The sequence below is a fragment of the Meriones unguiculatus genome, chromosome 20 (assembly GCF_030254825.1).
Source record: "Meriones unguiculatus strain TT.TT164.6M chromosome 20, Bangor_MerUng_6.1, whole genome shotgun sequence".
NCBI classification, from domain to species: Eukaryota; Metazoa; Chordata; class Mammalia; order Rodentia; family Muridae; genus Meriones; species Meriones unguiculatus.
Window position 1 is genome coordinate 33,454,621 of NC_083367.1, and position 144,179 is coordinate 33,598,799.

Genomic DNA, 144,179 nt, shown 5'->3' on the forward strand with positions numbered 1-144,179 from the left:
CTCTTTTTTCAATGGCCACTGTGGCCATAAGAGTTCTGTGAGAAATTCAGAGCCACCCAGAACAGGGATGGAATGGAGTGAAGGGGGACAGGAAGCTGCTTCCATGAGGAAAGTCTTATGTGTTCCAATGACTGAAATAGCAGGGCTCATTACCATGGCAACATGGGGCAACCTGGAAGGTCAGGCAGGTGTCAGAGTGGAACTAAATGTTTCCTTACCTTGGAGAGGAAATGAAAAGTGAAGAGGGCTCAGCAGACAGGTATAAAATTAAACTGCCACATAGCATCAAATAACTTTCTGATAACACCTTCAGTTAATGCTGAGAAACGTTTGATCGTAGTTTTGTGGACATCGCATACAACATGCCCCATGGGTCTCCTCTCAGAAGAGAAAAACTGAAATAAGTAGTGCAACAGGAAAAGAAACTGTTTGAGAGAGAGTACATATCTTCCAAACTGAGCCAAAAAACTCCAGGAGTACCAAAGCTAGGTTTAGATGATTCGGTATGTGTGTAAGAAAACTAAAACTCTAAGAACATGCAACAAAAGAGTCTATGCATGGAAGAGGGCCACTCTTTCTTCCTCTTTTGGATTTTGTCATTCTTGGTGACAGTTACCCAGCCTCTGAGCCTCACTTTCTGCTAGTAGACAAAGTAACTGCTCAGTTCATCCCTAGCCTCTGTTCGCCATGAAGTGACATGGCCCTGCAACCTTGTGTAAAAGTAGTAAAAGCAGAATTGTCAGTCCGTGCGTGTGTGCATGAGTGAGTGTGCATGTGTGTGTACTTAAATCCCAGCTAACAGGAACCAAGAACAAAGATTATTCATTCAGTGGGTATGTGGTTATCTTAGAAGAGAGACAGTGAAGCTCATGGGAACCTGGAGGGGGAGGCAGCGGTGGAAGCAATATAAACTCACGTGGTAGAAATCCAAAATGAATTCTGCATCTGCTCTGTGACTTCAAAGGGACTTTGTGGTAATAAAAAAGCATTCTTGCCTTCAAGTACATCCTCAACATCAATAATCACCTTAACCTGTTAATTAATTTGTGCCCCAGTTTCCCACGATGCAAAAGAGAGACAAATAGTAGTACTATACCATAGGATTGTTTCAAAAATTAAGAGAACCCACTCTCAAGAATAGCATTTGTATATGGGAGAACTATCATGAAAGTGTCACTATTTGGGGAGAAGCTAAAAGTTCATAGTTTGACAGCACAGATTCTGAGGCCAGCCTCCCTTGCTTCAAAACCTGGCTTTTGCTCCTTGCTTGGGTGATCTTGAGCAATCACTTCCAGACCATGTGGATTCATTCCTGCGTAGAGCTATTGTCAGAATTAAATTATTGTATGTAAAGCATTTAGAATAATACTTAACGCTTAGTATTAGGTATCACCCTCTGCCTCATTCCATACTACCCATTTGCATGTGTCCTGTCCAGGCCAAGAACTCTAGAGGCACCAGCAGTTAGAGGTACTCAGAACCTCTAACCCCCAACAGTTTCTTGCCAAGCTTCTTGGCCAGCATCCCTTTTGTGCACTGCACTTTCCCACACAGCACACAGTGGGAAAAAAAAATCTATGTCCCCACTCCCCCCACCCTCGGAAAGCCAGGCAAAGCACTTGGTTAACCTCACGTCCTTTATGAGTCCCATCTTCTCAGCAGAGTGGTTGCGCAGTGATAGAAGACATTCTGAATTCAGTCAAGAACAAAGCCATCCATTCACACATTATCCACTTGGGTTCAAGCTGCCTTGAGAAACTCCAAAGAGGTCTCAGTTGGAAATAGTGCTTCTCACTTGAAAGGCTTCAAAGGCCTGTTTGAATGTTAAGGTTTTAGACAATTCAGAATTGTTTGTAATTTGATTTTAATGAAAAAAAAAAGCGTTTGTGCACAACCGTATTAGATTCATAAAAAGGATCAGCTGACCTTGTTGTACCCATCAAGAAACTCTTTTGTTGAATAGAAAAGGCTGCAAACCTTTATGCATGCCTAAGTATACGTTAAAGATGCATTAGAGCCCCCTCTTCTGGCACCTCAGAATATAGTTCCGTAAAATTAAATCAGTAGCCAGATCAGAATACTTTAGCTGGGGCAGGAGGAGAGGGATGTGTTTGAAATACTGTAGTTTTGGGATTCCACCCCCTCCTCCGGATCATTCTCATCAACACACAGCAAGATTCATTAACAAACCAAACAACCACCCCGGGATCCTGCTGCAACCTGGGGGGTTTAGCGTAGTGGGTTGATGGTGGAGTGAGGCCGCCACCTCGTGGCCATTTTAGGAATTCTCATTAAAAGGTATTCACTTTCGTGAACATATGAGCAAAATAATTTACCCAAGAAGCAATATAATTCACCCAATTTTAGGTAGAAATCAACCCAAATCCACATTTAAAAAATATTTTTCAGTATTGAATCTTTTTTAAAAAGTATGTGTATAATGTGTGTTTGCATGTACACCTGGATGCCAGGAGAGGGCACCAGATTTAATTACAGATGGTTGTGAGCCACCATGGGTTGCTGGAAATTGAACTCTGAACCTCTAGGAAAAGCAGCCATTGCTCTTAACCTCTGAGCCATCTCTCCAGCTCCCCAAATCCACATTTATTAACTGTCTTGGTAGCCATATCTTTAGGATGTCGAAAAAAGGAGGGGGAAGTAAATCGCTTCCGTGATTGCAAATCCAATACAGGTTGTTTTGTTTGTTTGCTTGCTTGCTTATTTGTTTGTTTTTAATAAAGGAATATCTGGACAGATTTTTAGTTCTCTGAGGGCTCTCACAGGACTGCCGACGTCAAGTGCACGGAGTGTGAGGAGTAGCAAGTCCTGTGTTTTTCATTCCTTACTCTCTGAAGAAAGGCTCCTAAAGGCCTCCGCAGCAGGGCCCGCCAGCACCTCGGAGGCTCTGCGAAGTCACTGTTGCGAACAGGAGCACCTCTGAGGCATACTGACACAAGGGGGAGGAGACTGGCTCAAGCACTGGAGATGCTCTACTTTTAAAGTATTCGTCCATGGCTAGCACTGCTTTTAGGCTCCCCGCCTCCAACCCCCAGCCTGCAGTTTGACCATCGTCCCCTGAAGCGCTTACTCGTTGTAGTCTTGGAAGTCTAGACCTTTGAAGTAGGTTGTGTCTGTGGTCCCTTCTCTCCTCTTAGCTTCCCAGCTACCATGAGCTGGACAGGCCTCCTGACCACATGCTCCCACCGCGACCTTGCACTGAAACCTCTGAAACTGTGAGCCCACATAAACCTTTTCACTGTTTCCGTTATCACTGGTGTTTTTGTCACAGTACTCCAAAGGGGCCCAATGCATGTTCAGAATGTCCTTGTGTTCTATTCTCAGAAAAGACCCCGTGACCAGATTTTTTGGTCTGTTGCTCTCCTTGTGGAGCTCCTGTTCCCTCCAGGTCTTCCTATCTCCCCCTTTTTTTATAAGATTCTCTGCACTCTGCCCAAAGTTTGGCTGAGTCTCAGCATATGTTTTGATACCCTGCTGGGTGGAGTCTTTCAGAGGCCCTCTGTGGTAGGCTCCTGTCCTGTTCCCGATTTTCTCCCTCTTCCTATGTCCATTTCATTTGCATTACTGAATGAAGACTGAGCATCTTAGCCAGAGTCCTCCTTCTTAATTAGCTTCCTTAGGTGTACAGGTTTTAGTATGATTATCCTATATTATATGTCTAATATCCACTTATGAGTGAGTATATACCATGTGTGTCTTTCTGCTTCTGGGATACCTCACTTAGGATGATATTTTCTAGATACCACCATTTTCCTGCAAATTTCATGATTTGTTTTTTATTGCTGAGTAGTATTCCATTGTGTAGATGTACCACGATTCCTGTATCCATTCCTCAACTGAGGGACATCTGGGTTGTTTTCAGACCCTGGCTATTACAAATAAAGCTACTATGAACATGGTTGAGCAAATGCCCTTGTGTAATTGAGCATCTTTTGGATATATGCCTAGGAGTGGTATAGCTGGGTCTTGAGGTAGCACTATTCCTATTTGTCTGAGAAAGCACTGGATTGATTTCTAAAGTGGTTTATACAAGTTTACATTCCCACCAGCAAAGGCAGAGAATCCCCCTTTCTCCACAGCCTCTCCAGCATGTGTTGTCACTTGAGTTCTTGATCTTAGCCATTCTGATGGGTGTAAGGTGAAATCTCAGGGTAGTTTTGATTTGCATTTCCTTGATGACTAAGGATGTTGAATATTTGTTTCTCTGCCATTTGATGTTCCTCTATTGAGAATTCTGTTTAACTCTGTACACCATTTTTTAACTGGGTTACTTGATTTGTTGCTGTTTAACTTCTCGAGTTCTTTATGTATTTTGGATATTAGCCCTTTGTCAGATATAGGGTTGGTGAAGATCCTTTCTCAGTCTGTAGGCTGTCATTTTCTTCTGACAATGGTGTTCTTTGCTTTACAAAAGCTTTTCAGTTTCATGAGGTCCCATTTATTGATTGTTGCTCCTAGAATCTGTGCTGTTGTTTGTTCAGGAAGTTGTCTCCTGTACCAATGAGTTCAAGGCTCTTCACCACTTTTTAGAAGCAACTATTTTGTCTGGTTATTTTCCTGAAGTTCTAAGCTTTTGCTTAGCAAAAGACAGTTCCCCAGGAACATGGGCACACTGTTTCTACTGTTTCAAGCTCAATGAGAAGTTGGCTCCGGGATTCTAACAGGTAATGACACCTCCTGCTTCAACCTGTTCTTAGAGCTAGCATTCTTATCTTTGAGTAGTAGCTGGTGTTTGATGTTCTGAGAACTGTCAACAATAACTGGGCAGAAAAAGAAGGCCCCTAATGAAGCACCCTAGTTTTAGATGAGAAAGCATTGTGAAAAAGAAGACAAGTCTATAGAGGAAGAGGAGAAATCTTGACAATGTGGTAACAAATCAACAGCTCTCACCTCCAAGCTATGGTAAGCCTCTATGCTCTGGAAAATAGCAGTAATTTTTGCTCTGAATTTTACCAGTATTTAATTCTTTCACCTTTACAATAATTCAGTGGTGTACACACTGAAGACAGACATTGAAGCAAACAGCATATAACAATGAACCAGAACCATGAGAGCAAGCTGGGTAGCTGTGCCTGGAAGGGACAGGTTGGTAAGCTTATTAGAACCTCACACCTCCCTTGCCTTGCACCTCTCCCCCACCTTCGTTCCTTCATATACGCTCTCTTCTATCTCCTTGTCCTCTCTCCTCTCTCCAGTCTCTCCTTCATGCTCTCATCTTTTTGCCTCTTTTCTTCCCTCTATTGGTTCCTTTCTCTCTCTCCTCTTCCCCTTTTTCCCTCTCTCTTCTCACTCTTTGCCTTCCCTCTCTCTTTATATCTTCTTCTCCCCTTCTCTTCTCTCTCCCATCTTCTTCACTTCTCCCTCTTCTTTCCTTTCCTCTTCCTCCTCTTTCTTCCCCAGTCACCCTCTCCCCCATTCTTACCTATACTCTCCCTACCTCTCCCCTCTCCTATGGGAATGGATAGATATCCAACATGCCCAGACCTCTTAGGATAGCAAAGCTGAAGATAATGCATTATTTCCTTTTGCAGTAGGATGTTCATCCCTTAGTCATGTTTTGATAAGATTGAGACTTTCTCCCCACCTGGATCACAAAAACATCTCCAGGCACATGACACAGAATGGATTACTTTTGCACTTCTTTCTCCTTTACAGAGGGCTAAGTTCTGGACAGCTGCTTGATAGATTTATTGTTCCATTTTAGCCTTGTTATCTGACAGTGTTAATGAAGACTTTCCAATAACTGACTCAAACAGGCAACTTATATAAAGATGATGCAAAAATGGGCTGGAGACTTTCCTTAATAAGCTACAACTGCCTAGCTAAGCAATTTCTGTTGAAAGTGTCTACTTCCTAAAATATAATATTCTCTTTTACAGGTTGTCTTTATATATTTGTGCATACGTATATAAGTACATACATATATTCTATATATGTAACAAGAATAATATGAGGAGTTACCAGAAGTCTTGATAATAGTAGCCACTGATGTTCAGATCACACAGAAACAGAACCACTCCAAAAAAAAAAAAAAAAAAAAGCAAACATAGCGCTTATGATGTTTATTATGTGTGGGTGCTTTTCACCAGACAGCAAGACAATTCCTTGAATGCTGATATGGAGAATGAGCCAGAAGCGATGAAACAGATTCCACCCCAGAATGCAAATCCGCCAGCAAAAGCTGTAGAGGAAAAATGTCTGAGACACACAGTAAGAGGTGCTCAGCAACCCGAGAACAACTCCAAAGCCAACGCGCACCGATCCAATTATGATCTGGACCCCCCCCCCCCAGTGCTATTGCTGCATATTTCAAGTTGGTTGTTGTTGTTCCTGGAGCTGGATTTCCTGTTGCCACGTTTTCTCGACCCAGCCAATTGGTAGGGAAGATTCCTGCAGATGCAGTGAAGAAAAGCTTCCCATTCTGTACTTGGTTTCCTACGTCTAGAAAGCCCAGAGGTTGTTGAGGATGGAGAGCCTTGGAACTAGATGGGTAAGGATTGGGAATGATGCCATGCATTCCAGGGTAGGTAGTTGTCTGGGAAGAAGTCATTATGTCCATTTCAGTCTTGCCTTCTGCAGTAAATCTTTATCTTCATGGCGAACTCCTGTTTGCCCTCCTCATGGCCACTTCTCATGGCTCCCTTCTTTTTCCCCAAACATAATATTCTTTACACTGAAGAAAAGAAAAGGTGGTGAGAAAATTCAATTTTGTCTTTAAACGACTTCTGATTCCCAGTTTTCCTTTGTCCTGGCTTCTTGGTGGAAATAATGAATATTCGTTGTCAACAGGTCTGATACCTTGTATAAACCAAAATACATGTATATATATTGGGGCATGTGTGTTATGTGTGTGTGTATATACATTCATTCATGAATGCGTGAGTATGTATGCACTATAAATTCTGCTGTAGGAGATACATAATCCAGAATGTTTATCACTACTTACAGAAATGAGGAAGGACAGTTTGGATGTAAATGAAAGAAAATGCCATTGTTTGTTAATGTTACTTATTTTCCCCTTATATTTTCATAGGAAAAAATGTACTCATGTAAATACTGACTCAAGTATTTTGTAGGGCCACTGTCGTAAAACCCTAGTGGCAGTGATAATCCTTAAAACACAACACTCATCACCTGCTAGACACTTATTCACGTGACTGAATTGGCTTTAGTACAGTAATAATTTCAAACTGTCCATTTCCAACATAAAAATTCTCCCCAAACCATAAATTAGAGGCATTTGTAAAATCAGAGCCAATTAACAATTTTGCTCCCTACATACCTCCTTACCAACAAATAGGACCAAGAGCAAGGGGGTAAAGCATGGTGATGATAATAGTTAATATTTATAAAAACATTTCTTCCAGGCTTTATTCAAGTGCTTTACATATATGGTCTCATTACTGCTTTCACACAGTCCTAGTTTACTGCTATTGTTGTGATAAAATACCCCAACATACGCAATTTAGGAAAGAAAAAGGCTTCTTTTAGGTAACAATTACAGGTTTCAGAGAGGAAGGCACAGTGCCAAGACCTCAAGACCGCCTGTCACGTCACATGCACATTGAGAGCAGAGAGGAAATGGATGTTGGTGTAACTTGCAGATACTATGCTCACTTTCTCCACTCTTATGCGGTCTAGGACCCCCAAACGTAAGGAGTAGAAAACCACCCATGTAGGTTGGGTCTTCCCATAGCAATCAGTGTAATCAAGACAATCCCCCACAGACATGATAAGCTTGATCTCCCCCCTCACACACACACACACACACACACACACACAGACATACAGACATGCTGGAGGCTAAGCCAATCTAGAAAACTCCTCATAGAGACTCCTCTCCTAGGTGATCCTGGCTGTGTCAAGTTGATGGTCAAAACAGAATCATCACACTCACTCCATAAAATGAACATTATTATTAACGCCATTCCACAGAGGATAAAGTGGAAACTTACAGACTGCCTCACTGCTCAAGATCACATAGCTAGTACAAAGAGTTAACATTCAAGCCCAAGGAGTCCCTTCTCCAGTCTCTTGGCCTCTGTAACACTGACATCTAGGGCTAGGCAACACTGCTGTGGAGGCCTTCGTAGGGCCTGTTGATAGCAGCTCTGTCCGCTCCATTCCAGGAGGATCTTCTGTCCCCACCTCCTTTGGTCAGTAGTCTCCACACTGTCAAATTCTTCCAGGAGGCTGAATGGTAACACCAGCCCATTTGGAAACAACTGTTCTTTCTGTCATACTTATTTTCTCTGTCTCACCTCATTAGACAACCTTCAAAAATACTTTAGTGACTATATTTATTGAATATTAATATAATGTATACCTCTATACTAGTGTTTATTTTATCAAATAAATATATTTGAGAGCTGGTAAAAAAAAAAAAAAAAGAAGCTCTTGTTTGGAATACATAATCACAAAGTTAAACTTTGTAGATACAACCGCAAGCAGGACGGCATTTAGGTACAAAGACTGTCACCTCTATTCTTCCAGCAGAATCCTCACATTTCCCCCAACCTACTTCAGAAGACAAAATGAAGAAAATTTTGATCAGTTATGAATTTCTACTGTGAAATTTTATTCAATTAATGTAGATAAATTTAGCCTAAGTAAAAGATCAAATAAAATATAATTGCATGTGTCTATATCTAAAAGTAATAAATAATTCAAAAAATTTAAGATTCAGAATTATAGTTTTCTAATATATATATTATATAATATATAATAGTTTATATATGATTTATAATATATATTATATTATTTATAATAAATATAATATACAAAAATTTAAGATTCAGAATTATAATTTTCTAATATATAATATTATATATATTATATATAATGTATTATATAATAATTATAGTTTCCTGACAGATAGTTTAGAAAACTGTTCTACACTAACCTATTTTTGAAACAGGTGGAAATTTGATAGTGCCTTGGGTTAATGTTCTCATAAAAAAAAATTAACTCTGTGGAAGAGGAGATCCAAAGACTGTAAGGGTCAGAGGGGTGGAGGACCCCAGGAGAACACGGAGTCATCTGAGCAGGGCTAACAAGGGCCCACAGAGACGGAAGGGCGGTCATGGAGCCTGCATGGAGCTGCACCAGGTCCTCCGTGCGTATGTACTGGCTGTTAGCTTGTTGTTCCTGGGGGACTAAGGGGGGGGGGGGTGGAGCTGAATCCCTGACTCTTCTGCCTGCTCTTGAGACTCTTTTCCTTCTATTAGGATTCCCGGTACAGCCTCAGTATTAGGGCTTTTGCTTTGTGTTATTGTGTCTTGCTTTGGCATATTTGGCTGTTGTCTCTTGGGGGCCTGCTCTTTTTTGAAGGGAAACAGAGCGGGAGTGGATCTGGGAGAAAGGGGAGGTGTGTGGGGAGGAATTGGGGAGATTGCAGGGAGGGAAACTGTGGTGGGGAGGCGTTGTGTGAGAGAAGAATCTATTTTCAATCAAAAAAGAAAAGAAAACTTCTATATTTAACTATATATTAAAAGCATGCACTTTTTTACTTTAACTTATACTATCTTACAAATATTTGAGTGATTCCTAATGTTAAGTATTTTTAAAAAATTAAAAATTAAGATCAGCATTCCTGTTGAAATTACTTTAGCAACAATTTGCACGTACACAAAAGCCCAGAGAATAAGAAACAGTCTGAAAAAACAAAACAAAACAAAACAAAACAAAACAGTATCTTGTACAATCCACCTTAAAACAAGATGCACACACACACACACACACCAAGTTAAGGAATATAGTGAAGTTTATTTTAACACACATGTTGCAGATAAGCAATTTTGTCACAAATTTTACATTCTGTGGGTCCACATGAAAAATGACAGTATACACAGACTAGATGCAAAATACATTATACAAAAACATCCTGTAGATGTTTATGTTGTCATGACTTTTACAATATTTCCAGATCGCTCCTAATATTTGGGGGGAATAGGGTGTAACTGTGATTAAAAATAAACACATTGTATATGTGTGATTTTTATCATTAATTCCATCTCACCAAAAAATATAATTTCCTACAAATTCTACAAAGTATTAAGTTAGTAGGTTTTGGTTTATACATATCAAGAAACATGTCCTAACTTGATAAGAACAGAATAAAACATGTATGTGACTAAGCAAATCCCAAAATAGACAGCAGATCTCGCTGAGTGTATAGACAGTGTGTCCTGCCTTGGTTGCGATTTGAAAGTAATGCTTTTTAATAACTTATTTGGGCATCATGGTTGCAGCTTAAGGACAGAGAATCACAACACAATTACCTAAAAACACTCACATTGCCATAGTTACTACCAAATCGAACACCTCAGGAATGCATAGTCATTATGTCTCTCAGTGAGCACAAAATCAACACCCTTGATAAATTCTAAGGCTTCATTTTTCCTCATTTAGGGGCTTTTCCAGTTGGTCTTGGTCTTTCTCTTCACCATTCTGTTTTACATCTGCAAAGAAAAAGATAAAGATTTCCCATTCATATGTAAAATACGTTGAAATATATTTTGTGTTTAGAATGGAAATTGTTGTGGTTTTTTTGGGTTATTATTATTATTTTTTTCTGCTTTGTCTCCCCAAGTAGTTTTTTATCCTGGCTAGATCATGTTTTACCCTCAATGAATCTGCATATGAATCTGCACACAGAGAAAAAGATTTGTGTAGCAGTTTCTCCATTTTTCTCCTAGTCAGCTTTCTCCATGGTCAATAGTTACTACACGCCAGGCAGACTCCTAAGAGATCATCATACCCCCCCCCCCACCATCTATACTAGTGACTCTCCACCTGTGGGTAGCATATCGGATAAACCTGCCTATCAGACATTTACCATTCGTAACAGTAGCAGATTACAGTTATGAAGTAGCGACAAAGTGATTGTGTGGTTGGAGGGCACCACAGCATAGGGAAGTGTATGAAAGGGTCGGAGGATTAAGAAGGTTGAGAACCGCTGCTCTGCAAGGTAGTAAACTGGAGCAGAAGCAGCTGGAGTAACTTGCAGAAAGTCACAGAGCTGGAATCTAGATCAAGTGGCTACACGGGCTCTCGACCACTCCCCTATCTGTGCTTCACACTTTCTGTGGCATTGCTGATGTTTTCTATTTCCTTTGCTTTTTGGAGAAAACCCTGCATTCTGCCCTCCAGGCAAAATAAAATCAATCCTATTAGTGGGGACTACCTCACCTTCCTATGACTGAATGCCCAAACTCTCCTGTCACCTGACCTTATTGTTTCTGCCCCTCCTATAACTGAAGATGTGCCTCTCAGCAATGCTTACATAATTTGTCAGCACTCACGGAAAGATGAAAATGCAGCGGCTATACTGATGAGCTATGAAAGAAAGATGAGGGCATCAAGCAAGTACACCCCTTTGTTAGTGCAGGACCCTGTATATACACTTTTGCTGTATATACCTTAGCCCTAATGTTGCTCTTACTGCCAAAGTCTAATGTCCTCATGGCTCCAACTCCTGTCTGTTTCTGGCCCATCAAGAAGCTGACTTCAGTGACAATTCCCTGCTCTTTATTTTACTAAGCTTCTTCTTTTTCCTGCTTCTTCCTTTCAAATCACCACCATCTTTGAACTCTCCTCTTTCCCTCTCTTCTTCAAATCTCCCTCCTCCTCTCCTTTGAAACAGGATCTTAACTAAGTGGATCATGCTATCCTCAAACTCAGAGGGGTTTTTTTGTTTTTGTTTTTGTTTTTTTTCTGCCTCTGCCTTCCCAGTGATGTGATTAAAGACATGTAGCTCAGTTGCAATATAGTTTTTCATCCTTTGAAACATTCTATATTTGGTTGTATTCATTTAAATGAAATTAAGTTTCAATCATTCCTTCAAACTTTCTCCTAACAAAGCCATCTATAGCATCTGAAGATAAGTCTGACAGAGTATACTTAGGATAACCAACCTTAGCTAACCAGAGTTTCAAGTCAACTTGGGCTACAGTGTGAGACTTCTATTACAAAAAAAAAAAAAAAAAACCACTAAATTAAGCACATGACTCAGACATCGTCCAGTGGGTGATATGAACTTGACAATAAATAAAATATGTAAAGTGTGTGGTTTCTGAGAAGTGAAAAGAGATCATGAGGTTATGAAATCAAGAGTGGAAAATAGTAATTGTCAGATGACTCCAGGCCTAAGACTTCACAAGCTGATAAAGAGTTGGTTAGAAAAAAGCACCTGAAAAAGAGGCATTTTGGTAAAGAAAGAACTCAAAGAAGACATCAGAAGGCGGGAAGATCGCCCGTGCTCATGAATCGGTAGGATTAACATAGTGAAAATGGCCATTCTGCCAAAAGCAATCTACAGATTCAATGCAATTCCCATCAAAATACCAACACAATTCTTTACAGACCTTGAAAGAAAATTTCTCAATTTCATATATAGAAAAAAAAACAACAACCAGAATTTCCAAAACAATCCTGTACAACAACAGATCATCTGGAGGTATCTCCATCACCGATCTCAAGTTGTACTACAGAGCAATAATAATAAAAACTGCTGGGTACTGGCATAGAAACAGAAAGGTGGATCAATGGAACCGAATAGAAGACCCAGAAATAAACCCACACACCTATGAATACTTGATTTTTGACAAAGAAGCCAAAACCATTCGATGGAAAAAAGACAGCATCTTCAACAAATGGTGCTGGTCCAACTGGATGTCTTCATGCAAAAAAAAAAAAAAAAGAAAGAAAGAAAGAAACTAGATCCATATTTATCACCCTGCACAAAACTAAAGTCCAAGAGGATCCAAGACCTCAATATAAAACCAGAAGTGGGAAAGAGCCTAGAACTCATTGGCACAGGAGACAACTTCCTGAACAGAACACTATCAGCACAGGCCCTAAGAGCAGCAATCAATAAATGGGACCTCATGAAACTGAAAAGCTTCTGTAAAGCAAAAGACACTGTCATTAGAAACAGCCTACAGATTGGGAAAGGATCTTCACCAACCCAAAATCTGAAAGAGGGCTGATATCTGGAATATATAAAGAACTAAAGAAGTTAAAAGGCAATAATCCAAGTAACCCAATTAAAAAATGGGTATGGAGCTAAACACAGAATTCTCTGTAGAAGAATATAGAATGGCAGAGAAACACATAAGGAGATGTTCAATATCCCTAGCCATCAGAGAGATGCAAATCAAAATGACCCTGAGATTTCACCTTACACCCATCAGAATGGCTAAGATAAAAAACTCAAGAGTTATTACATGCTAGAGAGGCTGTGGAGAAAGGGGAACCCTCTTCCATTGCTGGGGAATGTCAACTCGTACAACCACTATGGAAATCAATCTGGCGCTTTCTCAGACAACTAGGAATAGCGCTTCCTCAAGATCCAGCTATACCACTCCTAGGCATATATCTAAAAGATGTTCAAGTACACAACTAGGACATTTGTTCAACCATGTTTGTAGCAGCCTTATTCATAATAGCCAGAACCTGGAAACAACCCAGATGTCTATCAATGGAGGAATGGATACAGAAATTGTGGTATTTTTACACAATGGAATACTACTCAGCAATTAAAAACAAGGAAATCATGAATTTTGCAGGCAAATGGTGGGATCTAGAAAAAATCAACCTGAGTGAGGTATCCCCAAAGCAAAAAAACACACATGGTATATCCTCACTTATATAGACCTATAAGATAGGATAAACATACTAAAATATGCACAACTAAAGATGTTAAACAAGAAAGAGGTCCAGGGGTAAGATAATCAATCCTCATCTAGAAAGACAAAGGGGATGGACATTGGAAATAAGAGAAAACAAGTAACAGGACAGTAGCCTACCACAGAAGGCACCTGAAAGACTCTACCTAGCAGTTTATCAAAGAAGATGCTGAGACCCATAACCAAGCCTTTGGCAGAGGGTATGGAATCATATGAAGGAAGGAAGAATTAGTATATCCTAGAGGGGACAGGGAGCTCCACAAGGTCCAAATATATCTGAGCACAGGGTTCTTCTATGAGACGGTTTATCTAACCAAGGACCATGCATGGATATAACGTACAACCCCTCCTCAGACATAGCCCATGGTAGCTCAGTATCCAAGTGGGTTCCCTAGTAAGGGGGACAGGAACTGTTTCTGACATGAACTCATGAGCTTCCTCTCTCCCCTGAGGGAGGAGCAGCCTTGCTAGGCCACAGATAAGGACATTGCAACCGTCCTGAAGATACCTGAAAAGCTAGGGCCAGACGGAAGGAGAGAACACCCCCTCTCAGTGGACTCGGAAGGGGGCAGGGAGGAGATGAGGGAGAGAGGGGAGGATTGGGAGGGAAAGAGGGAGTGGGCTACAGCTGGGATACAAGTGAATGTATAAAATTATTTAAAAATAAAAATATTAATAAAAAAGGGGAGGTCATGTGCTATTCATATCACATGGAGAAAATAATTCTAAATGAGACAATAGCAAAGTCAAAGGCAGCAATATGCAAGAGGGAAAGAGAAGAGAAAAAGCACGAGATGATATCGATGACACACTGAGACTATATGTAATGGGTGGGAAAATGGCATTTTTATGGCCCAACTTTGAAAGTATAGCCAACGGTATCTGCTAAAGGATGAGACCCAGAATTTGAAAAACAAAAGGGAAACTAGAATGAGCCAACGTTCTTGGTTTCAGCAAATGGAGCTGTGAACTAGCTACTCACTAAGATTGAAAAGATGCAGGAAGAGCAAGTTTCAGAAGGAAATTCCAAAGTTTTTTTTTTTATGCCCATTAAATTTGATATTACTGTTAGGTACCCTAGTAATGATGTCAGCCAGGAAGACTTTTATATGAGAGCAAACTTCAGGGACTCCCAGCCTGAGATCCATGAAAGTTAATCTTCACTGTCAATTTGAGTCAATTTAGAATTACCTAGGAGATACATCTCTGAACATGTAAGAGTGTAAGAGTGACTCCAGAGAAGCTGAACTCATGAGGAAGGCTGACCTTGAGGATGGACAGTATCCCACTTTGTAAAATTTTAGACTGAATAAAAAAGTAAGCCAGTTGAGCAGCAGCATTCATTTTTCTCTAGTTCTTGACTGCCAAGGCAATGGGAACAGCCACCCCCCAGTCCTTCTTGTCTTCCAGCTATGATCCGCCACACCCTTGGTCCATCCTGTACATCTTTTCCCACAGTGAACCAACATAAACCCATCCTCCTTAATTTGATTTCCTCAGGCATTTGGTCACAGCAACAAGAAACTTCAGAAGACTGCTACCAAGAACAGACCTGCTGTGATAAAACTTGTCCTGTGCTTCGTAGGCCTTTCCAACCAGCTTTGTGGAGGAAGAGTTTTGAGCTACAGGCTAGACAGAAGCCCTAGAACATTAAAAAGCAGTGCCTGATAGGATAGTCTGGTGGGAACATGGAAGATCTTACAGCTGATAAACACTTTCAGCAGAGTGGCTGAATACAAACTTAACTCAAAAAAAAAATCAGTAGTCTTCCTGTATACAAATGACAAGCAGACTGAGAAAGAAATCATGTAGGTAACACCTTTCATGATAGCCTCAAATAATATAAAATATGTTGGGACTAACCTTAACCAAGCAAGTGAAAGAATACAAACTTTAAGAGAGTGAGGACAGAAACAAAACAAAACAAAACAAAAGAAGATAGAGTCGGTGAGGAGAAAAGAAAACCAGGGGAGCAAAGTGTCCTGGAAAGCAAAGGAAAACTGTGTAAGAGAGGAAGCAATCATCAATCATGGAAGCATCCTGAAAGGTCATGCTAGGAAGGGCTAACAATGCACCAACAACTATAGGAAAGACAATGTCACAGATAGGTGAAATGGCATGGAGTATTACTAGGGCTAGAGGAAGGATGGAAAAAAGAAAATGAGTAGAAAAAAAAAGCAACACATTCTCCTGGTGCTTATCTGTGAATCAAAACCAGAGAAATAGGTAGCAGCTGCAAGCTGACTTGGGGTCATGAAGGCATCTGGGTCATAGTTATAGCCAGTTGCTCTTTGAAAGAACATGGCAGATGTTTAGTGAATGTTCGTGGAAAGAAATTCGGAAAACATATTTGGTGGAAAAGCACATCCATAGTGTTGTCAGGCGTTATGAAATACAAACCACTGAGTTATTCCTGCAATCATTTTGCCACCACTGGTTCTGAGCAATCGACCCCACAAAAGAGCCTTCTGGGAAGAACTGTTAGATCTGGAGATAGTCACATCCTAGAGAATATTGGCTTCTTCTGTAAGTCAAAGAAGCAAATTATTCTACAAATTGTATTATTGGTCATACTTGGTCCAATGAGATAGTAGTATGGAGGCTTCTTAATTGACTTTCTCAAAATCCAGCTAGAAACTGCTAATAGAAAAGACGAACAGAATAACACCTGCTGAGGATTACTGATGAGACTATGAACTGTCCACCCTCTCTGAGGACCTACAGGCAATGATGGGCTGTGGGGAGGGAGAGTGAGTTAGTTTTCCTCGGGGATGTGTCTCATCTTTCAGAAGAAACCCTACACCCAATGCACGTAAAGGCAGCACCAGGAAGACTCAGTGAATTTTGTTTCTGTTTTTGCTTTTTAAGAGCACGTGAAGTTGTGAGAAAAAAGTGGGGGCAGATAGGGGAGGAGTTGAATGAATCAAAATATATTCTACTCATGTATGAAATTCTCAAATTTTGAAAGAATATCATCTTTATTATATATTATATATAATGTACATGTGCATATGACATTCCAGTAAAAGAAAATACAAAAATTAAAAATTAAATTTAAAAAGAAAGCCCTGACATGACATTATGAGACAAGGAACCTCCAGAGCTACCTTTGAGTCACTTTCTGTTGGCCATCTGCTGCTAGCCCTGCCGCCTGCAACTGGGTGCAGTTTCCCTAGTGAGACTTCTTTGAAGAAAATTAAATTTTCATCTGCAGGGGATTGCCATTATGTGTGTGTGCACGCGTGTGTGCAAGCCCTGTGCCTCTAGAGAATCCTGAATAATGCAGGCAGGAACTGATGAATTCCCCATCCTTTCAGTGTTACAAACACAAAGTAGAATGGCTTTATAACAAGGTTCTCTGAAATCCTTGTTCAAAGTTGTTCTAAGGCATATAAAAGGCTAATTATGTGTCTACCGGCATTTTCTAAACTTCCTTGACTATGACATACTTTTTCTGGCAATACATTAAATTCAGGAGAATCTCCATGACACATCTGCTAAGAAAGCTGGTTAAGGGTCTTAGAGCTGGTCATTGTCATCTCTTTGTTTTGTGAGTTCCAGGGTGTCTCACAATTCTTAGGACTTAACTCTGAGCAACTATTATGACACAACAGTGGTCTCCCTGGGATCCTTCTCTTTCTTACATTCTGTTCTTCCATATATACCGAAAAGATACTCTGTTCATGAGGCTTACCAGAAATGGGACTATTTCAGGTTTTGAAGATTCAGTTAAGCAATAAAGCACTTGCCTAGCAGTACATGCCTGTGGGTTCTAGGTTCCAGAGAAAGAAGATAGAAAGATAGAAAGATATTGGGACATTTCACCTATAGCATGAAATATATTTTGAAAGTACATGCTTAACTATTTAAAGTGTATATCTTTGATAAAGATCTCTAACAGGATATGGAAGAAAACAAAATCTTTACACATCAATCCTCAAAATGTCCTCATGTCAAGCTAGTCTTTGTCTGTGTAGATGCTGTCACATTGAACTCAGTTATTTTAGAGGTTATAACCCATTTTTTTTCTTCATATTAGACATAGCCCTAACCCACCCACCTTTCTCCATTCTTTCTATCCAACTTGAAACCATCCTTTTTTACTTGTCATAGGTTAGCCAAGCTTTTTCTCTCTCCTTCTTTAAAAAGATATTTGTCTTGGATTAATTGAGACATAATATTAATATGGATCTAATCTTATGACAAATGTGATGATAATGGTAAAAATCATCTGTACTTAGAAAAACTGGATAGGAGGAAGTAGGCTGGGGTGCAGCTCGGTAGAAAAGTACTTGCCTAGCATACCCGAGGCCCAAAATTCAATCCCCAGCTCCACAATGTTTGTGTGAGTGTGCATGTGTGTGTATGTAAATTAAAAAGTACCATGTCGTTAAGCATAACACTGGGCTTTTCTCATGTTTTCAGGGAGGACCCCTAGGAACTGGACAACTTACAAGAGAATTTCTCTCTGGAAGTAACAGATTCTCTCTCAGTAGGCACTGACCTCCTGAAACTCTACACTGAAGGGTGGAGTGTTCCCTGTCTGCACTGGTGTACCAACTGCTGTTGTCACTATGCTGCTTTTGTTTGAGATAGTCTTACACTGTAGCCCAGGCTGTCCAGAGACTCACTATGTACCCCAGGATAGCGCCAACCTCACAGCAGTCTTCCTGCCTCAGCCTAGTAAGAGTTATTCTGATTTCACCGATGGCTTCCCCGATTTCCATCCTAATGTAGTCACTCGGGGCTCTCTACAGAGCACCGCGTGTCTGTTTTCTGATGAAGCATATCATTGTTAGCCTGTATGTTTATTCATTGAAAGTCTAGCACTCCTGTTGGACTACACGCTCCTACATCTCAAGTTTACATCTCGCCCTGCTTGTGGGAGTCCCTAGCATTTAGCAGTCATAAAATTGAAAGGCTGGCAAAATAGCAAGGATAGAAATAAGAAAAGATGCTCTGTGACCGGATTCATCCTCCGCTTTGGCAGAAGGCTCATTGTCTTCTGTATTAACTACTCAGACTCTTAAGTGGTAGATTAAGACAGACGGGGAACTAGTCGTGAGGCACAATAATCAGCTCCTGATTAATTAACTTTGTGCTGGAGATTGAGCCCACCTAACATAGGAACATGCACACATCTAACAGACAGAACACCAGTTTCTATGTTCACCCTTAGGACATAAAGCTGAAATCACCTAGTTTAAGAAAGGCATAGAAACCGACTTAGCCAGAAAGCCACTAGTCAAGAAGAAAAGAGATCACTTACAACTAGAGTTAAAAGGCTGCTCCAGAGAAAAAGATTCGAAAGAGGGAGGGACACGCCAAGGGTTTTATTTAGAAGACGAGGAGTGTTACCTTCCTTCACGGACACTGACTCCAGCTTGATGGGAAGCTCTGAGGATCCACCAGCTGCCATTGAACTCTGAATGTCGGGTAAGGCATTGCGGCGGCCGGCCCTTCCTGAAGCTGCGAAGCTGTCGATCACAGATTGCACGTCAGTCATAGTCAATGAATCTGTCTTCATCACAGAACCTATAGATAGAATGTGTACATTAAAAAGAGAGAGAGAGAGAGAGATCCCGTTCAGTAATAAAGGGTCAGAGACGGATGGCTAGATCAAAACCACTACAGGCTTGAAGATCTGATCTCGGGTGGCACACACAGTGTGCGCGCCTTGGCTCTGGGATGCCCACGTGAACATTTGCTGAATAGGGCAGGAAGTACTTCTGTGAACCAGATTGCTATAAATAACCTCAGATCCCAAAGCGCCACTTGAACGCTTGAGGGTGTAGTAGGCCTGGACTTTTGTTCTGCTTTTCTACGGATGAATCAGCCAAACCAGGGCTTGGAAAGCAATGAAAGCAAACTGTGTGGCCACTCCTGGAGTGTGTGTCTGTGGTACTTCTTTGAGCTAAAACCAAATCACTGTAATTGTGGGGAATAAACCAAGCGCTTTTGCTTACTCTTTACAAATAAATTCTACTTTCTATCTGAGGCTTTTCCCTCCACAGCTGTGACTTCATTGGTCCTAATGCAGATGAAGATTTCTGTGGACTCATGTTTATGCTAGGCAATGCTTTCCTTGCATTTGAGTGAGCACAGTCATCGCTGCAACTTCCACATCGTCCCTTATCTTTCTAGTAATGGTCCTGCTCTCACAAAACTTAAAACTTCACTTGCTGTACGGGATGCAGCAGTTATTAGATATTCTGCAAAAACCTAAACTGACCCTGTCATAGAATTTGTTTTTCTTATAAAATTTTCCTAAGTATTGATGTTGAACTGTAACTCGGAAGCTGAAGGCAGAAGGCATTTACTAAGTACGCATTATGTGTCAGCTTCCAGCAAGGCCTTGAGAATGCTGAGGTAAATATAAGTATATATAAATTTATGTATATTTATATATACATATATACCTCAGCATTCATACATATATGTATGTATATGTACATATGTATATGTGTATTTATGTATATTTGTATGAATGTATATATGTATATGTGTGTATATGCATATATATATATATGTATATCCATCTGCAGGATTTTTTTACTCAGAGGGACAACAGGAGGTGTACGCTTTCTGACAGATTATCTCAGAACATGGAATGCGTGCCCAGTGTCCAAAGGACGGACTTAATCATCTTTGTGTCTATGACATAGTAAACTCCTTTGAAGAAACCTCGCCAGCATTCTCATTGTAGTTGAAGGAACAGCTCTCCTTAGACAATCAACTTCCATTCAGAAAATGCTAACAATCAAATCAGAGTGTGTACACTTTGGCTCGTGCTCACCACAGGTAAGAATTCATGCTGTGCCTCCATGTGTTCCTCAGGAGTGTGGTGGCAGTCCCAAAGGGCCCCAAAAGAGGCCTTCCATGACTGTCCTAGCAGGTATTCTTTTAGCCAATTTGGGGATTAGATTTTCAACTGTTTGAGATTTGCCAAGTGTCTGGCATTGATGGTTTGGAGAAGTATAATGAACACCAAACTATTAGTCCAAAACAATCCACTTGATTACAGACTTGAGAGGTGACAGTGGGAAATTCATTTAAATTTATGTCACAGTTTCACTTCTACAAATCAGGTATGAAAATTGGCCTGTCTGATTCACAGAATTACCTATGTGGAAAACTAGAGAGAGAATGGGGAAACATCTCTCTGCTCCTGTAAAAACAACAGATGAGTGATTTCTTGCATCATTGCTCCTCTCTTACTACATTTTATTTTACCTCCCTCCTGCATATTCTCTTTAATCCCAACAAGACACAGCTTCCTGCTATAGAGCGCTTGAATTTTTCTAACAGAGAGACCAGTATTTCTTCAATAATATCCATAGGCATTTCGTGTGTATCATCTCACTTGAACTATATAATTCTATAAGGTAATGGGGTATGGTCCCATTTTGTGGATGTAGCCACTGGGCGGAGAGGTCCAATGGCTGACTTAAAGTCACACCATCACTGAGCTAACATTTGCTAGATGCAATATTCCAGTTAACCCTGAAATCAAAATTTATTAAGAAGAATTCTAAAATCCTGGTGACATATGCAGCTAGCTGCATGTTTGCCTCCTTTTTGATCTGTTCTTTATTGGCTTTGAATAGGGAATTCTCCCTGTTTAAAAATTTCCTCTGCCACCCACCATGTGTCTGTGTGTGAGGGTGTGTTTGTGTGTGGGGGGGGTGCGTGCATGTGCATGAAAGAGTATGAGACAGACACAGGCATTCTTTTTCTTAAATATTTGGTAGTTTGTGAAAACAACTACCCATCAAGAACTGATTTCTATTAAAATTTCTTCTTTATAGCTTGGGAAGAAGTGAGTGATACCATCTTGAAATCAGAGCTGGTCCTCGGGCGCCAATTCTATCCCCAGGCAGTTAACATTGCCTCTGACATGATGGCCATGTTCAAATGCTTATCTACCAAACGATCTCTACCTGTAGCTGCAAACACATTATGAATGACTTAGTTGACCAGACCCTGATTTCATGCTTGATTGTCTATGGACACAGCTTTAAAGCTGAAGATAATAAGGTATATAAAATATTAAACACATTTTAAATATTCAAATGTTGTGTATGTTAAATAAAAGGGTACATTTCTTAACAAGGTAATAAAAGTTAAAAGTTTGTTTTTATCTTCTATCAAAAGGAAACCTGTAATTCTGTTTACATTTTGTACATTGCATACAAATCACAGTTTTAATATTAAAAGACAGCTTCTAAAAAAGTGTTACACCAGTCAATGTGGAGGCACAATTCTGGGCCCTGAGTTAACTTCTTGCTATTTAGAAAGTTATTCCTTTTACCTTTACATTTGTTACAGCACACTGCAATTTTCTAAACAAAAACATCCCAAAACTATCTGAAAGTGTGGCAGCTACACTCAGTAATGAGAATCTTACTGCATAAGATGAGGTCAGAGCTGGCCAGCCTGAGAGAGTCTGCAACCAGCCTGCTTCCTCTGCAGCTTTGCTCTGCTCTTTCTCAGTCCACAATTCCATCTAGCTCCTTCAGAGCCTGGTGCTGAGGCTGACCAAGATATCTGCCACTGCCAGGCCAGATCATTATCTCTGTGGAGCATTCTGTGGTAAAAAGTTCTCTATCTTTCTGGTCCAGTGTGTTGATGGCTTACAAAGAGTTTGTAGGGCCCTTGATTCTGGCTGTATATCAGGATCTTTATATTCTCTGGCAATAGTCTTTCTTCAGCATGGACATAATTGAAAAAGCCCATCATGAAAATTATATGAATAAACAACATACATTCTGCTATTAATTTTGTAATACTAGGTTAAGGAGAAAGTGTCAGCTCTATTGACAGAAGCATGCCTATAGAATGTTTTTGAAATGTAAAAGTAATATTTATATTATGGGAACAAAAAGAAAAATAATGAATATAAAGTCATCTCAATTTTGTATAAAGACCTATTTGGAAACTGCAGATAGAACAAGAACCATGTTAGCCAGTTTTTAATTCCTTTGATACATTGTAATGTGTGAAACTTAACATACGTTACTTTTTAGTGTGGAAAGATTAAAGCAAGACCAATTATGAGTCAGCAGACAACTCAGCACAGAAAGGGTGTTACAATAATATTTTGAGCATATGAATAAACAGCGAATCATGAAGGGAATGTTCCTCCCTTCTCTAAGTAGTCATTTTATTTATCTTTGTTTTCCTAAACAGCAGTATTTTTTATATTTTGTAAGAAATTGTATATGTGCAAAGATAATTGCTCTTTGTTTAAATACGTTGTGACATTTAAAAACAAAATTCATAGGAAGATGAGGTAATACAACCAACAGAAATAAATCTGAGATAAGCTTCTAGGCATTTTAACATTCCAAGCTTAAAAAACTAATTACACAAATGTTTGCTGACCAAGGTGGCTGAGTCACATTTTCAGAATTAACAGAGGGCTCAGGTTGAGTTATGATTTGTCAGCTGTGCTGCTTTCAGGAGCTGGAGCCATTTGCATCTTAGGAGACTTTATCAAAGCCCTATATTCCCAGTGAGGTAGTGCCATTTGTTTTGCCCTGGAAATACTTAATATCATTTGAAAATATAGTTTTTAACAAAAGACCATAATACAATCATGTATGCACACACTCTTTGAAATCTCCAAAATATGGAGAGTAAAACATAAGCACAAATGAAGATAGTAAGATGTTCAAGTTAAAAAGAGTACTAGATTTACACACACACTCACACACAGAGTATGATATATACACACCATAGTGTTCGCGTGCATACAGGCATAATAACTAAACTCCCAGTAGACTTAGAATGCTAAAGAAATAGTGTTTCTTTGTTGAAAGTGCAGCAACAAATAGATACTACAGTTTCTCTGCCTATAGACTGAGCAGTGCATTGTCTTTCTCACACTAGCCTGTCCTCAGATATCTTTACTTGAAGCTGAGAATATAAGCAGGCTGATATTTTCTTTCATTTCTTCATCCCTCTCTGTCACGCCACTCCCCATAGTGAAACCACTATGCATAACACTTCAAATAAATTTCTTGCTAACTTAGTTCTTAGACGGGTGGTATGAGTCAGCCTGTCTGGGGGAAATGAAAATACACCTAGAATTTAAAAATAAAAAATAAAAAAAAGAATTCTAAAAAGGTATGTTTTGATGTTTTTCTTCTCTAAAAGCAAAGATCTCAGCTGTACCCTAGGTGCTAAGGATTTAGCTCAGTCAGAGAATTCAGGCTTAGTATGTGTGAAGCTTAGACTCTTGCTTGCAATAACAAATTCTCAACACATATTCACCAGCATGATGAAGTTGTTCTACCATAGAAAAATTTTAAGCAATTAAGTATGTAATATTCAAATCCAAACTAAATTTTATTCCCCAATAATCTTCAGCAATAAACATTGTTCAAAGGGAAAGAGAAGAGAAGAGGGGAGGGGGAAGGAAGGAGACAGGAAAAGGGAAGGGAGGGAAGGAGGAGAAAAAGAGAAGGAGAGGAGGAGAAGAGAGGAGAGGCAAGGCTTTGTCTATTTCTCTCTCTAGCTCTCAGTATCTTCATAATTTATGCTAGTGTTTCTGCAGTTGTCTGTTGGTAGAGAGCCTTATTTGGCTGATTTGTATATGTTTCTTCTTCAAACATAGTGAAAGAAGCAGAATAGTTGCCTCTTTGGGACCCAACAAATCAGATATTTTTCCATGCAATCCCACGCCAGGACTATACCAGCCCACAAGCCACAAAGAGGAACTAGACTGTGCTAGGATGAGATGCAGTCTGTTCCCTCCAGCTACCTTTATTAACCTCAAGTCCTAATGTTAGAAAATAGAGCCTGAACCAGCCATCTCCTGTGATCAGGCAAGACTTACAATGGAAGAACTGGGGCACCAACCCAACCACAAAACCTTCAACTACAATTTGTCCTGTGCTAGGATAAAGACGGGGGAATATATTGAGGAAAGGGCCAAACTATGATGGTCCCAGTGTGAGACCCATGCTATGGGAGGAAGCCCACCGCTGATTCTGTTAATGATAGCCTGCTATACTTGCAGACATGAGCCTAGCATAACCATCATCAGAGAGGCTTCACTCAGCAACTGATGGATACAGATGCAGAGACCCACACCCAAACAGTAGGTAGAGCCTGGGGAATCCTGAGGTAGAGAGGGAGAGCAGATTGTAAGAGTCAGAGAGGTCAAGGACACCACAAGATAACTTACAACATCAAATAACCTGTACCCACAGGGGCCCACATTGACTGACCTGCCAACCACGGACTGGCCTAGGTCCTCTGCACATATGTACCAGTTGTGCAGCTGGGTCTTCATGTGGGACTCCTAAAGGGGGAGCAGGGGCTCTCTTGGACTTTGTTGCCTGACTTTGGGACCCTTTACCCTACTGGGTTGCCTCTTCTAGCTTCAATAAGAAAAGAAGTGCCTAGACTGTGTGTGTGTGTGTGTGTGTTTCTGTTTACAAAGAGTTTTATTGTGGGAAAGGGGAAACTGAGACAGTGGGAGAGCTTAGAGGAGAGAATACAGAGTGGGAAAGGAGACAGAGAATCAGAGGGACAGGCAGACAGAAGAGGGAGAGATGCACCGAATCTTACTGCCACTTGATATGCCATGATGGGTTGGTATCCCTGGGAGGCCTCCTCTTTTCTGAAGACAAAGAGAGGAGGAGTGGATGTGGTGAGGAGAGGAGATGTTGAGGGAAGGGCTGAGAGGGGAGGGGGGGACTGTAGTCAGGATGTTAAATAAATAAAGGAATAAATTCATTTAAAAAAACAAAAATAAATAATTTATAATACAAAAATATACAAATGCTTTAACACATCTATTTAGCCAAATGACAACACCATTTAGGCTAGAGCTTAGAAGTATGTGAATGCATAAAAAATTACATTTTTTACTTGGAGATATGCCCCTTTGAAATTCCTCCATTTGTGCCATCCCTACATCTCTAGTAAAGACAAAAATAAATAAAATTTTACTTTACATTTTTAATGCCCAGATTCTTGCTTGCAATAACAAATTCTCAACACATATTCACCAGCATGATGAAGTTGTTCTAGCATAGAAAAATTTTAAGCAATTAAGTACGTAATATTCAAATCCAAACTAAATTTTATCCCCCAATAATCTTCCAGATGAAGTCATACATAAGTCGGAACACCTTTCCAGCACTACAGTACTTATCATTTCAAAACAGGACTCTTTACGACAACAGTATGAACTGACGTGGAGGATGACAAATACTACAGTACATGGTCCAGGAAGCTTAGCTATGTGTATGATGGTTTAGGCATAGAGAACTCCCCTTAATGGACCACACCATGCTTTCAATTCTCTGCCAGAAAGACTTACCCAATACATACAGCCCATAAATAACTCTACAGGACAATCTCTTAAAAGTCCTCCTCAAATTCATTGCCACTTCCCAAACTTAAGTCAACATAAAACTAATTTGTCAAACTTTTTTCTAAGTTCAGATAGCATTCTTTTTTACATTGCAATCATTCTTCCTTCTGCTCCTTTCAGCTACCACGGAGAATAAAATTAAATATGTCATGCCCCATACCTATACATAGTAAAGACAATACACAGCAAGCCTATAGCCAACATCAAACTAAACAGAGAGAAACTTAAATCGATCGATCCCACTGAAATCAGGGACAAGGCAAGGCTGCCCACTCTCTCCGTATCTCTTCAACATACTGTTGCAGCCCATTTGGAGTTAATGGAAGACTGAGGTGCGCATCTCAGCAGTGGAATTCGGCCTCGTGGCCCTCATTCTAATCGAAAGCTTGGTGTCTCAGAGACTGACCCTAGCAATTCTACAGCAGAGGGCTCTGACTCTGAGAATTAGAAAATCAATTCCATGCAACCATGGTAACCAGACAGCAGGTTCTGTGTAACCTTGAGTGAGCCCTCGTATGTTTTGGCCAAGCTGCGTGAGAAACTGCTTGTACTTTTCTGCTATAGAAATGTTGGTTTTACTATTATTAAAGTGACACCTTGATCAGAACCTACACTTGGTGTCCTTCTTTGTGTCACCCTACCCTTGTTCCCCCAGCCCTCACTCAGGGGGTATTCAGGTGTCACTGCAGGCCAGTGACAACATACTACTTGAAGTCCTAGCTAGAGCAATAAGATAACTAAAGGAGAGAAAGGGGATATGAATCAGAAAGAAGTCAAAGTATCATATTTGCAGATGATGTGGTAGTATACATGAGTGACCCCAAAAATTCTACCAGAGAACTCCTTCAGCTGATTAACACCTTCAGCAAAGTGGCTGGATACAAAATTAACTAAAAAAAAAAAAAAAAAAAAAAAAAATCAGCAGCCCTCCAATATACGAAAGACAAAAGGGCTGAGAAAGAATTAGGGAAATAACACCCTTCACAATAGCCACTAATGGCATAAAGTTGTTTGGTGTGACTCGAACCAAGCAAGTGAAAGACTTGTATGAAAAATACCTTAAGTCTCTGAAGAAAGAAACTGAATAAAATATCAGAAGATGGAAAGATCTCCCATGCTCATGGTTTGGTAGGATTAACATAGTGAAAATGTCCATCTTACCAAAAGCAATCTACAGATTCAATGCAGTTCCCATCAAAATACCAACACAATTCTTTACAGAACTTGAAAGAGTAAGTCTCAATTTCATAAGGAAAAATAAAAAACTGAGAATTGTTAAAACAATACTGTACAACAACAGATTGTCTGGAGGTATCTCCATCCCTGACCTCAAGATGTACAACAGAGCAATGGCAATAAAAACTGCATGGTACTGGCATAGAAACAGAATGGTGGATCAATGGAATCAAATAGAAGACCCAGAAATAAACCCACACACTTACAGATACTTGATTTTTGACAAAGATGTCAAAACTACACAATGGAAAAAGAGACAGCATCTTCAATAAATGGTGCTGGTCTAACTGGATATCTACATGTAGGAAAATGTAAATAGATCCATATTTATCACCCTGCACAAAACTAGTCCAGGTGGATTAAAGACCTCAACATAAAACTAGACACACTAAATCTGTTAAAAGAAAGAGTGGGGAAGAGGCTTGAACTCATTGGCACAGGAGACATCTTCCTGAACCAACAGCACCAACAGCACATGTTCTAAGATGAACAATCAATAAACGGGACCTCATGAAACTGAAAAGCTTCTGTAAAGCAAAGGACACAGTTGTCAGAAGAAAACAACAGCCTACAGACTGGGAAAGGATCTTCACCAGCCCTATATCTGACAGAAGGCTAATCCAGAATACATAAGGAACTCAAGAAGTTAAAAAGCAACTAATAAAGTAATCCAATTAAAAATGGGGTACAGAGCTAAACAGAGAATTCTCAATAGAAGAATACTGAATGGCAGAGAAACATTTAAAGAAATGCTCAATGTCCTTAGTCATCAGAGAAATGCAAATCAAAATGACCCTGAGATTTTACCTTACTCTCACCAGAATGGCTAAAATAAAAAACTCAAGTGACAATACATGCTAGAGAGGATGTGGAGAGGATATGGAGAAAGGGGAGCCCTCCTCCATTGCTGGTGAGAATGTAAACTTGTACAACCACTTTGGAAATCAATCTGGTGCTTTCTCAGACATTAGAAGTAGTGCTACCTCAAGACCCAGCTATACCATTCCTAGACATATATCCAAAAGATGCTCAAGTACACAAAAAAGACATTTGCTCAAACATGTTTATAGCAGCTTTATTTGTAATAGCCAGAATCTGGAAACAACCTAGATGTCCCTCAACTGAGGTATGGATACAGAAATTGTGGTACTTTTACACAATGGAATACTACTCAGCAATTAAAAACAAAGAAATCATGAAATTTGCAAATGGTGGGAACTAGAAAAGATCATGCTGAGTGAGGTAACCCAGAAGCAGAAAGACAAACATGTTACATATTCACTTATGAGTGGCTGTTAAATATATAATATAGTATAAACATAATAAAATCTGTACACCTAAAGAAGCTAAGCAAGAAGGAGGCCCCTGGGTGAGATGATTAATCCTCACTCAGAAAGATAAATGGATGGACATCGGAAGAGGGAGAAAACAGGGAACAGGACAGGAGCCTACCACAGATGGTCTCTGAAAGGGTCTACCCAGCAGGATATTGGAGCAGATGCTGAGACTCATAGCCAACTTCTGGCCAGAGTACAGGGAATCTTATGAAAGAAGGGGGAGATAATAAGACCTGGAGAGGACAGGAGCTCTACAAGAAGAGCAACAGAACCAAAAAATCTGGGCAAAGTGGTCTTTTCTGAGATTGATACTCCAAACAAGGACCACGTATACAGATAACCTAGAACCCCTGCACAGATGTAGCCCATGGCAGCTCAGTGTCCAAGTGGGTTTCCTACTAAGGGGAACAGGAGGTGTCTCTGACATGAACTCAGTGGCTGGTTCTTTGATCACCTCCCCCTGATGGAGGAGCAGCCTTACCAGGCTACAGAAGAAGACAATGCAGCCAGTCCTGATGAGATCTGATAGGCTAGGGTCATATGGAAGGGGAGGAGGACCTCCCCTATCAGTGGCCTGGGGGAGGAGTAAAGGAGGAGAATAGGGAAGAAGGGTAGGACTAGGAGGGAATGATGGAGTGGGCTATAGCTGGGATACAAAGTGAAAAAATTCAGATTAATCAAAATATTTAAAAAGAAAAAAATATATATTCAGCAAATCAAAGAATCCTCCAAGTGCCTCTGGGGGAAAAAATTCGTTATGCCCCAAAGTTCTCCTAAAAAAAAAAAAAAGTCTGCTTTCCTTTCAAAACTTGATCTTTTCCTACTCACAGTGCTGTAGAGAAAGTAGAGCTACACACAGTATGCTTGATTTGGTGTGTGTGTGTGTAGTGTGTGTATATGCCTGCATACATCGTATTTATGTCTTTCTGTGTGTTGTATGTGTTGGGCAACATCCAGAACACAGACTGACACTTTCACTTCTTCCTCAGACGAGTCCTATTCTTTGTAGCTATAAACCACAGCAGCGCAAATCCTCTTGTTTTACAACTTCTGTTATTTTGGCAGCCCACTTCTCTTTCTAAGAGATCCAAATTGAAAGGATTTAGCAAGGATTAAAAGGAAACATTCTCATGAAAGAAAGAAGACAAAGAAATTAAAAAAAAAAAAAACACAAAAAAAAAAACAAAGAAAAGAAAGAAAAAAAATTCAAACCTGAGTTGCTGTTCAGTTAGAGACACCGATTCAGGAATTTCCAACCATGGCTGGTGACTCATAAGGACCACATTCTGAGCGGCTCCACCAGGTGAGCCAAGGAAAAGGTTCTTCCCACACCGGAAGTGGGGATGGCTCCACAGGGATCAGAACATTCCAGTGGAAGTTCAGATCAGGAGTAAGCTAATGGTGGTTAGTCTGCGCTGTTCCATCTTCTCTAACTCATCCTTTTTCTTTTCTAATTGCTTCTGGACACAAAATACCCTCATACTTCAAAATAGGAACAAAGACATCCAAAGCTCACAGCCTGCACTTGTTGGGAAATGATACTATTTTAGAATTCTTAGGACTTTCTTGTACTCACCTCAAGTGGATCGGCCTCTCTGCTATTGAGACAGCTTAAAAATGTCAAATGACAGTGGATGAAGACATCAGTAGACAGGAAAGAGGAAGTTAATATGACGACATGGTCACACTAGCAATGTTTTGCATTCCTCTGATTTGTGTAAAACCCGGTGAGAGGCTGTTTAATAAATTCACTAAACAAATGTGACTCAGAAGCTGATACCTACAGCAAGTGTGAGCCAGCAGGCAGTAAAGTTTACTGCCACCATTCTAAAGAATAAGATAAAAAAGTAAGACTATAAGTTCAGTTATCAACCACAAAGTGGAGATTGTCATGCTAACACAGTCAAATAGCTCTGCATGAGGGCCATAAGCTAGAAAAAGGAGGGCTTTATGTGTGTGGGTAGCATTAGTTATCATTTGCAGAGTCATAATTAAAGCAAAACCTCTATCAATTTTTATCCTCAGGCAGGCATTCATTCAATAACTCCGTGCTCTGACACAAGCCCTGTCTGGAAGGGATTCATTAATATTAAACTAGACAAATTTACTGACCTAAAGTCAAAAGCATACAGTTATCAGCTGTCCTTTGTACATATGCAAATGCTGACACTTTAAGCCAGTTCCATTGTTTCAACAGAGTCCCGTTTATTGAGATTTTATTATCAGCCAGGAAGACATCAAACCTTTGTCCTCTGGATGCTTTCCTTAGCCTAAGATAACTATGAGGGAAACATCACAGACAAAAGCTGTAAAGCAAGTGCTCTACCACCACAGAGGGATGTAATTCAAGTGTGAACACTTTAGCTCACATACTTTCATTTTAGAATATTTTTATATGGTACATACACACACACATTCATCTTCAAAAGGAAAAGTGCTGCAGTGTGATGCAAATTAGGTAATGCACTATGTACCATATCCATGAAAACAACAAATTTAAGAATTGATACGTTTAACTTCCTGAGCTATTTTTAAGTCCATCAACACAACCTACTTTATACTTACATATCACATGATGGCACATTATATTTATGATATGTCGGTATAGCTTATAAGAAACTTTCTGATTTCAACATCCTGTCTTCCATTTGGTCAACCCAACTCTTTGTACTAAAAGGGTCTTATTCACAGCCTCCATAAAGTAACTCGGATTTGTTTCTATTTGACAGAAAACCATTTCAAATGAGGACTTCAACACACACCTTTGAACACTGACATGAGTTCTTAAGTACACACTAGTGAACTGCATTGTCATACCTGCCTCAGATACGGTCCTTTCATTTAAGTAGCCCACATAGAGAAATTGAAAGTCTGATTATCTAGAAGCATATATCCCTGAAACTGAATCCTGAATTTTTTTTTCCTATAGCCATTTGATTTCTCCCAAATCTTTGGCGTTCTCTGCTGACTAAATTACTACTATTAATAATAAAGTAGGATTAATATAAGCTATTTTATTGTCTTGGACTGGAGCAACCAAAGGCTCTAAGTGTTCCTGGTTAGTAACTACGTAAATAAAATGTGTTTAGCTATCACTTATATTCATTTGTCAAGGCCATGATAGAATATTATTATGGATACCAGTGGTCTTCTTAAGCGGCTCTGTGGGTAAATCTCTAGGGACAGCCTATGACCTGGGGTGTAAAGACACAACAGTTACCTCTGAGACATTCCTCTTGAGTTGGTGTTCAATAAAAGTCACACTAAAAATTTGTATGTCCGGCACTCTCATACACATAACACTTCCATCTAAGATGGCTACTTTCTACAACATCTGAACCAGAAAATTTCTTTTTCACAGAAAACCACACTTTCTTAATCCCTCCCAATGAGGGAGTCTCTCCCTAAAGGCGTTTTTTGTTTGTTTGTTTTAAATATTCTTTCAGCAGTAAACTGTTTTAACGTTGTCTTCAGAAGTTAAAGTGGGTCCAAATCTCCAATTGTGTTGTTTTTAAACAAAATCCCAAATGTTCGATTTTTACCAATAAAGACTCAGGAACCAGACACTGGGGTGAAAGCCTACAAGCTCAGAAGGGCAGAGAAAGCACCCAGCTACCTTCCTACTCAGCCGATGTCCCAGAAGGAGTAAGCCCTTTTTTGCACTCTGCCATGTCCCAACAACCGCTCAGACTGAAAGTCCCGCCCTTCTACTTCCCGTGTGTCTCTCTATCTGTCCTCCAGACTTCCTCTCACTCTCTGTTGTTTTTTCATACATTCACTTCCTGTCACCTGGTTCCGTGTCTTGACCTATTTAATTCTGCAGAAAATTCTTGGATTAAAGGTGTGTGCTAGGGCAGAGCCATACCGCAACTAGAGACATGTTCTTCCAGAACACAATCTTGGGGTTCACAATGTGATCAAATATCCTGGAACACAATTGTTTCATGATGCTCGAAAGATATTTAGTCCGAGTAATGTTACAGTTACAAAGTAGGACAAAGAAAGCTCGCAGTCACAATGTGATCATCTCCCCCCAATTCTTGATCCCCGTGCTTACTCAACACTTGATAGCTTCTAACATATATTCTAATTTAAATAGACACAACCCCAAACCAAGTGCAAGGGTAAGAGACATGACTGAAGATTGAAATTGTTCATAAAAGTGACCTGGATAAATAAACTGACATGTAGTTATTATATATAGGTATACACACACATATTATATATATATATATATATATATATATATATATATATATAATTTTTAATTTTCTAGTAATGTATGTTATTTTTTTCATTTAATGAAAAATTCCTTGGAATGTCTCTGACTCCCTCTGTGAATGAATATAATTTCCATTGCACCCTCAATCTCCACTTTTTTTGTTTTCACAGTAAGAGAAGACATTTTAGTGTTTGATCAAGGAAAAAATAATCAAAATCATGGTAGCAAATGTTTAAGCATTTAGAAGAGATTTTTTTAGGTCATAGATTAAAAACAAAACAAAAAAATTTCAACCAATTAGCAAATAAGAAAAAAAGGCATCTCTTCAATTTTTTTTTCAAAACATAATGGTTATATTAACCTATAATCAAGTTAAACAAATGAAAAAATGGACTTAAATGGACTTATTTAACTTGAACAATATATTTTGTAAATAAAATGTCACTATATTTTTGTTATATAAGTACAATGAGTTCATGAAAATAATACCCAAAATGTGTTTTTAAAAGCAAGTGAGGGATGGAGAGATGGCTCAGAGGTTAAGAGCACAGGCTACTCTCTTCCAGACATTCTGAGTTCAATTCCCGGCAACCACATGGTAGCTCATAACCACCTATAATGAGATTTGCTACCCTCTGCTGGTGAGCAGGAAGAACACTGCATATGTAATAAATAAAAAATAAATAAATAAATCTTTAAATAATAAATAAAAAGCAAGTGAGAGAATAATTTTGTAACTTGTGGGATTCTATTGCATTAAAAATGTGTAAGGAGGCAACACTAAGAGAAATCTATTGAAATCTACCTGCATGGGTAGAGTTATTAGCTGTGATTTCTGTTTTTCCCTTTGAGCTTCATTTTTTTCCCAAACTTTCTATAGGGATGAATTTTTTTTAAATAATACTATTTTAGGTTTCGAAATTATAATATAATCATATCATTTATTCCCTTCCTTTTCCTACCTACTCATATACACCCCCTCACGCTTTCTCAAATGTATGGCTTTTTTTAAATTGTTGTTACATATATACACAGAGGGTTTTTATAATAGGAAAACTGACAAAATCATGTTAAACATGCACAGTTTTTAAGCTTTTCAATGAAAATTTTCCTGTGTGATCCTGTGTTAATGTAGTATTATTAACACTAAGCCCATTTTAAAGAAAGTATCAAGTGATATTCTGACAAGTGACAGAGGAAAGACCAGAATCCATCCACCCCACCCCCCAATTCCTTCATTCATCCCTCCGGGAGCAATTACTACCGCAGCTTGTCTTCTTCCTCCCTTGTCTTCCTGGTCATCTACAGAGTGCTTTGCTCAGGGCCAGATTGTGAGGAAACAATGACAAGGAGACTAAAAATTGTAATATACACACTAGCAACACCCATGTGTAAAAGGTAAGTCTCCATTAAAGATGGAAAAGCCTAACAAACAGATTGTTAATAATGAGCTGGGCATCCTTTTAACTATAATTAAGCTAATTCACTTCATATTACAAAGAAACAAATTACATTAAAATGCATTCATGCATCTTTTCCATTGGGCACTGGGGAGCCATGAAAACCTTCCAGTCACATAGGAAAGATGAGTATGAGAAGTATTCTCTGGAAATAGAGACTGATGTCACTGAGAGCCATTACAAGGCTATTAGAAAGAATAATGATTTTTTTCAGTAAGCTACCATAAATCCTACCATTTCCAAATGCAATGACCAAAAATAGCTTCATACTTAGAACAAAACTAAAGCCTTAAACTATCAAAATTGATGACTTATTAGAAAATAGTATATAAACAGCAAATACTGCCTATAATATTCATGTAAAAATTCAATGAGTATGCTATAAATAGTGTCATATGCAGTTTTTGTCTAGTAGATTTTTGCATTATAAATACTTTCATTAAGACAAGTTGAATGAACTGCATTGTGTATACCTACACCTTATTCAACAATTCAAAGCTTGTGGGAATTTTTCTAATCACACACATGTAGTTCAACTACATAAAATCAGATTGCTTATAACTTGACATTATAATCTAAATATATAATATGTGTATCTATTTATGGAGATCATTTATATCCATAAAACATGGTAATTTTCATAATATTGTTTATTGTATGTTTTAGCCTCTGAAATAGTTCATCTTTTCCCTTACAGCATAAACTTTAAAAGTTTATGGAGACAGCTGATATCTGTACATTAAAAAATATCTATTTTTACTCTCCTTCTGATGGGTATGATTCTTCCAAGTTGAACTTGACCAAGCACCTCACAATAGCATCTCACTCCACTCTATGTTGGCAATTAAGATGTTTGACAATTGCCGTGACTAATTTCATATGATATTGACTAGGCTACTAGGTGCTCTCATGATGGCAAAGCATTAGCCTGGATATGACTGGAAGAAAGGTTGTGGAAGAGTCTGATGTATAACAATGGACTGAGTAAAGCACATTAGCTTTCTCAGGAAGGGAAGGCTTCATCCAACCTACGAGAGATGGAGAAAGGGAGAACTTGATCTCTCTGCCTGTCTTTGACTTACAACATTAGTTTTTCTCTGTCATTGAGCTCAGACATGCATTGGAGCAACAATCATTCATCCTGGTTCTTAGATTTGAAATGAGAATAGAATAAACAAGTTTATTTAAGAGTTGGGAGAGAGAGACACACACATACAGAGAAAGAAAGAAGAAAGAAAGAAAGAAAAAGAAAGAGAGAGGGGAAAAAGGCACTGTTTAATACTCACCTTGATCTTTGTAATCTTTCATTCTTCTGTGCTTATGAAAAAAAAAACTCATGCTTATTTGCCAACATAGCTATCACTTAAAAGAGTTTTTAAAATGTTTTATTTTAAAAAAATATAAATAAATAACACTAAAAATACCATGCACTTGTTTCTCTTGGTTAGTGTATTTGGGGTTTGCTTATTTGGTCATTAAGTAATCCATAATTCTAAAAAAGTTAGTTCTGACTTTCAATTCGATCACATCCATCCAAATACTAGCAAAGTTTCCCTTTCATTTGGCCACACATTTGCACATAGGCAGATGTTCAATTATGTAAATGCATTATTCTTTAACAGTACTTATTTTAAACCACAGGTCTTCATTTTCCTTCATAGTCTTTAGCTCAAAACAATACCATTCACTTTGTCATTAAAATGTCTTCTCTATGCACATTTTCAGATAATTCATGACCTTCTACAGGATACAATCCTTCATGTAGCTTATGGCACTAAAATTAAGGTGTGCTATTTTTATGTGTGTGCTACCCAACCTCTGGTAAATGGTGAGGGCCTTGTTTACTTACTGGCAATTTTTGTTTGTTTGTTTGTTTGTTTCTATTCTGCTTCCACAGTGAAATCCTAGTTAAACCATTCTTGTTGCAGGGAGCAGGCACCATTCCTGCTTATCCCTAGGAAATAGACTTTAGCTCCTAGTTAGCACAAGGCAAACCCTATCCTCTTTCCAAACACATGGACAGCATCCTCTCATTACTGTTCACAGTTCTTGGTCATTCACCAAGTCTTTGCATGGCCTGTAGTGTTCTCGGTCTTGTACTGTGGCCATGTGTGATCCCAAACTTATGTGGATCTCATATGTCCAGAGGCCACTGCCAGGTCTCCAGAAAGGGGTTCTCTGCCTCACCAATAGGGTGGATAGTAAAGAATATGAACTACTGGCGTCCCAAACTACATAGCCTTCCAAACATCGATATCTAAAGAATATCTAGACAGTATAAAGTAATTGCTGTTAGCTAAATGGTTCTGAGAAATGTCAAAAGCTGAAACAGAACCTCTTATTTCTGAGAACTCTGAGCTGTTGACCGTATGACAGCATGTTGTCTCTGCCAAACATTACTGTCTCTTTCTGTACTTTTAAGCCCGTGTCTCCAAGATGAATATTGTTAATCATACCCTGATGTCACGTGGTATCTGGTTAAGTTTCTTTGATAGGTGGTCCAGAAGCTTGCTCTTCTAAGGGCAGTGAGAAGGGCAGTGCCTTGACCAAGTAGAACTTCAGCCATGCATACTAAGCTTCAGGTTCTCTGGTCACTGTGTCTATCCCTCATGACTGCCATGGGTTGCTCAAGGTTACAATATAGATATTGTTTGTAGTTGTACATACAAGGGACAGGCCAAGGGACAACCCTTCATATGGTCTATGAAAAGGAAGGAGACCACCATCCTGCAGAGAATTAAGTGTGGCATTCCAGTAGTTGTTCATGCAGGGGTAGTGACCTTGCTGGGCTCCCGGGCTGTCGCCTCCCTTGCTGCTGTCGCTTGTGTTCTTTTGACCCACAAGGGCATCAGGGTTCCCATCCATGGTGGCTTGTGGCCCAGGTGCTGATGAAAACAAAAAGGGGGTAGGGAGAGGAAGGAGCATTTGGCACTCAACCAATCTTGGGATGCAAAACCCATTGCCAACATGTCCTGGGCTCAGCAGTATTGCCTAAAAGCACACCAAAAAAACCTAATTCTGCAATCACAAGCCCAAGACCCCATGCAAGCAACAGACAGATGACTTTGTTGGAGATGGACCTCTATTCCAGAAAGACAATGAGGACTCCCTGGAAGAAGAGGCAGACACTTAGAATGCAGGCCAACAAGTTCCTGAACATTTCACCACAGCTGCACCAAAAGTCTGTGCTACAGATAGTTATGTAGACACAGAAGTTCAAGTCTGAAACATCGCCTGGATAGAAACTCAAAATATTCCCACAGAGTTTTGTTTGTTTGTTTGTTTTTGTTTGTTTGTTTTGTTTTTGTTTGTTTGTTTTGTTTGTTTGTTTTTTCATTAAAAAAGGGCGTGAAAAAGAAAACAGAGGAGAGTTTACCCATGTAATAGAAAATGTAGGGCTGTTGCTGGGGACGGCTTATTAAGTCTGAGATGCAGATCTAGCACCTTTTCCCTGCACACCATGGGTCCACATCCACGGGGTTGAAGGAAAACATCCAACGCATCCTGCAGGACACACCCTTGACATCCTTGTGGCACCTGGTGCGGATGTTAATCCAAACCCATTGTCGTCAGACGTACAAGTCAACTATTGCCGTGATTACAGCTATTTCCTGTAAATGTTATAATCCAGAAGATACTGACACCTCAGGAAGAAACTTACATACATGAAAAATGTGAAGGGGACCCTCCCCACCACCTCTGCCAAATATATCCTTTGCTCACAACCTCCACAAAAAATTTTTTTGAAAAAGATAAAGATTAAAAATCCAAATACAGAGAGAGGAAACCACCAAGACAAACTGGAACAAAACTGCACAAATTGACCTAGCTGGAAATCCAAAACTTAACTGAAAGAATTTGTAAGTCAAACGTAAAAGGACTCTGATCTACTTTTGTGCCTCTCCAATATAGGTTTAGAGTTTACAGTGGTGTCTGCTGAAATGTATCAACTGGTAAATCAACATGGCTTTAAAGAGTTCTAAGGGGGCCTGGAGAGATGGCTCAGCAGTTAAGAGCACTGGCTGCTGTTCCAGAGGCCCCTATTTAATTCCCATCATCTACATGGAAACTCACAACTGTATGTAATTCCTGTTCCAGGGGATAGAATATCCTCAAACTAGACATATATACACATAAAATAAAAAATAATAATAATAACTGTTTAGCCAGATTGTGGCGGCATATGCCTTTAATCCCAATGCTCAGGAAGCAGAGGCAGCTAGATCTCTGAATTTGAGGCAGCCTGGTCTACAAAGCGAGTTACAGGACAGCCAGGGCTACATAGGGAAACCTGACCTTGAAATAAACAAACAAATTGGCCACTAGCAGGTAAATCTGACGTGCTTACTAAATTTGAACATATTACTTCCTGTAGATTTAGGTAAATAAGTAAGCATAAAAATAGAGAACAACTTAATATTGCCTTAGTCATCAGAACTACCATCTTACCCAAATTCTCTATGATAATATAGCACACACTGCCTTAAAATATCACATGGTAGGCATAAACATTCTGAACAATGGAAATTAAATAAAATCTTAGGCACAATTTATCTGAAAGAATGAGAAATCCCAATTTTCCCACCCTCACCCCATGTTAACATAATTAACATAGCTCGTTTAATTTAAAATAGTGTCTTGTGGGATAAAAACTTATTATATAACAGCTGATCACTGAAGGAGCAATTATCCTGACCGATTCTTCATTTTAGCCCAAGTGGACTTATTTGGCCTGTTCTTAAATCTTGGGGAATGGGACGTGGTATGACGTTGTACAGTGGGTTTTTCTGCATCTTAACATATGGTTCCATTCCATAAAGGCCCAAACCTCTAACAACCCAAAAATTAGAAATTCTGACTCCATCCAATCAACAACTTATAAATATTTTACTATTTCTCTTACTAATATGATGGATTTGCCACATGTTTCAACAGTTTCTTGGTCACAGTTGCTTTTACCTACACTGGGCTACTTGGGATCCAGAAGCAGCAATGCCACTACACACATTCCCTATAGGCCAGTGCTTATAAAAATTATATGTATATATATAGTATATAATTATGTTTTTATTTATTTTATTGTATTATATTTATTATTAAATACTTGAAAGCCACTCGTTAACCGATATGCCATGCCATTCCTGACACTGTTGAGGAATAGATTACTGACATCCTCAACAACCACAAGATGAATACAAGTTCAACATCTGTGATGGTTTGAACAATAATGGCCCCCATATGTTCTTATGTTTGAATACTTGGTCCCTAGTTGGTAGAACTGTTTGAGAAGGATTAGGAGGTGTGGCCTTGTTGGAAGAAGTTGTCCAGGGGAGTTGGGTTTTAAAACTCAAAATGCTTGCTGAAGACACACTCAGTGTGCACTCTCTGCTTTCTGTTTTGAGACCAAGATGTGAGCTCTCAGCAGTTCCTGATGGCCATGTCCATTACTTGCCACCATGGACTCAAACCTGTAGAATCATAAGACCCATTAAATGTTTTCTTTTATAAGTTGTGTTGGCCGTGTGCTTCATCACAGCAATAAAAAAGTAAATAAGACAAAATATATCATGCTTCTTTAAGGTCTGGAACCAACATACTCAATTTAGGAATATTAATATTACTAAAAGCTGGTCTGTGTTGAAAGGAATCCTTCCAAGACCAAAACTGGATAATCTGTGCATATTGCCTACCCCATTAAGTACCTACAGAGTCACCGACCACTTCATCTCATACTGCCAGTCTCTGGGTTGCCTATGGTGGTCAAAAATTGCTCTTGGAATTCTAGTGAAAAAAAAATGCCTTTACTGACCTTGTACTATATTCCAGTAGAGACACTGAGAGTGAAATTAGTATAGACTCTTGGAATAGTACCTCACAGCCCTTGGGTGCGTTCTCAAAAGCATCCAGTACCCACTTGCCCTGGGTCACTGAAGCTCAAGTACTACATTAGCTTGGCATATCTACTTGGATCCTAGATAGAGAATGAATGAAATCACATCTGAACATTTTGACAAATTCTCTTCCCAGGAGGAGTGATATCTCTCTCTCTCTCTCTCTTTCTCTCTTTATTTTCCATCTACCTTTGCCAGATACTATGATGTTCATGGTTTCACCATGAATGTTTGTTCACCCATTTCACATTGTTCTTGACAATATAACAATATAAATTTCTTTTGAGGAGCTGGGTGAATGCAGTAGTAATATTTCTATTATACATAATGTATCTTCATGGAGAGTTTTTTTTTTCTAGCCAAAACATTTCTAACAAAGGATAGAGCCACGGGGCACACTGCGCGTATTTACCTTAGCACTGGGTGACCTGGCTATTGGCCCCCTGTAAATGCTTTTGCAAACTTGTAAACCATTATACCAAGAGTTTCTCCTTTAAGCGAAAAGCATTGGGGGATTTCTTGTCTTACAGAAACTCAAGGTAAGAATCAATGAATCAGGTTAACATATTTCTCCTAGTAGTTTTACACCACAACTTAGGCCCCAACAGGATACTCCTGTGACTAGGAGTCCTAGACAGCAATAGCAACCTGAAAAATCATGTGAGTTGGGATACTCAGGCTTAGGAGCTTGAAGAAGACAGGTAGTGAGAATTCAGCCTCGCATAAAGACTGAGAGAAGACTCGGCCTGGAAGACAGCCAGTGTGAAGAAGAAACCTAATGATCTCTCCAAAAGATCCCCATTTAAAACACAAAAGAAAAAGTGACACCTCCAACCCCTGCAAAGTATCATTCTCATCACAAGGATTGACTAGTGTCAGGAGATAATGAGTTCTACATCTGTATCACGTAGGTCCCTAAGTTGCCATTATGAGCTGGACAAGAGGACATGTAGTAAATTTGATGGTTTTTTATTGTCATCTCAAGCTGCTGAGTCTTTTCTTTGTCAGGTGGATGCTTTTGTTCAACCTTAAAGGCGTTGGCTATCATCTAGTTATAAACTGTTTTCCACTAGGTACAGTAGTGCATGTCTATAGTCACATAACTCAGGAGGCACATGCAGCAGGATTGCAACAAGTTTGAATCTTTCATGTTCCATATAGTAAGTTCCAGACCATCCAGGGTAACATGGTAAAACCTTATCTCAAAACACAACAAAACAAAACCAACCAAGCAAGCAAGCAAACAAAAACAAAAGCAAAACAAAACAACCCACTTTAAACTGACATCAGACATGAATTGTTGCATTAGGCCAAAATTTAAGGCTGACTATCTGATATCACATTTTGCAAGTGGCCCAGCAACAAGTTCCCTCCCTTACTACTGTTGCTATAGATAGTTTCTGCGTCAGACACATGTCCTTATCAAAAGGACTGAATGCAGTTTTTTGGAAACCCTGCATCAGCAGGTTTCCATTCTCTGCCTGCTTGCATAATTGCTCAAGCAAATCAATCACATCCATTCCTCTACAATGGCACCTGCGTACTTTTATATATATATAAAATGCATTCAGTTACTCTGCTATTCATTAGATTCTGAAGTGTGGTCAGCGTGTGGCCCTGTACATGTACAGTGTTCTTCCCATGCCCATTCCCATCCCCATGCTGTCACTTTAATGTCCCTGATGAATTAACTGCCCTCAACTTTATGTCTTCTGTGTCAGGTGGCATTTGGCTTTTCCTACCAACGGTGTGAATAAATTAAGACACCACTCCACATTACTAATTCCACTTTTCTTTCTCCCTAGAAAAAGAACCTGGAGGATAGAAAGGGAAAAGGCATCAGGCTCATGGCGCCCTTTGTTCACACCAACCCTCAGTGGGGTGCAACTTACTCTATTCTGCGCACACATTCTACATTTGTTCTTTCAAGTGTAACCCTAACACTGAGTTGAAATACTCGTAGCTTCATCCTCTGGTCCACCCAGGATATTTGGAGCCTAAGGTTTTTTTAAACCACTGTTATTGATTCTTGAAACCTTTTTGATGCTTGAATCATTTCGGTGTCTCTGTCACACTCCTATGAGAGCCTGGAAACTCTGAGGTGCCATTTAACCTCAGAAGTTTCTGGTCCCCATTACTTCTCTGCCTTCTGAGGGTCATAGTACTCCTCTACCATGCTCAGGTTTTCCCTGGGAATTAAGCTGTAATTCTTCTTCTTGGCTTGTCTAACCTGATTAAAATTTCCATTGCTGTTCAACCAAGGGGGGTTGTAGACCTGGGGACCTCAGCAAATGCCCCATAGCAAGTTCTCCTCATGTCACGAATTCCCCCACTCGTAGTAAGTGATTCATTTCCCTTCCCAAAAACATAAAACCTAACTCTATGTCACTGATTGCATTTTCCTCCTCTAAGGTTTGTTCCCAGTTCTCCAGTCTCATTTCAGAAAGTCAAGGCCAGTCTGTTGTCAGAAATAACTTTGGCTCTTTGTTTCCACCTGACAAACGTTAGAAACTTAGGTGATCTTTTGTTCTAGACTTATCATTCCCAGCTAACAATGTCCATACAAAACACTAAAGGAGATTTAAGGAGTAAAGAAATCTCAGTTAATAATTAAATTGTTATCAGCCATACAAATTTAGCAGCTCTTCTCAAGTCAGTTGCTTTATATACACATTTATAAACTGTATATTGCTTTATTGCATTATTTCATATAATCATTACCACAAATATGTGTGTGTGTGCATGAGAGGAAGAAAGAAAACTCATGAGAAGACTAAAATTGAGTTTTCCAGACATTAAGAATTGTGACCTATGTTAGGATTTAAATTTCTTACATGTGATTCCAAAACATGGGTTTTTTGTCATTTCAGTAGGTTCTATCCACTCTCCACTGACCTTTATAAATTTGGGTGAGATTAAAATAAAATAGAAGTATCTTAATTTAGAAATAAGCCACCTAAAACAGCCACTGAGAAAAAAAGGCCACCAAGAACAGCCATTTGTCACATGCTCTCACATGCATAAACTCCTCAACCAAAATTGTCCATGACCCAAATATTCTCCATAGTATTTCCCCAAATATTCTCCATAGTATTTCTGTTTCATTTCATTTCATTTTGTGTGTGTGTGTGTGTGTGTGTGTGTGTGTGTCTGTGTGTGTGTGCATGGCTATGGTCATGAAAGCCAAAAGAAGCTGTTAGAATCCTGGAGCTAGAATTGCAAGTAGTTGCAAACTGCCTAGTGCGGATGCTGGGAACTGAATTCAGGTCCTCTGCAAGAACAGAAAATACTCTTAACCACTAAGGCATCTTTGAAGCCCTGTTCTACATAATATTTAATCCTCAAATACTGCTTAAGCCACTCATCTGGTTCAAAATATGATTTGAATTTAATCTTAAAGCTTGATTTACTCTTAAAAATGTAATCATAGCACTTAAAAATAATGTATAATTTTGAATATGATGTACATTTTTTATGCTACTCATTAACTATTATATAGTTTATTATGGGAATACATGTATCCATATTCATTAAAATTTCTTTCACAGAATAAATAGAAAATTCCTATAATTTATGGTACAAACTTCTCTATAATTTAATCATTGCATGATTTCTAGGTGATTCATTTTACCTTCCACTTTATTTTCCATTCACAATAGGTAACAGAACTCATTTGTTAAAAACAGTGTGAGACCAATCATAAACTTTTGTTTATAATAACCTTAAGCTTTTTTCAAATATTATCTTAGAGTTATTATTGATGTACTTCATATAGTTTTCTATTAGAACATTAAAATAATTTACATCTTACAAAAAGACTTTTTTCTTGAAAAGGAGAAAAGACACAAATAACGTAATAAAGGAAATCACAGTTTGATGCTCTCACAGTACCTGACAGCTGGGGCCTGGAGGCTATTAGTCAGTCCCTTGAGTCATTTCTCTACAAAGAGGCAAACCAAACACAAAACACTCTGTAGAGTCCTGAGATTTCCTTTTGAAACCTATAACTGAGATCTGATAGCCTTTTCTCAGCTACACTCACCTCAACCTAAATATCCTTTTTGGTTGATAGCTGCTCAATGACCAGCCACTCTGCTCCATCTGTTGTCCCTAAGAGCCATCACGTCAAACTTTACAGGCTTTAGGTACCTTTTTTATAGCTTTGCTCACATCAACATTTTACCTCCTGATGCCAGGCGGTGTAAATGAATTCCTCTCCTTTCTTTTGCGCTGTTCCGCCAAGAGCTACGTTCTCACCTTTGCTCTTGATTAAACTGTAGAAAGGAGATGACAAAACAGGGACTCAGAAAATTACACCCCACCTGCGCCAGCCTGGAGGCCTGACAAACTGAATTTAAACCAGGTTAGCGCTTCCTGAGATCTTTTTGAAATCTTAATGGAAGAGCCACAGGGAACACAAGAGGAAGGAACGAACCAGAGTAAAGACAGAAAGAAAGAAAGAAAAAGAAAGAAAGAAAGAAAGGAAGGAAGGAAGGAAGGAAGGAAGGAAGGAAAGAAAGAAAGAAAGAAAGAAAGAAAGAAAGAAAGAAAGAAAGAAAGAAAGAAAGAAAGAAAGAAACTATTTGCTGAGGATTAATCTTATGCCAGAAGAAGAATGAGGCAGCATGTGCCGAATTTGTTTGGGTGAAGTAGCCCTCATGACAGCTGTTATCAACATAGAGTCCCAAGTATTCCCCAGAGCTTTTGATTTAGATTGTCTGGTATCGATGTACTCTTAGCTCTGTAGGTAATTGAAGTTAACAAGTTTGAGGCTTGAATTAGAACAAAACTGAACTCAATAAGTCTTTCTCACTACAACTTGCGCTCTCTCCTACACCTTTCCCCAGAATGCACTGATTAATTTGTTTCCACCTCTAAGACGATGAGTCACTCACTCGGCAGCTTATAACTGGTGGTTTTAACAACATGTAGCAAGGCGCATATTTAGCTGTGGAGACGTACTAGTTCAATTTCAGAACTAAGTAAAATCATCATTATAGTAAATTAAAAACTGAACTAAACTGGAAAACAAATTTTTGTTAGACTTGTTACATCAGGATATATATGTGGATATCTTCCTCTGTACTCTTCTTCAGTCCAACCAGTTGTTTATATAGGAACCAATTTTGGGCACAGAGAGCTCACTTTCTCTTGAGGCATCCTTCCCAAGGCCCTAGCCAAGTTTTATTTTATTTTATACTGCCTGTAGTTGCATGTTTGAAAATAATAATTCCTCAAGTAAAAAAATAAAATGTCATTTGTTACGTATAATTTCCAGTATAAGCTGACTAGTTTTAAGAATGCCTAGAAGTCTGATGTGATAGATAGTTTTGATTGACAAGTTAACTGGACTTACAACCACTTACATATCTGCTACATGTCTATGAGAATGTTCTCAAAAAATAACTTTGCAAAAATTCCTCTCTCAACGCAGACAGCACCTTCCAAAAAAACAAACCAGCCCAGATACAAAGATACCAGTAAAAAGTATGCCTGCCTTTGTTTCTTCCTCCTGAATGGGTTTACAGAACACTGATGCTGTCAGCCTACTGACATCAGGCTCCAGCTTCTTTGTCCTCCTTTGGAATCAACCAGTGACTGACTGAGGACCCTTCATGCTGTCATCATTGACTGGCTTTAGATTCCTCAGTCATCCAGATTCTCAGCCTAAGAAGCTACTATGTCCTCTGCTTTCCCAGGATGCAGGAGACACTGCTAGCCCTATAACATAACCCAACTAATGCAATTTTTTTAGTTCTGACCCTCCAGACAACTTACCTAGTATACGTGATTAAAGGATTAATTGTAGGTACGTCTATGAAAGTGTTCCCTGAAGTGTGTGAGTAGACTAGGTAGGGAAAAATACACTCGTATGAATGAGTACCATCCAAACCATCATGAACTCAATGACAACAAGCTGAGGAAAGGTAAATGCAATGCTCTGTGTCCTGGAACAGATATATTCTTACTTTCCCTCATTTATGCATCACATCTCTTCTGTTCACAACCTTTAGAATTAAGAACTACAACTAGCACCTCCTGGATTTTCAGGCCTTGAGCTTCCAACTGACAATTGCACCATTAGTTTTCATGAATTTGAGATTTGGGGACTTGGGCTAAGCCATGTAGCATGACCAGGATCTCAGTTTACAGGCCCACTAAAGGTGGTGTTAACCTCCACAGTTTCTCTAGTAAGTCCCTTCCCATGTATTAATCTGTATTTCTATCTCGAGCTACTTACATCTATCTCTAACATCTCTGTCTCAGTGTCTGCATTTCCCATTGGGTCTAGAGAATCTGAATATCTCAATCCTGAATGTTCAGAGCTATTTTCAGAGGAGATGGAATAAAAAAAGCTTCCTTTAATTGGCAAGTACAATAATGATGTGACATCTATAAATTAATTATGCTACATTTCCATCCATTGTTGGTACACTTAATTGTGATGTATTGTTTTATAGTTGCTGTTACCAAGATTTAATTGTTTTAGTTCAATTTGTTCTTTTTTTAAAGCAAAAGTCACCCCTATGTGGTGTGAATTAGTTTTATTGAGCACATTGACTTCAGAGATGAAAATACCATTTCAATATAACACAAGGGAAATTTCATATTACTTGGGTGTTAAAGACAGCAATCTAGATGGCTGAAATTAATTTTGTTTTACCAAAGTAAAAGACAGTTCTTTTATTTGTTTGTTTGTTTGTTTGTTTGTTTTGAAATTCTGAAGAATAATTTTCCATACAAAGGACCAAATATGTTATCTATTCACTTCTTATTCATTTAGAAAATCTCTGTTGAATGTCAACTGTGCACATGATAGAAAGTTATAGAACTGCTTTTATAGAAAGTAATCACAATCAACCACCAGCACAGACCTTATATGATTAATGAGTTTTCTCAGGAAAACTTACAGCATAAGACCTCTGCATTGATGTCAGACTCCACCATATGCCTGCAAATTTCATGATTTCCTTGTTTTTAATAGCTGAGTAGTATTCCATTGTGTAAATGTACCACAATTTCTGTATCCATTCCTCCATTGAGGGACATCTGGGTTATTTCCAGGTTCTGGCTATTATGAATAGAGCTGCTACAAACATGGCTGAACAAATGTCCTTGTTGTGTACTTGGGCATAATTTGGATATATGCCTAGGAGTGGTATAGCTGGATCTTGAGGAAGTACTATTCCTTTCTGAGAAAGCGTCAGATTGATTTCCAAAGTGGTTGTACCAGTTTACATTCCCACCAGCAGTAGAGGAGGGTTCCCCTTTCTCCATCCTCTCCAGCATGTGTTGACACTTGAGTTTTTGATCTTAGTCATTCTGATGGTGTAAGGTGAAATCTCAGGATTGTTTTGATTTGCCTTTCCCTGATGACTAAGGATGTTGAGCATTTCTTTAAGTGTTTCTCTGCCATTCAACATTCCCCTATTAAGAATTTTCTGTTTAGCTCTGTATCCCATTTTTTTAATTGGATTACTTGGTTTGTCATAACTAAACTTTGGACAGAGCACAGGGAATCTCTTGAAAGAAGGGGAAGATAGAAAGACCTGGAAAGGACAGGAGCTCCAAAAAGAGACTAACAAAACCATAAAAACTGAACCTTGGAGAGAATGCTACCCAACCAAGGACAATGCATGGAGAAGGTCTAAAATCACAGCTCAGATGTAAACAATCAGCAGCTCATTTTCCAACTGGGGTCCCTAGTAAGGGGAGTAGGGACTTTCTCTGGCATGAACTCAGTGGCTGGCTCTCTGATCACCTCCTCTGGGTGGAGGGGGTTTGGGGGAAAGCAGCCTTGCCAGGCCACAGAGGAAGACAATGCAACCAGTCCTGATGAGTCCTGACAGGCTAGGGTCAAATAGAAGGGAAGGAGGACCTCCTTTATCAGTGGACTAGGGGAAAGGCATAGGGGGAAAAAAGGGAGGGAGAGTGGGAATGGGAAGAAATGAGGGAGGGGGCCACAGCCAGGATACAAATTGAATAAATTGTAATAAATGATTATAACAAAAAAGAAAAAACATCAGACTCATCATCAATAGTCTGAAATGAAAGAATAAAAACATTACTTGCTGAGGTAAAAAAAAAAAAAAAAAAAAAGCAACTTCATAAGAAGAGAACAACATGGCACATTCCGTGCCTGTAAGAAGACTGGCTCAGATTTGTGCTGAAATTCTTACCGAAGACTTAAAATTTGGTTCCCAGCACCTACATGGTGTTTCACAATCACCCTTATCTTCTGACCCACTAAGGAATGCACATGGCAAGCACATATGTATGTGGGCAAAACACTCATACACATAAAATACACACATATAAAAAATGTAACCAATGCCCAGGAAAGATGGCAGCAGACAGCACAAGAAGGGGCAATGTGGTAGGAACCATGTCACTCGGATTTGTTATGTAGTAGGTGTGTACCAATAGCAACAGGAAGTCACGGAAGGATTTTAAGAAACAGTGGACAGTCAAAACTGTATTGCAGAAAGGTCACGATGACTGCAGCAAATGGCACAGGCTGGAAAGATGAATCACGGATTCAGAAATGAGCCAAGGGCCTGGGAAGATGACTTAGCCAGTAAAAGGACTGCTGCACAAAAACGTGAGTTCCTCGGAACCTGCACATAAGGTGGGTCTGAGTCTGTTACCCCACTGCTGGAGGAAGAGAGATGTGGGGTTCCTGAAGTTGGAACTGGCCAGCCACACCTTCTTGAGTAGATGACATCAATATTAAAAAAGAGACTCTGTGTCTCAAAGTGGAGAGCAGTAGAAATCAGACACCTAACACCAACCTCTGATATCCTAGGGCAAGTGCACACACATGCACTCTTAGCCACATGAACACACTCACATAAACACATACATATATATAATGCACACACATGCTCTCACACACAAACACTTATAAAGAAATAAGTTTTCAAGGACTGAAGAGATAACTTATCATTTAACTCCTTGGTAGCCTGACCTCAGCACTCTGTCTCAGAAAGAGAACATAGGTTGAATCTCTAAAACCCATGTGAAAAGAAAGAAAAAGTCCAGGCATGGTGGCACACACTTGCCATCCCAGAGCTGGTGAGGTAGATATGAAGGTGGTCCCTGGTATTTGCTGTTGAGTTCCAAGACAGTGAGAGACCATGCCTCAAAAGAGAATGTGGACAGTGGCCAAGGATCAACAGCCAAGTTTGGCCTCTGCCCTCTGCACATGTGTAGGATATAAGAGTTTAGAGAACATTGCAATTGTCTAAGTGAGAGATGTGACTAATTTACAAGGTAGCTCATGTGTCCCACTTAACAATTCATAAAATGTCAACTTATTTGCATTTACAATTTGACCTATTTTCACAGAATTACATGTGGCAGAGCTAAAAGGAGTCAGCCAGTGACGAAGCATGAGGCACATAGGCTTTGCAATGGGTTGTCATTTGATCTTCTGGCTCCTGCTTCTTACATAAAACCTTGGGCAAGCCCAAAAAGTGTCTAAGCTGCTTCCATTTCTTTGGAGTTCACAAAACTAAGCTACCCCAAGTTGAGAAGACTAAGTGTGACAAATGCATGTGGGGTCTTAACTCATGTAGACAAACCATTCATGTTGAGGAAGCCCAGGACAGGTTAGCTGGAAGGTTCCTCTCATCTGAGAGATGTTCACCTCCCTTTTGAAACCTTGTCTTCTTTCTGGGTTTTCTTTCTTAGCGTGGAGCATGGGTGCCGACTTTGAGAAGGGGTACAAGATGTGAGGCGAGGAAATGGGGAGGAGGAGGTGGTTAGCAGTGGAGGTGGACATGGGACAAACAGCCTGCCTCTCTTGTGCCTTGGAAGCCTTCTCCCTGCTAAGTGAGGTTTGGTAAGGAAGACACTGGCTTTCCGAATGCAGATGGGCAGGTGAGTCAGAGAGGTCTTTCTACCTACTTACTGCTAAACTGCTCAGAAGCCCAGTTCACCACCAGAGAGAATGGTTTGACCGGTGTTACTGGTTCCTAAAATGGCAGAGGCACAGGCAGAGTCGGCCTAGTAAGATAGGAGGAGAGTGGGAGTTCGGAGTAAAATATGATTTTTAATCTCTGTCTTCTCCTATGGTAAAGAAAGTCTGTCATTTAATGGGTTTCAAACCCGGATTTAAAAAAGAAATTATTCTCTCATATATTATGTCCCAACTTCAGTTTCCCTCCTTCTCCTCCCCCAGTCTCCCTTGTCATACCTTCTCTTGCCCCCAGATCCACTCTCCCCAGCCCTAGCCTCCCCTCAGATATGAAGCAAACACAGCATAACAAGCTACAGTAAGATCAGGCACATCTAATCACATCAAGGCTCACCAAGGCAACCCAGAAGGAGGAATACAATCAGGCAAGAGTCAGAGACAGCCCTGCTCCCACTAGTAGGGATCCCACAAGAACACCAAGCTACTCAGTTATATGCAGAGGACCTACATCCAAACCCTACAGGCTCCCTGAATCCCAGTCAGTTGATTCTCACACATGGCTTCTATTAGACATCTCAACACAAGTTTTTCACTCCTTCCACCTGATCTGGACTTGCCAAGCATAAGTATATCACCTCATCCGCACAGGCCAGGCACACACACAGCTCCCTAGCTTAACACTGAGGACACAGGGAGACTGTGGTTCAAAATACAGAAATCAGAGACAGTGCTTTGAAACTCTAAAAGCCTACTCAATCTGCTAAATCAGAATTTCAGAAAGAAGATATCTCGGAACACCCATCTGTTAAAACCCAAACCACATTTCCTTTAATATAAATGACCGAATAGTTTGAGAATCATCATTAAAGGAAAAGGCATCTTTCTCAAAGTCTGGCCCGTGGATCACTTGCCAGTCAAGGATCTAAGACAGTTAGTTGCTTAAACAACAGAAATACAGCCAAGAATCCACCCCCAAACATTTTTCACACCAAATCCACAGAGCCTGACTTAACTCATAAAACAGTTTATACAAGCCTACTAAGGAAGTCATCATTGGATAAAAGCACAAAGTTTACAAAATGACACAGAAAAGATGGGGAAATGTGATATAATGTAGACTTATTTCATTTCTATGTAGTATGGTTTCATCATTTCACTTAGTTCCTGTTACTAGCTGTGGAGGAAACATGGTAGCCTGCCTTTTACCGTCAAAATGAATCATCATCAGAGGATTCAGGTATTTTTTTCCAAAATTAGAAAATTAAAAAGTGGATGGATTAAAAGCAAAAAGTAATGTCACAGAGCTAGGCAACAGATCACATCACTACAGGGTGTTTAAGAGTTGAATACACCTCTTAACTGAACAATTTGCTAGAACTTATCTGATGAGGCAAGTAAAAGTACGTCACATTCCAGTTAACTGGCTTTATTAGCTACTCTGCAAATGTAAAGTCCATTATAGCAACCACAGATTACCCAAGATAAAATGAATATTAACTACTGAGTAACAGTGATTTGAGAATTTACCTGGATCATGAAAAGATCTTAAGCAGTAATCAACAACCCTCAAACACAAATATGTAAAGTCCAGAATCTACTGTACAGATTTCCCAGGCAGTGAGGAATCTATCTAGTGGCTTTGATTCTTGATCTATCTTTACAACATGGTCCCTGGAACTGTGCTCTTGAGCTTAGTATATATTCACCCATGGCTGGCTTTCGTGCTAAGTAAAACAAGCCTTATTAAACTTACAGTTTTCTATCAAGTAATGAGGGGTTAAAATGCTATCACTGCAGATAACATTTTTAGGACATGGTTTTGTTTGTTTTTTCTATCGCAGGTTCCTCTAAATTTACATAGTAATACATCTGTCAAAATGCATGTTTACCTTAAACTTTTGACTAAGTAGAATAGGATGGGATTGCCAGTTTATAAACTGACCCATTGAACATAGTTATTCTGACCACAGTAATACACACACTCAAGAAATGTGTTGAAATGCAACAGACCTTAGCCATGAGAGACGCAGCATGAGCCTTTAAAAATTGACTAAAACTGTCAAATGGAAAATACAAACCATATGACTTTTAAATGAACAAACATGCTTCCCTGTCTTATTATGCCCTGTCTTTTTTCTCTTCCTTCTTGTGTTATAAACTTTCTAAAATATGAGGATGTGAGGTACCTCATTAAAGCATTAGGTAACATACCAGTCTCATAAAATGTATAGACACAGATACACATTGGAGAAAAACACAATGAAGATGGCATCAGAAAAGATGAATTGGCCAAAGAATAAATGCAATATTTACTGGCTGTACATCCATGTGGTAAGAAATTTTTGATTGGGGTTTGGTTTCTTTCATAACATGTTGTTGCTATTTTTGAAGAGTGATAGATCTTCTAAATTTTCATGCCCATTCATATTGTATAACTGTATTTGGCCAAAGAGAGGAGCTATTTATTCCCCCGATCAGTCTCTAATTACTTAAGTACAGAAAAATAAAAAGATACTTACAAATTTCTGATGAAAATATGCTGTTATGCAAAGACAGGTGAAGGTTGAAGCTGTAAAACTTTCTGTCCTGAAAATGGAAGAAAGAAGAAACGTACTTTGAAGAACCAGAAAAAAGAATAATTAAGGTAAAAATTAAATTTCAATACTTTTAATTTTATTTTATTTTCATTAATTATAGTTCATTCACTTTATATACTAGCTGTAGCCCTTTCCCCCATCCCCTCCCTTTTCTTATCCTATACCCCTCCCCCAGTCTAATGATAAGGGAGGTCCTGCTCCCTTTCCATCTGACCATAGTCCATCAGGTCTCATCAGAACTGGCTTCTTTGTCTTCCTCTGTGGAGTGGTAGGCTGCCCCCACCTCAGGTGGAGGTGATCAAAGAGCCAACCCATGAGTTCATGTCAGAAGTGGTCCCTGGTCCTATTATTGGGGAACCCTCTTGGACCCTGAGCTGCCATGGGCTACTTCTGTGCATGGGTTCTAAGTTATCTCCATACATGGTCCTTATGTGGAGTATGAGTCTCAGAAAAGACCCCTGTGCCCAGATTTTTTGGTTCTGTTGTGCTCTTTGTGGAGCTCCTGTCCCCTCCAGGTCTTTCTCCCCCTTCTTCATAAGATTCCCTGCTCTCTGTCTAAAGTTTGGCTATGAATCTCAGCATATGTTTTGATACCCTGCTGGGTAAAGCCTTTCAGAGGCCCTCTGTGATGGGCTCCTGTCCTATTCCCTGTTTTCTCCCTCATTTGCCTTTGTCCATCTCCTTTGCCTTTCTGAATGAAGACTGAACATCTTACCCAGGGTCCTCTTTCTTGATTAGCATCCTTAGGTGCACAGATTTTAGTATGATTATCCTATACTATATGTCTAATATCCACTTATAACTGAGTACATACCATGTGTGTCTATTTTGGCTATGCTTTTTAAAGCAGGGTTGAACTAAAGATTTTCCTAGCTTTCTTGGGAAAATTAGAACCTGTGAGTTAATAGTAATACTGTATGTTGAAAATCCAAAGGGACCAAACTGCCAACACTAGATATATTGAAAATTATCAGCCACACAATCTAGAGAATAATTACTGCATCAGCACTGATCAAAGGCAAGTTGAGAAAAAAATTCATCTCATAGACACAATACATCACAGCAAATGGTTATTACTTACATTCACAGATAGACCATGTAAGAAAATACTTGCCATTGCTCTATTTTTTGAGAAGTCGTAGATATACATCACATGTTGGGGACGTGATCTCATGTATCTCATTTTCGGTTGGATATGAAATGTCTTCTATAGGCTTGTGCCTTTGAACCTTTGGTTTCTAGCTATAGGTGGATCTCTGGCTGTGGAACATGTAGGAGGTGGAACCAAGGTAGAGGGAGCAGGCCACTAGGAGTGGGTTTTAAGATTATGGTCTGGAACCTGTTCCATCTACCTTTCTTTTTTTTTTATTAACATATAAGAAGCTGTGTCATCCAGCTCCCACTACCTCTGATGGCCCCAGCTTCCCTGGTTTCTTGCTGTGATAAACTGCATTCCTCTAACTGGTGACCCAAATCAGTCTTGCCTCTCCTAAATTGTTGCTGTTTCTATCAGGTATTCGTCCACAGCAGCCAGAAAGGTAGCCAAAACTGAAGCATAGTTTCTAAATGCCAAGCACAGATATGGAAACCACAGATAAGGAATCGAACCATCTTCTTTCCAATTATGAAAACAAACTACATGCTTTGGATTCTTCTTCAAAAAATGGCCCCTGGCTCTTGATTTAAGCACCTTACTCAAATAGTGTGGAAAGCAGTAGGCATGTGATGTGCCAGTGTTTACTTTAGCCACTGAAAGCAATAATTTATGTCCCTTCAGTGTGCCACTCACCCTTCCCAAACCATTTCAATCTCCTAAATTATATTCTTATATGCATGCTTGCTTCCTGAAGATTCATTCTTTACCTACATATTGGGAAGGATGGTTTTAAAGTAAGTCTGCTCATGATCACCCTATGACTGATCATTTCCTGGCTTCCTATCACTACAGAATCAAGCTCAAGCCACTTTATTTGGTACAAGTTGCCCTGAGAAATTAACTCCATTCTACATTTCTCCTTGCTTTTCACTCAAACCCAGTATGCATCATTGCTGAAACTCTAATGTTATACCCAAGTAATGCCTTTATATTTGCCATCATGGCTGAGGCTCTTTACCCTGTTCTCTCTCAACCCTTGCTACCATCTATTCATTTATTCTGGGTCAACTTGAACACCCCTTCCCAGAATCCTTCCACATCTCTTTCAGACTAAGTAGAATATTATAAATTTCTTCTCAGTGACTACCTTTTTTCTCATACAAGTTTTAAGTTGTTTTTTTTTTTTAAGCCATTTATGGGCATGAATGGTGACTCATTTGTCTTATTCCTAGCACAATATTTCATAGGTGTTGGGAGAAATGCAATAAATAATTTGTTGAATGTCGAGATTCATGAGGTAATTTTCAGACTTACAGCTATCTGACTGCATACTTTATCAGTTGTGAGAAGCTTACAAATTGAAAGAGGACATTTTTAGCCTTGTTCCTATACCTAACTTCTCATATGGTTTATTATTGTTCCACTTACTCAGGAACAGTTTCCCTTCTTGAGTCTTATATTTATAAACCAAAATTAAGGAAGTGAGGAGAGAAAGAGAAAAATAAATTGTAAAATAGTCATATGGAAAGTATTAAGAAGATAAAAATTTGTAAACCTAAACATTTATATACTATCTGTACACATCACTAAAAATCCAAAATAAAGAAAAAAAATTCCATAACCCACTTTCTTTTTTTTAACCATTTGCATGTGGTCATTGGCAAAGATCCAGAAGAAAATGAAAACAGGAATCCACTACTAAGTCAGTTAAATATAACCATGCATTGAATTTGTGTCTTCAAATGGTAATTAAAATCTCTATAACTTAACATTCTTTCCAGAATTAAATTTAATGTTATAAATTTTCTCCTACTTTTGTCTATGACTGGACAAAAACATGAAGTAAGAATAGACAATTATTTTCCCTCTTGACTTCTTTTTTGACTAATGCTACATCCAAAAATACTTCTTCAATGGACGTTGAAAATAGTTTTACACCCATTATTTCGATTCTTCATATATCAAAGTCAGATCTGCAGATAATATGATAAATACAAATAGTGAAAGTTGAGACTGAAGGTATCTCTACTCATCCTTTATTATTAAACATTTTTGTGCAAAAGTACTAATATTCCCAAAAGAGTTTCAAGAAAGGTGGGATATCCCTACCTTGTAGCATTGACCTACTACAAAATAATCTTGAGTCATCCAAAAGGAAACTCTCAGTTGAGAGATGGTCCTGATCAGATTGCCCTTTGAATTTGTCTAATAGGGACTGCCTTGGTTGCTAATCAATATGGAAAAGGCCAGCTCACTGTGGGTGGCACTAAACCCAGGCAGGTGATCCTAGGCTATCTAAACATATGCTGGAGAGAAAGCCAAAGAGCATGCTCTTCCTCCTTGCTTTCTGCTTCAAATTCCTATTAGAATTCCTGTGCTGACTTCCTTCAATTATAAAATGTCACCTATAAGCAAAGTAAACTGTTTTTACTTTTAAATTATTTAAGGTCATGCCATTTGTCATAGCAACAGAAAGAAAACTGGAAAAATTTCTTATATAATTTTATTTTTACAAATAATAAAAACTACTAGGCTAATATACACTAAATTATAATTATAATATGTTAAATATTTCAAGATAAATGTAAAAATAAACAAATAATATTCTAAACTATAATTGTAATGTATGTTAAACACTTAAAAATAAATGTAAAATGAAATAATATAAGTGTTTATTGTTATTTGAATGAAAATGACCCCATAGGTTCATATATCTGTATGACTGTTCCTAGTTGTTGAAACTGTTGAAGGATTAGGTGGCATGGCCATTTTGGAGGAGATGTGAGACTGTGGATGGGTTTTGAAGTCTCAAAAACCCAAGCCCAGCCATACCACTCTCTCTGTTTCTTCCTCTGAGTTTTGGATAAGGGTGCAAACTCTAAGGTGCTGCTTCAACGCCATGCCTGCCTGCCTGCTAACATAATGCTCCTTACGATGATGATCATGGACTCACCTGTAGGAGGCACAAGGTGCTCAAAGATAAGCACTAGGGAAACCAGGAATGTTAAACACACAGGCTGTCTCTTCAGAGAGAGAGGTATAGCCCCTCTTATGCTCAGAAGGCTGGGATTGGGGTGGTTAGTAGCCTGTGACCTTTACACTATCTGTATGACCGAGACCAGACTAGATCCTCAGCCGGACCCTTAAGATGTAACCGGTAGATCATCTACAGAACCCATCTTTAAGGAAGAGGCCGTATATACTCTACAAAGAGTGTTTCAATGTAACCATCCCTTAAACTTTGTTATACCCGTGGAATTTGGTTAATTATCACCATGAAACTTTTTTTTCCAAATTGTGATAGGCTTAAGCCCGAAACAAACAATCGGGTGCCTGACTCTTGATGTTTGAACCAATACCAGTTACTGAGTCATGCTGAACAGGACTTCCTTCTTGTCTGACACAGGACTTAAGCTCTGCTGGCTATGGTGTTTGCAGAGAACCCTGCACTCACCATCTGGAACTGCAAGAGAGCCACCAATTAAAAGCTCTTTTTCATAAGTTGCCTGGGTGACGGTGACTCTTCACAGCAATAGAAGAGTGGCTACAATGGAATTCTAATATGCTTTTCCTGAACTTTAATACGTAATGAATAATTTTCATGATACAGATAGCACACAAGGTCTAAACCCCTCTCATTGGGCTCTGCAGGAATTACATTTACTTCCAAACTTGATCATACTTTGGTAGATAAGTGATACAAAAGGCCAAAGAGCAAGTGACCTCAGCAAGATCAATTTCATTTTTCATAAGAAAAGAAGAATCAACATGTGAATGTATCAGCAGAAATCCATAACCTTAGAAACAAGCATCTTCAGAATTGTGATCTACTGGAGATCTTGACTATCATCCTGCCCAGTGACTTTTTTAAAAAGATGTATTTGTTTTTTTATGTATATGAATGCTCTATCTACATATACACCTGCATGCCGGAAGAGAGCATCAGATCCCAGTATGGATGGTTATGAGACAACATGTGGTTGCTGGGAATTAATCTCAGGACTTCTGAAAGAGCAGACAGTGCCCTTAACCGCTGAGCCATCTCTCCAGCCTTCATCCAGTGACTTCAAACTGTTTTATTTTAAATCAAGTCATAAGCAGAAGGACAATGTAAAAAACACACACATAAAGAACTTCTCTGGATATCACAAGTTTGAAGCTCTTTTCTTCCTGCCACTGTTCCTCTTTCCAACCAAGGTTATAGTTAGAGAACTAAATGGCCATTTGCCATTATAGAGATCTGACTCACTAGGCTAGAAATGAAACAAAAGCAGCCACTTCACAGCTAAATGCAATAACATTGCTAAAAGCATTTATTCTGAGTGTTTATCTTTCCCTTTGGTGCTTTTCTTTCACAGGACTAGCTTCCTGCTTTTTTTTTTGGCAGTGAAGGTCTGAATCTCATTTAATAAATATGTAAATCATGAGTAAATAAGACTTAGGGTAATTTTTGCCTCTAGAGTGAGCAAAATAGTAAACACATTTTATTGCTTTCCTACTAAATTATGACAGGTTGGTTATATAAGTTTCTATCACATAGCATCTAGAATTGTAGATGGAAATTTAAAAAGACAATCTCAGTCAAAGGTGTGTCTTGCTATAAAAGTAATCACACATCAAGTTGTAGCATTAGATATTGAAATAAGCTGTTTTGGAACAAATAATCAACTAGGCACAGGATAAGATTTGGTCTAAGCTAGTATTTTAGTGTTTTACAATTTCCATGAGACACTAAGTGTAATAACAGCTCCTTCACGAAGTATTTGTACAACAAATAGCTGTTTAGCATAGAAAAATATGAAAGCTTGAATGTGTCAGATAAGTACCATTGAGCTCTGTAAGGCAAATTAACCACTCCAACTGTCTGAAGAAGCTTTAAAGGGCTGCTCTTAAAATGTATTTAATCTCTCAAGCATGCCAAGCACCGAAAGGGAGTGGTTACAACAAGGCATGTGATCCCCCAACTATGCTTTCTACCTACAGCCCGAGGAATTAGCTTAGGAAAATTAGTGACGGTGTGAGTGACACACACAAGGCATGCAACACATGCTTGCTAATAAATAAATGCATCAACGAAAGAATAAACATTTTAAAAGGGCTGAGAATAGAGAGATTAAGATACTACTTAAGGAGTTTTAGAGATTGTGCGCTTTAGACCACTGGCAAAGCTTGACAAATTTTGATGTTAAATTAGTTTTTCCTTAAGAGAAGGAATGGGTCGATTAACAGCGAACACACACAAACATAAGTGAAAAGTCTCTAGATGCAATCTCAGTAATGAGCAATAAAAACCCACCAAAGGGTGAAGACAGTAAAATCAGAATAATGAAGAGGTGACAAACTAGCTCCCTGTGGATAGTGATTCTATCCCCACTTCCCCACGTCCACCATTCCTCTAAAGAACAAGAAAGTTTAACACAACTCTGCCTCCTATTGTGAGGTGCGGTCATCCCAAAGACTGTTTCATTAAGGATGAGTTGTGAGAAGGATTTCTAAGTCAGTTCTACATTACACTCTGAGAGAAAGAAAAGCAGTTGTCTCTTCCTCTTTGCGAACAGAGCTGAATCCGCGGAGGTGAGTCATTAATTACAAGGTGGACAGAGACTCTGCAATGAGGATATACAAGGTGGGAAGTGCCTCACTTGGGACACTTTCCTCACTTGTGACACTGTCTGGTCATGGTACGTCCATGACTACCTCGCAGAGCTGTCTGGAGGGAAAAACTAAGCTTTACCCTGTGTTTATGCCACTGTTATTTTGAGGCTTTATTTTAAGTACCAAACCCATGTCCTCACAAGTATATGTGGTAAAAATATTTTAAAAAATATTTTTAAAATGGGAAAATTTATGGAAAGTACTCCTATGAGATACTGGATGAGGGTTAGCATGAGCTAAAACATAAAAAGCATGTCCAGGTTCAATGTCTAAGGAACTAAGGCAATAGAAGAAACAAACAACAACAACAACAAAGACAGAAGAGACAGTGAAGAGAGGGACGTTGAGGCTATCTGGGTTCAGGTGACAGAAGGGACAAGGGAGGTACTCAGCACATAACTGGAGCCAGGAGTCCAGGACTTGAAGGAGGAAAGTGAAAATGGAAGACCAACATTTTCTCATAGTATATGTAGTTTACAAATGAGAACAGAATGTCAGAATAAGATACCCTGTACTACCCAAAATTGAATAACGGAGTATTTGCACACAAATCAGCAAGAAGCTTCAAAAAATGGGACAGGAAAAAAATAAAGGCATTTCTTACATAGAAGCACAAAATTATTAAAAACAGAATAGTATTAATGCAAGCTAGCAGAGACATTTAAAGGAATTTCATTTAGTCTACAGATGTTTAAAATCCACCTAAAGATCTGGTGAAAAAATTAAAACAATCATTTCTTGAAATAGAAAAGCATTCATTGAAGTTCTGAGCAGGCCAAGTTCAAATTCAGGAATCTAACAGAGACTTGAACCTCTTCTTTTGAAAGAAACCCTCACAGTAGAGGAAGGAGAGAAGGAGAGAGAATAAAGGCAAAGGAAGCAGAGGTCTTAGCTTTCTACCTGTTACTTCCTGGATGACCACCTCGGAAATGGCATACTGAAATCAGAGCCTCCTCCTTGATTTTTATTGTTTGTGATTTTACGTTTAAGCCTCAAAGTTAATAAGATAATGCAAAGTTTGCAAGAAGGAAGTAAGCTGTCTCCGATAAGGAACAAAGGCAACAATTTGGGAATTTCTGTCATTTGTGAGATGTATTACAGCTACTAGACAGTCACCAATGTTCCAGAACTTTCAGAGGCGATTACACCATGTACCCTCCAAATATCTTCTTTCTCCCCACTGAACTAGCCCACCCAATGAAGACAGAATATCTCAGGAAGGAATCAGAGCAAAGATTTCTGTTTCTCTTTGTACCATGAACTTCAGACTGTAAAGATTGTTTCCTTTCTTGAAAAACACACACTATAGCTGCTCATGGACTATTCAGTAAGCTTCTAGGACTTTCTCTTAGAACCACTGCATTTTCATTTAAATCATTCACACTAAAATCATTTGGTATGAGAAACTGATCTTCCTTTCCTTTGAAGAGAAATCTGGTGGTAATCTGTTCCTTGTTCTACAGTGACGGCATTATACGCGGTCTTTCTGTGTGCGTTGGTGGGAGTGGAGTTTTCCTTGTGGTTTTTAGGCTTTAGCATTCGACTTGAGTTTTATAAATTCTTCACATGGGATCATGTTTAGGATCTCACACCCCTTCAGTATGATGTTTGTTTGGTTGGTTTTCTATTTTAATACAATGATTGGGAATTACTTCTTCCATGTGAATCCAGAGTGGGAAGGCCCACCGTAAAATGATCTTTCCTGTCCGAGCACATGCAGGGCACTCAAGCAACAGCTGCTATAAGTCATCAAGTTAGCTTGCGGGGAGTGAGGAAGCTTTCTTTTTGTGTTGAATTGCATAAAGGAAGACGCATGAACATGAACGGAAGATGCCGCGTATGGCAAGTGTGGACCCTGTGATTCTTGGGTTCTTAGAGTTATAATGTGACCTTCAAACCACTCAGATCAAATGGGAAAAGCCTTCTCCTGATATCACGAGGTGCCACATAAAAAACACAGCACTCTTTGATTTCCTCTGCCTGAGGGGGGAGCAGCCTAACCAGGCCACAGAGGAAGACAATGCAGCCCATCCTGATGAGACCTGATAGACTAGTCAGATGGAAGGAGAGGCGGTCCTCCCCTATCAGTGGACTGGGGGAGGGACATGGGAGGAGATGAGGGAGGGAGGAAGGGATTGGGAGGGGATTAGGGAGGGGCCTACAGATGGGATACAAAGTGAGTAAACTGTAATTATATAAAAACTAAAAGTTAAAAAGTGAATAAAAAAAATACACAGCACCAAAGTAGCAGGCTCACATGTGCTATGAATCACTCACTGTTTCTTAATGGTTGCCTGCAAAGCTTCAGTAAAAGTAGAAATTTTTAAAGTTATAGTATAGTCCATGTAACATCTGAGTATAATAAGTTTGTAGATGTCACATGTCTGCTGGATGCTGTAAAATATCTTTTTATGATAAGATCTTATCTTCCTTCAGATTGGTTGTTCAGAAGTCAACAAATCAAATGATCTACTATCAGTTACCTTTACAAATAAAAAATAAAATAAAAAATTAGGTAACTTCTCGAATCCAGGAAATAAAAAGACAAATGGATTCAGGTAACTATTAGGTAAAACAAAATATTATCACAAATAATTATAAACTTAATTGAGCTAAAATGTTAAATATACCTCCAATACTGTTATATGCAAGCTAGCATGTTTACCCTCTGTACCTGAACACGCTTATTCATAAAGAAATGAAACAACAAATATCTAAGATACAAAACTGAGTACCTTTCTGGGAAGAAAGGAAACAAGAAACTGCTATTGCCTTGACTTTCCTGAAGCTGTAAATTTTGTCTCACTGAATCTTTACATAAGACGTAAGAAATCACTAAGAGTATCAAATGCCTCAAGAACCTTCACTTCTACAAGTCAGTGCCAAGCAGAAACAAGAATTGAATCCAGGACTGCCTAGCACAAAACCATACTAATTAATGACAGAAGCAATAACTACATCAACTCATAGCAGCCAACGGATGGATTCTGCCTCAGTGGTCACTTTGGATAAGGTTCTGTATCTTTTTTTCAAAGAATCTTCTATTTAATGTTATATTAACATTATTTTAAGACCAGATGCTCCATCTCTACATTTGTAACATCAGTAACCTGCTGAGAGGAAGCTGATGTTTCTGGGAAAGCATATCAGTGTGTTCCAGGGCAGAGCAATATGACCAATTACTGTGTGGTCACTCAAACTTGACCCTTGGCTTTTTGAGACCATTTTTCTGTTTATAACTTAGACCACACATTCCAAGCTTGCTTCACAGGTTCCACTGCTGCCTCCATGCTTCTGGGCACACCACTCTACCAGTTATGAATCATTTTTAAAGGGACTTTTGAAGAATGAAGGATAAACATGGCCTCTGGTAAGAATCATCTGTGAAAAGTACACTGAAGGCTTTTATTTAGCTCATCAACAAAGCAACTTCTATTTTCCACACTTATTTTCACTAAGGTGTATAGTCTGGCTTTGCTTTTGTTTTGGGAGTAGGGTGTTTTTTGTCATAATTTGTTGTGGTTTTAGTGATTTTAAAAAAAATTATATATATATGATCTCAAAGACCAAAAGCTTAGGGATAAGGAGATGTCTCAGAGATTAAAAGAACAGACTTTACACTGCTCTTGCATAGAACACAATTTATAATTCCCAGTACTTACATCATGTGGCTCACAGCTGACCCTAAGTCCAGCTCCAGGGCATCTAATGTCCTCTTCTAGGCCCCCAAAGCATTACGCTCCTGTAAACAAACCCCACACTGACACATACAACCCTAATTAAAATATTTTTGAAGAAAAAAAAAAACTTGTCTTTTCTAACTCGTGATCTTTCTAGAACCAGAGAGAAGGTGAAAGCAGCCACTGCAAGCAGCTGCACAGACTACCATCACAGCAGACACTACGTCCAAGGCTCAGCTAAATTTAAAAAAACGCTAATGTCATTAGAGTCCAGATTTAGAAATTAACATGCTTTAATATACTTTTTACAAAGGTGTATCCTCCCCAGCATGATGGTTATTTAACAAGCTAAATTCTAAACATTACACTAAATATTTGCTATTGAAAATTAATTAACTTACTTAAACATAGTTTACCTTAATATATTAAATTAAATTTAAAGGCAAAAAAAAAACTGTTTTGGATAAGATTTTTAAAAAGATAAAACCAACGCAAATACATTTAATTGAAAACATCATCTCCCAAACTGGTAATGACTGTGTGTCAAATATACCCTGTCTGAATGTATACTTTGTGTGACAGCACCTTGTCCATGTCAGGGTTTATCTAGCTCCGAGAAAAACAGCAGCTGCAGTGCTGATTCACTAACAGCTGCTGCTCTCCTACTGAAAGCAGTGCTTCTAATGTCCGTAATTCTCTCATTGTTGCAGAAGCTGTCACGGAGTCATCAGCCTGGCTGTGTCAATTGATATTCTCCCTTCATTGCAACACATCAGAAAGAACTGGTGAAAATACCATCTTGTGGACCTTTAAACACCAGAGTAACCACACACTCATGAAAATACACCCATTTTGTAAAATATATGATTTTAAAAAAAAAAGCCATTGTTGCAGATGCTGACGGACTGTGTGCTTTTCAGTTGAATAATCCCACCCACCTTCCATGCTTCCCTAAGGAGTTGTTTGCAGTCTATCATATTCCAACTGTAACAGAAATGTCAAATTTAGGACCATGAGTACAGTACTATCTCTCAAAATGATATGTTAAAGTCATCACCTGTGGTACCTATGAATGTAAATGAACTTGAAAGTAGTTATTGCAGGGTAACTGAAATTAAAAAAGAAAAGTCTCAGTAGAATAAGATGAGCCATTAAGCCAATAATGACTGCTGTCCTTATAACAAGAGAGGAAACAAATGTTTCATCTCATAACCAGTAGGCATTAGTTGATATCAAGTAGTTGATATCAACATGGTGACTGATACCCAGAAGAACAAAGGGATACCCCTTTGCTCTATCATTAGAATATTTTCCATGATGTTTTACAAGCAAATCAAATGCAAAAGAACTGATACCAAAATGGTAAGATCAAAGAACCAATTCACTGAACTGCTGCTTTGTACTATCTCTTGGGGACAGCAGGACAGAGATGCTAGAATACAGACATCTTTGCCTAGTGTTAACTCTACCACTGATGACCTCTGCGTTATTCAGAAAGTCAAACACTCTCTACAACCTTCAGTTTACTCCTGAGTACCACAAGACGAACACTCTCACCAAATTCACACAGCAAGTGCTCAGTAATGGCTAGCAATGTCACTACTTAGCTCAATGTTGGCCTAAACTGGGAACCTCTCCCAAGGACTCTGCTTTTTCTCTTTGAATCAAAAAGAGACAAGGTCAATAAGAAAATTAATCAACTCTAAACATACACATAGTGCCATAAGAATTACTTATATAACCGCACTATACCCAACTAGAAATGTTAAAATATCCCAAATTTTGTCGGTAGGAAAATTTCTAAAATACATTAATTCCTCTCTCTTGTTTTTTGAGTTACTAATAACTACCATCAATATATACTTAAAAGCTACTGAGTAGGGTAATGTTTTTATCATTTGGGCTTCCAGTAACTTTTACTAAATATCATTAGATGATTAATTTTTTTCTGCTTTAATGTACAAAAAGTAATTTCTTGTTAAAAGCAAGCTTATCTAATAACTGTTTCTATAATATTCTTGTGGAATGTATATAATTACCCTTGTTCATTCAAATGCTGATATCTCTACCCCACTATCTGGTGTCAATCAAGACATTGCATTGTGATGTTTATTCAAAGCATCACCTGTCTCAAGTTTGTGTAAACATGCCACCATTTGTTCTGTGTTGTCAATAAAACGACCAGCCAGTGATGTGCAATGGGGAGAATAGGGTGGGACATCTAGTCTGGAGGGAAGGAGAAGGAAGCAAGGAGAAAAGAGAATGTCAGGGAGGACCTTGGAAGCATGAGGGACAAACTGGACCTAAGATATGACTAAAAGCAAGTATAATGTGAGAAATATGAATGGTAGGAAACTATGTGGGTTTGGAGTTTAAGGATGGAGTAACTATTGCCCAGCATTATACTCTAGGTTAATCAAATTAATTCTAGTCTCTATGTGATGATTTGGGTATAAAGATGGTTTAGGAATAACCACTGCTTAGCTAAAAGATAAATCAATAAATATTAATAACCCACAACAAGTAGTGCCCAACTAATCTAAGTATCCGCACTCTTTAAATCATACTTTAACATAATTTGGTGGGGGCGGGGAATAAGCTTCCAGCAATACAACCCAAACTTAAAACCTAAAATCTCCAGGTCAATTACTGTCTCTCTTAAGAGAGACCCTTAAACAGGCCCAGGAGCAAAAGACAGCCTACTGTGGGCAGACCTGAGACTTAACATAAAAAAACTGGTTGCTGCTACAGTCTAACAGGAGGGGTACACAAGCATGGCTTCCTTATACTGTGGCTGGCTCAGCACAGCTCACAAAAACAACAGCAGCCATGGCTGGAAAGAAAGGAACTGGGGGCAGACAGACCTCTAGACAGAGCTTGGCCTAAAACTGCATCTAAAATAAAAAATGCCACGGCAGAGAGTGTGTTCATCTCTTTTAGCTTTGTTTTGGTTGTCACAGTCATGGATCTGGTTGCAATATGTTTAATGGTGATGGCTCTTCTTCATGCCTTCTCCAAGAAAGTTCAAGGAGAAAATGGGGAAAAAGCCAACGATAGAATTACTAAGTTACAAACAATAAAAAGGGCACTCTTCCTAATAAAAATTAGATTAACAACAGCTAAAATTCAAAGCTCTCTGGTTGCAAGATACTTGACATTTCACAGTAACAACAACTAAATTCCAAAATATAACCAACTGGGCTTTGCCTGTTACAACCTAAATTGGCACAACTGACCCAAAACTTAAAATTTTCTTGTCTCTTTGCTTAATTTTCATTTAAATGTTTTGTGTTGCAATGATATGGATTTGAGAAAATATATTTGAACAAGTTGGTGAAAGCACATGCCTTTAATTCCAACACAAAGTAAAAAGAAACAGGCAAATCTCTGAGTTCCAGATCAACCTTGATTTACATAATAAAAGCTAGGATGGCAACTCCTGCTGTTTAGCCATTTGCAGAGATAATCTAAGATTCAAAATGACAAAATTTTCCTTAAGGTTACTATGTAAGTTCTTTTTTCTTAATAATAGATGTTATGTCCTTACTGATGTAAAGATTGGATTCACATCAATTTTAGGTTTATGTAAGAAGAGATGATGTCACACTGCTCAAAAAAGGCCAGCCAATCTCAAAACTGATACTTCCACAGAACAAAAGGGCATTTTGTCTTAAGAAATATGTTCTTTCTTAAGAACTCAAAATTAGTCTGTGAGACAAACAAGAAAACTGCATGCCTCCCATGTCAAAAAACTTTTAAATGCTGACTAAATTAAGGTGTCACACTGCTCTGGAAGCTGGCTTATCCTTTCAAACTTGAGACATTTTCACAGGGGACAAGCATTGGTCATGCCTGATACAAAAAAGACAAAGGAGGCTTACAGGTGGCAAAGTATATGCCAGCCTAGTTAAGTCATAATAATTCAAAAATTATAGTTTATATGTTTAAAAGGCAGAACTGTCCATCCCATATCAAAAAGGGGGCAAGCCAAAGATAGCAAAAACAAATGTAGGGAGTTTATATAAAGTTTGGTTATAAAAGCATAGCTGCCCATTCTGTATAAAAAAAGGAGCAAGCCAAAAAATAGCCACAACCAATGTAAAAATCCAGGCACAAGATGCCTAGGATATGCTTAAATGCTAAAGGTAAAAGAGAGTTTATATATATATAAAGTTTGGCTATGAAGGCATAACCACCTATTCTATATAGAAAAGGGGATGAGACAAAAATAGCTACAACGTATATTAAAACCTAGGCCTAAACCTCTAAACAGGTACAAGATGCCTAGAGTATCATAAACTCTAAATTAAAAAGTTTATATAAAATTTACTTAAAACATTCCTTTTCTATTGCTCAAGGCAACCAGCTTGCTTCTCCAATGGGAGGGCCTTCTCTCGGGAGATGGATAACAGCTTGGCATAATAAAACAGATGCCCAAGAACCCCAAAAAGATATTTTGATCTATACAACTTTGTTTTGATTTCAACATGATAATGATTGTATGTTCATTATTTATTAATTTTAGAACAATATAATGCTTGTGAGAAGTTATATGTTTGCAGAACAAAAGGACTAGACACTAGAGACGCTGGGTCAAACCTAACAGAATTCATCCTTCCAATATGCTGAGACGTTGACACATCTGTTTCAGCATCTTGTATATTCCAGCATTCTGCTTGCTCCTGCCTCAACTGCTTCAATTGCTATTTCTCATCAAAGCCTGATCCCAAGAAAGCTTTGAAGAAAGCTGCCAATCTCAATTAGTCCAGCATTTTAGACTGTTCCGAACAGGACTTCTATTAAGCCTAAAATTTCTCAACATTCAAAGACTGGACCACAAATGATAATGCTTGCTTAATTAACCATTTTTCTGATTTTCCTTTGGGCCCCCTAATGGGATTTCTGCATGTCCAAAATGTCAGCTAGAAGTAATGTATGAGAATGACGAACAATTTTCCTTAAGGAAGGTTTTGATAGGTTTGTGGTTGTTTTCTGTGGCTATGAGTGTTTATTGTCATTGTGAGATGGTTATAAATTATTAGTGGTCTTATTAAGAGAGAAAACAAGGTTAGACTCAGGAATTCCTCTCTTTCCCTTTTTCTTTTCTCTATCTTTCTTACATAAGTAGAAAAGGGATTGAAAAGAAAGAATCTTATAAGATATCTTATAGGAATAATAAGACAACAGGTCGATCATTGAATCTACTCACCTTAAGGTTTTATTTGCTATTCTCAAATAAGATTAATTTTAATTCTGGTATAGGATTTTGTATATTGATGCAAAATAAGTATTTTTAATACATTGGTAAATTTTAGTATATTGATACAAATTCAAGGTTATTTACAACACTTTTAAACTGCTATTACAAACTGTTTAGGTTATTAGGTAATAGGTAATTGTTAGTTAATCAACTCATAATCATGTCAGATACTAGTCTAATTTATCACAGGAGTATACATCCTAGGTTTAACAGATATGATTTTGGAGACAGGTCAATTACAAAGACCTGTAAGTAAGTCTTCAAAAACTTCAGAGACCTATTGAATATGGCATTTTAAAATGTCTTTATTATTTTAAAGATTCTTTGACAATGAGACAGGTCATCTCCTGGTAGCACCCTGCCTACCTCAAAGAAGATAATGAGCATTGAAGAACCTCCATATGGAGATGGCTTCAAATGTGGCAAGCAAGCCAACCAGGCAAAAAGAAAATGCCCTCATTTCACAACAGACAGAATTCTGCCAAAAATGGTCAAACTTAAATGCAGGATAAGTTGATTGCCAAACTCTGCCAAGACAGGGTAAGCATGTCCAAATAGTTTCTTCTTCACATATATGTCTGTCAAATATACTGAGCCAGAAGGCTAAAGATGACACTCTAACGTTATTGAGAGTTTTGGGTGACTCTTCAGGCAGCAAACTGTCTCTGTCAATTTTTTATTTTTTGGAAGCTGATAACATGCACTTCCTATTTATTCCAGTACTTATTTTATTCCTTCTCAGATCTCTGGTGGGGTTGAAGACCAAATAGTTACAGTTCCACAGTTAAGCTTAAGTTGTTTAGAATTTAAGAACAGGTTTCCATATAGGTGTGGAGAGCCACTTGTTTGTCAGGATGCTTTATGAAAACCGTGTTTTCACCTTGGCCTTCACCTGGAGACAGGATGTGTTGCCATCCTATTGTTTGAGGATCACACAAACAGATGGTCGAGGTAAACAAGTTTTGACTTTCCCGTGAACTTCATTGTATCAAAGTGATTTGCTCTGACTATAAGAAGGGAATGTAAAATAAATTGAGTGCCTAGTCTTCTACTAGAAAACCTCTTGAAAAAAATCCCATGTATAGTGTCTTGGGTTTTCTTATTATTATTTTCTTTCAATCCTCACTCCCCACTCAAGAACTGTTCAACTCTGCCAGCAGGGTCTGGCAAAGTTTAGCACCCACACAGGGACCTTGGGATACAGGGAAGCAATGAAGGACACCGTGGGTGTTGGCAAACTCATAAAGAGAAAAGGGAGCAATGAGTAAAATTCGAGAGTAAAAATGAGACAAGGCATTAGCCTTATGTTTTTTGTATGGAATTTAATTAAAAGTAGTCTGTATATGCAGCTCAGGACTGAGAAAGTGAAATTTTCAGGATTAGAAAAAAAGGAAAGAAAGATGGGAGACTTTGGAGATTAACCATTGGTTCCTCCAGAGGAGTTATATGTCCCTCCTAATGACAATTTTTTTGTTAGAAGAAAACTTTGAGGATGACTTAGATCCTGAAGAGGTTGCAGAGTGCAGAGTTAGAGGATGAACAAGCTAGGCAGAAAGAAAAAAAATATAACTCAGTTTTATGGCTTTCCAATTATAGATTAACCTGATGGACAGGGTACTATGGTGAGAGTCCATGCACCTATATCTTTTAAATGATTAAAAGAATTAAAAATTGCATGCATTCAATATGGTCCTGCAGCACTTTATACTCAAACTCTGTTAGAGTCTTTGTCTACTAAGGTTCTCTACCCAGGGTAGTAGAAGCAATTAGCAAGAGAATGTTTAGCAGAAGAAGATCATTTATTGAGGAAGCTAAAATTTGCTGAGCAATGTCAAGCAACAGCTAAAATCACTCTTGTTAAAAAAAAAAAAAAAAGGAGAGGGGGAGCTTCTTAGATTTTCCAGTAAGAAAGCTAATCGTTAATTCTGCTACAAAGCTTCTATGGTGATAAAAAATGGATTCAACAAATAGCAAGGTGTTTTGTCTATCTGTCTTGTTCAATATGTCTTGGTTATAGATTATTGATTATTGGGTATGTTTTAAATCTGTAACATAAAGTTAACTTACTTAAAACCTAGGATTGGAACCATTTTAAACAACAAGTAGATATTACTCATATCCCAAATTTTGGAAAACTAAAATATATTCACATAACAATTGATACTTTTTCAGGACTTATCATGACAACTCCGTTATCAGGAGAAACCGCCAAATGCATTATAAATCATTGCTTAATGTTTTGCTACAATTGGTATTCCTTCCATTATAAAGACTGATAGTGGTGCTGCATATATTAGTCAAGCTTTTCAGCATTTCTGTGCACAAATGAATATAAGTCATAAAAACAGGTATTCCATATAATCCTCAAGGCCAAGGAATTGTGGACCGTGCCATGCCTGTACATCTCTTAAGAACCAATTACAAAAAAATAATATAGGGGAGTAATATACCCAAATCTTAATCATGCTTTATTTTAAATTTTTTGAATGTGGATATACAAGGCCATTCTGCGGCTGATCGATTGTGGTACCCTAATACCAAAGACTATTATGCCCAAGTAAAATGGAAAGATCCAATTACTGGAATATGGCAGGGCCCTGACCCTGTATTAATATGGGGAAGAGGGCATGTTTTTGTTTTTGCATAGGACTCAGAAGGAGCCAGGTAGATCCCAAAAAGTTGGTGTGATTTACAGGTGTTCCCAGAAGGAGGATGTTTCTGTTGCTGACCATGATGTATTCTGTCCTGATGATGAACTGACAGCTATATTGAGCTTATGATCCTCACCCATTTTTGTTTCATTCTTCTCTGGAGAGAAGATATTGTGCAAAGAGACCTCTTAGATACAATGTGACTGGACTTGATTGATCTGGTAATCAGGACAATTCCCAACAAAATCAGAAAAAATGGAAAAAAAGAGGACTGAACATGGGACTTTGGTCTGATTCTGGTTTTCAGCAGACACATATTTGGAAGCTCGTTACAAAAACTCTTGGAAGCACTATAACTGCCTAAGAATATTCTCTTTATGCTTTGTTGTTTTGGAAATGTTAACACTTTTACACAAGATTCAGACTTTAATGTTTCTTGCCATCAATGCAAACTATAGGTTTTGATTGTGCAGCAGCCTTTCATTATGGTTCCTGTGAATGTTTCTCAGGCTGGTATTTTGATAAGGGGTCATCTTCTAAGTCACTTTTATGGAATGTTATAGGACTTGGCCTATTACTCTTATTAGGAGCATGTCTCCTACCAATGATACTTAAGCTGATCTACATATGATTAAACTCCAGCATCTACCCTAGCGGAGGTAATAGTCAAAGGCAGGAAAGATATCTCTAAAGAATATTCAACCTAAGACAGGGCATAAATGACAGAATTCATGCACCAATGATAGGTAAGAATATATCTTTCAAGAGAAACAACCTAAGACAGGCACAATCTTCTGCTCCATAGCTCTTAAGTTATGGTCAACTTTTAAAATATAAAAAAGGGGGACCTGTGGAGAGCCACTTGTTTGTAAGGATGCTTTAGTAAAAAATATTTTTTCACCCTGGCCTTCACCTGGAGACAGGATGTGTTGTCAAGTTCACTTTCTTTTGTTTGTGTGAGAGTCATAGAGACAGATGATTGAGGTAAACAAGTTTTGATTTTTCAGTGAACTTCATTGTATCAAAGTGATTTGCTCTGACTATAAAAAGGGAGTGTAAAATAAACTGAGTGCCTACTCTTCTACTAGAAACCGTCTTGAAAAAATCCCGTGTGTAGTGTCTTGGGTTTTTTTATTATTTTCTTTCAATACTCACTCCCCACTCAAGAACTCTTCAACTTTGCCAACAGGCTCCAGCAGAGATGTAATTCCAATAAGGACAAAGTTAATTTAGGTACAGGACTCTAAACTTGTCAAGATAGGATAAACAGATACTTTCTCCCAAGTTGCTAAATACACATAGACTGGACATTGTACATGTACATTTTACCTAATAGTTTTCATAATTTTATAATTATTATTGTATTGAAAGAGAAGAAGCCTTTTATTGGACTTAAAGGGGGAAATATTGGTATAATATTCTTGTGGAATGTATGTAATTTACTCTTGTTCATTCAAATGCTGATTTCTTTACCCCATTATCTGTGATGTTTATTCTAAGCATCACCTGTCTCAAGTTTGTGTAAACATGCCACCATTTCTTCTCTGTGTTGTCAATAACATATACCAGCCAGGGCTGTGCAATGGTGAGAATAGGATGGGACATCCTGGTCCAGATGGGGAGGAGAAAGAAGCAAGGGAGTAGGTCAGAGGTCTGCAAGAGAGAACTTTGAACCACGTGGAGAGATGAATCGGACCTAAGATGTGACTAAAAGCAAGTATAATGAGTAAAATCTGAATGTAGAAAACTAGGCAGGCCTGGAGGTTTAGGATGGAGTAATTATTGCCCAGCATTGTGTTCTAGGTTAATTAACTAAATCCTAGTCTCTGTGTTGTGATTTGGGTATACAGCTAGTCTAGAAATAATCACTGCTTCACTCCAGATAAATCAATAGTAAATATTAATAACCCACAACATATACATTATCTTACTTTAAAAATTTTGTTTTATCTTTCATATTTAAAGTTCCACATATCCAAAAAATATATAGTTATCTCATCCTAAATATTTTCTCCCAGAGAAAAAAATTTAAGTTTAATAATTTGTTATTTCTCAACTCTTCTTAACTGTTCTTGGACAATCAAGAGTTTAAACATATACATATACAGTTATTTATTTTAAAGTATTATAAATTTCAAAAGATTTTTGAGATCCAGAAATGGATGACTCCAAGGAAACAGAGTTTTCCAGCCACATGCACATATATGGGAATGGACATACAACTGACAGAGACTGTAACAGCATGGACAAGAGCTGCATAAACTCGCACAAGACAAAAACCACAGCACAGAGGAGTACAAGTTAATACAAAATCCCAACTCCAGCCAAGGTGCTATATGCAATTGATTTCCTTGAAGAAGAAAGACCAGTTTTCTTCTGTGAAGTGATACTAGTTATATACCCCCCACCCCAGGAGAGGTTCAAGACTTAGGAATGCTTGGCCAACACAAATTGAACTCCATATTTTTGTGGTTTGGTTTGGTTTGCTTGTGGAACATTTATAAAGGGAATTATTGCTCAGCTGTTAAGAAAAATGAAAATTATCAAATTCACAGGTAAGTGAATGGTGCTAGAAAAAAGGTATCATCCTGATTGAGGTAACCCAGAACAGAAAAGACAACTATATGTTTTCTCTTATATGAGGATATTATATTTTAACATTTAACTTTAGTCTGTGTGCTACAATCTGAAAACCACAGAGATTAGGGTTCTGATAAAGAACCATGTGGGGTAAAAGGGCTCTCCCAAGTAAAATGAAATAGAATAGTGTTATGGAGAGATAATGGTGAAACTAGAATAGGAAGATTAAATATGGAGGGGATGGAAGAGAAGGGTAAACAAAAAAATATAAGGAGGGAAAGCTAACACTAAGGGCCTTTTGAAAAATCATGTGGAAACCTACTACTTTAAAAGTTTCCTGAAATATTTACATATATGAAAGGATTCTAAATGGACTCACCAAATAATAGGGGAGAGAATATCCCAACTAGATTTCTTCTGAAGTAAGTAAAATGTCTATTGTCAAGAGTGAGTTATATTTTGTTAAGTCATTGGCCAAAGTGTTCTCATAGAACCACCCCAAACATTACAGTCTGCTGGTTGCTCTCCCAAACCTGGTGGTAAGGCCCTATTTGTGAATGTAAGATTTACTTAAGTCACAAAATTGGAGAAGAATATCTGGTGTATAACTAGAGCTTTCATTTATACTGAAGAGTATTCATGACTAGATGATACTCAGCATGCCACCAAAAAAGGAAATATAATCAATATCTCCCAGATACAAATCCTTTGACCTACAACAGTGATCTGCCTCAAGATATACTAGTTCAATAGTGGCACAAACATTATGGGAGTAGCAAACTATTTGTTTTTAATTAAATTTAAGGCCCAATAGAACTCATACCTGACACTGTTAAGTGGCTAAGAACTTGAGACTAGATAGGGCATGGGTCTAAGAGAAAACCTATTATTAAAAGCCTGCTAAAGGAACATAGCAATAAAATGACTCCTAATGACATAATTTTATATCCATTTTTGGTGCCTTACTTAACCTGCGGAAGAGAAGCTTCTTTCTGAAGATCAAAAGTAACATAGAGACCCACAACTTTGAAATGTGCATATGTGAGAGACTTTAGAATACTCAGTTCCTATTGGGGTGTCTTTATCAAACCCTTCCCACCAAAACTTAGGGATCTGTGTGGAAGACGAGGCAGAAGGACTTTAAGAGACAAAGGTTATAGATGACTCCACGGAAACAGTGCCTTTGAGATACAACAGCATTGATGTACATGTGAACTCACAGGAACTATGGCAGCACTCATAAGACCTGCACAGGTTCAAGCCAGTTAAGGTCACAGCACTGAGAGGAGAAAGTAGACACAGATTATCACCCTAACCAAGAAACTATCAGGAATTGATACCCAGTGTGAAAGATGAAATCAGTTTTCCCCAACAGTGTCACAGGGTTTACCAACCACAGTCCAGAGCTGGCCCCATGCCCAGGAGTAGTTCGCCAACACAAAAGGAACTCAGTAGTATTTTTGTGGAATTTTGGGTTAATTTTTCTTTGTTTTTGCACTTTTATCCTATTGGTCTTTTACTTTGTTTTTATTTTCATTTAAGTGCTTTTGTGTGAAGGGGATTGTTTTCCTGTTTTGTTGTATTTTATCTTGTTTTGTTTATCTTATTTTGAAAGATGAGAAAACATAAAATTGGATGGGTAGAGAAGTGAAGAGGATATGGGAAGAGTCAGGGCAGTAGAAAAAAACATGATGAAAATGTAGTATGAAATTTTTAATGAGTAAAAGAGTAATAAAATCTTTTTTAAAAGTAATGTGAAACTGGATGGGTAGGGAATGGGAAGGAGGACCTGGGAAGAGTTGAAGAGGAAAAAGAATGAGATCAAATTATCTAAAATTCTCAAGCAATAAATAAAACATAAAAAATAAATAAGATTTCAAACTATCGATTTCAATTAATCAGTTTGGCCTGAGATGAAGATCAAGACTCCCACCTGTTATTCTTTCCAGTTGTGTCACTGTAAGACTTGATGAAAATGTTAATGTCAAATGTAGTTCTTCCAATATGTACTAAAATTAAACATGAGTAGAGACTTTGTTCCACCTTCAAATAGTTTAAGAAATAAAGACTTGCTGGGTGGTTTTATGTCAACTTGACACATAAACTAGAGTTATCTGAAAGGAGGGAACCTCAATTGAGAAAATGCTTCCATAAGATGCTACTTACTGTAGGGAATTTTCTTAATTAGTGATTGGTGGGAGAGGGCCCAGCCCATTGTGAGTGTTGCCATCCCTGGACGGGTGGTCCTGGGTTCTATAAAAAAGTAGATTGAGCAAGCAATGAGAAGCAAGCCAGTAAGGAGGACCCATCCATAGCCTTCCCTGCTTGAGTTTCTTTCTGTGACTTCCTTCAGTGACAGACTATGATGTAGAAGTGTAAGCCAAATAAACCCTTTCCTCCTCAGCGCACACGAAATGACATTCATCGTTATTAGCTGTCAGCAACACATAAAGCAATACCAGAATGAAACATTACACACACGACAATAGCTATAATTCTAAAACACACAATGGCAAATGCAGTCAGGCATGAAGAAAAGCTGAAAGCCTTACTCATTGCTGGTTAAAATGTGAAAAAAAAGTACAATCTCTTTGGAAAGGAGCTTGGCAGTTCCTTCAATTGTTAAACATACTTGCCTTGTGATGCAACCTCTCCGCTTGTGAATATATAGTTAAACATATGTCCACAAAGACTTGCTCAGGAATGCTCATATCAATGGAAAGCATAACAAGCAAAATATGGAAAAACAAACATCACAAATAAAATGGAGCATATCCACAGAATACAGCATTATTTGGCAATACGAAGAAATGAAAGGACTCATGTTTCAAGACAGTTCAGCTTTCTAAAACATTATGCTAAGTGAAATAAACCACATGTACATGAAATGTCCAAAATATCCACATTGAAACAAAGGTTTGAGTGCTGTGGGTAGAGTTGAGAAATAGTTTGGGAGAGATCAAAGGTCATAGGTACTGGTTCTAAGGTTTGAGCTGAGATTTTTTTTTCCACTTAAAACTCAGTTCCAAATCTATATTTCTGAATGGATTGCACATTTCCAAATGAGAACGTGCTCTCTTTAGTCTGTTCAAAGCCACTGGAAGTAGAATATATCTCTTAGTTCTGATATCTTTGCTGTGGTTTGGACCTTAAATGTACCCTAGTAGTTCCTGCTCCTCAGAGTGGCGTTGTGAAGGGTAGGTGGAAACCTTATGAGTGAGATGCAATGTGTGGCTCCTGGTCATTAAGACAGAATGTCTTTGAAGGAGATGATGGAACTGTATGCTTCATCTTCCTGGCTGTCCTATAAAGTATTGAGTTTTGCTGTGCCCTGTGGTCCCCATCATGATAAGGTTGTTTCATGGGGTGGGAGGTCATAGAGCCAGCCATTAAGTTCATGTCAGAGACAATCCCTGTTCCCCTTACTAGGTAACCCACTTGGGTACTGAGCTGCCATGGGTTACATCCGAGCAGGGGTTCTAGGTTATATCCACACATGGTCCTTGTTTGGAGAATCAGTCTCATAAAAGACCCCTGTGTCCTGATATATTTGATTCTTGTTGAGCTCCTGTCCTCTCCAGGTCATACTAACTCCCCCTTCTTTCATATGATTCCTTGCACTCTGCTGAAGGTTTGGTTATGAGTCTCAGCATCTGCTTTGATACCCTGCTAGGTAGTCTTTCAGAGGCCCTCTGTGGTAGGCTCCTGTCTTGTTACTTGTTTTCTCCTACTTCCCATGTCCATCCCATTTGTCTTTCTAAGTGAGGATTGATCATCTTACCTCAGGTCCTCCATCTTGTTTATCTTCTTTAGGTGCACATATTTTAGTATATTTATCCTATCTTATAGGACTATATAAGTGAGTATATATCATGTGTGTCTTTCTGCTTCTGGGATACCTTACTCAGGATGACCTTTTCTAGATGCCACCATTTGCCTGCAAATTTCATGATTTCCTTGTTTTTAATTGCTGAGTAGTATTCCATTAAGCTTGGGTTTTAAGTACTAGTTAAGAATATGTCACTTTTCAAACATGGAAACTCTTGTCTCAGCCTGAAGGACAACAGAGTCTTATATTTTCTCTTTCTGAATTAAAATTACTCAATGCTTGTGTAAAGGAAGGCTGTTCAAGCACTTTCAGATAACATAAAGAACTAAGAGATCATGAAGAATGATCTCACATTTTATTCATCAGTATCTTTGTCATGCATGATATCTGTCTCTAAGGAATGACTTCTTTCTTAATCTGAACTGAGAGAAACCCAGCATGGTTAGAGTTGAATATCCCAGGTGACCGTAACTTTGAAAACATCTTTCCAAAGAATACTAACAATATACTGTAACTCTTTGTGACAGGTGATTTTACTTGTCAACTTGACTGTATTAAAACATATCTCATCCATTAATGAGACACGTCCTTGGATGTGTCTGTGGGGATATTGCCATAGGTTTCATAGAGAAAGAAAGGTCCACCCTGAATGTAAGTCACAGCATCTCATGAACTGGGGTCCTGGACTGAAAGAAAAGGGGTGAAGGAGAAGGCCAGCTGAATGCCAGCATCTCCTGCTTTCCACTTCTTGATCCTTGGAGATTTGAGGAGTTCTCTTTCTATTGAACCCTCCGTGCCATCCCTGCCATGGTGGACTGGATTCTTTGCAACCATGAGCCAAAATCAACCTTTCCTCCCTTTAGTTTTGTTTTTTTCTGGGCATTTAGTATAAGTGATAAGAAACGTAACAGTACACCTAAATTTCCTGGCTTTAAAAAATAGGTATGAGTGTATTTCATGTTATTGAAAATCCTTATTATCTTCAGTAAATCAGTTAATAAACACTAATTATCAAGAGAAATACAGATCTTCATCAGCAGTGATTTTTCAGTCTTTAGAACCATCCATTTCCTGTAACTAACATATTTATCCAAAAAGGCCATGACTTCTCTTTGACAAAGTCTAATTTTACTTCTCATAAGTAAAATATAATTAAATTTTTAAATAACCTCATTGTGGTCTTTAATACTCATGTAAAATATTAGCTCCATTATCAGCCCATGATTCTGTTTGCCCATGGTTTACCCTCCTTATCTAAAGAGTGTCCAGGGTTCTGAGTAAGGAGGCGCTCAACACATATGTTAAATTAGGGTTAGGCAAATAATGGGATTGCTGTCATAATATCACCAGGTGCTTCAAATGTACAGGAACTACGAGAAAATCTTTATGGTCTTTGATGTCACTCAGAAGTAAACAGCATTAATGGACAGCAATCACTGACATTTCTATTTTATACGTGAGTTCCAAGCTCTAATACATTAAGTAAAATATCCAAACTTTCTCATTTAGAAATTTTTGGGGCCAAAAAAAACCCCACTATAAGGTAATAATGCTAAAATTATTGTCAATAATTACATTGAGCAAGTGCTGTGCTAACATAAAGTTTTAAGTATGCATATAAATGCTATCTTCATAAAAATTTCATAAATCAGACAGTATTATCCCTAATTTACATGGGCACTGTTAGCTCTTTTCTGTAAGCCATGTGTCTCCCGGCTGAATCAACTTAAGGGGAAGTGTTTTGAGTTTTGGTTTGCGGAGTCTTTTTTCGTGCTTTCTTGCATGGGCAGAACATCACAGCAGCAGGAGTCTCTGGCAGAGGAGAGCTGTTTACCTCACGGTGGTCAGGAAACAGAGTAATTCAGGAAAGTGCCAAGATTAAGAGACACCCCAAAGTACTTGTCCCCCTGATCTACTTTCCCCAGGTGGGCCTCACCTTCTAAAGTTTTCAAAATGCTGTTTCTGAAAGACCAAACATTCAGAACTTGAGCCTGTGGGGGACACTTACATTTAAACTGTAACCAGAACACAAAGTATATTATTCTGCCCTCCTCTCATTACTCTCAATTTTTAGAAACTTTTCCTTATTGCCCCTGTAAGTGAGAAGCCAAAGAAGAAAGATAAACTTACGACGTTCTCAAAAACAAACAAACAAAAAAAAAAACCATTTAAAATTCTACTTTGGGTAGAAACCCTGGTTAAGCATAAAATACAACAGCAGTAATTTTTATGTTGTTGTTTTAAAAAAAATCTAAAAGACGCTACCAAACAGGCATTATGACAGCACTTTGAAGATAGCTGTGATTATTACCTTTCATTGTATCCGTGAAAAGCAGTCTGAGGTTGGGAGGAAGGCGTCCAAACAAATGTGCAGGCTCAGAACTGACAGTATTGAGACGGCTTCAAATGCATCATACAACCAATAAATATATCAACCATTGGTACTTGTGCTGTCTTGGGAAAAAAAAAAAAACATAGTGCACATAGGATTTGGTAATATTGATGGCTTCAGGCATCACCTGGGATCGAGGCATAGCCAGCACATGGAGAATATATCACTATGTATTTGGCACGATGTACAGAATGTAACAGTAGAATTGGAGTGTCTGAGTGTTACCATGGGCAGCACCACAACACATCTGACGTTACTCAAGCCATGTCCCTCAGTAACTCCAGCGTGAGTCATACCCTTCCTGTGTTTGCAAAACTGATTTATTGGCTTAATAAGTACATTGAGGTGTGGCTAGAAAGCTGGTGCTTAAGTTAGTTTACTTCCTAATCTTTTAAAAATTAGAAATACACAACGGAAAGAAAAGCTAAAAAAAAATACAAATACAGTTTTCTGGAAGGAAAATCATTATAAACAAAATTCTAAGAAATTCTTTCTAAGTCATGGTGACCCCAGAGGCAGCATTTGCAGACAACCTCAAACAGAGAATCCAAATGCACCTGGATTCATTCCCAAATTGGACCCCTACAAAATGCCACAGATTACACTAATCACTAAAGCCATGTCAGTTCTAAGATATTAGCCTATCATCAACCATTCATGTCCATGAATAACAATTAGAGACACTACCAAAAATTACAATTCTAGTTCAGGATGAACTTTAGAGGTAAATCATTCCCCCATGTATGTTGAAGTTAACTGACTAAAAATAACAGCACAGTTATCAGCATTTTGGTGACACTCGTGAGTGCTCCCAATGACTATATAGCCAACAGCAACAATTTCTGATGCAAGTTTTATTGGGTAAAGGCAAACACCAAGGCTGACTGTTGCGGTTTGAATCTGAAAGGTCTCCCTTAGACAGGCTTATGTTTTCTATGCTCAGCCCCAAGCCTACAGTGCTATTTTAAAATCTGTGATTTCAGGAAGTAAATCCAGAGGCCAGAATGGCTAAAGTGAGTGACCCAGTAGGAACTAGACTTTGAAGGGTATATCTGCCTCACTCCTCAGTATCTTTCTGTGCCCAGGTGAGCTACTACAGCCACACACTTCCAACACCAAGGCCTCCTCTACTCCTGCACCACCATGGTGGACTAAGACACATGAAACCATAAGCCAAACTAAACCTTAAACCTTCCCTCCATTAAATTGCTTCTAGGCAACTCCTAGGTTCTAGGTTGTCATCTTGAGGAGAAAAGTAACTATTGTAATAAAGTAACCAATTAAAAGCTTGGATAACTGTTTGTTCATTTAAGTAGGAGCTAGCTGAAATAATCCCATAACTAGCAAAAGAGAACACAGAACATAATTCATTAAGAAATAAGAAAAAGGAAATTACACTGCTAAAACATAAGTCAAACTCTGGGCCCGGGGGAGATGATACTCCAACCAAAGACCATGTATGGAGAGGACTTAGAACCCCTGCACAGATGTAGCCCATAGCAGCTCAGTCTCCAAGTGGGTACCCAACTTGGAGGGGAACAGGGGCTGTCTCTGACATGAACTCAGTGGCTGGCTCTTTGATCACCTCCCCCTAAGGGGGGAACAGCCTTACCAGGCCACAGAGGAAGACAATGCAGCCAGTCCTGATGAGACCTGATAGGCTAGGGTCAGATAGTAGGGGCTAGGGGCGGAGGACCTCCCTTATCAATGGACTAGGGGAGGGGTATGTAGGGGGAGAAGAGGAAGCGAGGGTGGAACCGGGAGGAGATTAGGAAGGGGGCTACAGCCAGGATACAAAATGAATAACCTGTAATAAATAATAAATTTAAAAAAAATCTCTTGTTCAGGCTTAAAAAAAACATAAGTCAAGATGAACTTTAATTAAATAGGGCGGTCAGAAAACCCTCTAAGGAGGGCAGTGAGTAGGGAGACCTGGCAAATTTACAGCATGTGTTTGTAGAGTAAATAAACACAGCTACTGGCAATCTTGCCTTCAACAGAATGACTCATTTTATCTGTATTTCACATCTGTTTTTACATCTTGGTGCCACCATCCTTTCCAGTTAGTTCACCCATTTGACCTATGTGGGCCTTTCCACACACGGTGAATTCCTAGAAGTCTAATAATGTGAAACATTTTAGCAAATTCTCCCATAGTCAAAATGGAAGTCATGCTTGCCCCTTATGTCCCCCCTCCCCCATGGAAGCATAATGCCTAATGGGTCCATTGATTTGGAAAGCAAGACATTTTTAATTTGTGTGTGCTTCTCTCATCCACTTACTGAGTGGTCTCAATAGCTGCTGGTTTAGAGTACAACTACGAATAAGAAAAGGCTGTGCAAGAAGGCCAGGCTGCTGTGTCCTGTCATTTGGGGTTTATGACTCATCAGATCTGATGCTGTTTTAAGTGCCAGTAGCTGACAAGGATGCTGTTTGGAGCCCATAGCAGACCCTACAAGTGAGTCAAAGTAAACCCTGAGGACCCTTTCCCAGAAAACTATCCTTCTTTTGAGAAATAGCATTTGCTTAACATTTTACTACATCTCAGTAAGAATGTATCTCATGGACCATAAGCATCATGAACTAGTTGCTGGACCCACTAATGCAAAAGAACTTCAATGCTAAATAGAAGCCATGTGCAAAAGACTGAACCCATGCAAGTCTCAATGACACAAATAATTTACATCAGGAGCTAGCCCACATGTCCATAGTTTACATTACTGTCTTATTTATCTTCTTTCCTCTCAGCTTTCATCAAGAGTTTGCCATAACATACTGATAGAAAGAGAAGCTTGAGTCTGGCTTATAGATGTTGGTGCATGGTATCTAAGTAGTAGATGCAGATGGACAGCTATTGCAATAGAGCTTCTTTCTAATGTATTCCTGAATGATAGTGTGGGTCACTCTGCCAGACAAAGTCATATAATGTATTAAGATGCCTGCTTGGGAGCAAAAGAAATACTGAGTGGTCGGCACAGAAGTTTGTATTAAAGCATACCAGGTCTGGCTATGTATCCAGTTCTAAAAAGAAGGTGTAATTATGAGTATTTACTTTATTAGATGCATGTAGTTTTGCTTTCATCTTCCCTTTAGGCATTTATCATTTAAACTTTATTACACATAGTTTTTACAGTGGTATCATAATGTTTAAGCCACATGGTATAAATAATAGCAAATACCACCCAGTGACATGCCCTTCTCCCAGAAATGGCTAGTATAGTTTTGGTTGCAAACATGCTTCAAAATAGTTGGACCATATTACAGAAGGATGACTTCTTCATTCTCCCTGAGATGAAAGGTGGTTTATGAAAAGGCATAGGGGTGCTAAGGGAATGAAGGCTGGGCCTTGACGACAACTCCATGAGTCAGGTTGTTGAGGCCATTGTCCTCAGTTATCACATACTGACGTAAGTGTTGCTGTGAGGTATTTTGTAGACGTCATAGCATCTGCAATCAGCTGACTCTAAGAAGTTTATCCTCGATAATCAGGGTGGGCCAGCACCAATCACTTGAAGGACGTGAGAGCAGAACGAGGGTTTGTTGAGATGAATTCTTTCTGTGGAGAGATGTTTCAACTATTGCTCCAAAGTTTCTGGCAAGTTCTTCTGCCAGCTCCCAAAGTCACTAAAGTCAGTTCCTTGTCATTTGCAGTGTACATCGACAGATACAGTTATTTTCATATCGTGAGGATGAATAAGAGTAGAATATATGAAAATGATTTTTAAATGAAGTTTCCAATAAAAAGGGAAAGCTGCCTGTCATTGCGATTTGCTGAGGAGGACCAAAATTACAGTATTGAATAAAGAACAGAGAAACGGAGAAAGCAAAGCTCTATATGGTGAATAATCTTACCCAATGCTGTACAGGTTAGAATTCAAAATGTTAGATTCCACAAGCTCCAAGTAATTGGATAATCACTGAAGATAACTGCCGTTTGCTAAGTGAATACTATCACTAGACCACTTTACCATCTTAAACAATGCCCATTTTAAAAATAAAATACAGACTTCTCCCCTTACTGAAAAATCTTTGGAAAAACTGAAGTTTCAAAACTTCATAGCAACCTCCTAAAATAAATTTTCCTTTAATATAAATACAGCATCGAGTGATGACTCAGTAGTTAAGTATACTTGCTTCTCTTGAAGGGGTGCTGGGGTCCATTTCTCATGACAATTATAACTTCGGTCTCAGGGGATCTGTTGCCCCTTTCCGACCTCCACATTCACCAGAAGGTGCACATACATATGTGAAGGCATTCAAATAGACACATAAAAAAAAAAAAACAAATACTCTTAAAAGCATAAATCATGAGAATGCTTGAATTTTGTTTTGTTTTGAGGGTTTTTCCACCAACCACAGAAATATAAGTATATGTAAGGTCTGAGCCCAACAACAGAAGGATGTATAAACCTAAACTCGGGTGATTCAGTGCCCAGCGTCCTCCTTGGCTTGATATAGAATATCTCCAAGTAAAAAGAATATGGTGTGACAATGCCTGCCAGGAAGAAGGTCAGCCACACTCCTGTCACTATAAGGAAACTCAGCAGCTTCCACCATTTCTCATCCTCTGCAAGCAGGCTTCAGCAGTAAGCAACCACCTGCCACCATCCCAAATGGGGATCTAACTATCCCCATTAGTAATGAAGAACACTTATTGACTAACGCACTTGTGTTTTGCAATGCTTGGGAAAGAGTGACGTGACTCAGTCTTCACACACTGCCAGTCCTGAAACACCACAGCTTTTATGACACAGAGACCACACCGAAGGCAGCCTCTGCATCAGCATCCCGGATGGCTCACTATCCCTTCCGCCCAGGATCAACATTGCGGTCCAAGCATATATGACCAGACCTCTCTGCTTATCTGTCTGGATATCAGCTTCCTCCAGACTCTGTGTCACCATGGCCGACCCACATGCTGGGATACCATCTGCTGAGCCTTCCTGGACCTCAGGGACTCCAACCTGCTGGCTGTCAGATCCACCTCTGTTGCCATCATCTTCTTCCCTGATCAAGAGCCTGCTGACTTGGACATTCGCCCATCAGTTAAAGTAACTTCCAATTCCAGTTCCTCCTTGGGCTCTGATGATGGTGGTGAGTCTTTAAACAAAACATGCTGATACATTCCTCTCCCACCAAGCTCGTCTATAGTGAGCTACTACTCTCTTCCCTGTTTCTAAATCAGAAACCACTTCAGTTGAACAGGTTTCAAGCATAATTGAAACAGATGGTTGTTTACTAGGAAATAAGTCATGTGCCAACCCATACTAAAGAAACCTGATAACAGCTTTCACAGATAAACAAGAGTAAAAAAAAAAAAAAAAAAAAAAAAAAGTCAAGTTAGCATTCCAAACAGCCTGCTATCCAAAGCACATATGTAAAGACAGGATATTAGCCCCTTAGCATGGAAACAAAACTTTTGCACAATTAGGAAACTATTTTCAAAGCAGTTATGAATTTTTGTCATCATACACGAAGCTATGAAATGTGTAAATATTTTATTATGCATCTAAAACAGTTTTCTAGTCCTGCAAAGTCTTTGGACTTTTTAAAAAGGTGAAAAATTATAATCATCATCATCATTAGACTATATTACCATTAAAAGTCTGCATACAATGTATAGATCAACATAAGCTTAATAAGTTAAAGATGCTTTGAAAACAACCTTAAAGTGATATGACCTCCAAACTTGAAAATTTTCACAAATATCATAGCAAGTTACATCAAATAATATTACTTAATTAAATAGACAAGTGAAGAAACATTTTATATACTATACAAACAACAATGGATTTAATTTTAATATCCTTAAGAGAGTAGTACTAACATTAGTTTTATTTTACAAATAACACTGAGGCTTATAAAGGTTAAATAATTTGCTTGAGTCCATGTAATTCAAAGTGGGAACAAGGGAAACTCAAGATTGGTAATCCATGACTCAGTTTATGCTCTGTGCTTTGCCTCTGAGTGATTTCAGAGACTATTGTAGCCAGGAGTTGCCAAAGCATGGTAGGAAAGATATTTCATTTACAATTTTCAGGCTCTTTCCCAAAAAAATCTTCATGAGGTTTAAATGTTCACCTTGTGTTAGAAAGCATGCAGCAGACTACTAATTGATGCAAGAAAAAAAAGAAGGAATTACAAATTGCTGTTGTAATCGCAACCACGTGTGATAAGCTTAAACCATGGATATACATTTAAATTATAACAATGGACTCCATGCACCTCTTGAGAGGTTCATGTTGGAGACCTCTCTACAATCACAGGGTTAAACCAGGGACTCCAATATGTACCAGTAATAATGTAGCCACATAGTAAATTCAGTAGGGGAGAGCCTTCGCATGTATGCAATGTGAATGTGTCGTTTAAGCCCATACTTCAGCAATCTTAGCCATACACAGAATCGCTATATGCTGAAGAAATTGATAATTATGAGCAGCTAAAATGTCGACAATGCCATCCGACGGTCAGAAATTATACCATCAGAGACAAATAGCAACAGCTAGCTCACGGGCAGGTGGGGGACAACAATGTCACTCTGGGAAAATGATGTCATCTTTGTAGTTACTGCTTTGACCTTCTACTGCTGTACATTTACATGTACAGTTTTCTACCAGTGGCATTTGTAAAAATTACCAAAGCAACGTGTATGTTGTTTGCAAGGTAATATGACAGCCTGACACGTTATTGGGCTATTTTGTGTTCTTGAGCATCTAAAAGTTAGAATTTTAATAAATTTATTTGAAAAAGATATACATTTAACCTGACAGATTATTACCTTTCACATGCTATTCAACTTATGCTGCATACACTAAGGTTTTAAAATTCTGTTTCTAAAATGCTGAACAAAAACACTGATTGTGAAAAAATAAAATTAAATTTAAAAAAACCACTGCTTGTATTTATTTTTGTAAATATCTTGGGGGAATATGAAATATTTTGAAGTGAGTTTAATTTAAAAGTTACATTCCTTTTAATCTTTTTTATTCCTTGTGAGGCATTTGTTCACAACAAGGAAAGTAACTAAGAAGGATATAACTAATAACTAACTCTTCCTGCAATGACATCCTGTCATCATGGACCCTCTTAAGAGGAAAGCGGGTGAGTGGGCAGGAACAGCAAATGCAATGCTTGTTTCATCAAGTGATACAAAATTCCAAACGGAGCACAGAGCTAGAAAGAGAGAACCTCCCTGATCTGAAAAATATCATGTAAAAAGAAGCAGATCCGGTTTTTAATTTAAAATATGCAAAACAAAACAAAATATGTAGATGGTTACAGAAATGTATGTGAGAAAATATAAAAGGTATCAGAACAATGTATACTACTTGCGACGCTTTTGAGAGGTGACTAACTGTAGTGCTGTTTTAAAAGGAGTTTCAGGAAACACCACAATGAAATGGGCCCCTTCTCAGAAGTGGGAGTTCATTTTATTCTTTACTCTCTATGTTGCTTAAATATCCCAAGACACAATTCACAAGAGTTCCTTGACTGGCAATGGGCTACTGTTAAATCTTGTAGGTCAAAACTTGTGCAGCACACTTAATCTATGAAACACTAAGGCTTGGAAATGTCACTGTAGAAGCTGTACTGTTCCTTTCATGGTTGCACGGTTGACTGGAAGCCGCAGCTTACTGTTTCTGCTTATCATAGCCTGAGTGTTGTAAGGCATACTGGCGTTCCAGAAAACACTAACATTCCAAATTCAGAATACAGTTGCTGGTGAATGACTATCGCTTTCACATCATAAAGTGGAAAAATTGCAAATCAAGCCATCTTACGCTAAACGCTTCCTACCTATGAACAACATAGATTGTTACGTTCAAAGGCAAGGTGAGGTCGTTAAAGGAAGCCCGGAAAGAGGAACACCAAGTGCTTATTTGCTAACTGGTAAGCAAGTTTAATACCAACCACAGCTCACTGGGTTAATATGGTAACAGACAATTTCTAATTGCTTTATTTGCCTTCTGTTAGAATGATCTGGGAGGAGCTCAACCACCTGAATCCATCTGGATTTCTCAATGACTCATGTAAATTGCTCAATGATTGATAACCACAGCATGACTGGTAAACAGAAATTGATTGCAGCACAGCATCCTACTTCCAGCAAATTCAAGCTCACCTAACATGCACTTGCATGCTGCCTTTGAACAGGCTGTAACACATGCATAGTCCAAGATCTCTTTTGAAGTAACAAACTCAAGTTGACAATCTAGATCCTTTGGCATAATCCAAAAACTACAAGCTGAGCTAAAATGAAGTTAAAATTGTCCATAAACTAAACACAGACAAGAGAATGCTAACAAAACAGAAGTTTCTAATGACAAATATTTATGTCCTTTTACAACACATTTTAGATTTTTTTTTCACAAATCTCTGATGGAGAGGACTTTTAACATCAACGGGTGTCATCATCTTCACTTTCTAGGCTGCTGTAGACAGTCTAAAATTGCTGTTCAAGGTGAGATCTTATTTTTTATTTGAATAGAACCATTTATCCATCAAGTGCTCACCATATCTTCATTAACACTCATTTTATTCAGTTCTCACCATCGACTTGAATCATATCTTTCTACTCTCATTTGCTACCACTGGTTCTTTAACATAGAAACAAAGGATCGGAGATGTATAATTTATCCAATGGTTGAGTTAGGTGACAAGGTTTGCTGGCATAACTCAAAATTAGCCTGGTGGTCAGTTTTTCACGGGAACCCTTTTCATTCCCATGATCTAAATTGACACGTGAACTAGTTTCTGTGGCATTAGTCACTCACTGTGCCATTCAGTACTCCTATCTCATATCTATACTCCCTGTACTATATCCAGTCTTAGTGGTTCAAGCTTCTGGAACTTTTTCTAGTACCAGAAGTCATTCCATCAATAAAAAACAGAAATATTTTTCTCCAATTCCATCCACTCAGACTTGCTTGGCTTTTTGAATATACCAAACTGATTTCTGTTTCTGCATCATATTCTTGAGACTACTAAAGCTAGCATGCATCCATGGAAACTGCCAGGCACTCGTGATCTGATGCTGATGGAGGTCTCCTTTAACACCCTTAGTTTTACTTAGGCTCAGTATTTCTATGCAGGTGAACCGCAGCAAACAGCATCAGGCACGGGACAAATGGGGTACAATCTCAGAAGCTTCTTGCTAGATAAAGGAGTGAGAAAAACACACACACTATGTGCAGCATAGTGTGTGTGTGTGTATGTGTGTGTGTGTGTGTGTGTGTGTGTAGTTATTAACCTTCACTTTGATGTCTAAGAAACCCTGGTAAACTTGACCCTTTCTACTTGATTCTACTACAGAGGTGTCTGTCATAGCCCTTTGGTCTCTAGTAGTATATCCTGTTTTGTTCTCCATTTTCCATTCTACAAATTGCTACTGACAGATATTTTTTTTAATTATTATTATTTATTTTTTGCTGTTTGTGGTGGTGGTTTTTACAGTCTTCAAAAAGTGACAGTCTGGCAAGCGTGAAGATTAACAAGACTTTGTTATCTTTAGACTGTGTTTGTTTGACTTTGTTAGTCATTTAAAACAAAATGTTAGTCTCTCTTACTAATGAGAGAGAAAAGTTTTTATAGTTGTTTTTTTTTAATGTCAAGGCAGTTTTGTTGCAATAAAAATACTTATTGAAAGAAAGACAAAGGAAGAAAGAAAGAAAAAGAAAGAAAGAAAGAAAGAAAGAAAGAAAGAAAGAAAGAAAGAAAGAAAGAAAGAAAGAAAGAAAGAAAAAGAAGAAGAAGAAGAGAGAGAGAGAGAGAGAAAAGAAATTGCTTATTTTAAAACACCTCCATCTGAGGCTGGAGAGATGGATCACTGCTGCTCTTGCAGAGCCCAAATTTGGTTCCCAGCACCCATCTCAGGTAGTTCATAAGCACCAGGATGAACTTCAGCTTCAACAAAACTCTCTTCTGGCCTCCACAGACACCTTCATTCTCTTTGTATACACTACAACACACACACACATACACACTATACCCCCCCATTTCACTATATATACACCACACTACAACACACACCACCGACACAACCTTTAAATAAAGACTACCTATGTGTGTTCAGGAAGAGTATTGCAGAGGCAGTCATGATGTATTCCTTTCTTGTTTTCAAACATTTTTGAGCATGCCTTCTGAGCCTGAAGGATATGTCTACCAGGGATGTAACATTCAGAGTACCTAAACTCTTGTTGGAAGGGCACATAAGATGGTTGCTGGCCAAACCCTAAGGCCAAAACCTTCTTGATAACAAGCTATGTCAGACAAAAAGGAAACACTCTATTGTTGATATTTTATGATAATTGAAGTATCAAATTCAACTAAGGGACAATGAAGAAAGGTGGGAAAAGATGGCTGAATATATAGTACAGCATAACTTAAGCTTGCAATCAAAAGAGCAGCAGATGAAAAAAATGAGACGTCCCTTCAGCTGAGTGATGGCAGAAGAGCATGGATCAGCCTCCATGTTCTCAAGGAGACCAACTGTGGTCAAGCACCAATGCTTTGCTCAAAGACATGGATCCAACCAGAAAGGATAGAAAGGCCATGGCCAGTTGGTTACTCTCGCCAAAATTCTGCAATTATGCTAACAGAACCTCAAGGGGGAAAAAAAAAAGTGTTCCTTTTTTACTAATAGGGCCAACTGGTTGTAATAGTACAGGCTGCCGTTACTTGTTATATTTCACATAAACTAAAGCGTTTATATTCATCCTTTTATATGCCCACAGGTACACATGTGCTGGCATGTGCATGGAGGTCAGACCCATTCTGTCTTCCCACTGTGGCTTCAAGAGATTGACCTCAGACTGTCAGGCTTGTGCAGCAAGTACTTTTGCCTCCGAAGCCCTAAAACCTTTAGAAATCTTCAGTGTATATTGATGATGATAAATTTCCCTTTCACATTTGCTTCGGGACCCCAGCATTTGAAAAGGATACGCTGCTCTGGATGGAGGGGAAATAACCAGCCATCCTTGTTGCACCATACTTTACAATAAAGACAGGAACCGTTTTTCTTCACATCTTATCACTGTACCACTCCACTGCTATTAACTATCGCATTTAAAAAACTGGAATGATTTCATTTTTTTTTTTACTACTGATGATACATGTTCAAAACTTGTACAAAACTTTAATTATTCAAAGATGTTACAAATAACTTCTAAAATATGCCCTGACATGCAATAATTATTAAAAGAAAAATCCTACTTAAAATCCCCCACTCTTGTGAATGCTCTAGCTCAAATTTAATTCGTCTTTTTGATGAAAAATTGCTGCTTTTCCAGGATGTTGCTTGTAATGCTAATGCTGTTGTTACTTTTAGCTGATCACACACACAAACAGACACACATACACACACACTGCACAGACATACACACACATACACAGAGACACGCCACAAACACATATATAGACACACACCACACATGCATATATACATACATACCTATGTATGATATTTTATGACAACATATCTATCCTTTGACAGTGACCTTGGTGATATTTATTGCAAAGGGTAGGAAACCAACTTACTCATAGGCTTCTGTCTCACTAGGCCTTTAAACAATCATATTTTTGGAATGTTAGATTCATTAATTCTATTCTCAAAATAAGTAAAACAAAGTCATTGTTAGGATGATGCTGTTTGTGTCTCGTGTTAATTTACATATAAGGAAGCTTTAATATAATGCAATCTGTCACTGTTCTGCCATGGATTCTTCTTTTAACATCTTTATTGAACCAATTATATCTTGTCATTTTTATTCTTTCATCAATCTTCATTCAATACTTGTGTATTATAATAAAATTTACATTTTCCAAAATTTAACAAATTACTGTTGTTCTGGTCATTGAGTAGTCAACATAAGATATCTGTATTTATGTGTTACTTTCATATACTGTGCTCAAACTAATTTAGTTCCTACCGTATTAGTTACTTTGATGTTGCTGTGATAAAATACCATGACCAGACAGACCAGAGAAAGGAAAGCTTATTTTGGCTTACAGCTCCAGAAAGACAGAACCCACAAAGACAGGAACAGAATGGCAACAGGCAGGTATGGCAGCCAGAGCAGGAAGCTGACTGGTCACATCTCAACCACACATAGGCAAGCAGAGAGCAAGCTAGAAGTGGTGGCATGGCTATAAATACTCAAATACCCCAGTGATGTAATTCCTCCAGCAAGGGTGCACCACCTAAAGATTCCATAACCTCCCCAAACAGGGCCACCATCTGGAAACCCAGAGTTCAACTACGGGAGCCTATCGGGGACATTTCTCATTCAAACTATAACTGCTCCTTTAAATTTCTATTTTAGTGGGGGGAGGGCGAAGAAGATCACTGTATTAGTTATAGCATTTTAGCATGTTTTTATACCCAGAAATGGAAAATTCTTAAACTATCCCTTTTTTTTTTTCCCAAAATGGTTTCTTTCTCAAGCCATTCATTCTTCCATTTCAATAGCAAACTTTTACCCAAATTCTCTTTTGGGTTGCAAATTAAGTTATTTTAAATTCGTAAGTAAATATGGGGTAGATAAATTTTACACAACACTTATTCTTCTTATCCAGGAAAGCGATATAAACGTTGCTCACTGCTGATCTTGTTTTATGCTTCTCATTCTACTTTTACTCTTTTCATTTGATTCTTACATATTTTCTATAGGGCTATACATGGGTATATATTATTGTTATAAATCAGATTGTTATATCTATAGCTATTGTTTTATCTATACTTGTCTGTTTATTATGGAAAAGTAAACTGACTTATACAGTTATCTTCTCTATTCCTAAGTTACTGTGTTCTTTTATTTTGATACTCATTATTTTGACATCTTTTCCCAAATAATTATAACTTTTCAAAGTTACGACTTCTAAGAAACAGCAATGTACAGTATTTAAGACTAAAGACTCATGGGTTAAACCTCATGAGTAGTAATTCACTTTTGCTACTTATTGTCTGTGTGAACGAGGCCAAGCTGTTTAGCTTCTCTGGTGCCCAGTTACCAAGTCTGTAAAACAAAAAGGACTGCCACTAATACCACCTAGAAGTTAAAATTTAAAATGTAACATAAAAACAAAAAAAAAAATGTAACATATATTGTAAAGAATTTAAAGTAGTTCTTAACACAGATGATAATTATTTCTCTTTCTATTTTATCTATCAGAATTTATAAAGTGAATTTAAGTTCAGGTGATCAAATGTGTTACAATCAACCCTTAGAGGTTTTCCTGATTTATTGGGAATATTGTGTGTGTGTGTGTGTGTGTGTGTGTGTGTTTGTGTGTTTGTGTGTGTGTGTGTGTGTGTTTTAAATAGCTTTTACTGTCTAAACTTTCTAAGTGGTATACACATTATTTTCTTAAAATAAACATTTGGAATCTGTTAGAAAATCAAAAGTGTAGGTATTATCTTTTCATCTATAACTATAAAATTATGCAAAAAAAATTTCCAACTTTGAAAACTATTACATTCCAGTTATACATATACTAACTGTATTTTTTCTTTTGTTGATTTCTGATTTCTTTGCCTAATATTTTTAATTTTTTGCTCTCATTAATTTTTGAGAGGGTTGAGAAATTAGTGTTTTCCTATAAAAATGAATGTGTGAAATGTGTTATTTCTGTCACAGAGTTCAATGAGTAGAGAAATATTATTCCCGCCTAAGAGCGTATATTTCAGCAGTGGAGAATAAATGTCTGATGAGAGTGAGATGCTATGATCATTTAAAGTCAGAATTCTAGCTTTTGCTGTCCACATTGGCCAAGGACATAGGTTTAACAGAAGACAGAATTAGACTCATATCCAACTTCACCACCCACTGGCTAAATATGTGCAGTTGGCCAGCAGGCCAGCCTTCATCCTGGAAAGGAACAACCCTCTTCACCTCCTCCCAGAGCTTTTGGGGAGAATTCACTGGTTTCTATTGATAAATCCTGAGCATTCAGCCCACCCTACTGACCCGGTAATTTCTTTATGTATCATTTCTAGTTCTCCTCAAGTGCAAAACAAGTACTTATGATTTTATTATTTTTCTGCAGTGTAGAGACTAGAATGGCTGTAGTAGAAATAAATGTTTTTCACAAAATTATTTTACTGAAATCACTTGCTTATAAAAAGTAAATGTCAATGAAGATACTATTCTTCACTGACAAGTTTAAACATTGAAATTACAATGAAAATGTTCCAATAAGACCTGGAACCCATTAGCAGTATCTCAATCTCACTGGGTGAAAAGAAAGTGCACACTGGTCTCCAGAAGCCCAGGCAAAGGGCCTGAGAACCTGTTCTTTCGAGGATCTGAGAACAGGAGAACACTTCAGCCCAGGCTGAGGACTTTCCCATGCCCTCCTACATCATCTAAACTGTAAATGGAAGAATTAATTTCTCACTCCAGATGGCAGAACACAGAACTAAAGGTCAGAGTGGCCTCAAGGCAAATTCCACCATTATAAAATGCAATTAAGACTGAAATACAGAGGTGGCCTAAATTGTCAACATACCTATCAAATGCATGTCTTAAATGTGTGCGTATATATCTACATATTGAGATACTTATACGTAAATGGTTTAAAAATAGTGTTTTTCTGATTCCTCAAAATGCTTTATTTTGAGCTGTATGCCCACCTGTCGACACTATCAAGAATATTTTCTTGAAAATAGTTGTGCAATCCTACCATTTCTGAGGCTAAGGCCAAAGCCTGAGATAAATGTTCAAGATCAGCCTAGGCTATATAGCAAGACCCTCTCTCAACAAAACAAAACACAATTGACATGAATTGCTTTTGGTGGTCCTTCAGAAAATTATTTCCAAGGAGAGTAATAATTGATATACTGACATTCTCTCCAGAGTTAAAGGCTAGAATTTTAAAAGATTTTAATGGGCCATTGGCTGTCACTGAGTCAATTTAAAGAGGCACCACTAAGAAGAATAGAAATATCAAAACATGTTCTTTCTCTACTACCCTCAGACTCCCAGGAGACACCAAATGGCAATTTATATCTCTGATATTCAAGCGATATCTCTAGTATTGCTCACTATTAATTTATCACTAGAAATGGTTGATAGGACAATACTGAGTAAATTTTCTAAACTGAAGCCACATCACTACCCTTTTTCTTCAGTGTCCTCTGGCTTTAAAGCACTAAAGACATGTTTGGTGACACCCTCAATCCAAGGATCAATGGGACAAAAAGTTTACCTACCTTTGTATTTCTTGCCTGAATGTGGTCTTGGTGACTTTATGGTTTCCTGCCTCCCTGGATTTATCTTGAGTTGTTTTCAGTATATCCTGACCCCTGAAGGTAAAAAAAAAAAAAAGGAAAAATTATAAAGATAAATGTCTCTAGTTCTTTATCCATTATTGAAATGAACAAGTAGTTTTTTTTAAACAAAAATGTCATTTAAAAGGACAAAATACCTTGAAATTTTTCTGTTTCTCTAAGACTAGGAGAACAAATTTCTTAAGCAAGCAGTTGTCTGTTTCATATATATGTAAATAATAAATAATATGACTATATTATACATATGCAATATGTATAATCATATACCTTCTAAGCAACCGTTTTTTGTATTTTTTTTCTCAAACTGTGTAAGAGCTTCCTAAACAGTTAAAACAAAAACACGTTTTTCATCACCATTTCTATGTCAAATCAATTGTCTAGATGAATGGCAGCCTTTCTAAACCGTGCGATTGAAAAACACAATATATTCCTACAGCAGTTGTCTTTGAATCCCAGTGCCAAGGAGCAAGGCCATTGTTTTTCTCAATCACATCACACAATATTGGAATTCCTAGAGAAAAAAAATCCAATAAAACTGAGCTTACGCATAATGCCTCGGTGTCCAGTGTTAAGCTGGAGGTTTTCAATGAACAGGCCAGACGACCTACTTGCACAATTTTTCCATTTGTATTCTTTCAGGTTTTCTACATAAAATGGCACCATTTTAGATCTAGTAAAGCACAAAAGAACCCCATTATTTTCATGTCCATACTTTGGTAATAGGTGTGGCTACAACTGACCCGTGGGTAAATATGTTCACCTCACTTGAACATTCTACATATGTGAACAGACATAGGATAAATAGTCCTTGTCCCAGATGAAAAAAATAAAACAAAATAAAACAATGCTTTGTTTTATGGAGATCATCTGGTTGCTGTTCTTCTAAACCTAGGACTGGTGTGGTCAATGCTCTTCTGCTCGTCCAACTCTAATAGAGTTAATCATACCAGGAGAGAGCCCAGTCTTATGCTATCAATTTAGAGACCAGCGCTGTCTTCTTTCTTCTCTTGCCTACCTTGTTACTCAGTCACCGAGTGGCTGTGGTTCCAGTCTCATGTTCTTTAGTTCACTAATTCAATTGCATTTATTCTGTATTTATCATACAGTCTGGCCACTCCCTCCTCACACACTTTTTTCCCACGTCATCATTCCCTGCAGAGATTATGACAACCCTATAAGACTTTCCTCTTCTGACTCATCCTCCACAAACTCTTCAGGTCAATAAAGCAATAAAACTTTTTCTTTGTTATGGATAGTTCAGACTCCACTTCTGACAGAGCCTTGAATTATCGCACACCATCCACAGGACTGAGTCTTGGTCTGTGGAACATTGGTCTGAATCTTCAGAAGAAACATTGGCTCAGCAGAGAAACATTGACTTCTAAAGTTGGAACTCAATCCTCTTCAGAAATCTGATGAGTTTCAACATTTTTATCAATTCTTAATATTTATGTACTATATAAATATTAAAAGAAAACTCAAAAAAGTATCCCAAATACTGTGAGAAAATGATGTTGAATCAAGTACTTGACTCCCCAGGGCCTCTTGACTAGATTAGAATTAGCTTGCTAGTCTTTCTCCGATGTAAATATTTGCTTGGCTAAATAATATTAACAAAGAACATTACATATTCCATGTCACACAATGAAAAATGACTTCCCTTTGGGCCAGGAGACATACCTTACAATCAAACCTGAAGGACAGAAAAACCACAATCAAAATATTTGTGTATGAATTCCTGCTGCCATTGCTACATACCCTTCCCCGAGTTTATATTCAATTCAATTTACAATTCTGTAAAAGGCATGTATGCCTATAGTATATAAGTTACCATCTTTGATGATAAGGTCAGACACTTACTGATAACAAACAGCCCCATGCCCATGAGGGAGGTTCAGACCCTGTCAGGATATACTGCTCCTCCCAAAGGGAGTTGACCTACCACTACTTTAAAACTCCATGGAGGATGTGGCACCAAGAGGCCCCTGGTTGCTCAGCAACAATGCTTTATGACTGCTCCAAAGGGACTGCTAGGTAACAGTCCTTTTGCCCCAGCTGTTTGCAAGAGCACTCCAGCTCAGTGGCTCGCAAGTGGTCCAGGTTCCCAGGAACAATCCTAGGGGCCCATGGTTCTATGACTAGTTATATAATACACACATGCCTCTCAGGAAGCTCTCCACTGTTGCTAAATAAAAATCAGGGCAGGGTTAGTTTTCAGCGTGAAGGGTTTTTTGAGTGTATCCTTGATTTAAACTCTATCCCTGGAGAGTTACAGGGTCTGTCAGAAAAACTAAAGCAACTGAAGCAAAATGTAGAACAAAAAGTCTAAGTACTGAAATAAATAATAAATGAGCCAATATGTATTAAGTCACATTTAAAGTATGCCTTGTAAAGTTTTCACTGTTTCAAAGAACTTAACCATTTATCTACTTTCTGTTCATAGAAAAGTCAGTAGACAATTAAATCACAATGTCCATGGAAAACTATGCCTAACTTATCTGAAACTTGTGATTCCAATATTTGGGAGGCTGAGGAAGACATATTGTAGGAGACTAGCTGTGGCTACATAGTAAGATTCTCAGGAAGAAAGAAGAAAGGAAAGGGGAGAAAATAAAAGGAAGAAAAAGAGCAAGAGAAATCAAGGACAGAAATTTTAATTTTACATAATATTTGAGTACACAACTCTTATTTCAGCATAGAAACTTCTATGCAAAACTTTCACTTCTCTATGTATAGTTAAACTCACATTCAGACGTTCTGTCTCAGAGTTACCTTAGTTTCACACACTACAATGCAACAAACCCAAATGAATCATACTTTTCCATATCTGACCTACACCTTGAAGGTCATGAGTTCTGCCCTGTCCTCATTCCCCTCAATGTCCTGAGACTCTTCAGTAGAGAAGGAGGAATGCATGGAGAGGGACAGGAACCCTTAGCCATGTCACCACAGTAGAAATGGAATTCCATTACTCATCTAATTCAAAGCCTTCAATCTAGGCCAAGCATATATAGCATGACACATGAAGCACTTCTAATTCTATTTCCTGTTCCACTTCTAGCCCCTGTCCCATACAGCACACCTCCATTATGCTGAATGAATCACAGTTCCTCCAACACACCTTGTGCGTCATATCTCTTTCATTTTCCCAGAACACACTCCTCCTTACATGAAAAAACACTGGTTATCTTTTAAGATCTGGCAATAAGGTCAACCTCCTCAGAGTAACTGGCCCTGATTTCAACATAACTGATAAAGACAGCTGGTCATGTCCATACTTGATCACAGTTGCTATGGTGACTTTAGTCACATTGTTTTGACGTTGTTTACCTTCCCATTAATCCTTTGCTCTGCAACAGCTCAGACCATGCCCAACTTGATCTCCTTGAGGCCTGACCTAGGCCTTAGAATTAAGGAGGTGACCATGGTGTAATGTACTGTTGATAAGAAAACAGTATTTCTGGGGAAAAGTGTGAAATATATAAAGACTGGGCACCTTTTACTGTCTTTGGCTTTTTCTGTCTCCCAAGTGGCCACCAACACACAATGTAATTTGCCAAAAACTAAAACAAACCTTCATCTCCTGATGCCTCTTTAAACTATAATGAATGCCTTTAAACCAACTCATCAGCTATCTCTTGAGTGACATAGTCTTTACAGTCTGGTTACCTGTGTTTTCTTTTCTTTTTTTTTTTCTTTTCCTTGCGGCACTAACCCAATTCTTTGGAAAATTAGACAAGCATTCTACCACTGAATCCCAACACCCAAAGGAGCTACATATTCAGGAACCAATCACTAATATTGATCTAGATCCCATCTCAAAAGCATAACTTTTCATACTAACCAGCAATTGGGTTTTGCTTGTTTTGGTTTTGAGATGGGGTCTTATATAGCCCGGGCTGGCTTCAGATTTATTACATGGCTGAGAATGAACTTGAGTTTCTGGTCACTGACTTGCGTCACCACATCTGGCTTATGTGGTTGTGCTCTGGATTGAACCTAAATTGTTCTAACTATAAAACCTCCTTTAAAAAAAGTCCCAAGTCAGCATTTACTCAACATCTGCCTGTTTCAAGATACTAGTTGAAAAATTAAATAGGACCATGAGAAAATAATTCACAAAAGCCCATGAATCCAGGCCTCAATCACCATATCACGCAACCATTCTTCTTCTCCATTACCCTGAACTAGAGGTATGCATAAGCCTTATTCCCATGAGTTTATTAATTGCCACAGAAACTTAGGTCCATATCTATGCTTGTGCAACTCTCTTGCCAAAAAACTAAAAGCACTTTAATGCTAGGAGCAGTGCCATTATCTGTCTTGAGCACAAACTCTGAAGATAAGAAATCCTAATTCCTAGCCTGCCTGTGCTGACACACATGGAGAGAAATCTTAATGTGTTGAACTGACCAGTTACATGCCCTGCTGAACCTGTGTATCTTCAATTAGGACCCAGTGCTGTTAGAAACACTTGCAAGATCACTGGTATATGGAGGTATATGGAATCACCAGCGCATGATTAATGTTGAGCATCTACACAATTCTGCTTGATTCTGTATAGCATAAATTACACATAAAAATGAAATAGATATGCTTATAAATTAGAATAATATATATATAAACATTTTAAGATGTATATGAAATTTCAAAGAAAAAAAAACAACACCTTACCTCTAGATTTAGTTATTCCTCTAGAATTTTGGATCTTTAATGAAAAAAAATGAGAAGGCTTCATCTTTGGAACCCACTCCTAGATCGTGTTAAACTGGGGAGATTTCTTTACTTTCACCACACAGACACAGTCACATGGACCCCCTTCCTCCTCTTCCTTGGAGCAAATGACAGTCACCATTTTTTTTAAAGATTTATTTATTTATTTTATGTATACGAGTGCTCTGCTTTCATGCACACCAGAATCATACCCCATTAGAGATGGTTGTGAGCCACCATGTGGTTTCTGGGAATTGAACTCAGGACCTCTTGAAGAACAAGCCAGTGCTCTTAACCGCTGAGCTAACTCTCCAGCTCCCGACAGTCACCATTTTAAATGCAGAAAGTGATCTACTTTAGACATACCATCATCTGGGGATTGCAGGTTAAACTTCACAATATCTTCTTAACATTTTGAGGTCACTATTTTTTCTTTCTCCCCCGTTAGTCCTCAATCTGCATGTACCTTACAGACCCAGCCCAAACTCTTAGAGCATAAAACAGACCTTCATACTAACATAATAGTCACAGAGAGTGGAGGTGTATTAGGTACTAGAAAAAGTGATGACAAGCGAATGCTGTTGTCTCCATGACACACTTACACTGAGAGGGCAAAAGTGAGAGATTTCTAGAAAATAAAAGGAGAAATAAGTAGCAGAGCTGAGTTCTGAACCCAGGTTGACTAAAACTTACTCTTTAGGCACTGCTTTTTTTTGCACGGCCACTTGATGTTACTAATCTCTACCTGATCAGCAATAGACCAGAACTCTCTTATTTTACAGATTCTGCCAATGACCATTTTCTTCTACAATATATGAATATAAATATCATAAAATTTTATATAATTTTATTAATGATATATACATATATTCAGTCTGATCTATTTGTACAACTCACAACCATTTATAACCCCAGTTTCAGGGAATCCAGTGTCCTCTTCCGGTTCCCATGGGCACCAGCCATGAACATGGTAATATGCATGATTTACATGTATACATATATCAGATTGAATATATATGTACCATGTGGAGTATATATAGACTATATATATATGCATATATGTCAGTCTAAATACAAATATGTCAGACTAAATATATATGCGTATATGCATATGTGGAAGAAAAGACATTTTATAATTATAATATTTATATCCATATATGATAGAAGGAGTATATAAGTATGTATATATTGATATGTATATAGAGACTATATATTTGTGCATATATATTAGACTGGATATATATATCAGAATATAGAGAGACTATATATATTAACATTAGACACAAATTTAAACAGCAAGTTTCAGTCTGATATATATGTATACATACAAAGTATGTACACATATACAAACTGAAATTTATCAGATTAAAATTTAGTGCTTAAATTTGTGGCTAGTATCAATGACTACTGTATTTTATTAATGATATATACATATATATTTCACTCTTAGATTTGATCACATATGAACAACCTGTTCAAATGGATTTGGGTTCACAAAAATGCAGTTTCATTAACATAAGCCACAAATTGAAACACAAAGTCTTCATTCTGGTATTTAAAGCCCTCCACTGCACCCTCAATCTCCACGTCTACTCTTAACCTTCTCTGGGTCCTGAATATTCATAGCTCTCCCTTATCCTTTTCTGCATCTGTCCTTTTGTTCCCACTACCTTCTAATTCAAGATTCTTTTTTTCCATTCATGGAATTTTCTTCAGTGCTTAAAGGACCACCTCAACTGCTACATCATCTGTACAGTTCTTCTGATTTGCTTCCAGTTTATCTTTCTTGTCTTTGAAGGCTCTGAAGTGCCTCAACGCTTTCTGTTCCTTTCCAAGGTGGACAGTTAGATTTATTAGATTCGATCACCTGCCATGAGCAGACAGAATTCTCAGCACCCTGTGGAGAAGGCAGAGACTCACTTGCTCCCATTTACATACATCACTAACAAACAGACAGATATGCCTGCATCCAAGAGGATAATTTTAAGTATGTATTTGTTTAAGTTTAGTTAGGCTTTTACCTCAAAAGACAGATGTACTAAGTTCCAAAGTTCATTAAATTTTTAAATAAAACACACTTTAAGATGTTCTTTGTTTTTGTTTACTTGTCTGGATGTTTTGCCTGAAAATATGTTTGTGTACCATGTGCATGACTGGTGCCCATGGGAGCTGGAAAATGATACAGAATTCCCTGAAACTGGAGTTATAAATGGTTGTGAGCTGCCATGTGGGCACTTTGGAGTCAAATGCAGATCCTCTGGAAGAGCAGCAAGTGCTCTTAACAACTGACTCATCTCTCCAGAACAAAATAAATGTTGTGTATGATCATTCTCAGAGATGAGCATGAAAGAGAATGTGTACATGCAGCATTAAAACATAGAATTATAACAAGGAAATCATGAAATTTGCAGGCAAATGGTGGGATCTAGAAAAGATCATCCTGAGTGAGGTATTCCTGAAGCAGAAAGACACACATGGTATATACTCACTCATAAGTGGATATTAGACCTATAAGATAGGATAAACATACTAAAATCTGTACACCTAAAGAAGCTAAGCAAGAAGGAGGACCCTGGGTAAGATGATCAATCCTCACTCAGAATGACAAACGGGATGGACTTCGGAAGAGGGAGAAAACAGGCAACAGGACAGGAGCTCAACACAGAGGGCCGCTGAAAGACTTTACCCAGCAAAGTATCAAAGGAAATGCTGAGACTCTTAGCCAAACTGTGGGCAGAGTGCAGAGTGTCTTATGAAAGAAGGAGGAGATAGGAAGACCTGGAAGATACAGGAGCTCCATAAGGAGAGCAACAGATCAAAAACTTCTGGGCACAGGAGTCTTTTCTGAGACTGGTACTCCAACCAAGGACCATGCATGGAGATAACCTAGAACCCCTAGAACCCCTGCACAGAGGTAGCCCATGGCAGCTCAGTGTCCAAGTGGAATTTTCTAGTAATGGGAACAGAGACTGTCTATGACATGAACTCAGTGGCTGGCTCTTTGATCACTTGACCCTGAGGGGGGAGCAGCCTTACCAGGCCACAGAGGAAGACAATGCAGCCAGTCCTGATGAGACCTGATAAACTAAGGTCAGAGGGAAAGGGAGGAGGACCTCCCTTATCAGTGGACTTGGGGAGGAGCATGGGAGGAGGTGAGGGAGGAAGGGTGGGATTGGGAGGGGCTGAGTGTGGGGGCTACAGCTGGGATACAAAGTGAATAAACTGTAATTTATAAAAATATAAATAAATTTTAAAGGAGTGAAAAAACAGAATTATAAGCTCTTTTTACAATAGTATCAGCAGCTTTATGTACTTATTTTATGATGAACAATTGAACTCAATTTCTTCATATTTGTATAATTATGTGGAGGAAAAACTGAAGTCTCAAAAAATAAGAGATTTGTCTACTACCACATGACTAACTAAAAGCAGAGATGGCAACACAAGCCTTTTAATTTGTTGCTTAATGATTTTTGAGGTATTATCTCCAAAATCTTTTGTCCATATTTTCTTTAGGTGTTAGCCATAGATATATAATTATATAAAGGAGAAAGATTCTATTTCACACTTATTGTTTCTCTTCAATTTGTTACTTCAATACTGACTATATCTAATAAAACCCATTAATGATAATTAAAGATGATCATGCTGAACAAGATTTATTTCTACAAAGCTTACTTATTTTGCAACCTAAAATGCAAAGAATATAGCAGAACAGCAAGACATCAAAAATTAGTGCTACTCAGTCCAAATAGATGTCAACACATTTGTTAATCATATTCATGGTTTTCACACATAAAACAGCCTTTGGAACCAGACCCTGTTTTGCACCTCTGGTTTCATGTTAAGCCATCCTTCCTTAGGTTAGAAGATGGCTGTAATTTTCTTTCCTCATTATCTCTGTTAAGCAGTTTTCCTTTTCTGCTCATGCTCTGCCAGACTCACTTGTTTCCAAGACAGTGAGACCAAAAGCAGATTAATCAAAGTTTCACAAGCCCCTAATCATAGCCACTTGTTCAAGGTGGCGTGAGTCACACCTTCCCAGAAAGCTTGATACATTTTCTCCAACACAGCAGTTGCTTCAAAGATGGGCTTATGGTACATCCTGATTGAACATGAGACAGGCACTAAAACCCTAGGTAGGGATATGCTTTGGAAATTAGTTACAGAAAAATTGGAGGCTTTTTTTTTTTCTGAGTAAAGCTTGATAATTAAGAAAAGTCATTTGGTTTCTTGCAAAATATTTGAATTCTGCATCAGGTTGTGACTGAAAGCTTGAGTATTCAAGTTTATAAATCTCATAAACATCTCTTGTCCCTTTATGATAACTTGTCACATATTTTCCATTATGGTTAATAATTCAACCATCTCCATTCACAAAATATGTGAGGGGTTGTAGAAAAGAAATGTCTCATACTATAGATAAAGTGTCAGCGTACAGCTTTAAAGGGAAAATGAAGACACATGATTCAAAAAATAAATGTCTACTTTCAAAATCATGGACATTTAAGTCAAACTAGAACCCTAAACACAGACTTATAAAGGTCAGACAAGTTCTGCTGGGATTTATTAGAAGTTTAACATTCTTTAGCTAACATCTACCCTATCACAGAGAGCTTCCCGAGATCTATAGAAAAGGGAACCTGTTCCTCTCTTTCCTTGAAAGCTTTTCCCATTCTCCTCCAGGCAAATGAGTGAAAGCCAATGTTCACCCTTCAAAGGGTAAAGACATGTCTAATTTCCCTATTGTTGAGTCCACATCGGACTCTGAGATGATTGGTTTATCCTACAGCAAGACTGTAGGATAATGGCCAGGAAAGGCTACAGTAGATAGAGTACTCACATGATTATACTACCTTTCTGTAGTCATCCTTATAACTGACACTAAGAATAAGCTGAGTGTGTCGCACACTTAGACTTTTAGAATGGCCAGTGTGATAGATCAGCTATCATTTTCCATTCAGTTCAGTTTCCAGTGGACCAAGGATTTGGATTTATGCATCAATCAAAATGGGCTCTGATACTTTTTATTAAAGGGCTGGACAGAGGGACTAGGGAGATGCCACAGTGGGTAAAACGCTTGCTGAGCAAGCAAGCACAAGGACATACATTTAGATGCCCAGAACGCACATAAAATCTTGGAGTTTGCTGGTCTGTGACCCCAGAACTGCATAGGGCAGAGACAGACCTCTCCCAGTGGCTCCCTGACCCACTAGTCTAGCTGAAATGACAATCTCCAACGACAGTGAGAGACCCTGCCTCAAAAGACAGAAACAATAAAGGCAGGCACTGACATTGACCTCTGTTCTCTACCTGCACATGCACGAATGGGTGATTGCACATACCCACACATACATGTACACACACCCATATACCACATGTGTGAATAAAAGACTGAACAACCATTCTTCACTTATTCATCTAGAAAACATAGCTATACTAACAGTTCCATGGGTTGAAAATAAGTGAGGCACTTGAACATATCTAGTCTGAGAATAATTTCCCTTTCCTTAACATAGCCATTTCCGTGGAAAATGTATAATAATGCTTTTTTAAACTTCTATTTCAGGTCAAAGAGCATACAACATGTTTGTCCTTAATGTAAACCCCTCCTTTAGAAAACAGTCCCATGACTTATCTTTTCTAGACTCACAGCCACTCCCACAAATGGGTTCTTGAAACATTGACTGAGAATGATTTAGACTCTAACATCTAGGCGTTGACTCTAGCATCTAGAGACACTAACTTTCTCCACTGTCACCCTCAGAGGAGTACTCAGCATTGTGACATATGTCCTTGCCTCCTGTGTATTCTTCCTCACAATCACAAAGCCATCTGTCTTACCTGTCTTCTTGTCAAATCAAACGCTCTTTTAACCATCCCCCTGCCATTACTCTTACAACTCGGACCTGTGAGTGTACATACATCCTGAAGTTCTGACTGACTTGGTGCCGTAACAAGTCTTTTTCCAGCTTTTCCTGGGCTCCCAAGGGCACTCTCTATTCCTTTACTCCTGCATGCTTACCATAGGAGGTCTCATCAGACCCTCTCCTACATACCAACACCAACTAAGTGCTTATCGCCCAAGCTTCCATACACCGGGCTCTTACATATCTCATCTCTGATTTATCTTTTATATGTAAGGTAGGCCCTCATTTTTCCATAATGTCATATTCTGAGGTTCTGAGAATGATGAAGAAATGAAGGAGATATAATCCATAATATTCCTCAGTTCTGCTCCCATTCTCAAGTTGTCGCTTCCATAAATTATGCCAGCTTGCAACCCCACTCCAAGAACCCTCGATGCATTCAGCCTTTTGTACTTACATAACTCAGCTACCATCAGGCTGATAGTTTTTATTTTCAGCCTCTAATATTTCTGGCATCAGAATATTATCTAATCTTCCTAATTTGGATAACTTTATTAATGGTTAGAAATATTTGTTTGAACCACCACACAATCTATCTACCTACCCAAGACTTGTAAGAGTGAAAAACACACATAACTTCCTGATTCCTAGAACGTATGAAAGGCTTCAGTGAGTTGGTTTTTTATTTTCTGTCTAACTTTTCACTTCTGTGCACAGTTCTGCTTCTGTTCCTCGGCATAGAGAAGGGTGACAGACATCCCTCTTCAAGGACAGAGGAACTGAGAGGCAAAGTGGTTTTGCCTTTTGTAACTTCTTCTTTGGGGTTGATAGACGTCTTACAAACCATCAGAGTGTAACGAAAATTCATCCTGTCTGTAACATGGCTGTTTCATTATATTTGAAAGACCTCTTTGGGAAAGGCAAGCAAGGGGTGTTATTTCATCATTTTGAGTTTAATATTACACTTTGCTCCAGAGGCTACACAATAAAAGTGTTTACTTTCATTAAAAAAAAATAACAAACACAATAAAGTAATATAATTGCTTGAGCTATAAATCACTCCCATTTACACATGTGTATCTATGGAAACAGAGAGAGACAGAGAAATTGAGAGACAAATTGTTTTCTTTTCTCCATGAGACAGTAAGCTCAGCGCATGAAAATTAATATAAAAGTAAGCAGGTTGGTGAAGGAAGAATACAAGCACATGAAGGAAGAATGTGGGACTTGCTTTATTTCTGAGGCTGTTGAACTGGGCCTCAGTTGCTCCTTTTATTTTATTCCCGAAATGAACACCTTCAGTAGCCCATGTGGAACACCCCACACAGAGGTGATGCTTCTTTTCTTCAGCAGAGCAATGTTAGAACTTCTAAGGAAGTGGGGAGTGAGTGGGGAGGATCCTAGGAGGCCTTCTATCTGTCCATCTTGTAGTCAGAGGCTCCAGCTGCTGCTCCAGCAAACAGGTGTCAACAGTGTCCTGACTCCACGCTGTTTGCAGCATCTCTGTACCCTTGGTCCCCTTCCCTGCCTGAAAATTTCTGCTGCCTCCTGTTCAGGAACAGAGTCAAATCTGAATCCAGTACATTCTTTATCTCAACATCTCACCTCCACCAAAAACAAAAAACAAAAACAAAAACAAAACAAAACAAAAAAAAACCTTTCCTGAACACTGTCATATTAAGACTTCAAGTGACTCAGAGACACAAATGCACATTTTCTATGAAGTCCACAGCAATCACCCTACCTGGGCAGATGCACACAGTTGCCAGTAGCCATTGAGAGCTGAAAAAAAAAAATGCTTCCCTCACTTGAGTAAAAAGCAGAAACTCTCGTTTCTCAAAATCAGTTCTACTTCTAGTGAGAAGAAAAATAATAACCACTTTGGGTTCTGCAGGTGTGACCTAGAACTTTTCTTGTGAAATAACATTAACTGACAATGACACAGAAAAGCTGTATACAGAGTATGTGATAATGCATGAGACCAACAGGATTTAGAAAAGCATGCATCGATAGGAAAGGTTTTAAAAGGAAGCCTTTAGTCTTTAACTTATTCCCAATATGTGGTTTTTATAGATGTAATTACTGAATCAGGAGGCTTTTGCTTTTCCGCCTGCATTAGGAGATGATTACTTAGTATTTGCATGATACTTTAGATAAGGAGGCTTCTTTTATTGTAGACTCCATCAATTGTTTTGACATTCAAAAGGAATCTTTTTTTTTCCTTAGCCCAAGCTTTGCACTAAACAAAATGGAAAACGACCAAATTTACTGTCAAACCACACAAGTTTGGCTGTTAGAAACATCTGAAAGTGCACATTTCAAATGGATCTCTGTCTCATTTTAAATGCAAATTCAGTCTTGATTAAGCCTGCTTTGCTTTCGTTTGCTTAAAATAAACCATTAAGCAAGAAATATTAGTGAAAATGTAACGTTTTTCAGAGTCGTTTGCTGTACTTGAGCTTTAACATTGAAAGAAAACTTCCTCAGTGTGTGCCTCTATCGTCTGTTTGTCTGTCCACATATCTATCATTTATTATCTGTTTATCTCTCATTCACTCACACCACACACATACACACACACACACTAAAAGCTCTAGAACTTTCTACATTTTTGTACATACAAAACTTTTACTAAAATTCATTCTACTAAACAAATGAGTTCCTTAAAAAGAGAGACATAGTTTTAATATGTAACCAAGAAATTTCATGGTTTAATATCTACTGAAAAGAAAAGAAAATATTAGCTCACAAAGACTTACATGTGAATGTTCTTAGCATTGGCATTCATAACAGCCCAAATTGACAATGATACGGAACCAGGAAGATGGTTCTGTGGTTAAAAGCTTTTGCCATCCAGCCTGAACATGGGAGTTTGGTCCTTGGACCCAAATGGTAGAAGAAATGAACTTATTTTCCCACGTTGTCCTCTAACCTTCGTATGCATGCTATGGACACACTTGGACACACACAAACACAAACACTATAAATAGACATATAATTAAAAGCATAACTGCTACCTTAAATGGGGCCTAGAACCTGGAGCTGAGTAGGTCATAGGCCCTAGAAGACAACCTCCTACTATTATTATCCTGAAAGGACATAGTGTCGGACCAAGACCTGAAAGCTTATAGCATAGACAAGTGCATCTCTCAGTCCTCGTCACAGAAGCTTCTTTTTGCAGAGGTGATTAGCCCCCCATACACAACTCATCCACAGGTAGAAAATAAAAGACTTTGACTAAATTTCTCAGAACTTAATGGAACATGCGTATCACACCCTCTCCTCTCAAGGCTCAGAGATAAATCACTAAAGAGGACTGAAAGGATTGTAAGAGCCGGAGGCAGTGATGATTACACGAAAGCAGGAAAGCAGTATGTTCTGGTTATAACAGGATAGTTGCACATAAACTCATAGTAGCTGTGACGGCATGCGCAAGATCTCTACAAGATCAAACCTGACAAAAGTCCAGCACGAATGGAGAGATGGTCATGAAGCCTTACCCTTAGCTGTAAAGCTATTGGTGACTGACAATGGGAGAGGAGGAGTTGATTTTCTTAAGAGAATGTGCTCTGAAGGCTACCCACGCTCCATTACCTGGTCTCACAGCCATGCCATACATATGCAGTGAGTGGGCTCAGTGAGTTTGAAAAAAGAACATGTGAAATTGCGAAGGAATAGCAGGTAGAAGGATAGAAATTGGAGTGAAGTGATAGAAAGCTGGATTCAGCCAACCCACATTATATGCATTTATAAAATCCTCTAATAAATGACTATAAATTATAAATAAAAAGTCCAAATGCACATCAACCGAAAAATGGAAAAAATATGGTATGTCCACACAATGGAAGATTATTCAGCAGTTAAAAAGGACTAAAACACTGATGCCTACTCCAGTACAGACATACCACAAAATCATACTGCGGGCAAAGCCAGAAACCAAATAACAGATAGTATACTGCTTATTTGAAACGTTTAAAGAAAGAAAGCCTGCAGAAACTGAAAACTAGATTCACAATTTCCTGGAGTTGAGAACAGAAGACCACAAATAGGCATGATGGCTCTTACAAATTGCTGAGGATTAAAACCAGACCATAATAATTATCATGCATCTTGGTGAAAGTTCTAAAATTCATTGATAGGAGGTGGCTTTCTAAAAATCGTTCGCCTTCAGACAGGGCAATGTTTATGATGTATGAATTAACAACCTATATCTCAATTTATTTTTAAATCTATAATGCATAGTGCATAGAAATTTAAATAACTGTAAGACTGTTAGAAAAATAAATTGATCCATCATTAACTTAAACATACGCTTACGTTGACTAAAGAGGAGGGGGAAATTCTTTAACAAGAATGGAATTTGGCACTTCTTAAAATATTCTACATTGAGTAATCAACCCTCAACCCCCCAGAAAGTCATAGACCAAAGGGGGGGGAAGGGAGTAAATTACTAAAACTATTCTCTGGGCCTTTTTTCCCCCCAAAATTGGATATTTGTTTAAAACTGAATCAGTTGAACTTGCCAAACGCTTTTTTTTTTTTTTTTTGGGAAAATAAGCTCCCTTGACAGGCACTGACTAGTGTCTGGCTGTCACAGGACACAGCGTTCTGGGGGGCGCAATCATTGCCATCACGGGGTTGTTCTCACAGTTTTCACTTTGAAACAAACAAACAAACTCTGAGCTTTCCTTTAAAGTCAAGGAAGTCTTTTTTTTTTTAACACGTCGGGGGTGGATGAATGCGGGAAGACACACTGTGAAGCCTATAGATGGATTTTTAAAGGTTACTGTAGACAAAGAGAAAAGCAAGCCTCGTTAGTTTTTCAGTGTCCAGCCACTGCTCGGAGTGCTTCGTTTTGGTTTGTCTTTCCTGACTGAACATGTGTCTAAGTGGTCATGAGCGTCTAGTGTCCACCTGCTGCTCTGGCAGACTCCAGCTGCTACACTCTACCACTTTAAGTGGTTCCCTGGGGCCCAGCACCTGCTCCTCCTAGGGGCCCTTTTCTGAATCAGGAATGCGCTCTGATACTATCTCTGAGAAGATGGAATGCCACTATCACCTCAGCCTCACTGAAGAAAAGAACTGAGTTGTGGGATCCTGGACGTTCATAAGACTGGGTCACCCTTTCCAGAAGACACTTTCAGGAAAACCCCCAAAAGGCTGCGGTAACGGCATCCAGGACCAGCCTGGACTGGGGTGCCTTTAGTCCCTCAGACTCGGGACCCCCTGGCATTTGAGTCCCTCCTTTTTTATCAGCTAGGATCCTAGCAGCAGGGAGAGTATGACACGGCTCCAGGGCACCCAGGAGGTCTCTGGTTTCCTCACAGGAACACTTTATCAAGGAATGGGGGAAAACCGGTAAGGTGAGGTGACTTGGCTAAAGCCACAGCTCTGGACCCTTAGAGCGGGTTGGAACTCAGACCCCTTTGGCGCTGGTGAAGCAAGCCAAGCGGGGAGCTTGGAAAATGAGGCCGGAGGAAAACGACGTGGCGTTGATGGCGTGACCAGGGAAAGGCTCAACAACTTACAACCGGGGGTCAAGGGAGTCCACTTACAGTGCCCAGCAGGCAAAAGCCGGTGATTCGCCCTCGCGGGCTCACCTGCTTTCGGTCCCCCAGCTTCAGGTGGAAGGAGGGGGTGTGCTCTGAATTCCCCCTCGGCGGCGTGAGCAGACAGGGTGGTAAAACAGCAAAGTTGCACTTACATCTTCGCTCGCTCAGTCTCCCCGACTCCCCGGGTCCTTTCCCTCCATTCTCTCTCTCTCTCTCTCTCTCTCTCTCTCTCTCTCTCTCTCTCTCTCTCTCTCTCTCTCTCTCTCTCCCTCTCTCCCTCTCTCTCTCTCTCTCTCTCCATCCGCTCGCGGTCCGCGCGGTACATACCAGCTGCGCGCAGGGGATGCGGGCGGCCCCCGGGCCGGGTCCCTCGCGGTGCCTCCTGCCGGCCTCTCTGCGGCAAGGGGCTGCGAAGCGGCTCGAGCTCGCCGCCGCCTCTGCCGTGGGACGCGGTGGCGTGCGAGCGCTCTGCTGAGGTCGTGGTGGCGGTGTGTGGGGCGGAGGGAGCGGCTCGGTCCCGCCCCCGGGAGCTGAGCTCCTCTCCGCAGGACCAGCCCCTCCTCCGAGCAGAACCCGCCACCGTCGAGCCCCTAGGGGACAGGCGCAACAGCGGCTCTTGCCTCCCTGCGTCCTAAGGGGAAAGCTCTTTCTGTGCAAGTCCGCGGAAAGCCTGAGTCAGTCCGTCTCCCCGCCACACACACACACACACGCCTCCCCCGGGTTCGGTTGAGAATTTGCTGGAGAAAGCTGAGGGGAACTTTCGCACCTCCCCTGCTGACTGTTTGGTTGCTGTCATCCTTCCCTCGGGTAGCTGTGCATTTCCAGGGCTTGGGCTCCTGGTGTCAGGAGGTGGCACCTTATCTAACAAGGGGTGTTTGGAGAAAGTACCTCTGTCTGCACCTGGAAGCTGGGCGTTCGCGGTTCTCGGCGGATTCTTTGAGCACACTAGAGTCTCACACCGCACAGAACACTTTTTGTGTGTGTGCAATGAAAAGCAGAAATCGGTGTGTATCAAGCTTCGCTTTTTAGACTCTCGGTCTAAGGAAAATGGTTCTTACTATTAAGCGTCGTCAAACCCTTTAAACGATGGAGGAAATGGAAGACGACGCTGCTGACAGGAGGTGGCTTCTCCCAGAAGTCCCAGTGGCCTCCAATGTCTTGGATCTGTCACCAGAATTCCTAGACTTCTCAGCTCTGTGCTGCTCAATTACCTTGCTTCTGGCTTCCAGAAATTTCAGGTCTCAGTTACCGCTTGCCTGCTGACTTCTTCCAAATGGTCCTTCTTACAGAGAGACCGCAACGCATTAAAACAGAAGCCGCTAAAGCTCCTCATTTAACACGTCTGCAAAGCGTACGATGGTTAGACTCTGTAAGTTATTCAGTATCTGTAACCCCACCGTGCAGTACTTGTAGACAACAGACCAGAACTCAACAAAGTTAGACCCTGCGCGCGTAAGATGAAACAGGAAAACCCAAAGCTTGGCCTACGAGATGACTTAAAGGGGAAAGGGGCTTACTGCCAAACCTGGTGAGTTGAGTTTGATTTCCGGGACCTGAATGGTGGCAGGAGAAAGCCAACTCCCCCAAATTGTAGTCTGGCTTACCCTTGTTCCTCACGCACATGAACGTACTCACCAGTGCACATGCATATATTTGATTTAAAAGTTTAAGAGAGGGCTCGAAGAGATGGCTCCGCAGTAAAGAGCTCTGCTGCCCTGGCAGAGGACCAGTGTCACATTCCCAGCACCCATGTTGTATATGGCAACTGGCTGAAACTTCAGCCCCAAAGGTTTTGTCGCCCTCTTCTGGTCTCCTCAGACACTACTTGCACGTGATGCAGAAATACACTCACAGGCAAAACACACATAAAATTAAAATAAATGAACCTCATTTTAAAAGATCCAAAATGATTTTAGAACTCATGTCTTTCTGCTTTCAGAAGTGCTGGCGCGTTTAAATTACATCCTGGTAATGTGATGTGAGTTCTCAAAATGTTGGGATAAGTGCGTTTTTTTTTTTTTTCCATGAGAACATTTATGTAGTCACAGCGTATTCATAAAAGAGATCAAGCTACTATTTGGCACACTTCTAAGTCCCAATACTAGCCCATAGTGTAATGCATGTGTTATCTGGTTATTCTAAACCTAGTTCCCATTAGGGATCTATGATGAGGTATAAGCATAAAAGCTCTGAAATTATGACTTATTTGACAATGACCAAAGTGTTATGACTGTGAAACTATAGTCCTTATATTCGCAATTTGTTTTGTTTTTTTAAAAAAAAAACTGAATTTGGAGACAAATTCGATTTTAAAAGTTAGTCCTCAATGATGTTCCTTTAAAGTGTTAGATACTTAAAATTATCTGAAGATAACTCTTACAAGACTTTGTCCTCAATATCTAAGGTATCCACAAAGACAGATGTTTAGAGGGAAGATATTTTGTTTAATTCTGTACTCCATTATTTATTTATACACCATAAGTAATATGGTGCCATAACACATGTGTGGAAGTCAAAGGACAACATTTGGAGTTTGTTTCTTCCCTTCTATCATGTGGGTCCTGGGACAGGTCGTCAGGTTTGGTGGTAACAAATGTCTTTACCTAATGAGTAGTTTTTAAATGAACAAACTGATTTCTTTATGCTTGTTCTTATGTTTAGTGACTTAAAGAAAAAACACTATTTGTACAATGTTCTTAGATACTTCAAGAACATGGAAGATGTGTGTGTGTGTGTGTGTGTGTGTCCTCTTATATCTAAATGATGCCAATGCCACCATGTGGACAGCATGAAGATCTGCAGCAACTGCCACTGGATGGAACTGACCTTACATACAAAGTATTTCAAGTCCAAGAATGGAAGGTAACAATAGTTCCCCACGGTTGCCTTAAATTGTGTTAGACAGTGACTTTAAATACAGAAAGCTCAATTCAGCTTCTAAATGATGGAAGAAAGATGGTGGAAAGACAAATGAGGTTAGCTGTTAGGTCTTGAAGTAGATGAAGAAGAGGGATATGCAGTAATCTGAAAAGAAGATAGAAATCAGTGAAGATGGAAGTAGAGAAAGAAGAGGAACTAAAGCATTTCAATCTCAATCAAATAATACAGACAAGACAACAAAGGTTGTACTTAGAAGGTAGGATGACATTGTAGGGTGACATCGGATATCTTTGCCAGAATAATGATGACATAATTTATGGAGAAGCTGTGGCTAAGACCAGCTGACTATGACAATGACCAAGCAACTAGGGAGTAAGGTATCCATATAAGCACTGAAGCCCCCAACAATGATGCCTGTGAGTATATGATTAGATCATGGTTTGAGAGACATCCATGCATGTAGTGGAAAGATCTGGAACTGAAGGAAGAAAGCCACATCCCAAGAGGGAGGAACTACATGGGAGACAGTTTGTTAGAAGAAGTGGCGAACAGCTCAATACCAAAGAGCAACAGGGTATGATGCCATTCCCAAGAGTTCCAGGAGGGTGTGAGACAATCAGCAGATGAACTGACAGAGCTGAAAGAAACCGAGAAAGGGAATGTTCCCTGAAATCCAGAACAGGGGGCTAGTCAGGAATTTACAAACACTAAATGCTAAATTCAATACTAAATTAGGGTTCTCTAAGGTTAGGTTGGCTTTGCGGAGAAAACCCCTCAAGGCCCTACAACTTTTTTGAACAAAGCTTTGCCTCTAAGAAAACTTATCTTCTGACCCTGCCTTGAAAACTTTAATAACCTTTAAACACAAAGTAGTATTTTCACGTTGCACTGGACTGTGAAGAGTATGTGATCAAAACTGTGGCTGAGTGGAGAAATGGAAGGATATGTGAAGCCAGAAGCCACATGGACCTTCTGCCACTTGAAGCAAGATTTCATTTTTATGGGACACCAAGATTTGTAGGCAGAAGGGATGTGCAAGGTCTCAAATACATTCTGTTCTGTTTGGGGCAGTGCTTGCTGAGATCTGAGTTAATGTTGGTAATAGCCACTAACAACCTACTCCATAGTTCTGAGTATTTTAGCTTCCTAGGTTTTCCATAATGAATTGTTACAACCTAGCTGAATTAAACAAACATATTTGTATTCTCTCATAGATTGGGAACCAAAGTCTGAAATCAAGATATCAACAGAACAACTCTCCCTCTTGGCCCTGTTGGAGAAGCTTATTGTCATCTCTTCTGTCTTTGGGTCACTGTTAAGTCATCCTTGATGCAGACTGGCTAGTACTGTGTGGTCTATTCTCTGTGCTCCTGTCATCATTTTTACTCAGATTTCTCCTCTGCAGTCCATGTTCTTTTCTGATGTGAGGACACTTGAAGGCCCTTCCAGTTATGCTCAGATGATTTCATCTGGACGCACATACCTATATTAAAACAGAGGCTTGCAGCCTTACTAATGCTGCAATCATTTTTCTCATATTGTGGTGACCCCCAACCAAAAAAATATTATTTTCATTGTTACTTCATAACTGTAATTTTGCCACTATTATAAATCATAATATAAATATCTGCGTTTTCTGATGGTCTTAGATGACGCAGGTGAAAGAGTGGTTGAGAATCACTGCCTTGGACTAGGATTTGAACCTATGTTTTTAGGCTACACCATTAGCACACTGTGCTCCAATATGCCAAGCCCCCAGGATTAGTCAGGCTGGATGATATGACCAGGTGAGAGATTTTCAAGGCTATTTGGCAAACTGAGATATAATAAAAATATGAGGCTTATCAATGCCTCTGAAGTGTTTGGAGCACTACATTTAATATTAATAAGATTCTGACAGTAAAACTTCCCAGAGTGATGTTACATCTTTAAGAGTGGTGACTTGACATTAGAAACAAAATAAGGAGCCATGTACCTATGAGATGACCAAGTTCAGGTACAGATAATTGAGAAAATGGGATTCCATGGGCCAATTCTTCACCACCCTCCATTCTAGAGTACAGGTGTGGCTCCCTGGTGCTAAAAGACAGTCTCTGGGATGGCCTTATTGCATTTCTCCTTAAAAGCATAAAACTAAAAAAAGGCCAGAGTAGTATTTTTATACCTTTCTGACATTGGCATCAAGGTTGAAATAGTTTCATAAGCTGCCTCCATACAAGAGACAGTCTTAAGTATTCTTCAGAAGGGAGAAAGAGCAATTTAAAACAGTGTTAGCCAGGCTCCTTTCTCCTCTGGCTGGCAGACACCCAAAGAAGCGTTCAAGAAGCTGCCAGGATCTAATGGAACCATCTTCAAAGAGCAAAATTCCTTGGTTCTTCCTCTTTGTTGAAGGCAGACAACTAGAAATTCCATCAAAGTTTCTACACATCATTTGCTCAATGATGACAGTAACAGATTCCAAAGCAGTTTAAGAGAGTTTTTTTTTTTTTTAAAGCAGATTAGAAGAGCATCCATTTGGGAGAAGCCTCAGAGGAGGTGGCCCTGAAACCAGCTTTGAAAATGCAATGCCTCAAGACACAGAGGTAGAACCCCAGCTGCCCCAGTGCTGACTTTACTTCTTCTGAGTAAAGGACGCTAAAGAGCCCATGTCCACCAAAGGTGAGCTTCACCAATGACAGAGTTCAGAAAGAAAACACTTAACTTTTAGAAGATAAGAACCAAGTTCCATGCATGGACTGGACCTAAGCCTCCAACACAGATGTAGTAGTGGGCAGATCAGGTTTTGTGTGGGCTCCGAGTAAGGGGAGCGGGGGCTGTCGCTGACATGGACTCTGTTGCCTCTTTTCGGATTACTCCCTCCTGATGGAGCTACTTGGTGGAGCCATAGGGAAAGAGTTCTGATGTGACTTGATGAGCTGGGGTGGGTTAGTAGGAGCTGCTCCCATTATCTGAGAAATAGGGGAGGGGGAGAGTGAAAAGAGAGGAAGGGTGGGCCTTGGAGGAGAGGAAAGAGGGGGGTACAATTGGGATGTAAAGTGAATAAATAAATAATTTTTTAAAAGATACACAGTAAGAAGCATAGAAACAGAAAAACAAATGCCACTTCCTTCAGTTTTTAAAATACAAATTTCACATGAAACTAACCTTATTTTCCCTATTATTATTTCCCCTATTTCTCTATTTCTGTATCACACAAGACTTACTATCCTGATCAATGGAGCATCATGTGCTGATATAGATGAAAAACAGAAGGTGTTGGGTTCTGATTCCAAATGAGACACTCATGGTTGTATAATCTCAATAAAGTCAGATTTCTCAGGAGTGAAGCAAATAGTTATTATAACCAGCATGGTAGAAATGAAGATATTTAAAAGAGACACTCTGTGCTTCTCAATCTGAATATATCAGACTATTGAAACAGTGGACAGAGGGGAACTTGTCTCCCTAAAATACATTTAACTCAGTTCTAAGAACTTGTCAGAATACCTTCTGGGAAGGAACTGGAGGTCAGATAACGATGGGTCAGTGCTGGGCAGAACTACACAGTGACCATGTGCTTAGATATGCATAACTTTGACCCTCTATTTACATTTTAATATCACTTCAGGATCCCAAGAACAGACATAGGGGGTTGCTGGGTCCCTTTGTCCCACTAACTTATGTGGCCACATTGAAGAAATTTCCCTTCTGCTTAGTTGTCTTCTGTTAGTTGTCTTCTGGAAGATGTGTGACCAAACCTGACTTGTGGCACTGGGTTGTGATTCCCAGTCTGATAACAGTATGACTGAAGGATTGTCTTAATGTAAATTTCTATGTCTCTGAACTGGCTTCCTCATTAAATCTAAATTCTGCTCCATACATAGAACATTTTACCAATCTATTCATTTCTTTCTACAGGTCTTACCACATTCAAATACAAATCCTGTTTTCTAGATAGGTTAATCAACTCATCCTTCCAAGTGGCTTCCTTATTTCAATGTTCATAAGTGGTACAAAAGGCTAGGTTAGTTTTTACTACTTTATATTTTTTTAACAAAGCCGCTTAATTTCTCCAAACTTTTGTTCACAAATTATCAGCTTTCTGGAGGATCATTAATTCTATTTCTTTCATATCTCCTCAATTAATCATGTTAACCATGTTGCTGTCTAAACTGTACAGCTTTTCCTTCACATGTTTAGGGACCATAGCAAATCTAAATCAAAGTCTATAAACTTTTTCACACGCCCTTAAAACTTTTCATATGTATTATCTCCTAACTGCCATGTGAGTTTAGTAGATTGTTATCATCTTGTTTTACTCAGCTGCTGAAGACAAATATAAAGAATGTGAAGATGTCACGGATTGGCTTGATTTCCTTTTTATTTAGATGAGTTCAAGTAAACCATACCTTACACATCATTGTTGAAACTTAGAGTAGGTTGAGCCTCCTAAAAAAGTGGGTCTCTTCAATATTCCAACCAAGGACCATGCGCGGAGATAACCCAGAACCCTTGCACAGATGTAGCCCATGGCTGCTCAGCTTCCACGTGGGTTCCCTAAGGGTACAGGGGCTGTCTCTGACATGAACTCAGTGGCTGGCTCTTTGATCACCTCTGCCTGGGGGGTGCAGCCTTGTCAGGCCACAGAGGAAGATGATGCAGCCAGCTCTGATGAGACCTGATAGACTAGGATCAGATAGAAGGGGAGGAGGACTTTCCCTATCAGTGGACTTGGAGAGCGGTATAGGGAAAGAAGAGGGAGGGAGGGTAGGACTGGGAGGAGATGATGGAGGAGGTTACAGTGCAGATAGAAAGTGAATAAATTGTAATAAATAAATACATACATTAATTTAAAAAGGGGGGGAGGTCTGAGATGTCCCTGGGATTTCAGAGCCTGAAGGCTACCCTCTTGAAAACTTGCTTGGGAACTTTCTAGGGCATAAACTTAACAACGTCATTACAGGATTCAGTTTGTTTTGGGTTGAGTTTTGTTGTTGGTCCCAAATTTCCATACATTATGCACGAGTTTTAAAAGCATAAAATTAACATTATGCCATAAATCCAAGACAAACAACAAAACATGTGGAGGGCAGAGGACAACCTGCACAGCTTGGTTCTTTCCTTCACCATACAGGTTCTAGGGATCAGACTCAGGTTGTCAGGCCTCCCAGCAAGGCCTTTACCCACTGAGCCATCTCACACGTCCAGGGAGCATCGTCTCCATAACTCCAAGTTTGTCAAAGCTGGAACTCCTGTTAAATCTTTCTTGTCTCTATCTTGAATTGAAAATATCCCTCTGTGAGTAATAAGTAGCTTTCTATGTACATGAATTATTTGGGGTCAGCTCAAGGAAACTGAAGAAGGGGAATTGAAACTATAGAATAGAACTTTAGGGAGATGATGATATCTGAGAAAAAAAAATTTATTTCCAATGATTAGTTTAAGCGCTGCTGTGACATCTAGGATGTGGCCTCTTCTTCTCCAAACTGGACTTTTGAATTGCCCATTAATAGATATGCATAAGATAAATTATTTCCCTAAATTGTGTAGAGGAAAAGAAAGGAAAGAAACATTTAAAATGGGAGGAGAGGGGGTGACTATAATTAATCACCTGAAGATGCAGCAGAAGTCCCAGATTTTCCTGATTGCACCAAGGCTACTTGATAGCCATTCTTTCTTTTCAAAATATGATTATAAGGAAAGTGGTCGCAGAAGTTTAAGAAAACAAGCCATTTCTTCAATGCTTCAAAGAAGTTTCTAAGCTTTATTCTATTTAAAAACCGTGTTTTTATTTTTTAACAGATTTGAAGACTTTCTTCTTTCTATTGAGCTTAAGTCATTTTGCTACAATATCTTTGGTATAGGTATTTTCATGCTCTATACAATTGAGAACCGTTGTGTGAGTCAGCTTCCTGCAACTGTCACAAATACTTGAGATAAAAAAATATATTGAAGGGAAGAAAGGATTGTTTTGACTCATGGTTTTGCAAGTCTTGGTGAATATTTTCTTGGCTCTATGCTTTACGCCTACAATGTCACGGCAAGAAAGCATGCTGGCTCTTTAACCCATGCCAACTTGGAAACAATGAGAGACACAGAGAGGGTGCCTCAGTCTAATAACTGCTTCAACAACGTGTCCCCAGTGACTTAGTTTTCACCCCCTAAAGGTTTTTGCCTTTCCAAACAGCACTGAGGGCTGGTGAGTAAAGCTTTAATACTCATACCTTTAGGTACATACAAGTTGTAAAGCATAATAGTCGTCGACCTTCTTGAACTGGAAACCTTTCAGTCATATAGTTCTCCTTCCCTTCTTGAGTGATTCCAACTTTGTAATTCCAGAAAAAGGCATGTGTGTGACCCCACGTGTAGGCCACTGAAGCAGATCACCGAGGCCACATTTTTCCTCTGTATGTTTTATTTTCCATAGCTCTGTTGGAATGCTTTTATGTTTCCTGGTATTTTTACTGTGCAACATTTAATCCACTGCTCGTTCTGTGAATTGCATGTCTAGTTTCAGATACTACAATTTTCAGCTTTAGAAGTATCATCTTTTTTTATTTTTTCACATCTCAACTCAATTCTTTCCACTTAGTATCTCTACTCTTCCCTCTACTTTCATTAGCATATGGGATGCGGTTACAATAACATTTCTGACGTCTGTGTGAAACCAGGTCTGCTGCTGTTGTGCACTTTTTAATCTTCAATCTTGGTCAGATTGTCCAACTTTATTGCAAGCCTGACAATTTCTATGGAACGCCAGATTTTGTGATTTGTTTTTTATGTCACTGAGTGAGTGAAGAGCATTTTTATTTCCAAGTATTATTATTCTTGAGCATTAATACTTGGCCATATTATGTGACAAGAGTTTAGTGTTTTGAAGCTCTGCATTGAGTTCTGTGAAGTGTGGGTTAGACAGAGGTCATATTCATCTAGGGCTTACTTTGCTTGGATACGGAGGCAGTAACTTCTATCTCTCGGCCTCTCCCCACTTCTCCTCCCTCCATGCCCCACTTCTTTTGATAGAAGATGAATGTGTTCACTACGTGGCTCACGCAGGCCTCAGACTCTTCTCACCTCAGCAACCGAAAACTTGCATTACAGACATATTTTTCCCTTAAAATACATTTTTTTTCTGGAAGGAAAGTAAGTTATCGCCACCTCTGCTGCTCATTTCCTGTGTATGACTAGTCAGGTGACTAATTCCCAATCTTAAGTAGTTTTCTCACATGCAAACACAGATTGTACTGAACTAAATGCTTGTGAAGGTTTCTAGAGAGTTCAAGTTCTTTTCCACACAGATCCTTTTGCTAGAGAACTTTGCCCCATGAAAATGACCAACTCTACCTTTTCAGCTCTGGGAGATGACTGAACGTGGTTGGAGATCCTCTCTCTGCACTGTGGCTTGGACATTCTCTTTAAACAGTGCTCTGAGTCCCCAGGAGCAACCTCACTCCTTCCTTCATGCTCATGGTTTACTATCCTGAGCTGCTTGCCGAGCAACGCCTGAGAAACATCCCAATTACCTGCTTTGATTAGTTTTCCCAGGCAAGGGGTCTATCTGCTGCCAGTTACTACATTTTGAGTAGAGAAAATGACCTATAGTCTTTTAAATTTTTTGGTTTTTTAACATTTTGTATGTTGTTATCTAAAACATTTTTTTTTTGCAACAAAACATTTAGTGGCAACTCACTGTACACAGTGCATTTGATAAATGACTCAGACTGACTGAGATAAAACTTGAAGGAGGAATTTGGTTGCATTTTCTCTGGGGAATTTTGTGGATGACATAATTCTGAGATAACCAGTTCTATTCTTAACTCTGTGTGCACTTCTCTGGCCTTAACTTTTTATGTCTAGATTTTTATATAAAATGGCAATTGATACTGACATTCTATTTAAATTACATAAAATTTCCATGTTAAATGTGAATAAAGGAAGTTTTAACAACGATTATAATTAAATTCTAAGTAGGTTGCTTTAAAAATATTTTAATGCTTATGAATATTATCTGTTTATAAATTATTAATTATCAGTAGAGGGCAAATCTCAAGCTGTAATTTTAAACACAGTTGATAAAATCACAGCCAAGAGCCACATTGAAGTCAAGGAGAGGAACGAATGCAAAATATTCCTTAGTTCGGTGTTAGTAGTCTTCTCAGCTTTTTTAGTAAACTAATGAAAAACAGATCTTTATTAAGGAATAGCCCCATTGTCGCAAAATATTTCTATAATATTCACTTACAAAAACTATACAAGTTTATGTTGTTAAAAATGAAAGCATATAAACCTACTACAGCCAATTATATTTCTACTACGCCCTTGATTTATATACAGCTATCTGGGGAGAGGGCAATAAAATGCAGTTTTATAAAGGGTTAAAAGGGAATTATGAATAGGATTGGTAAGTCAGGATTGGGGAGGGAAAGTCAGAGCAGCAAAGAAAAACTGAGAGGGATAAATAACACTAAATACTTTTCAAAGGAAAATCTACTACTGTAGAATCTTCCTAAAATATACCTGTACACATACATAAAAATTACAAAATGAAGTCCTGTAATGAGGCAACGCTGTCCCTAGCAGAGACCACAGACTAACAAACTAAAAGCCCACTCCTGGGAATGAGTTACATTTGCTGAAGCTGTTAGCCAGCGAGGTTCCAAAGGTCTCCAGTCCCTAAAAGCCGTTGCCAACACTTCTTGGTAACCCTCCAGAACTTGATAGTAAGACACTACAGCTGACTATGTGCTTGAGTCATAGAACATGGACAAACGAAGCTGGTACTGACCTGGAAACTTCGTCCTCACTGCTTAGCTCTAATGATGCTGGAAGGTGCTCCGTCTGCTGCTGGAAGAGAGTAGAAAGCATCATACATACACAGCTGTGAGCTCTGAGAATAGCGATAGTTATTGGCCTAGCAAGACATGCCGCTGGTGCAATAGTGATGGGAACATCGTGGCAGAAACCACCCACACTCTGATCGGATTTAGTGCTCAGCTCTGGTGAAACCCATACTTGGAACTGTTATCATTCAAGAACACAAGTCTAGGCTAAATGAGGACCCACTACTATCATCCAGCTAAATGGACATAGTAGTAAGTGAACTCTTAATGACGCCATGATAGTTATAAATTAAGACATCTCTTGACTCTCCTCAGAGAAACCTCCATTGACACTAAATGGTGATCAACATAGCGACCCACAACTAGCCAAGATGCAGAGAATTAGAGCCGGCAGACAGCTCTCGTGGGAACATATATACCACATCCTCTTCTCTTAAAGGCTCAAGGATCACTGTAGAAGAGGGAGCAGAAAATCTGTAGAAGCCAGACGCAGGTGGGTGGCTACAAATCCGCGCTATTGTGCAGACGCAGAAGGGTAACTGCACGTACGATATCACAGAAGCGGCAGCCAGAACAAAACCTGCCAAGCCCAAGGCCGATAAATTGGCAGGGCAGAGCGGGGAGCGGGGCCTGAAGCTCCACACCTGGCTGAGAAACTACCAACAATTGTTAGTTGCTGGGAAAGGGGCCAGTTTTCTCTAGAGTGAAGCAGCTGATTAGTCAACTATGCTTCAGTACAAGACCATGCATCCAAGAATACTTGAGCAGCACAAATTGCCTTGATTGGGGTGGTGTGGGCACACAAAATAGGGAGGGGAGGGGAGGCTGGGGTGGATATAGGAAGAGCTGAAGGAAGGTGAAAAAAATTCATTGTACAAAATTCTCAAAGAGCTAACAAAAAGATTTTAAAATACATGAGGAATAAGTTGCAGAGATATGCATTAGCTTAGTATGTGTTTTACCTTAGTGTGACCTTGACTGTCAGTGCTTTAGTCTATAAAAGATTCGTAGAGAGCCAAATCCCAGCACTAGGGAGGCAGAGGTACGTGGATCTCTATGCATTCAAATCCAGCCTCGTCTACAGAACTAGTTCTAGGACAGCCAGGGCTACAGAGAGAAACCCTGCTCAAAAAAATATAACAAAACAAATAAAAGATCCATAGAGAAAGTGATCTCCAAACACTCATGATTTCAAATCAAGAATATTAATTAGCCATTCCTAACCTTAAGTCTTACAGTGGGATGCTGTGTGGTGCCACAAGCTCTCTGCAGTAAAACTGAACCGTTAGGATAAGACTGTGGACCTATCCTAGGACTCCCAAACCTCATTTGACGTTTAATGAGATCTCCAATGATTGTGTCATTTTAAATTAGAGATGCCCTGTTGTGCGGGCATCCTAAAGCCAATAGTTGACCTCCTGAGGTTTCACTGTGGATAAACTGTGTTTGGCTCCCTCTAAGAAAGAAAATTCCTTTCATCACGGAACAGTAATCCTAGGATTCAAGTTAATCCGATTTCTGGCATGGCAAATGCGATTCATAAACAATTTCTCAGGAGAGTGAGATAGATTACTTAGAAAAACCACTCAAAAGTGTAAGAGTCCTTCTCACCTGAAAATGAGCTCCAGATCATTTGAATCTGAATTTTTTTTATATTTATTTTTTTTATCAGTTACATTTTATTAACTCTGTATCCCCGCCGTGTCCCGATCCCTCATTCCCTCCCAGTCCCTCCCTCCCTCCCTCATCTCCATCGTGCCCCTTTCCAAGTCCACTGATAGGGGGAACCTCCTCCCCATTTATCTGATCCTGTTTTATCAGGTATCTTCAGGACTGGCTGCAAAGCCCTCCTCTGTGGCCTAACAGGACTGCTCCTCCCTTCGGGGGTGGGGAGACCAAAGAGCCAGTCATTGAGTTCCTGTTAGAAATAGTCCTTGTTCCCCTCACTTTGGGAAACCAATTGGTTACTGAGCTACCACAGGCTACATCTGAGTGGAGGTTCTAGGTTATATCCATACATGGTCCTTGGTTGAATGTCAGTCTCAGAAAAGACCCTGTGCCCAGATATATTTGGTCCTTGTGGAGCTCCTATTCTTTCCCCATCAGACTAACTCCCCTTCTTTCTTATGATTCCCTGTACTCTGCCAAAGGTTTGGTCATGAGTCTTTGCTTTGAAAACACTGCTAGTTAGAGTCTTTCAGATGCGCTCAGTAGACTCCTGTCATACGTTCAATGCACATCCCATCTGTCTTTCTAAACGAGGATTGATCATCTTACCCCATGTCCGCTCAATTGATTATCTTTTTTAGGTGTATAGATTTCATTATGTTTATATGATAAACATATTGAATCTGAATTTTGAGGGTATTTAACTTTAAAGTATTACAACTTTAGAGTATTTAACTTTAGAGTATTCATGATTCTGTAAATAATTAGAGTACTGCAATAGTCACTTGAGTCCACAGTTTAAAATAAGACCAGTTTTCAATCTTCTGATTTGAATTTCAATCAGGTTACTGAAAAACTCATCATCTTTAAATTTTTAAAGTCATAATAATGAAAATTTGGGTCAAAAAGGAAAGCTGGGGGTTATTTAGTCATGTCATTTCATCATTTAAAGTTATTTAGTCATGTCATTAAAAAGAAATTAGCTGCAATAAAGTTGTAGAAATTAAGATATTTCTTATTTCTATCCTTGATGGAGATATCTTACTAGCTGTCAAGAGATATTTACTTTTGGGCAAGATTAGATATATAAAAAGATCATTAATTTAAATGTAAAAAAAGAAGTGAAGTAAATATGTAAGTATAAAACCTTGGCTCTATTTGTTGAGGTTGAACATTAAATTTGAAAAAGTCACTAATTTGATGCTTCAATAAAGTGCAAGAAAATGATATTTTTGATAAAACAAAGGGGGAATAAAATAGGCTACACACCAAGTGATCATTTGTAGAATTGCCAACTGAGGAATAGTTCATGTTGCCCTTTGAAATGTTATATACAGATGATCAGTTTAAGCTAGATATTTATCCAAAGATAGATTATGAAATTTGTCTGATAACCTAACTTGACTGGTTCTTGAAGGTGATGTTTTGAATGAGAATGACCTCCATTGGCTCCTATATTTGAATGCTTGTTTCCTAGTTGGTGAAAATTTTTGGAAAGGTTTTAGAGGTTTGGTTTTGTTAAAGGGTTAGGTTTAGGTTTCCAAACCCCACACCATTCTCAGTTAGCTCTCTCTTCCTCATGTTTGTGGATCAAAGTATTAGCAGGTTTTCAGCTAGTGTTCTAGAACATGCCTACCTCCTACTGCCCAACTATCAAGCTCCCGCTATGATGGTCATAGACTCTAACTCTCTGAAACTGTAAGTCCCAAATAAACTCTTCTATAAGTTTCCTTGGTCACAGTGTCTTATCACAGCATTATAAAAGTAACTAAGACAGTGAATAGAGTCTAACATACAGTAAAAGTTTTCCACTACTGAATTGAATGGGACTGCCAAGAGCAAATGTGTGGTTTAACTGCTTTAAAGAAAGCTGTGCAGCTACTGGGATCTCCAATTTTAACTACCGTATTAACAACTAGCTTTAATTAGTCCAGTCTATGAGGAATTATTAGCAAAAGATACTGGACAAATATTTTCTTTCCTTCCTTCTTTGTTTTTTATATTTACCTCTGGACCACTAAAATATCCTTCAAGTTTACCTTCTGGCCACCACTCTGAGATTCCTATCCCTTCTAAACAGGTAATTCACTACTAATATACTTGAGTAATATTCAACATTCTCTACTCTTATAAAGAAAGCATTAGAAAACAGTCTATTACTGCAATTAATATCCAAAAGCAATGCTATCTAAAAGTCCTTCATTTAGCCAAAGGAAACTCACATACTCAACAATGGGTTTCCTAGTCTGGTGCAATGTATGTATTATGTGATGCGTATAGCCATGTGGATTGGAGTACTGAGATACAAAAATAAGATTAAAAAAAAAAAGAGAGAGAGATCTTGCGAAGTACAGAACTATTCAGCATGGAGAATCTGGGGCTTCTGTGATTTTCTTCCTGAGAGAGAAATTTAAAAGGTAGAGAAACCATCACCGCATAGAAGGCTAAAATCAATGTGATGTGGGGTTTTTGTTTGATTGTTTGTTTCTTATTTAAAGTTTACAAAATATAGTCATGACAGGCAGGGGTGCTTCTAAAGGAGACACAGCTCTATAGAATAATTTAACACTCACAGATGTTTTTCACAGTCTTACATGTCTCATCTGTATTTTCTTCTCCATTCTTGTCAATAGAAATAAAAGACAGACCGGTGGAGAATTCACCATACGAGTTCCACAGCCCCTCTGTCTCCTTTACCTCTCCCTGCAGACCCTCTGGCTCTCCTTGACTGCTTGGCCAGACTAGACCAGGAAAGATTTCTGATTGTTCTGTCTTCTAAAACTTGAAATACTTGCCCCTGAAATTGAGCTCTCATCCCTTCTTGTGTCTACATTCACCAGATCAATTACTAATACAAGGTTATCACATTACATCCTGCCCTCACTTTTTAATACCCCAGGAGACAAAAACAAAACAAAACAAAACAAACAAAAAAAAAAAAAAACTCTTCAGCTTCCTGAACTCGCAGGGAGCCAAGTAGTGTTCATCACTACATCATTATGGCACCATCAGAGTAGTCTTTGCTATGTGCAGTGTTACTGCCTGCAATCCAAGAGTAGGCTAAAGCCCAAGCAGGTACACCATTTACCTTAGATCTTAACAACCTGGCAGCCAAATGATGTTTCAAGGTTTCTCTGCCCAGCATCTGAGCCCTGTGGTCGTCCTCAGTTGCCACCTAACTGCCCACCAGTAAGGCTCTCAGTATTACTCTAACTAATATCTGATGTAAAGGGGGCATTCACAAAGTTCTTTCTTTCTTTCTTTCTTTCTTTCTTTCTTTCTTTCTTTCTTTCTTTCTTTCTGGTTTTCTTTTGTTTTTTATAATTTTTATTTTTATATTAATCACAGGTTATTTACTTTGTATCCCAGCTATAGACCCCTCCTTCATTCCCTCCCTATCCCACCCTCCCTCCCTCATCTCCTCCCTGCCCCTTTCCAAGTCCACTGATAGGGGAAGTTCTCCTCCCCTTCCATCTGACCCTAGCTTATCAGGTATCTTCAGGCCTTGCTGCAATGTTCTCCTCTATGGTCTAGCAAGGCTGCTTCTCCCTCGGGGGGAGGGAGGTCAAAGAAAGTTCTTCTTTTTAAAAATAAAGCTTCATTTCATCTTCATTTTAAGATGATGCATTTGCCAGCCATAGGATCAAAGATAGAATGATATTTTTAATCAGATAGACTTTGGTCTTACCAATAATTCACTATTTGTGTATATTTTTCTGCTTTCATCTAAAGTATGTTTAAGCATACTCCATCCTTTTCTGATCCCAAATTTTACCCATATTTTTGTTCTCATTTGAAGCAATGGGGGACTGTATTCTCTGGTTAAATACACACGTACTAAAAAGTATAACATTTCAGAATAGCCAAAAGTAAAATTCTGATGTTTTTCAAAATACATATGAATAGCAACCATTTCGAACACTTACTCAGACTGAAAATGTTGTGGGTTTTTAAGTGCAATCTAAATTAACTTTGTTGAAACACATGATCACATTTACCACGTACTGTTATTGTCACAGTTTCTAGTTGGTAATATATGATGGGATTTCAAAGAAACTACTGCTACTTTGTGGATATTCAGCCTGTGCTGACCCACATTCTTACCTACAGTAGTAGGAGCAGACAGAGATAAATCCTTAGAAATCTCCCAGACCAACACAGCACATCCCAGTATTCAGATAGATATTTATTCACTGAGTAAAGATCTATAAAGTACACGGTAGAAGAATCTACAAAGCAGGGATAGAAGTATCTCAATGATCAAGGTGTTGTGTGGCAGGTTCAATTTTTAGTGCTGGGATCTACAAAGTTTGCAACAAAAGGGTTTAAGAAATAATACAAAGCAACCAGATACAATTTAAAGAAGCAGAGGTAGGCAACAAAATGCATGTGTATTACTGGTCTGTTATCACAGGGCTGTAATCTCAGGCAAGAGCATCCCTTAGCTATGGGCCTCATTCTTCATTCTCCATCTCCAGGCTCAAGTTCCATTTCCTTGGTTGTTCTTCCAAGTAGAGGCCCTCATCTTCTGACCCACCAGGTTTAAGTCAAATATATGTCTGCGTTATAAAGAAGGTGGGATTCCCTGGGATATTTGGGGAGGGGTTTTCTTAAGAAGACTTTTAAAGTTAATCCTCACTAAAGACCAAATAGAAAAAAATTAAAATTTTTATTCACACATCTAAGATGCCTCCCCTTTATCACTGAGCCTATATTTCTTATTTATTTAAGCATTCTTTGAAGATATAATAGTCTCAAAGGTGCAACAAACTTATGAGTACATACAATGGGGCTGAAAAATAAAAGGATGTAAAGTAGCACTGAATTACTAGTCAGTTGAAAAAACAGCTATATTCTTAGTCTTGTATGCTCCTTAGCCGTGGTCAGGAAAACTGTTTGCAACGGGTGATGGTTAATGCAGAAACTCATCGCTGGTCAAAGTGCTGAAAGTGAGTGATCGTTGAGTCTACACAGAATGTCTGCATCACCCCCTCCAAAACTGAAAAAAAAAAAAAGAGCAGAAATGATGAAGGGCCAGAGGCTAGAAAGTACTGTGAATCACTGTCATCTACGTATGAAAGGGCTCACACCAGCTTTGCTTAGCTGCAGAAGGCCCACATAAGCAGGAGCCATCAACTTCTATCATGGATGAAGAAGGTACTCATGAAGTCCTACCCATAGATGAGGAGCTAGCTAATAACTAGGTAGTTAATGACTTCAGAGGGAAAGTGGATCATTTTTCTTCAGAGCTATAGCCACTATTGTCCATGTCCTGGTAGATAGTCCTTTATTCACACTCATGCAAGCAACCATAACTAAATTCAGTAGGCTGTTGTCCTGGTTTGCTGTTGTCATCCATCTTGGAAGAAAGCAAGGCAAAAACTCAAGGCAGAAACCTAAAAGCAGGAACTGAAGCAGAGACCATGTAGAAATTCTGCTTAAAGACTTGCTTTCCCTGGCTTGCTCAGTTCTATTTATTGTTTTCCAGCATAATATTTTTATTGATTATTTGGGGGGTTCACATAATGCAACATTTACTTCTCAGTTTTTCTAAGTCCAACCCCCCTCCCCCGAAGGAAAAAAGAAAAGAAAAAGAAAGGAAGGAAGGAAGGAAGAAAGGGAAGGAAAAAGAAAGAAAGAAAGAGAGAGAGAGAAAGGGAAGGAAGGAAGGAAGGAAGGAAGGAATGAAGGAAGGAAGGAAGGAAAGAAGGAAGGAAAGAAGGAAAGAAAGAAACCAAGCCCAATTTGTCTTGCCCATATACTCTCTGGAGCATGGTGATTTTCTTAAACAACCCAGGACCACTTGGCCAAGGGCACACACTTGCCCACAGTGGGCTAGACCCTCACATATTATTAATTAAAATGTCTCATTGGACAATCTGATAGAGCCAATTTCTCAACTGAAGTTTTTTTTCCTGCCAAAAGACTCTAGTTTGTTTAAGTTTGAAAAAAAAAAAAAAAACAGCCAGCATATTCCCCAAAATATAATAATAATATTAACAACAACAAAAATATATGTGAAGGTAGGAAAGAGAGTTTTCATAAGTTTTAAAGCTTCTCTGGCCAAGGCTCCAACCCTTAAAAACCTATGACCCTATCTTTTCAGCTGACTGAGAATTAAAATCTATGAATTACTTTAATTTACTTGGTCTTAGTGATCAGTGCCATTTTTGGCTCAATAGACCATTGTTTACTCACACAAAGTAGAGAATGACTCATCCACTGAGTAGATAATTGTAAAGATGATCTTACAAAAGCTTCATCAATTTGGTTGTTCAGAGTACACTTGCCGTGCAGCAGGCATTCCATTAGCTGCTAGGGACATAACAATAATCAGCATCAGAAAGACGCCGCCTTCTCATGGTACTTTAGATACATTCTCAAATCTCAAAACCAAGGCAGTCTTTGTGTGTGTCATCTAGTTAAGTATTTTTCAAAGACTCAGCATGGTTAACATACCAGAGAAGCCATAAGAGCTCCAAAACCATTAAGAATGGCCATTCTGATAATTCAAGAAAACATATTTCACAATTGCAATGGTGAGCTAGAAGTTAAGACAGTGGGCTTCAGGTATTTGATTAATTTGCAGGGTTTGCTTCATAATTTAATTATATCCTTGGAGAGATGGGTTTCACTGATTCTGAGGAGTATAGGGAGCACAAATGTAGCCACATTCTGCTTGAGCTAAGCAATGAAGTAGACTGATGGAAAATTAGTCAGTACAAGTAACCAGTCAGGTCTAGAGGATGAATGAAGGTGAGAGAGCAATTTGTCTCCTGCTCTCTGCACCTTGCCTTACTACATAGGGGAAACACGTTTCTACTTGTTGGAATTGAGGGTTTTTTCTATGCCAGTCATAGCTGCTACATAATGAGATGGAGACTTGTTACATTTATCAATATGTTTGAGGCACCATAACTGGACAGGTATCAGTCTATTCCAATTCAACTATACTAGCCTGGCTTACTTCACAGCCATGCGCCCTGTCATCTGTCCTTGCCCTGACCTCTGCTTCCTCATTTTCCCCAGTGAGTCCTCAATGGTGACCTACTCATAACATGACAACCTTTCCCTGGCCCGGCATTTCTCCTCTCCTGGCACAGCCTCATGGCTACATCCTTATGGCCTGACGACCTTATCCTTCTCCCTTTTTCTCCCTCCTCCCTCTCTTCGTGGGCCCCCCAGACTGGGAACAACTGTCTAGAGCCTAGTCACAGTCTCTTCTGCTTAAACCAATTAGAGATCATCGAGGAATAATTTTTACACAACATTGAGACAAGAGATTCCTCAATAACAATGACAATACCAGAATCTGTTAGCATTTAGCTCACTTTAGGTTCAGCAATTAACAATCAAATATATATTTTTTAATTTTTATTTTTTAATATTAGTTACAGTTTATTAACTTTGTATCCCAGCTGTAGCCTGCTCCCTCATTCCCTCCCAATCCCACCCTCCCACTCTCATCTTCTCCCTACCCCTTTCCAAGTCCACTGATAGGGGAGGAAGTTCATCTGAACCTAGCTTATCAGGTACCTTCAGGCCTGGCTGCAAAGTCCTTCTCCGTGGCCTAGCAGGGCTGCTCCTCCCTCAGGTCGGGGGGGGGGGAAGGGGGAGGTGTCAAAGAACCAGCCATTGAGTTCATGTCAGAAATAATCCCTGTTCCCCTTACTAGGGAACCCACTTGGATACTGAGCTACCATGGGCTTCATCCAAGCAGGGGTTCTAGGTTATATTCATACCTAGGTTGGAGATACAGTCTCACAAAAGACCCCTGTGCCCATATATATTTGGTCCTTGTGGACCTCCTGTCCTCTCCAGGTCATACTAACTCCTCCTTCTTTCACAACAATCAAATATACAGATACACCTTAATAGAATAAGGTGAAGGTCGCCCCTACATCCACTGACCAGAATATATTTTGAATAGGATGTTTAATATAAATAATATTTTATCAACCAATAACAAGATAATTCATTTAGCTGCAACCTCCTGCTTTGAAATATTTTCTTAGTAGAATGAGGCCACTTTCCAGGGAAAGGTTGTCATGTTATGAGTAGGTCACCATTGAGGACTCACTGGGGAAAATGAGGAAGCACAGGTCAGGGCAAGGACAGATGACAGGGCGCATGGCTGTGAAGTAAGCCAGGCTAGTATAGTTGAGTTGGAATAGACTTATACCTGTCCAGTTATGGTGCCTGAAACATATTGATAAATGTAACAGGCCTCCATCTCATTATGTAGGAGCTACATAATTTTGTATAATGTTATACAAAATTAACATAGTGCAATTTAATCTTTCTTTGGTTATATTCATTACTAAATTTATTCACTTAAGTCTCTCTGATATAAAGTGAACAAGACTGATTTCTTGAACTTAAATTTTGCGTCATTCTTGTAAACATGGAATGCCAAAAAAAAAAATCCCACCAATAGAAGAACAATGATTGTCAGCACTTTTTGTCATCTAGGCTACTAGGTGGCCCTGTTTCTATGCCACAGACTTCTGCCTGCCAAACCCCAACATTCTATCTATAACAACCTCAAGATATAACTCCAGTTTCACTAAAGCCCCAGGGAATTTTCACATGTGGTCTGTGAATAACGGGTCTCTGGTGTACTCTTCCATGGCTTAGTTAATTCTTTTATGCAAAATCAGTACTGGATAGAATTCTATGGTATGTGAGCTAATCTATCATTCCTTAAAACATGCAACGGATACATCACCTTCAAGCTAACATACTTGTACTTCGCTTATAAATATAAATTTTAACTTAACTCTCCCACTTGGGATTCCCAAGAACAAATTTTTACTATTTGAGGAGATATGAAAAAACAAAATGGAGAAAATACCCTGAAATCTTATGCACACTTGGTCATTCAACAAGCTCACTTTCCTCCATTTCTAAATATGCTTTTTTCTGATTTCTTGTTCATGTTTTAATTAAATCTTTTCACACTCACTATCAACATTTAAATAGCTGTTTGCTTTGCAGACAATCTGTGTAAATGTTGTATAATCTCTTCCAGGTAAAATTAGGTTAACTCAGCCACCATGAATATAAACAACACCTTCCACAATTCCTCTGTTGCTTCCCAAGTTAGAACCTCCTACACTGCAGACACTAAGGTCTAACTTTACAGCTCTCCATCCAAATGAAATTGCCAAAACAAGTACAGCCCAGTCTGAGAGAAGTCAGATGAGCCTGGTAATTGGCTTGTCTGCTCTATTCTCCCTACCTTCAGAGCTACCCAAGAAACTCTTTACCTATGTAGTTCTCCCTTCAGAAACAATAAGTTAAAGGTTGTAGAAATAGACAAACAGATGGAAAAGCTTGCTGATACTGTACATACATAATAATTATGAATAATTACTTAATATGCTGTTTACATTTTTGCCTACAAGAAAAGTGAAAGGACACATAGTTGTCTGTGTATGTGTGTTTTGACTATTTAGATTGAGATTCATTTTCTTAAATGAAATGGTTGAGAAGAAATCTGACTCTGAGCATTTAAAACATTAACAACAAAGGTTTAACACAACAACCTGGAAAGCAGATCAAAATGCTAAAAAGGACAGATATACACAGCCTCTTGGCGACAATCTTCACTGGTGTCCCAAAGTTCTGCTTTCCCTTTTGCTGTAGGGGATGTACAGAGAATGTTGTGGAAAGACTAAAGCCAATGAGAAGATGCAGGAACCAGATTTGTCCAACTCAAGAAGTGTGTTCACTTATATCTATTCTTATATTCCCTTATATCTATTCTTATATCTATTCAGATGTATGTGTGCTGATTCTTTAGCAAGTCAGTTATGGGGCTGGTGGGGTGGCTCAACAGGTAAAGGCTCTTGCTCCCTAGCCTGGCAGCCTGAGTTCAATCCCCAGGACCCATGTAGTAGAAAGAGAGAACCTAACCTTCTCCTGTAGGTTGTTCTTTGACCACAGCTTGTGGATACACACACAGTAAAAAAGCAAAAGGGTTTTGTTGTTGTTATTGTTGTTGTTTTAAGGCAGTTGTATAAGATCATGTATGTTTGGGCAACAAAGTAAAGAAAATTCCAATGATATATGTCTGCTCCTGGCAGCACCCCCATACTTCTTTTATGAAGATGATGGGCATCAAAGAACCTCCATTAGGCAAAATGGAGCAAAATGGAGCAAAGCTAGCCACATTTACAAAAGAACCAGACACAAATGAAGTTAAAGCTCTCCTGACAGGATTCACCCTATTGGATGCTGAGAAGAATGCATTTATTCTAGTATCCTACTTGATTGAGCTCCACAGACTGCCTCAATAGCTGTTTCCTCAATAATCTGCATCCAGAACAACTTCCTAATGGCTAGTGGATCGTCCAGCATCACCGACTGCCCCAGTCAGGACTTCAAATAAGCCCTGCACTTTCCCAACACAGAAAAACTAGACAACAAATGATACAGCTAGCTCTCCTAAGACTTGGTCATTATTCAAATTTTTTGGGGAATCCCCCAAAAAACATCATCCCCAAAACAGCAGGAAGCAATTTTAAGAAAATGATGTTCCATTTCCTAAAAAAGGGTAAATGGTTTTCGGTCATTCTGTAGGTGATGAATGCTTGTGGTCTTTAAAAGAGTGTTGGTTGAAAATTGTTAAATGTTCTTACAAAGTATAGGATCTTAGACTCGGAATTTCTTTCTTTTTGTTTTGTTTCCCCTATCCTTCATTCCCTTTTATCTAATGTTAAGGGGGAAAGGGGAAATATAGGCAATAGGAAATAAAGGGGAAAGATAATATAGGAATAATAGGATAAAAGGGTAGATTATTGAATATACTTTTAGACCAAAAAAGCATTAGCAAGCAAAATATTTTACATTTAGTATGGACTTTGTATATTGATACAGATTTAGGATTGTATTTTGCTATAATATTCTATGTATATATGTTTTGACTCTTGTATAAGGTATTGTAACTATGTGACTTGTTTAAAATGCAATGTGAAGTTTTAGTCCACGTAGATCTGCTATTACAAAATGTTTAGGGTAATTAAGAAATACAAGAAGGCATTCAGTTAGTCAAACTCATGGTCATGTTAGATACTAGTTTGGTTAATTACAGAAATATGTTTCCTAGGTTGAACAGATAGTAATAGCTAGAAACAAGAAATGTTTGTGCATCCAGATATAGATAGATAGATAGATAGATAGATAGATAGATAGATAGATAGATAGATGGCTTAAGGAGAGGCAGCCTGTGTACATAATAAATAGCTTGCCTTAATGTAAATCAATCAATCAATAAACAAAATGCTAAAGAAGTACCATAGAGAACAATTTGTGAATAAATGGATTCTACAGGAGAAACTATGAATCTGGATTTTAATGTTTCTGATTGGCTTGTAACCCAAGTGCTATAGAAATGTGTGATATTCTAATTCAGTGTTCAGTGTGTGTATATTCAAATTAAACGTGTGCATATTCTAATGACTATTTCCTCAAAATAAATAAATAAATTCTGATCTTAAGGCAGACACAAAGGAGAATAGCACTGAAAAAAAAAGTCTTTGTTCTAGTGGAAATTTTATTTTTGTCTCCACCTAAAAAATATGTGTATATAGTAATATGTTGATATAGCCATTGAGTTCTTTTAGTTTTCTACAAATACCATCCAAAGCCATAAAGAAAGGTGGTCAGCTTTCCATCTATCACTTCCTAGCAGATAGTACTGCTTAACCAGCTATTTTGAAAGGCATATTTATCAACATTTGTACAAACTGCTTTTAAGAAAAACAGACTACATAGTGATGATCTTAAATAATATATTCTACTGTTAAAATGTCCTTTGCCTTTTGCAGGCATCCACAATCCTCACAGAAGGACGAAAGCCAGCGACTAACTACTGGTCATATTGTTAAACTGTAGCCATGTCTGACTCACGTTTTGTATTTTCTTCTCTCCCTGCCTCTGCTCAGTACCAGCTAGACAGAAACACTGTCGAGCTCTAAAATAGAGCCAGGCTCTAGTGCAAAGAAAATATTAACTTATGAGGAGACTTACCAGGCCTGCTCAAGGATGACCTGGATGATTCTCCTTTTAATTGTTTTATAAATTCAAAGTCTTAGCATATTAGTTCCATAAGATTATGGAAAATAAGCAACTTTAAAGTCCTCTGACTTAATTTTAACCGGTTTAAATTCTTTTTTGAACAACTGCATCATACACCATATACTATAAAATATACATTATGTTACACCATATAGTATAGAGTTTATACGAAGCTAAAAGACAATGTCTGCACTCAGATAATGTATAGAGCATATATTCATGTATCCTTACGTGGAAAAGGAAGGAATAAAGTAGATGAATGAGATCATACCCCACCCCTGTTTAGACTACATATTCCCTATTCACACCATGATACCCAAGGACATAAGAAGCTAGAACACAAACATTTTGTCTGTAGCATAAAAACACAAAACATATCCTCATAGCCGAATTAACTGATATTTACTCAGTTGTCAGAGATACCCGGCACAGTAACAGTTTGTGTCGGCCCCTGTCCTCAAAGGAGACTAAGATATAATAAGGAAGAAAACCAGGAAGGAAAAAAAAAAAAAAAGAACTATGATCAAAGTAAATACACATTGGTAACTCATGAAATTAAGAGGCAATCACTTTCAAAAGATTATGTATAAGAGACAAAATTAATTTTGCCTAACTCTTTAATCTTCAGCCTTGAATTTTTAAAGACTTGGTAATTGTTTTCAAGACATCAACATGGGAAGCTGTTTAAATTTAACACAATCTTGCAATCTTCCTTTCCAACTTGATTTAAGCCCTTTGCGAGAATCTGTGACCAACTCATTTGTCTCTCTTTATTTCACAGTCTCATGCTTAGCAATGCCTAGATGAAATTACCAGTCCACATGGAAAGGAAAATATTATATGGTTAAAGAGATACTGTAAAAAAAAAAAAGTCTGGGAAGACTGACCTAAGGGGAAGGAATTCTCTCAACAAAAATAAGGAAATCTTACATTTCAATAGGAAGAAACTGCTTTTGACATGAAGAGTCTATTATATCCTCAACACACACACACACAGAGAGAGACAGAGACTAGAAAAGCCCTTGAGCAATGAAGAGCCAGACTGTTCTTGCAGAGGAGGGCCTCGTCCTATTCCCAGCATGTACACTGTGTGACTCGCAACAGCCCATAACTCTAGTTCCAGGGCATGCAAACCCTCTCAACTCTGTGGACATCTGCCCTTATGTATATATAACCCCCCACACACAATTCAGAATAATTAAAACAGTTTAGTTCTTCCAAATCACAATTCAGTGAAGTATTAAAACGTTTAACTTTTTAATTTTTAATTAAAATATAAATATGTCATTTACCTGTTGCCTATTCTCCTTCCAACCCAATCCCTCCTTATTTCCTCTCTTCAAACCTTTTCATGTGCTCCCTTTTATTCCCTCTCAAATTCATGGCTGCTTTTTATTATTGTCATTGTCATGGTGGGAATGATGGTGACACACAGGTAGACATGGTGCTGGAGAGGTAGCTGATTGGCAGGCAGCAAGAAGAGAGGGTGACACTGGGTCTGACCTGAACATCTGAAACCTCAAAGCACATCCCCAGTGACTCACTTCCTCTAACAAAGCCACACCTCCTAATAGCGCCACTCTCTTTGGGTCTGTGGGGACCATTTCCATTCAAACAACCTCAATGGCAGATGGAATACTGGGGCTCAGCTGGTGTGAGTTTTGAGTTTGTGACACAGAAACATAACCAGCCACTTAGTAGTTCAGAAGACAAGAATTGCCGAGTCTCGTTGATTTTCCATCAACTTCTTCCCACAGAATTTGGAGGGGGTGTAGAGTAGCAAATGTATCAACATACAATCCAGCAGAAAGAAAAAGAGCTTATTTTAGGAGGAGGCTGGGCAGTCCAGAATGGAGTCACTTAAGAGCATGCCCAGAAAGAAGCCAGCCTGTGTCAAAGAAGAGCATGAGGGAAAATATAACAGCAGAAATTTATTTCTAATTTACTTAATGAGTAACATGCTAATGGCACTAGGCTTAGTAATTACCTTCATTTCATAGACTAGATGAAAACAACACAATTATGGGGTCAGATCATTTTCTAGAGCTCCAATTTCCCAACCAGATCAACCAACTTCTGGAGCTTTTCTCTCTCTCTCTCTCTCTCTCTCTCTCTCTCTCTCTCTCTCTCTCTCTCTCTCTCTTTTTCTGTAAGTCATAATTCAGTCTAACAGAACACTCTTCTGTGATTATACTCCATTTAAACCTTTATAATGGAAAGAAGGAAATCCAGACAAATCATTTCAGTGCATGAGTTTAACTGTTTAGCTTGGAACATTCTATTTTCATAGGCAAGAAAAAAACAAATTTTAAAAGCTTTGGAATACTTAGCCCAGTCTGTAATCTCAGGAGGCTGAAGCACGACAGCCATAATTCCCATAATTCTACAGAGCCAAAATATACTGTCGAGCCTGGGGGATGGAACAGTTGGGAAAGTGCCACGTGCAAGCATAAAGACCTGAGTTTGCGTCTCCCAGCACCCACTTAAAGAGCTGGTCATGGCAGCATGTGCTATAAACCTGCTGGAGAGGCGGTAGAGACAGGAGAATCTGTGGAGCTTTTTGGTCAGCTAGTATTTCCAGATGGGTAAGGTCCTGTCTCAAAAAAATAGAGATGAGTAAGAAGGCCAGTAGTAGAGAAAGAGAGCTGACATTACTAGATGACTTCCACACACACCACGGAAGATTGCATGTACACGTCTACACACGTACATACATATACAACATACACACACACATAAACTCAAAACACCGGCATCATCTTTCAATCTATTTTCTACACAAATCTTAAAAGTGGGATCATAACAGCTTTATAGCCCAAACAGCGGTTTCCATTTAAAATTATTGTATGCTCTTTGTTTCTTTGGGAGTTTTTGTTTGTTTGTTTGTTTGTTTGTTTGTTTGGTGGTTGGTTTGGGGTTTTTAGTTTATTTATTTGTTTTTGTTTTTATTTTTGTTGGCTTGTTTGGCTTGGTTTTTTGGGACAGGGTTTCTCTGTGAAACAGAGCGATGGCTGTTCTGGAACTCACGCTATAGACCAGGCTGGCCTCCAGCTCACACAGATCCACCTGCCTCTGCCTCCTCAGAGTGCTGGGATTAAGGATGTGTAACACCAGAACAGGTTGTATTCTTCGTTATAAAAATTTTAGAAAATATTTTTCCTGCTTTATACTGTTCCCACTGAAAACAGTGCCATAACCTTTTCCTAGAACTTCTGTGCACTAGGTCTTTGGCTAGCTGTAAATAGGTAGATTAAACATAGTTACAAGAAACATCCATGTGGTGAAATGGATGTTATCAGGTAGGTAACTGAAGACCTCACCCTACAGACACTGCTATTTACATACTTGAATTCAATCTCCATGATGCTATTACCCATATTTTACGGAGGAAATATGTTCAGTAAGAAATAAATGTAGCTCTCCTTGGCTGAAGGAAGAAGAGTAGGTGTTTAAGACAAGGTTTGTCTGATGCCCTAGCTTTTCCTTTAGGATTTATTTACTTTTATTTTTTGTATACGGGTGCTTTGTCTGCATGTACACCTGGGTACCATGTGTGTGCCTGGAGTCCTGGGTGGCCAGAAGGAGGGGACCGATGTCTTGCAAATGAAGTTACAGTTGGCTGTGAGGCATCATGTTGGTGCTGAGAACTGAACCCAGGTCCTCTAGAAGAGCAGGCAGCGTGCTTATACACTGAGCCATCGCTCCAGCCTCAGCTCCAGCTCTTCTCTGAATGGAAGGATCAGATTCTGATTGGACCTGTATGGCAGAGTTCAAGAGAACAAAGTACGAACCCGTGCCCTAAGATGCTATGAGCACATTGAAGAATCATGTCTCACCGCAGCCTGATGAGCATTCAGAGCGATTATGTTTCGAACATTTGCCATTTTTAGAGATGCTTTAGACTATAATGAAGTTCACTAGACTTTATTGATGAATTTCTTATGTCTTATGACCATTTTTATTTCCTCTTTAAAAACTGTGTATTTATGTACTTTGGGTTTTTTTTAATTATTATGGATTTTTGGCCACATTATTATTTGTGTGATCTTTATATTTTAAGAATATCATATTCTTGATATTTGGGGTAATTTCCTAATTTAAATATTTTTGTTGAATTTTTTAACATTCAAAACTCCATATTTTAGTTCTAATTCTGTCATGACTTTTAATTTGTGACTTTTGCATTTGTAAAGGTATTTTTATTTAGCAATTGCACCTGTTTTAAAACATATTCAGTTAATTTTCTTTATTTTACTTAAGTAATCTTTTCATAACAATGTATATCAAGCATGCCAAAAGCACATAGAAGAATATGAATTTCCCTAATAATGACAATGGTAAATATCTGCTGTGTTTGTCTGTTCATAACCCCTTTTATAATAATAGAATTTCTCTGGTTTTTATCATTCTAACAATCGCAGGCAGGTGATAGGCATAAGCTCATCTAGGGAGGAAACAATATGGAGTGATATGTACCTAGCTAGGCATGTGACCCAGTTTAGTCAAAGTTGGTCTCGGATACTCACAGGAATTTGGAGAAAGAGATGATGGTGTCTACAACTGTTTTCTGTTGTTGTAATGAAATGCCTAGGTTTGGGAACTTTATAATGTGAGTATGCTTATTTAGTTCACAATTCTGGAGACTAAAGAGCTTGGGGCAGGTATGTATTGAGCCGTGGTGAGGTCTCTTGGATATATGATAGCATAACAATTGATACAGTAATAGAGTATGTTCAAATGGAGGCTATCACATGGTGAGGCAGAATGCCAAAAAGATTCAGAGGAGGGCGCTTTCTCTTTGTCATATTTTAAATTTCACAAGGAGTAACCAGAGTCCCACAAAAATGACACCAGTCTCACCTTAGCATGATGAGGTCAATGACATAATCACTTTTTGTACCAACCCTGTAAAGTTTTTATCATACTCAACATCACCCTGGGGACCTGCACCCTTGGATGACAAAGCCTATTCAAACCATAGCAAACGGTTTCTCAAAGTGGGTTTATTAAAGTAACAGGTGATGGACACTGTTGTGGAACTTGACAGAGTGATTGCTTATCATTGATGAAACCTTGAGTGAAAGTCTCAGTACCTCAAAAAATGAGCAACGGTTCCATAGAACTGTAATCTCAGCACCTGGGAGATGGAAGCAGAAAGAAACTTCAAGGTCATCGCTCAGCCACTCAGTGAGTTCAAGCTCAGCCTGGAATACATGAGAATCTGAAGAAAAAAAAATCCTACCAAAGAGCAAAGGAAAGACCTGAGAGGGAAGCAATGCAGAGAGACAGGTTTCTGAGAGTATGACCAGAGCAGTCCCTGGATAGGGACTGGCAAGATGATCCAATTCGTGAAAGCACTTGCTGTTCGAAACTAATATGATCCCAGTTTGATCCTTGGGACCCTGTGAAAGAAGGAGAGAGCCCACGTGAGAATGTCGCCTTCTGACTCACATACAAACAACAATAATAAATAAATAATGAAAATCATAATAAATACAGTACTCGGATATCCAGATATCTAATTTTACCCTTGCCCTTTCAGGCTTGTGAACAAACTCTTGGCTCTTCATTTTCATTTTATACCTAGAAACAACTTCGCTAACATGGAAGACATTTATTATTGACAAGCTTAAAATGTCAAGCTGACCAAATTGAAGTAGGCTACCAGGTAGTGAGGATTTCCCATGTACTAGCTATAACGCAGTCAAGCTGGCTCTCCAGTAGGAAAGCACACGGTCACACTGCTGCCTTGTACTTCACGCTCAGCCTCTGTGTCTCCCAAGGCTAGAACTTTAGGGCATATGGTAGGAAGAAAACTCAGATGGCTTCAATGTTTTACCCAAGTCCTAAGTTTGCCTGCTTAAAAGCAAATGAAAAACACACATGGCCTTGTAGATCTATATTTAACAGTCCAACATAACTGAGAGTCACATAGCCATGGGTTTTGCAAACTGAAAAAGAACTGAAAAAGGAAAATTCTCCACCCAAGACAAAGTTAGTGAAAACAAAGCCAGTGAGGCCCAGCATAGTTAAAAAAAAAAAAAAAAAAAAAAATGGATCTAGGAGAATCGGTGTGATTCCCCAAGCCCTTCTCAGGCAACTTGAGTCCTGTTCCCTGGGTAAGGAAGTTAGGATGCTTAAGGTGAAGTTGACAAAAGCTTGATCTAATTATCTTAATTAAAAAACAGTGGAAAGAACATTCTGTCATAGCCACCTGGTGATATGGGAAAGATTAATTATCACTCCCAATTCCAACCAAATGCTCTGTTTCACCATAAACCTGTAAGCTAAGAGCTAAAATACAGTCTGGCGTTTTAAAGCCTAAATCTGAGAAACAGAAAACACAGCCTCTCTTGAGAGGATGATTCAGTGTAATCTTGGGTTCCAGACATTAACCAAATGCAAATTAACTGGCTGCCACCCAAGGCTTTAAGAGGTTTGCTTCAGTCCTGAGGAATTTCAATCCCGGTAAAGCAATTGCTCGGCAGCAATAGCCACCAAAATTCACCATCAGGATAAAGTTTGCTAACATATAGCAACCATTAAATAAGGAATCTTCCCAGTATCAGTATCGAATAGGGCTATAAGACCATAATTATCAAGTGCTCCCTCCTGATGCAGACTGGCTCTGTGGGGACAGTGAGAAATGTCATCCCTAACCAGTGGAATCACCGTTCATTAATTTTCTCTTCCTTTCTAATTCCAAGTGAGAGTTTTGTTGAAGTCCTATTTGGTTTTGCTGACTCCATGTTTGTCTGCTGTGTTCATTGTACACGGTTAAACAAAAATACCCTCTTAACTATGCTTCGCTGCACCATATGCAGCTATATCCTAAACTGAAAGAAAGGCAGACACAAAGCAAAAATTGTGGCCCAGAGATACATGGAATAACTATACAAAACATTATTGATATGTTTTAGAGATGAGACGATGGTTCGTTGTTATTTTACTATGTGTGAAAATAATTTTGGCATGTTATTTAAGAATGTTGCATGTATGAAGATAAACAGTAATTTATTAATTTAAAAATTATATGTTTTGTGTAAAACCAAATGTTGTATTGGAGATTTACTTTTTTTTTTTTAAAACCAAGAATCCTAGCAACAGAATTTTTTTTTTCATGGATTTTTCTGAGAGTTAGATAGGCTGCGTTGGTTTTGGGTCATAGTCTTACCTTACCTGTTACATGTAAAATCCAATTTCTGTTTAGTACAAAAACACTTGACTCAAGATTCGTCCACCAAACCAGACTTGTACTGAAAGTGAGCCATTGATATTACTAGTTTGGTAAACTATAAGCCAAGAACTGTCTATACTCATCTTTGCTATGGCTTACAGAGCTTCTTCTCAGACCAGTGAATAAGGCAGAATGGAGAAGCATGGAGAAAAAAAATTCTTGATAACGTTCTGT

General features: G+C 38.8%; 1 protein-coding gene and 1 pseudogene across 12 annotated transcripts; both read right to left on the bottom strand.

The window, feature by feature from the left end:
* Positions 1-5,945: 5,945 nt before the first annotated feature.
* On the bottom strand, positions 5,946-7,029 carry LOC132649595 (membrane-spanning 4-domains subfamily A member 12-like; annotated as a pseudogene).
* A 2,734-nt stretch (positions 7,030-9,763) lies between these two features.
* Pkib (cAMP-dependent protein kinase inhibitor beta) lies at positions 9,764-112,004 on the bottom strand. Of its 12 annotated transcripts, none has more exons than XM_060373243.1 (8): positions 111,648-112,004; positions 95,108-95,200; positions 79,819-79,961; positions 75,845-75,931; positions 52,679-52,745; positions 44,424-44,514; positions 19,065-19,241; positions 9,764-10,478 (listed from the first exon to the last, which is right to left on the bottom strand). In XM_060373243.1, the coding sequence occupies exons 7-8, from the start codon at positions 19,231-19,233 to the stop codon at positions 10,411-10,413; spliced, it is 237 nt and encodes a 78-aa protein (XP_060229226.1). In that variant the 5' UTR covers positions 19,234-19,241; positions 44,424-44,514; positions 52,679-52,745; positions 75,845-75,931; positions 79,819-79,961; positions 95,108-95,200; positions 111,648-112,004; the 3' UTR covers positions 9,764-10,410. The 12 variants fall into 12 exon arrangements, with proteins under 12 accessions (XP_060229226.1, XP_060229218.1, XP_060229217.1 ...); XM_060373235.1 differs by lacking the exons at positions 44,424-44,514; positions 75,845-75,931 and adding exons at positions 37,130-37,234; positions 95,731-95,855; XM_060373234.1 differs by lacking the exons at positions 44,424-44,514; positions 75,845-75,931 and adding an exon at positions 37,130-37,234.
* Between the last annotated feature and the right edge of the window lie 32,175 nt (positions 112,005-144,179).

What these genes read in the sequence shown, in the direction of transcription:
- Pkib (XM_060373233.1), bottom strand. Translation starts at nt 37,214, where the DNA reads ATGGATGGGAACCCTGATGCCCTTGTGGGTCAAAAGAACACAAGCGAC. An exon ending in CAGCCCGGGAGCCCAGCAAG is followed by an intron (nt 19,242 to 37,129) that starts GTCACTACCCCT and finishes TTCTATCTATAG; the next exon opens with GTTCTGTGATGAAGACAGAT. An exon ending in GTCAGTGTCCGTGAAGGAAG is followed by an intron (nt 10,479 to 19,064) that starts GTAACACTCCTC and finishes TTTTCTTTGCAG; the next exon opens with ATGTAAAACAGAATGGTGAA.